The sequence below is a fragment of the Mixophyes fleayi genome, chromosome 5 (genome assembly GCF_038048845.1).
Source record: "Mixophyes fleayi isolate aMixFle1 chromosome 5, aMixFle1.hap1, whole genome shotgun sequence".
Classification (NCBI taxonomy): domain Eukaryota; kingdom Metazoa; phylum Chordata; class Amphibia; order Anura; family Limnodynastidae; genus Mixophyes; species Mixophyes fleayi.
In genome coordinates this window covers 138810099-138954277 of record NC_134406.1, presented here as the reverse complement: position 1 = coordinate 138954277, position 144179 = coordinate 138810099, and the positions used below count along the sequence as shown (strand labels likewise).

Sequence of the window (144179 nt, the reverse complement as noted above, 5' to 3'; positions counted from 1 at the left end):
TGTCAGGGGCGTGCTTGCGCTCAGTTCTCCACGCTTTGCAACGCACACTTCCAGAACACACACTTCCGGTACGCTCATTTCCGCTGTGCGCGTTCTTTTCGCCACACTTACTTCCACTGTGCAGTGGCTGCTCTGCCACCTGTTACCTACCATTTGCCATGACTTTAAACAATCATCATGTTTATTTCTCACTTTTGTTGACTTAATCAACCGTACTTTATCTTTTACGTTATTTAGTACCTCTGCATTAAAACTCCCTATTGTTGGGAAAGGCCTATCACAATCTTTGGTCATCTTGACCCAAGTGTCACAATACACAGTTGCGTATGCACCATATTTCTTACACATGAGAAATCTCGCTGAATCAATAAGGCCTTCTTTAGGCAGTATATTGGCCATCTCTAGCATATGCTTAGCACCCATGTTGAACAGTAGGGTTCCAGGAAAATCACACTATCCTGCCCCAAAATAGGGTTCCAGAAATATCACAATATCCTGCCACAAAATAGGGTTCCAGAAATATCACAATATCCTGCCATAAAATAGGGTTCCAGAAATAACACAATATCCTGCCACTGATTTCAACACTACCGCTAGAGATATTTTACCGGCCTGTGGACGTATTTGCTACAAGTCGCGTCCACTCGCTTCCTCTTGTCAGACAAGGACCCCTAAAACAGAAATATCAATGTGGGCTAAGTGGTTATCACCTCCTCGATTACCCCTGACTCTCCAACAAAATCTGTTGAGTTTATTATGCCCGTCAGCATCCGGTAAAGTCAATTACCAGCCTTACCACGTAATTCCTCCCCGTTGCTCCCAAGTCGCAATTACGGCTTTCATTATTCTGCCACCATATAGGGTCCCAGGAATATAGCAATATCCTGCCACAATATAGGGTCCCAGAAATATCCGTGCCGTGCGGTGCAATCGCAACACTTACAGATACTGATTATCAGTAAACGATACAATTACCCTTGGGTAGACGTCGCGAAAACTTATTCAGTTTCCGCCCCCGGTATACCTGCCTTGTATACCGTACACCAGTTGGGCACCTGCCTCGTCAAACAGCAACTGACACTCTATTTTACAATAGATAAAACCTTAGTGTATTTAAAGTCAACAAATCACATGACATATACCTTTTCTGCGCAGAAAATTAAAAAGTTCCCAACAATAGTAATAATGTTCCAGAGTTAACAACTGATTATTCTATGCATGTATAACAACTATCAAAACGATTGTTTAACCACGTGGCAATTTTACCGGAAGTACACATACGCAAGGCAGGAAGTACACATACCCTATGCAATGCAATACACTTTGAAACGTAAAACGACAATAAAAAGAAACATTTTTCTTTCTTGTCCCTAGATTCAAATTAGCGTTCCTTCAGTCTATGCAACAACGGACATTCGGTTTCGCAACACAAAGTGAACCACAGGTCTTAAACACATTGCGTTCTTTCCTGTTATGCGACGCGTCCGTCAAACCACACTTTGTTGAGGAACCGAATACCGTGAGCGTTGCATACCTGCCGATAACGTAACTCCTAAACTCACGAGCCCCCAAATTATTAAAGTAATTTTATCGTTTTCAAATAAGCATTGCCCAATCAATTGTATGTGTTTCCAAAGCACAAAGAGATTTATTTTAGCAGATGTAAACAGTTAACAATTCAATACATTATTATATTATGATACAGTACAGTACAGTCAATACCAAAAGATAAATACATACCGATGCTATCGCATGCGCTCGCTGCGCAAACCACGGGACCCGGTGGACAGTATATCTGTTTAGAATACTGAGTCAGAGTTGACTGAGGGCCAGGGGAGTGCAGCTATGATTATTGACAGTACAGTGTTACACAGTGAACAATAGAGATGACGTAGATTGTTTCTATAGGTCCAGACGTTGGGTGGGTCCAGGGTAAACAGGTCATAGGCTGATTCAATCTAAGGAATCCAAAGGTAGGGGTCGTCTCTCCAGGGGGTCTGCTCCTTTCATAGCCAGCATCATACAAAGGATTATTCCCTAATATTAATAACTAAAGTATGCAATGTGCGATCTCTTCGCCGACTGCACCGGACAGCTGCTGATGAATAGGGGATCAATATGATATCAGGCATGACACCTTTTCTATAACCTAAACCTTTAATAACACTAAAATGTACATATAATCATATTATATAAACTTATAATAAACCAAATACTATCTGCTCATAAATTACAGTGTAACGGTACCAATATGAATACGAATTATATAGATAACTAAATGTTGTAATGCAAATGTGTGCTTGCGTATTTTACCGTGCGATCTCACCACGCCACGTGTTACGTGGCGTACGGATCGCAATCGCACGGCTAAACAATATTAAACCAATATACTTTCGTTCATCCAATTATACGACTTCGACAACTGCATGTGTGGAATGCAATATGTAGGCCATACAATAAGGTTTGTCGGTGTACGTTTTCAAGAGCATCACCGTAATATACTGAAAAACGTTCGATCTCATCGCCTTTCTAATCATGTTAACCTGTGTCAAGGGGGCCATCTAACAGGTCTTAAATATAGGGCTATTGAACAAGTCAGGAATACCATGAGGGGAGGGGACAGGTTTCATCTGTTATGTAAACGTGAGGCCTACTGGATCTTCAGACTTAGGTCTAAAGATAGATTATTTTACATAAGTTCCTTTTTTTATATTACCACTTTACAGTAACATTTTAGTATTGGATTTTCATATACTGATGGTTTACTTTATTATTCAGAGTGTTTTGAAATTTATTTTCTGTATCCCATGTTAGTGATTTTTCCACAAAATGTATGTGTTTTTAATATTTATGGATTATTCCCTATATTTATTCACTATTTATTTTTTATTCTATTTTATTTAATTTATTTTATTTTTATTTGTTCAATTTTTTTATTTTCTGGCTATTCCCTAGAACCTTCGCACTCTCATATGGGTTACTATATACAGTTTTGGTTCTTTTTATATAGTATATTAGTTGTTATTTTTTATTATCTATTGATTTCCAGTGTTATTTTTAGTTCAAGTATTTATTTAGATATGACGTTGACCCTATCGATACTCTGTGTATATTGCATTATTTAGCCCTTGCGAATATTTTGTTGATGTTTTTTTATGTAATCTTTTTTTATATAATCAATTTTTGCATATTTATACAATGTTGTTGTTGAGAATTATGAGCCTTTCCATATATTTCTGTATGTGTTTTTTTTTTTTAATTGTTGGTTACCTTTTGCCAATTGTTTATTAGTATATTTATATATATATTTAAATTATTTCTTTGGCTTGATATAAATTAGATCATAGTTCCTCGTTACAAGGTTACGCTACCTGGGGGCTGCTGTGTTCCATGTTATGTAAACCACACAGATCTGGAGTGGATCGTTATACTCTCCAGACCAGCTGTTTCTGGAAACCATGACAACAATAATCCTCACGGCAGAATTATCAGCTGTGAATGGATCGCGTCTTTAACAAGTATGAATGGGAACCTTACGTGACTGGTGGTTCAACATCAAGTGTCCATCAATGGACTATTGGCGGATTATGATCATGTGACTCTGCGAGAAACGCGCCAGTATACTAATTACCAAGTTGGTGTGGAGTGGAGAACTTTCTTATTAACCCCGGGGTTTAATTCAATAGCAACAGCTCTTGGAACCAATCTATATGACAATGACTAACTGAGGGATGGATATCTAATACTACAGACTGAGTATTCGGAGAAACGGTTAAGTACCATCTTGATTGTTTGGCAAGTGTTTCTCTATGAGACAGTTAATTCCTACCAATATCGAGATCTAATGCACACGCAGCTGTGCCTACTAAAGTGTCCTAGCCTCAGTATGGGATTTGTTTGATGTTTGATCCCTACCATTACAGTGGATTCTTTTTATTTACATGTTCCGTAGATATCTCTTGAAAGCGGTTCTATGTTATTTACCATCTATTATATGGAGCTGGACTGAGTCATGGTGTTATATATGATTTGCCATTTCCACCAACCAGGTTTATTTTATTTATTTTTGTTATTTATATTTTCATTGTTTGTTTTTATTTGGATATTGTATTAAATATTTTATCAGTTTTTACTGTTGTTTTTTGGTTTAGCGCTCTGTTTTCTAACTCTTTTCTATATATTGTTGTAAAGGTTCCAGAGCCTGTCTTGAGAGCTGCAACTAAATCAACGGTTTGAAGTGATCAGTTCAATATAATATATTTTAAGGTTTATTAGTGCCCATTGTTATTTTTTTTACTCTATTTTTTTTACTTAGCTCTGTTAAATGACTGACTAATTCATCCTATGAAGGGATCTGACATGTGACGAAACAGACCGTCCATACACAGCAACTCACCTGACAGCCTCCATCTACTTCTCTTTCGATTACTGTATCCCTTGCTGTCAGCGAATTGGCAAAGACAGGAGAGGACAGTCCAAACGACATTCAGAAAACCTGAGGATACGTCTAAACGCCAAGATCTCCAATAATATCTCAATTCCTCTGCTACCCTTACACAACAAGACAGTAGCCCACCCTCCTCACCAGAGGGTGAGAAGGGTGGCAGACATGACTCCTCTGACTGAGACATCTTCTGACTCCCCTGTCAGTGGGAATCAGCACATTGGGGCCATCTTACAGCTGGTAAAATCCCTACCAACAAAAGCTGAACTCCCCACTAAAAGAGACTTTAAATTGCTGGAGATGAGACTTAAAGAAACAGTTCAACAGGAAGTTGCCACCCTCCAGGCTGACTTAACCCAATTGGCGTCAAGAATGTCTGACTTAGAGGTCTTCAAAGAAGAATCTATGGCTCGCCACAACCAACTCTGACACTGTCACTCGACAAGCTTAGGATTTTCAATTACTACACAGCAAGGTCGATGATCTCGACAACGAGGGGCGTAGAAATAACTTACGAATCTGTGGGATCCCCAAAGACATCCTTACACAAGACCTGATTGGTTTTCTCACAAACATTTTCAATAAATATCCAATTTGACAGAGCACATAGGGCACTGAAACCCCGAGGTACACCATCTGATCACCCACAAGACGTGATTTGTCGTCTACATTACTATATCAAAAAGGACATAGTAATGTAGCTTTATACTGACAACCCACTGCCAAAATCAACGGAGATTTGTCAGAGCCAGTTACTATAAGCAATGGCATCAGACAGGGGTGTCCGCTATCCCTTCTCATCTTTGTTTTATGTAGGCTTTGGCCAGAGCCATCAGGGCTAACCCAGATATATCCGAAATTCGAGTAGGCGATGTAGAGCACAAACTTGCCTTATTTGCAGATGACCTTCTGGCAGTGATCACCAGTCCGGTAGCTTCTTTACCTAACCTAATCAATGAATTCCAAAACTTGGTGTAGTAATTTTGAAGTTGGATAACGATCCAAGTCAGTAGCTCTGAACATTACCACCCCACCGAGATGGTGCAGGGTCTCCAACATACCTCCCCCTTTTTTGGCACCCCTCCCAACTGAAATATTTAGGTGTGTTGCTCTCAAAGGACCTTGCACGCTTGTTTGATCTAAATTTGAAGCCACTTTTAGGTAGTCTCCAGGCTGACTTGAGAGAGTGGCAGAATAAAAGTTTCTCCTGGATAGGACAGATCAACATTATAAAAATTAATGTACTACCCCAACTTCTCTACCTCATGCAGACACTACCAATCCACATCCTTGACGTGTGGTTCCATGGCCTGCAACGCATGATACGTGACTTCATGTGGAGTGGGAGACACCCTAGGTTTAAGCACAACATCCTGTACAGACGTAGACACTTGGGGGGTCTCCAACTCCCTTATTTCCCATCTTATTATAATGCCGTGATACTGAATAGAATTATAGAATTGACTTACCAGATGGTAGAGAAACATTTGGTTAAGATTAAAACATTTTTTCTCTCCTCCTCTGGCACCACACTCCCTTTGCTCACTAGTTTACCCAGGATCTCCCATCCCACCATAGGGCCCATTTTAGCGAGATGGTCTAAGCTCAGATCCCTTGCCTACATTTCTTCCCCAATATCACCACTAATGCCCCTGTTATATAGCCCGATATTTCCACCGGGAACTACTCCATCAGCCTTCAAACCCTGGCTACGGGCAGGAATCCATCGTGTCGGCCTGCTGGTGGGAGTGACAGGGTGCTCTCCTTAGCAGAAATTCAGTTTAAATGGGAACTACCTGATGCCGAGATTTGAAAATATCTGCAAATTAAACATTTATTGAGGACAGGGCTTCCAAATGAGAATACGACTAGGAAAATTACAGACTTCGAGACTCTTTGCTGCATGCCACGTTGCCTTCCTCATTCCCTCTCCATTATTTACAAGCTTCTGTTAGAACATTTATTTAGCTCTTTGCTGAAGTTTACTAACTGACACGATAATACAGCAGGATGCACCACCGATGGGTATTTGGTACCACTAAACAAGGAGGCACGGAGTCTAACATTCCCTCGGTATTCATCCCACAAGGAGGTATGGACTTGGCTGCGTGAGGTGCGCAGGTCGCGGTCCTCCAAGTTAGTAACCATTGCGGTAGCGTGGTGAACAGGAATAGTCGAATGTTCCGAGTCAAGCCAGACATTAGCGCAATACACAGGGATAATCAGAAGAGGCGTCAGGAACAAGCCGGTCAAACCAAATGGGCTGTGCAGTACCAAATCGGAATCCAGGAGAATAAGTCAAGGAACAAGCTAAAGTCAGCAAACACTAGAAAACAGGAGAATCACAGGAAGTGCACTTCATATTTGGTGGGATTGCCATATACAACAGCCTTTTTGGTCCCGGGTAATAACTCTCTCGCAGAAACTCTTAGGCAAGACAATATCTGACATCCCTTCATTATGGCTCCTTAACAAAACAAACATGCTGTGACAGGATGGACCACCTATGCTACCCTGTCTGTTGCTGCAGGGAACCGGCTGGACTTACTTTGCCACCATTCCCTTTCGTTATCCCAAATGCGCCCTCTTACCGCAGTAGGAGGGGCTTACAAATGCTGCCACCACTGGACTCCTATACCGGCATCCAAAACCGGGTTTCTTCTGGGTAACTGACGCTGCTAGTGTTTCTCGTTGCTGGTTTACCTGGGCCGGTACTCCTGACCTCTTCCTATAGATCAGGGTTGCTGTGGATGGATCCCTCCTGGCCTATCACACTGACCAGGGCTGCATGGTAGCAGGCAGAGCGGTGGTACCGGAAAAGCTGGGTCCAACCTCAGAAACAGCCGGAGAACGGATTAGATTTAGGGTCTAATCTGCAGGTCACAGGAATACAGCAATATTAAAGATGTTTCCAAGCAGGTCTTTGAAGCAAGATGTTCATTTTCTCTCACACTGGTTAAAGGTACCAGGTGATGAGGCCAGATGAAACAAGAAGTACAACTTTTCAATACAAGCCAGTGCCTTTGATACAGTTTCGACACAGGCTATTTTTAGAATCAGGAAGCCATATGTTTACACAAACATGGATTTACATGCATTGCAAAGCCAACAATATTTACACTTATCTATGAAATTCTAGAGACGCTGTGATGTCCTGCATCACATGCTGTTTACAATGTTCAGAAAGGTTTGAACACTCTGACAAAAAGCCACACATTAATGAGCCCCCTGCTGGCCAGAGCAGGCATTTGACATTTAATCACAAAACTTATTTAACAACTCCTGCTATCAGACTCCCTCCCCATATGCCTAAATGGAGGTTTCCACTAGCAACCTTACAAACACCAAACAATGACACTTCCATACAAAACACATCCCAATTCACAAAAGACCTCCGTCCACAAAGGCTCATTGTATCAGATATATACATCAGAAATAAGGCATTTCCTTTAGAAAGGTTAAAACAGAAATACGAATTTTCTACCCTGGTCCCAGAAATATAACGATTTCCTATCTCAAAATATACACTGTATCAAAATAAGTGCATGTGCAATTATATAAATAATCGCCCTGCGCTAGTTTCTTTAAATAAATTTATACCAGAAGTTATTTATCAGTGATCCAGTCACGCATGCTTTTATCCTGTTTCAAAAAAACCTTACTGGAATTCCTTATCTCAGCAGCTAAGGCTATTATACCAGTGAGATGGAGAACCACCACACCACCAACTATCCGAGACTGGTTTAATAGATTAGAATTCTATAGGTCTATGGAGGAGATGCTTCTCTCAGCGTCAGACTCATTCGAAATGTATTACTCTGTTTTGGGCTCTTGGCTAAGGTTTACAGATTCACCAGATTCCAGACATTATCCACCTCCAACACTCACTAGCTGAGATCTCCGAGGGTTTATTCATATATTAGATTCTAAAGATATGTTTTCTTTTATTGTCATATTAGCGGCCCTCCAGGAATCATCCTGTTAGCTCTGGAAAAAAAAAACACTTAATTACCCATCCACCCCCCCCTTCCCCATCCATTCATCTCTGACCTTCCCATCTTCTTCTGTCTTTAGGTCGTCTATCATAAGGTTATAAAATGCAGATATACTTGGCTTCAGTTTTGTACACACAACTACATAATGGCCTAGTGCCGTGTCGCTTCTTTATCGTTCAAAAAGGCTGAGTAATGTAACTTTGACTGTATATCATAAATAACCTGTTTGTGTTCTCTAAAACTCATTACAAATTTATTTCATAAAAAAAAAGAAAGAAGCCCATTGTGCCTGGGAACTCCATGTGTCCTCCTTACGAGTCCCCTGTTTATGCAAGGCAATAAAAGGGCTAACAACTCTTAAGACATTGTGGATTAAACATCTGTAGTAGTTGCTTCATGTTGAACGTTCACTGTGATTGATTACTGCACCTGTGGTTAAGCCTGCACACCTGCTGTTGTATTTTCAATGCTGAGTTCCATTGAGACTTTCCTTGTGTTTAATCTACCCGCTGATTTACTACGGCCTGCAGCTAGGTCTATGGTCTATGGTTCAAGTTCACTGTTTTCTTCATTCATATGTTTATTGGAAGACATCAATTATCTGCAGTCCTATACTCGGCTAGGATACTCCTCGTTGTTGCTACTTCTAGGTAATGAAGTTTCTTCTGTTCAACTATATCTTTGGGACTGCTATTAGTAGAACATCAGTTCAACGATTATTGCCGTTCTATTCTGAGAATTATCATGATACCTGTAACCCACCTGCTATGTAGAATCATCTTTAGCTTTGGATCAACAGTTCTACATTCTCATTCTCTCGGAACTGTTATTGACCAGTGATTTACATCAATCTGCCGTGTGTTACATTATTGGATCCACGTATTCTCCATTTGTTATCCTATGTTTGAATTATTGTTTACTCATCCCATGCAGTTGTCAAGAGTTACCAATTATGAAGTGGCATAACGTCATTTGCATCCTGCCTGTGTCCTAATTGCCGTGTATTTAATATCTGCCGTTATATATATATATATATATATATTTTTCCATTTCCATTGTACCATCAATCAATATACTACTTTACAGCATTGCTACCATCTCCAGTGTTTTATTACTACTATTGCTGAAGCCTGTGAATCCTGAACTCGTTACTCTGTGTCTCCTCATCCACCGTGTCATTGTGTGTTGCCTCCACTATCCTCTGTCAAGTCCTTGCCTGGGAGACCGCGACCTGCGGAATAGGAGCAGCGGAGTCCATATCCCCTTGCGGGGATCCCTGGTGAATACCTCCTATCCGTTAGACTCCGCACTCCTGGGCAAGTCCTATATGACAGAGGCAAAGGGATCTATAATACCACTCTGAGTCGTGACAAAAGGGGATAAGAAAATAAGAGAGACGCATGCCTGCTCCTTTACATCAAAGCGGGGTACAGCACAGTGGCAGTGCCAGAACAGGTCAGTGACAGTCCTCCTCCCTTGAGGATGGGCACTGCACACCATAAAAAAATGTTTTTGTGAAAAATTTTAAGGCAAGTCTGGACCAGGTGTGTTCTTTGTGCCCTCACTACTTGCAATCAAGGAACTGTAAAACACCTTTGGATACTTGAGAATCTAATATTTGATTGATCTTGCACTCTTCTTGTCCTTGTACAATGTTGGAGGCTGGAGAAAAACTGGAGGAAGGAAAGTGGTTAATGACCTAAAGTTTCAATAAAGAAACATGAACTACATTTGGAATATGTAGGGTGGAGGGAGTTCTGGCCTAAAGTCCACATGATTAACTGCTTCAAGAAACTTGAATAGTCCAATAAATGGGAAGCAAGCTTCATACTAGGGACCCGGAGGCAGAGATTCCAGGTTGAAAACTAGACCTTATCTCCAGGAACCACGTTGGGAACCACAAGCGTTTTTTTGAATAGCAGTGGCCTTGTATACATTGAGATGTCTTAATTAAGTTCTCTTTGACTTGTAACCAGATATCAAATAATTCTCAGAGGAGGATTCTCAACCGTTGAGACTTCTAAAGATGAAACAGCGGACACATTAGGGAGACGAGGATGATAACCATATATAATGAAAGGAAACATGGAAGTGGATTCATGAGACTAACTGTTGTGAGCAAATTCTCACAAATGTAATAAATCAGACCATTTATCTTGGTTAGCAGAAATATTCATTCTTAAAAACCTTTCTAGTTCATTATGTTTGCAGGTTGGATTGCGGGTAACAGGCTGTGTAGAAATTAAATTTAATACTGATATTTTTACAAAATGCCTGCCAGAATTTGGCTACAAATTGGACTCCTTGGTCAAAGGGGTTGAGTAGACTAAGTATTTTGAGGAAGAGCGCAGCCTTAAGCAAAAGTCTCAATTTCTCTAGCGCGAATTTGATAGCTAAGAATCCTCTATTCCAGATATTGTAGTTCTTTTCAGCAGGTTGTAGCTTGCATGAGAAGAGTACTGTCAGGCGCCGTCTCCGCACTGACACTTGGTGCAGGAGACGGACGCCTGCACCTTCTCAGCAACCACGTCCTGTTGCCTAGCAGCAGGACGCTATCTCTGCTCACCTGTCGGCAGCCAGCATGTCTGACCGCCAAAATCTCCCTAACCCAATCAGGATGCACCTTAGGGTATATAAAGCAGCCTCTGACACATGTCTAGTGCCAGAGTATTGGTTCACTCCTGCTCCAGCGTTTCCTGAACTTCTCATCAGGTGTGTTATTCGGTTCTTACTCGGCTTCCTGTGACTACTCTCCTGTGTTTCATTTTGGTACCTCACTGCCCGGCTGTGTTGACTATTTGGCTTGATCTGACTTCTCTCTGGATCCTCCCTGTGTACTGCACCGCTCGGTTGGCTCTGACCTGGATTGCCTGACTATGCCTGTCTACTACTGTCGCTATACCGGTGACTGTCTTGGCGAACCGTGACCTGCATACCCTCTGCAGCTAAGCCCAAACCCCCTTGCGGGGGTCCCAGGTGAATACCGGGGGTACGTTAGACTCCGCGCCTCCCTGTTCAATTGCGCCAACGCCGGTTAGCGCCCATCTCTGTAATTCCGTGATAAGTACATGGGGATGGAGTTTCCCTGAGTGGGTTAATTGAGAGTGAACGCCACCTACGCTGATTGAAGAGACATCAACTTCAAGAATAAAGGACGAGAGGTGTTTGGTTGTTATAAAATGGGAGCAGAGACAAACACTTATTTAAATTGATTGAAGCCTTGAGATGCTAATTTATTGGGTCAGGTGATCTCCGGGTTAATGCCATGAAGGGTGCAATCAATAAAGACTAGCCTTTAATAAGCTCACAAAAGTTATTGGAAAATCTCAGGAAGTTCTGGGTTGCCTTGAGTAAGCTGAGGCCAATCTCTCATTATTTTGAAATGAAGTAGCCAAGTAAAGGAAGCTGGACTTGCTCAAAAACAAACTCCTCCAATTGACAGAGAAGATCGTGTTTTCGGAGTCAACTTAGGACTTACTAGATATTCATAATGCCTGCCCATGGTGTTAAATTCCATCTTTCATTCATTCTCCGTTTTGAAGCATATAAGATTTTAAGCACCCCTGAGATCTTGTCTTGAAAAGATTGTGGCTCTTTTTATATGGTCAAAGCGTTCCAAGATTAATGATACAGGATACTTTTTCTTGACTATATATTTTTTTTTCTTTAAACTTTATGTAGGGTTAAGACATAAAACCATCATCAAGAGTGTTCGTACATCAGGGGCTGGCTGGCAGACTTTAGCCCAGGGGGCAAGAACAGAGCACTGGCCCATAAGTAGCGGCCCATCCTTAAAGTTTGGTCTTCGGTACAATATATATTTATCAATATAAAAAGAGGCTATTTTAGTGTTGCTTAACCCAGCGATACTTTATTATTATAAATGATAAATCTTAAATAATTTAAAAAAAATGCAACAAAAAAAACACCTCACACCTATTTTATTTTATATGTTACATCTCCCTACAGCACTTTTGTTTTTTTTACATACCTGGCTGATTATAAATAGATATAAATCATATTATAGCAATAGATTATATAATGTTCTATTACAGTACTGAACACGGGCTAATTTATCAAAATGGTAAAAGCCATTTTGCTTTAAAACCTGTTGTTTTTGTCAGCAAAAGGGCTTGTTTTTGCATTGAACTATATACTAATAGGGTTATTATTTGTTTTAGGGTTAACCTAAAACAAAAAATATAAGCGGTGCTACTGGTAGGAGGAGCAGAGCATTAGGTGTCAATCTGACACCCTGGCCCAGAGCTGGATTAAGGCTCTGGGGGGCCCGGGGTACTTTAAACAGGAGGGAACCCTATGATGTAACATGGTTATCATTTTAGACAAATACACAGGCAATACTGTGTGCACTACTGTTAGGTGCATGCAGCTCTGCCTTCACGAGCAGTACACTGTGAAGCGGGACATACCTCCCAACTATTCTTGCAGTCAGACCAAATCCTGACTAAGCGAGACAGTCACCCAAATTTGGGACTGCTCCAACAGCTTCAGGACAGTTGGCAGACTGTCCTCCTCTCTCCTAGTTCTTGTCACTTTCACCACTTGTGGCTGTTGGTATCTTTTGATCAGTTCCTGCTTGTCTGGGTCCTGGAATGTTGGAGGCCCTATTTGGAAAAAAAATGGGTACATGAAGCATGAACTTTAGAAGCTTATCAATATAAAACCCACGTTTCATAAAGCCTCCTCCCAGCCAAAAATTAAAATAATAGTATTCACATTTGATAAATAGATATACTTCCCTCCAACTAGCCCTGACATTAAATTAATAGCATACACATTTAATAAATAGACCTATTTCCCCCCAACATTAAATAGTATTCCCATTTAACAAACAAACTTATTTTCCTCCCTCCAAACAGCCCCAGCAATAAATTAAATACCATTTACGTGTAATTCCGTGATAAGTACATGGGGATGGAGTTTCCCTGAGTGGGTTAATTGAGAGTGAACGCCACCTACGCTGATTGAAGAGACATCAACTTCAAGAATAAAGGACGAGAGGTTTGGTTGTTATAAAATGGGAGCAGAGACAAACACTTATTTAAATTGATTGAAGCCTTGAGATGCTAATTTATTGGGTCAGGTGATCTCCGGGTTAATGCCATGAAGGGTGCAATCAATAAAGACTAGCCTTTAATAAGCTCACAAAAGTTATTGGAAAATCCTGACTAAGCGAGACAGTCACCCAAATTTGGGACTGCTCCAACAGCTTCAGGACAGTTGGCAGACTGTCCTCCTCTCTCCTAGTTCTTGTCACTTTCACCACTTGTGGCTGTTGGTATCTTTTGATCAGTTCCTGCTTGTCTGGGTCCTGGAATGTTGGAGGCCCTATTTGGAAAAAAAATGGGTACATGAAGCATGAACTTTAGAAGCTTATCAATATAAAACCCACGTTTCATAAAGCCTCCTCCCAGCCAAAAATTAAAATAATAGTATTCACATTTGATAAATAGATATACTTCCCTCCAACTAGCCCTGACATTAAATTAATAGCATACACATTTAATAAATAGACCTATTTCCCCCCAACATTAAATAGTATTCCCATTTAACAAACAAACTTATTTTCCTCCCTCCAAACAGCCCCAGCAATAAATTAAATACCATTTACGTGTAATTCCGTGATAAGTACATGGGGATGGAGTTTCCCTGAGTGGGTTAATTGAGAGTGAACGCCACCTACGCTGATTGAAGAGACATCAACTTCAAGAATAAAGGACGAGAGGTGTTTGGTTGTTATAGAATGGGAGCAGAGATAAATGATAAATCTTAAATAATTTAAAAAAAATGCAACAAAAAAAACACCTCACACCTATTTTATTTTATATGTTACATCTCCCTACAGCACTTTTGTTTTTTTTACATACCTGGCTGATTATAAATAGATATAAATCATATTATAGCAATAGATTATATAATGTTCTATTACAGTACTGAACACGGGCTAATTTATCAAAATGGTAAAAGCCATTTTGCTTTAAAACCTGTTGTTTTTGTCAGCAAAAGGGCTTGTTTTTGCATTGAACTATATACTAATAGGGTTATTATTTGTTTTAGGGTTAACCTAAAACAAAAAATATAAGCGGTGCTACTGGTAGGAGGAGCAGAGCATTAGGTGTCAATCTGACACCCTGGCCCAGAGCTGGATTAAGGCTCTGGGGGGCCCGGGGTACTTTAAACAGGAGGGAACCCTATGATGTAACATGGTTATCATTTTAGACAAATACACAGGCAATACTGTGTGCACTACTGTTAGGTGCATGCAGCTCTGCCTTCACGAGCAGTACACTGTGAAGCGGGACATACCTCCCAACTATTCTTGCAGTCAGACCAAATCCTGACTAAGCGAGACAGTCACCCAAATTTGGGACTGCTCCAACAGCTTCAGGACAGTTGGCAGACTGTCCTCCTCTCTCCTAGTTCTTGTCACTTTCACCACTTGTGGCTGTTGGTATCTTTTGATCAGTTCCTGCTTGTCTGGGTCCTGGAATGTTGGAGGCCCTATTTGGAAAAAAAATGGGTACATGAAGCATGAACTTTAGAAGCTTATCAATATAAAACCCACGTTTCATAAAGCCTCCTCCCAGCCAAAAATTAAAATAATAGTATTCACATTTGATAAATAGATATACTTCCCTCCAACTAGCCCTGACATTAAATTAATAGCATACACATTTAATAAATAGACCTATTTCCCCCCAACATTAAATAGTATTCCCATTTAACAAACAAACTTATTTTCCTCCCTCCAAACAGCCCCAGCAATAAATTAAATACCATTTACGTGTAATTCCGTGATAAGTACATGGGGATGGAGTTTCCCTGAGTGGGTTAATTGAGAGTGAACGCCACCTACGCTGATTGAAGAGACATCAACTTCAAGAATAAAGGACGAGAGGTGTTTGGTTGTTATAAAATGGGAGCAGAGACAAACACTTATTTAAATTGATTGATGCCTTGAGATGCTAATTTATTGGGTCAGGTGATCTCCGGGTTAATGCCATGAAGGGTGCAATCAATAAAGACTAGCCTTTAATAAGCTCACAAAAGTTATTGGAAAATCCTGACTAAGCGAGACAGTCACCCAAATTTGGGACTGCTCCAACAGCTTCAGGACAGTTGGCAGACTGTCCTCCTCTCTCCTAGTTCTTGTCACTTTCACCACTTGTGGCTGTTGGTATCTTTTGATCAGTTCCTGCTTGTCTGGGTCCTGGAATGTTGGAGGCCCTATTTGGAAAAAAAATGGGTACATGAAGCATGAACTTTAGAAGCTTATCAATATAAAACCCACGTTTCATAAAGCCTCCTCCCAGCCAAAAATTAAAATAATAGTATTCACATTTGATAAATAGATATACTTCCCTCCAACTAGCCCTGACATTAAATTAATAGCATACACATTTAATAAATAGACCTATTTCCCCCCAACATTAAATAGTATTCCCATTTAACAAACAAACTTATTTTCCTCCCTCCAAACAGCCCCAGCAATAAATTAAATACCATTTACGTGTAATTCCGTGATAAGTACATGGGGATGGAGTTTCCCTGAGTGGGTTAATTGAGAGTGAACGCCACCTACGCTGATTGAAGAGACATCAACTTCAAGAATAAAGGACGAGAGGTGTTTGGTTGTTATAAAATGGGAGCAGAGACAAACACTTATTTAAATTGATTGAAGCCTTGAGATGCTAATTTATTGGGTCAGGTGATCTCCGGGTTAATGCCATGAAGGGTGCAATCAATAAAGACTAGCCTTTAATAAGCTCACAAAAGTTATTGGAAAATCTCAGGAAGTTCTGGGTTGCCTTGAGTAAGCTGAGGCCAATCTCTCATTATTTTGAAATGAAGTAGCCAAGTAAAGGAAGCTGGACTTGCTCAAAAACAAACTCCTCCAATTGACAGAGAAGATCGTGTTTTCGGAGTCAACTTAGGACTTACTAGATATTCATAATGCCTGCCCATGGTGTTAAATTCCATCTTTCATTCATTCTCCGTTTTGAAGCATATAAGATTTTAAGCACCCCTGAGATCTTGTCTTGAAAAGATTGTGGCTCTTTTTATATGGTCAAAGCGTTCCAAGATTAATGATACAGGATACTTTTTCTTGACTATATATTTTTTTTTCTTTAAACTTTATGTAGGGTTAAGACATAAAACCATCATCAAGAGTGTTCGTACATCAGGGGCTGGCTGGCAGACTTTAGCCCAGGGGGCAAGAACACAGCACTGGCCCATAAGTAGCGGCCCATCCTTAAAGTTTGGTCTTCGGTACAATATATATTTATCAATATAAAAAGAGGCTATTTTAGTGTTGCTTAACCCAGCGATACTTTATTATTATAAATGATAAATCTTAAATAATTTAAAAAAAATGCAACAAAAAAAACACCTCACACCTATTTTATTTTATATGTTACATCTCCCTACAGCACTTTTGTTTTTTTTACATACCTGGCTGATTATAAATAGATATAAATCATATTATAGCAATAGATTATATAATGTTCTATTACAGTACTGAACACGGGCTAATTTATCAAAATGGTAAAAGCCATTTTGCTTTAAAACCTGTTGTTTTTGTCAGCAAAAGGGCTTGTTTTTGCATTGAACTATATACTAATAGGGTTATTATTTGTTTTAGGGTTAACCTAAAACAAAAAATATAAGCGGTGCTACTGGTAGGAGGAGCAGAGCATTAGGTGTCAATCTGACACCCTGGCCCAGAGCTGGATTAAGGCTCTGGGGGGCCCGGGGTACTTTAAACAGGAGGGAACCCTATGATGTAACATGGTTATCATTTTAGACAAATACACAGGCAATACTGTGTGCACTACTGTTAGGTGCATGCAGCTCTGCCTTCACGAGCAGTACACTGTGAAGCGGGACATACCTCCCAACTATTCTTGCAGTCAGACCAAATCCTGACTAAGCGAGACAGTCACCCAAATTTGGGACTGCTCCAACAGCTTCAGGACAGTTGGCAGACTGTCCTCCTCTCTCCTAGTTCTTGTCACTTTCACCACTTGTGGCTGTTGGTATCTTTTGATCAGTTCCTGCTTGTCTGGGTCCTGGAATGTTGGAGGCCCTATTTGGAAAAAAAATGGGTACATGAAGCATGAACTTTAGAAGCTTATCAATATAAAACCCACGTTTCATAAAGCCTCCTCCCAGCCAAAAATTAAAATAATAGTATTCACATTTGATAAATAGATATACTTCCCTCCAACTAGCCCTGACATTAAATTAATAGCATACACATTTAATAAATAGACCTATTTCCCCCCAACATTAAATAGTATTCCCATTTAACAAACAAACTTATTTTCCTCCCTCCAAACAGCCCCAGCAATAAATTAAATACCATTTACGTTTAATAAATATAACCGTTTCCCACAACCATCCCAGGTATTAAATAATTCATAATCACATATAATAAATAGACCTAATTTTTCCTAAACAGTCCCACATTCAATTAATAGCTCTCAAACCACCCCAGCATTAAATTAAAGGTCCAATCACCCCATCTTAACTTCATAGGGCCCACTAATAAATTGCCCCACCACCCACAAATAAAATAGCATGCATAATTAGCCTCCAACCTGCACTTCACCATTAAATTAAGATCCCCCTTCCCTCACACATTATATTAATATATTGCCCCCCCCACCCACACATTATATTAATATACTGGCCCCCTCTCTCACACACATACAATATACACACTGGCCCCCTCTCACACACACAAAATACACACTGGCCCCCCCCCCCCCCACACACACACACACACACACACACACACACACACTATATACATTGACCTCCTCACACACATACACTATATACATTGCCCCCCCCCTCACACACACACACACACACTATATACATTGGCCTCCTCACACACATACACTATATACATTGCCCCCTCACACACATATACTATATACATTGCCCCCTCACACACATACACTATATACATTGCCACCCTCACACACTATATACATTGGCCCCACACACACACACACACACACACACTATATACATTGGCCCCCTCACACACACAATAGGTAAACTGGCCCCCTCACACACACAATATATGTACACTGGCCCCCTCGCACACAAAATGTACACTGGTCCCCTCAAACACACACAATGCACTGATACACACACAATAACCCGACACACACACGATAGCCAGACAAACACAATCAATAACCAGACACACACAAACAAACAATAGTCTGAAACACACATATACAACCTCCCCGGCCCCACTGGAACTTACCTTGTTCCAGCCGTGCTGCTCACTTTGTGGATGATCCTCTTCAGACACGGTACAGCACCTGTCACATGGTGCGCGTCCCATGTGACTCAGAAGACACAAAGTGTGGAGGGGAGGGAGGAGGGTCGGAGGATCCACAGCCAATGGGAGACTAGCCACGAAGAAATAGAGACTGGCCCAAAATAAGTTATTGTGGTCTGGCCCAGCCCGTCTCTGTCGTACACATCGATAAATAAATAACAACAACTTTGATTGGGATGCGAGATCAGAACATAATGCTGGAAATGCCAAAAATTTGTTAAACTAACTGATTAGGTTTTAGGAGGTCATAGGGGGGAAACGAGAGGAAAGAGGGAGAGGGGTGGTGTGGCTAATTCTGAAAGAGAAGAAACAAGAAGTGAATAGGAAAAGAGAGCAGAGGGAGAACAAAGAGCACTGCAGGGTCAAGAAAAGGGAGAGCAAGCTTGAAAGAGAGAAAGCCATGGGTCCCATACTTTGGTAAAAGATTCAGAGGAGTTATTGAGAATGCTCATCATGAATTCCATGCGTTGTACCTGCCAAACCCTGTTAATTATAGACTGGAAGGATAGGGGGGCATGTTGCCGCTAGTACGCTGCAAGTTGGCAGGTTTGCTGCCGAAAGTACATGTCTAATTTACATGTTCTGGTGACGAGTTGCCAATGGGGGCCCAAGGATAGGAGGAATAATTTAGGTTCGAGAGGCACATTCACCTGGAGAGCGGACTGTATCAGATTTTTAATACCTACCAAGAACCGGGCTAGCTTAGGACATGTCCACCATATATGGAGAAAACTACACTTTTGGGAGCACCCCCGCCAACAGCAATCAGAAGACTCGGGGAAAGCATATAGTACCATTAGAATAGAACCTTATAGACATTTTCTTTGATTTTAGTGCAGATAAAGCTTGAGGCAGCATTCTTATGGATCTGCGACCATTCTTCGTCTAATAGGGGTTCTCCAAGATCTCGCACCCAGGCCAATTCGTGAGGATCTGAAAGGCCCGAGGTAAATGGAGCAAGTTCATAGTAAAGCGCAGATATTAGAGGAGAGCTTCAAAAGTAGTGAGGGGATGGGAGAAATGGCGAGGCTTAATAGTATTGGTAGATACATTTCGTGGGGATATTAAGCCAGGAGTGAATACTGGAAAATTAAGGGAACACTACAGTGTTAGTGAGGTCATTAAGATATCTGTGCCATGGCAGAAACGTAGAGGGGGTGAGACGCGGAGGAAAATCCAGGGAGTAAAACAACGGTATCACTGAAGAAGGGTGAGGAGAGAGGCCTAACCGACTTTAATTTATAAATTTAATCTTGACTCTTGTAATCAATACAGGGTTGCAGCTTTCCAGATTTTTTTTTTTAACAAATAAAACCTCCAGACAAATTTTCTTTTATACAATCAGACATGCCTTGGGTCTTGGGTACAGATAAAGTATACACGTCCTTGAGGTGGAATTTTTCCAGGCTGAAGTTCAGTCAAAGTGACAGTAACTCCTCAACTATTTGCTCACTGAAGACATCAGAATGAGCAGCATACTGAGAAGGTAAAAACATTCTATTATAAAACACAGAAGTATAGGTATACAAGGAGTCATTTTTTGAAAAATCAATGGTTAACAGCATGGACCCAAAGATATAAACTTGGTAGAATACCAGTTGAGAACTGGAAAGTGAGATGCAGCTAGAGAATGCTGAAAATTAAGGGATTAATTGCCTTGAGTATCACAAGAAACAAACTAGATTCTTTGTATAGAGCTCCTTCACCTGGTACCTCTATTTCTTTTGAGTATGATTACGAGTTTAAACCTGAATTTGCTGTTTTGAAGGAGTATCTTGATGGCAACCTTAAGGGTTTTATTCAATCCTCTACCTCACTAGCTGGAACACTGATATTCTGTCAGGTTCTACCTGCAGCCTTCTACATCGCATGCTGCTTATTTGCAGCTCCTGCCTCCAGGATCATGGACTTGTTTTATTATGTTTATCTGTTCACCAGAGGTGCTATTATTGTGCATTTTCCTTTGTTATTACTAGGGGTTAACCTGTCTCACTAATTATCTCCTGCACCTGGGTGTTCCCTACTTGTACCTGCCTATCTCCTTCTCCAATAAATATTGGTTTGTACTATTTATTTGTATTTTCTAAGCAATAAACACCTAATGCTTCTGCTTCAAATCCTGACTCCATAGTTGTGATTTACTTTGAAGCGTGACATATTCTTTATGGGACAAAAAGATGTGGGGCATTTGTGTGTAGATTACAGAGCTCTGAATGCGAATACCACAAACAATATCTCTTCTCATTCAAATGCCACTGTGGAGGACTTATCTGAGTGGGGTCGTCGTCCGTCTTCCGGCGGCGGCGGTCCCCTCTGTTCGGTTGGGGCGGTGAGCCAATCAGGGCTCACCTCCAGGCCGTTTGAAACAATGCGGCGGCGGGCCAATCAGGACCCGCCACGTCATCACACTGGGTCACGTCGACGCTGCGTGATGACGTCAGTGCATCACCGACTATTTAAGTTGGCGCGCGCGCCGCCATTGGCAGTTCGTAGGCGGAGAGACAAGAGGACGGACGTGTTGCGGAGAGCTGCGGGATCAAGCAAAGAAGCGAAGAAGACAGCGGAGACCAGTAGCGGCAGCAGAGAGTCCTTGTTAGGGCTAAGAGCGCCTCTGCTGCCTGAAGACCGGCGGGATCAAGAGCAGAAGCTGGCGGCGGAGCATAGAGGCGGCGGCAGCGGGGAAGGAGTCCAGGAGAAGCTCCCCGAAGACAGCACCAGGTAAGGCCCTTGCCAGGCATCCTTTTTCCCGGGCCCCTCGCCCGCAGCCCATCCTACTCAGTCGGGCACTAGGCCCGTGGCCACGTTCGGGCACAAGGCTCGTGGGACAGATTAAATTAGGGGCACAAGGCCCAGGGACTTGGGCACTAGGCCCCGGATAAGTAGTGGGCCAGTAGGCCGTATTGATAAAGGGGACAAGCCCCTGTTAGTAGGTAGTGAGGGGAGGCTCAGAGCCCCCAGGTGCAAGGGCACAAGGCCCTTAGGTAGTTAGTGGGCTCAGAGCCCTGAGTTAGAGAGGGGGCTGAGTCCCATTAATCAGAGCACAAGGCTCTGTAGGCCGCTGTGCACAAGGCACATGGTGTGAAGGGCAGACGGCCCTGGTGGTGTGGTAGAGGTGTGAGAGCCCTGTGAGTGTAGGCGCGGTCCTGTGTGAGGTGAGCACACGGAGTTAGGAGGTACAGTAGAGCGAGGCTCCTGTGGTGCTGTAGCAACCGGCTTGCTGGCTAGCAGCGGTGTGCTCTGGGGAGTAACGTGCAAAGTACTGTATACTGCATTTATTTTGTCTGTGCGGCGAGTATTGTTTGTATTACTGTATTTTGGGGTGTGCTACATAATTGTGTCCAGGGGCAAGACGTCAGGCCCCCATTAAAGGTAGGCTCTTGTTCCTGTGTTTTTCTGTGCTAACCCGTGCTGTGGGGACAAGTGTAGTTACCAGCGTACTCATAGTCAGGGAAGAACACACGTAGTTTTCCCGTCCCTTAGGTCCCTGGGGTCGCACTGGTTTCCAGAGGGGGTAACTGAGTGAGTCAGTGGCAGTACAGCACAGCTCAACGCAGTTCCAGGGGGCGTCCCGTGGTTCAGGTTGAGAGTCCTAGTCCTCAGTTCCGTGCTGGCGGTACCGGAGTGGGACACGTGTTTGATACCTGGGTGCAGGCAGTCGGGCGGTTCAGTTTCGATCGGCTGTTCCGGGCGGCAGTCTGTACGCGGGTTAGCGTGCTGTTCCAGTGAGCCTCAGTCGGGCCTCGTGCAGCCGGTCCTTAGGATCCGTAGGTGATCCCATAGCAAAAAGGCAGCTTCTTGGTACGACCTGGGTGAGGGGGTTAGGAACCGCCCTCCGGTTTAGTCCGTGAACACGGCTGGTGTTCCCCGTAGTGGTAAGTGAGCAGTTCCGTTAGTGCACCACACCTAGGTAGACATAGTTGTTTGACGTAGTTGCGTTGGCCCTCACCGGGAGGTGTGCCAGGTACTTGAGGCGGGGTTGTTCCTGGTCTCAAGTGCCTGTAGTCCCCCGCGCCTTGGCAAGAGCAAAGCGAGGAGGCGGCGAGTGAGCTTGGACTGAGAGTGTCCTCGTTCTTTGCCGTGTTCTCGGACAGCTCTTTCTTGATAGGCTCGGGTTAACTCTCCGTTTCTCTTCTTAGGCGATACCAGTGGGTGTACGGAGAGCTCCCCGATTCGGAACCGAGGTAGGATACAGTCATCCACGCGAATCGTGGTTTTCTTAGGTACTAAGAGCTAGTCGCCCTGTGAGGCATCGCTCCTCTACGGACCTTACACCACAATACCTACGTTTTCAAGACACTGTCCTATCCTGGTTGTTATCCTACCTATCTAATTGCTCTCTCATTGTTAGTTTCTCTGGATCCACCTTAGCTCCACTTCCCTTATCAATTGGATTAACACAAGGCTCAGTCCTTGGTCCTCTGCTCTTCTCCAACATTGATTTGCCACTGGATCATATAGCCCACTAAGCACTTTTTTATTTTTGCAATCTGGCTGGACCAGTATGCAATATGTAACACTTAACCTCATGTTTCAAATCCCTATTGTGCCATTGACTGTAAGCTTGCGAGCAGGGCCTTCTTACTTCTGTCTGTCTGTATTACCCAGTATTGTTTTATTACAATGTATTTTCCCAATTGTAAAGTGCTATGAAATTTGCTGGCGCTATATAAATATATGATTATAATGATGATGGATATCCATTACTTCTCATCCTAGAGTTGTTTGAGAGACTGCTGTGAGGCAGCGGGCTCTGAATCTGATGGTCACTTGCTGGATCTGGGATTGAGCACACTCTCTCTACTGCGATTCATGATCCTGGCCCAGAATTGTGCTTCCTGTCTTCCCCTATAGCAGCAGGTGCACAGTTCACTCAGTAAAGTGACCTCTGACTTCAGAAGCCTATTCAATTCAAAAAATACTCAGTCTATATAAACCTGCTCTGTGCACAGATCTGTACCAGAGTATTACGCTCCTACCTGTAGTCCAGCGTTCCTGTACTTTCATGGTTGCTCCTTGTGATTCCTGACAAATCGTTTACATGTCGTTTTGGTATGGTTTCTGTTCCTTATTTTTGCTGACTCGCCTATCATGATGTTCCTTTCTGATTTCTTCTTGCCTCTCTGCTGTGCACCTGTCTACCAGTTAGGCCTATGTTCGCTTGGCACCAGCTTATCACACTTGGGGGCAGAGCAGATGCTAGGAACAGCAAGTAATTGCTTCATTTTGGCTGCTGCAGTCTTGCATATCTTAGGATGTCAGTCTGAGTGTGATCACATGAACTCCATTCACCTGCAGATTAATCTAACACCTGCCTTAAATGGTTACTTTAAATACTTGTCAAGGTCACTGAACAATTGCCGGTTATAGCGTTCACATACTTGCTTCTCCATGCTCCTGTGCATATTCTGCTTTAGTCAGATTCTAGGTTTTGAATTGAGCCTGTGACCTGACCACTCCTGATGGCTGCCTGGAGCGACCTTATTGTTTGTGAGTCCGACTATATATATATTGCCGTCTAGACCGACCCTTTTCGTCTGGTGTTTGACTCTGCCTATTCTCCGTGATACCACTTCCCAGCCGCAGGATTGTGGTGCTCGGTATCTGCTCTATTTGACTTTCCTGCGTCAGCTGTGATACTCATTTCAGATTTATAGGACAACCTTGCCTTTGTACTTTCCCTTGCACTGAATAAATCCGGTATTGGATGCCGGCAAGGGGTCCAGTGGTGACAGCATTTGTAAGCCCCTCCTATTGCGGCAAGAGGGCGCATTTGGGATCACGAAAGGGAATGGTGGCAAAGTAAGTCCAGCCGGTGCCCAGCAACAGCAGACATGGTGGCATAGGCGGTCCATCCTGTCACAGATTTCTGGCGGCAAGCGGTGGGAGCACCGCAGGCGGCTTTTCGTGCACCAGTCAGGAGAGCGGAGTTATTCAGGAGAGCAATAACTGCAGCCAGGAGAACGCACAGGATGTCGAAGTGCAGTAAAATGTCCAAAGCGGACCTTGAGATACTGTGCCAAACAAAGTTAGAAATTTGTTACTTAGCGACAAGGAGCAAAATGAAAAAGGCGCTGAGAGCCTCTGATGCGCAGTATGGGTCAGCAGATGAGGAAGCTGACCTGGAGGAGACGTTAACTTCAAACTTAGAGGTACCTGCAGTAACATCCCAGAACGCAGCACCTGTTTCCAGCAACAGTCACCTCCCCAGAGAGTGAACCAGTGGCGCAAGTTCAGCAGTGTGATGAGGGTAACTTTTCTGTACTAATGCAGCAGCTGGGGTCCCTGGGAGATAAAACAACTGAGGTGAAACGGTTGCTTATCATCAAATTGTGGGGCAATCGATGGGCACCACTTCCTGCGGCGGCCCGTAAACCGTCATTTGCTGCGCCCAGATTGGGATCTCTTCACTTTACTAAATTTGATGACACTGTTGGAGATATTAATGGACATTTGCAGGTGAAATCTCTTGTAGCCTCCATGACTTGCCCAAACAGGATTGGGTAAAGTATCTGGTTCCCCCATGCTACATGGACGTACAGTGGAAGCTTATCGTGGAGTGGCCCCAGAGGACTGTGCGGACCACGAAGTGGTAAAACGTGTCCTCCTTAAGCGTTATGTTATTACCCTGGAGACCTCCCGGCAGAAGTTTCGGGACTTGGCTAAAAACACCCATATCAGCCATGAGGAATTTGCCAACCAGTTGCAGCAGTTGGCAATAAGATGGATTAATGGATCTGACGCCAAGTCCTGGGAGAAATTAGTGGACTTAATTTACAGAGAACAATTTCACCGCCGCAGGTGAAGGAGTGGGTACTGGACCGCAGCCCAGCAACCCTGGAAAAAGCGGCCAAGTTGGTGGATCAATATGTGGCAGTGAGGCCACACTGGCAGAAGTGCCAGGTTAACAGCGAACCCCAAAGGACTATACAAACAGGGGGACACCCCTCTTCTACTCACCCCCAAAAGCAAGTACCTAACCCTTCGGGAACCACTCGCCAGCCACCGCCCTTCCCTGTCCCTGGAAATTATCAGAGACCATCGGAACCCAGGATGGAGAGGAAGTGCTACAGCTGCGGGAAAACCAGTCATTTAAGGATGGACTGTCCCACAGCCCCAGACTCGTGCCCCTAATCTGAGTCCTGGCGCCCGGCTGACTTGCTTAACTGGCGAAGGTGAGCCAGTAGACTGTTTCCACCCCTGCCAGCCCAAAGAAGTGTGTCATGTCTGAAGTTGGCTCAGCAGAGAGAGTTACATGTTTGTCCAAAAGACCCCCCAAAAACATGTGGAGGAACCTGCAGCTGGTCCAAGTGGGACCCCTGCAGAGAGAAGGACTGAGAGACTCAGGGGCCTCAATAACTGTAGTGAGCCCCCATCTTATTGATCCTGCTGCAGTATTGCAGGGTTGCACTGCCAAAGTTACCGTGGCAGATGGACTGGAGAAGGAAGTGCCTGTAGCAAGGGTGTATCTGGGCTAGGGAGATGGCCAGGAATTGTGGCATGTTGCCATTATGGATGGCCTCCCAACTGATGTGATTTTGGGCAACGATGTTGGGGATGGAATTGTGACTGCAATGCTCAACTCTATTACCCAGAGCCAAGCTGCTAAACTACAGTCTTAAGGATCTACACCTTCCCAACCCAGCCCAGAGGAAAAGACCACAGCTGCAAGAAAACAGCTATCACCAGCAACCACAGCTTCACCCAGCCCAGAGGAAAAGACCACATCTGCTATTTCTTCAGGAAACAGCCAGCCCTTTGCCTCTGGAAAGACTTCGTCCCCTAGCAACACAGAGGATGTTGTCTCTTGCCAACCTGATATTGTGGGGGTGCCTGGTGATGCTCCCATCCCTAGTGAGATCCTAACTGATCAAGGGACACAGTTCATGAGTGAACTGGTCCAGTGTCTCTGGGCAAAGTGCGGGGTTTGGCAACTCCGTACTGCACTCTACCATCCCCAGACTAACGGACTGTGTGAGTGGTTCAATGGCACTCTGAAGCACATGCTACGGGCATTTGTAACTTCGTAGGGGGAGAACTGTGAACGCTACCTACCGCACCTCCTGTTTGCTTATTGGGAGTTGCCGTAGGTGTCTATCGGTTTCTCCCCCTTTGAACTACTATATGGCTGCAGAGTCTGTGGACCTCTTGACCTGTTCCGGGAGTCTTAGAAACGGGAGCTAGCCACCCAGGATGCCTCTGTGCTGGTGTATTTGTTGAAGCTCAGAGATTGGTTAGAAAATCTCATGGGGCTTGCACAGGCTAACCTAGCGGGAGCACAGGCAAAACAGAAGACTTGGTATAATCAGGGCGCATGTGCCAGAGTGTTTGAAGTAGAGCAGAAGGTCCTTGTTCTGATGCCCATGCGCCACAACAAGCTCCAGGTTGCCTGGCTGGACCGTACCTGGTCTCAAAACGCCTGAGTGACATCACTAACGTGGTGTCATTTAATAGCGATGGTAGGCGGCAGCGGACCTACCACATAAATATGTTGAAGGGATACCACAAGCGTGTGGAGGCGGTAGCAGCTGTTTGCTGCTTACCGACTGAGGAACCAGAAAGTGACCCACTACCTGACCTCCTCAAGGATGCCAGAAGTGAAGGTGGTGTAGAGGAAGTGGGCCGGGATGAGCAGTTGAGTGCCCGTCAAAGTGAGCAGCTTGAGGCAGTGTTGTGGCCCTTTTCGACTCAGTACAGTAGGAAACCGGTCGGACTTCCTTGATGATACACCATGTGGACACTGGTGAGCATAGGCCAGTTAGGCAACCCGGTTATCTGGTCTCACCAGAAGCCAAGGGAAATATATACAAGGAGGCACAGGAGATGCTTGAGCTAGGAGTGATCCAGCCTCATTCTGATTTCAGCAGCCTTGGAGTGAGGATGTGTTTTGTTGAGATGTGCTATTACCAGAGCGATGCCTGGGATAAGCCCAGGAGAGAAGGAGGATCCTGGAGGAGGAGGGAAGGAAACTCCCCAGGCTTTAAGGCCTTGTCCAGGCCCAGCAAAGCAAAATCTTGCTGGACTTTTAGCCTGGAAAAGGCAGGAAAGATCCGATACTCAGCCTGTGGAAGATAAGGTACCTCCAGATAAAGATTTGAGAGTAGTTACTAAATCTGCTTCAAAATCAGGTAAATCCACCCTGGCTTTACAGCCTAAGCAAAGTTTGAATCCAGGAAAACAAGATCATGCTGGGATTTCAATGGAAGTAAAGCAGGGGAATTGTTGTGATTTGAATGTGGAAGGTAAAGATCCTGCTAAGTGAAAATTAGGGGCTGGAAAGAGCATGAGAGACGCTGATGAGACTGCGTGTCCCCCTTCATCATCTGTGTTGCCTTTGAGCAGTGGAAGGAACAATGGACAGTGAAAAGCAGCTTGTTAGTAATACTCCATCTGCAGTGCTTGACAGTGATATGGCTAGTGAGGGATTAACCAGTCAGCCTGTGTGTAATGAAGGTTATCCCTACTGTACTCCCTCTGCATCGTGTCCTATGTCGGCTATGGAAATTCCCCAGGCACCTGAGGCAGGCCCCGTGGCAGGAGTGTCAGCCATTGCAGATGTTAACAAACAATTGGCTATTCACCGTGAAGGGGTCACTACAAAAGTCGAATTGCCAGATTCTGGACAAAGTGAAGCTGAGAAAGTGTAGTTGCTGGAGCTCATTCATCAACTAGAGCAGTGGTTCCCAAACTTTTGCAGTTTGCGACACCCTTAGAGTCTCCAAAATTTTTCAAGGCACCCCTCCAAAATAATTATTGAGCAGTCCTGTTTTAGAAGTAGTTGAGTCAAAAAAATGTAATAAGTATTTAGGTCAGGACAGAAATACTTATTTAGTTGTATGCAAAAATGCCCCCTCTGAATCCAGACACTCTGCCCTCAGGCACTCTGCCCCCTCTGCATCCAGACACACTGCCCCCTCTGCATTCAGACACACTGCCCCCTCTGCATCCAGACACACTGCCCTCTTTCACACTGCCCCCTGTCACGCTGTCCCCCCTCCTCTGCTCTCTGTCACGCTGTCCCCCCTCCTCTGCCCTCTCTCACGATGTCCCCCCTCCTCTGCACTGTCACGCTGTCCCCCTCCTCTGCCCTGTCACGCTGCCCCCCCTCTGCCACGCTGTCCCCCCCTTTGCCCTCTGGCATGCTGTGTTCCCCTCCACTGCCCCTCACGCTGTGTCCCCCTCCACTGCCCCCTCACGCTGTGTCCCCCTCCACTGCCCCTCTCACGCTGTGTCCCCCTCCACTGCCCCTCTCACGCTGTGTCCCCCTCCACTGCCCCTCTCATGCTGTGTCCCCCTCCACTGTCCCTCTCACGCTGTGTCCCCCTCCACTGCCCCTCTCACGCTGTGTCCCCCTCCACTGCCCCACTCACGCTGTCCTCCTCCTCTGCTCCTGTCACGCTGTGTCCCCCTCCACTGCCACTCTCACGATGTCCTCCTCCTCTGCCCCTGTCACGCTGTGTCCCCCTCCTCTGCCCCTCTCACGCTGTGTCCCCCTTCACTGCCCCACTCACGCTGTCCTTCTCCTCTGCCCCTCTCATGCTGTGTCCCCCTCCACTGCCCCACTCACGCTGTCCTCCTCCTCTGCCCGTCACGCTGTGTCCCCCTCCACTGCCCCTCTCACGATGTCCCCCTCCTCTGCCCTGCTGTCATCCTCCTCTGCCCTGCTGTCATCCTCCTCTGCCCCGCTGTCACACTCCTGCCCCTCTGTCTGCCCGCTGTCACACTCCTGCCCCTCTGTCTGCTCGCTGTCACACTCCTGCCCCTCTGTCTGCCCTGCTGTCACACTCCTGCCCCTCTGTCTACCCGCTGTCACACTCCTGCCCCTCTGTCATACTCCTGCCCCTCTGTCTGCCCGCTGTCACACTCCTGCCCCTCTGTCTGCCCGCTGTCACACTCCTGCCCCTCTGTCTGCCTGCTGTCACTCCTGCCCCTGTCTGCCCCGCTGTCACACTCCTGCCCCTCTGTCTGCCTGCTGTCACACTCCTGCCCCTCTGTCTGCCTGCTGTCACACTCCTGCCCTTCTGTCTGCCCCACTGTCACACTCCTGCCCCTCTGTCTGCCCGCTGTCGCACTCCTGCCCCTCTGTCTGCCCCGCTGTCACACTCCTGCCCCTGTCTGCCCAGCTGTCACACTCCTGCCCCTCTGTCACACTCCTGCCCCTGTCTGCCCGCTGTCACACTCCTGCCCCTCTGTCTGCCCGCTGTCAAACTCCTGCCCCTCTGTCTGCCCGATGTCACACTCCTGCCCCTCTGTCACACTCCTGCCCCTCTGTCTGCCCGCTGTCACACTCCTGCCCCTCTGTCTGCCCGCTCTCACACTCCTGCCCCTGTCTGCTCCTTTGTCTGCCCGCTGTCACACTCCTGCCCCTCTGTCTGCCCGCTGTCACTCTCCTGCCCCTCTGTCTGCCGGCTGTCACGCTCCTGCCCCTCTGTCTGCTCCGCTGTCTGCCCGCTGTCACACTCCTGTCCCTCTGTCTGCCCGCTGTCACGCTCCCTCTCACTCCTCTGCCGCGAGCCAGCCATAGAAAAAACCAAAGAGCACATAAACTTACCAATCCGCTGGGACCCAGCAGCCTCCTCTCTCCCGCAGCAGCTGTCACTGAATATCGACGTCAGTGACAGCTGCGGGAGAGAGGAGTCTGCTGGGTCCCGGCGCTGCGCAGATTGGTAAGTTTATGTGCTCTTTGGTTTTTTCTATGGCTGGCTCGCAGCACCCCAGTGACAGCGCCGCGGCACCCCTGGGAGCCGCGGCGCACACTTTGGGAACCGCCGAACTAGAGTCAGAGGTTGTCAAGCTGCGCAGACAGATTGGCGTGAAAAGGAAAAAAAGGAATTGTGCTTACAGTTCAGACCGGACAGTATACAACCGTGAATTGGTGGTGATGAAAGCTGAATTGTCAGAGAAGATCTGCAGAATGAACTATCTAAGGGGTCAGCATGATCAGGAGAGTAAAAAGAACATTTTTCAGCTGTTTGAGGACTCTGCGCAGTTACCCACAAATGAGCCTGTTCAGCCTGATGATAGCATGACAGTGAACCCCTTGTATAACACCATTAGTGCCCTGGAGGGGGAACCGCCGGTGATGGGATCGCAAACTGCCAGTGCAGAGGTGGAGGGGTTTGCGGGCTCAGCGGCAGTCAGTGTGGTTGGGCTGGCATCCTCTTCTCCGTCCTCGATTGCGGTGGTGCAGCCGGTGATAAGTGGTGTCCTGGAGGCGGAAGCTGAGTCATCGGCAGGTGCTGCACTTCTGGTTGTTTCGGAGAGAGGGAGCAAGGGGGCTACATTGCATACTCCAGTGCAGGAGACTAAAGCTGATGGCAGTGTGAATCGGTCCACTGGTAACCTAGCAACTGTGGACTGTGACTCTAAGTTAAGTAATGATCTGCCGGTTTCTGTTAATGCTGCTTCTAATGCTAAACCTAATTTTGTCAAAAATGCTTTATCCCCAATACAGGCTAAGGTAATCAAGGCAGTGTTTGGTCCATTAAAAATAGCGGAGGGTACCAAGGCTGCCTTTAAAGTAATAGAGGTTGCTGCCAGTATAATGCCAAATATGCTCTCACTGTCAGAAATTGCTGGTAGCTCAGTGAGTATGGGAGGTGCTGCAAGGCAAAGCTCTCTTTCAGGTTGTAAAGCTAAAGATTCATGTGTGGTTCAGGCTTCTGCTTCTTTAGGGGTTAATAGTTCAAAGCATATGACAGGCAATAGAGTGGGGCAGAATGGCATTTGTTCTAGTGTTGTTTCTCTAAATGAAAATCAGGTTCCCACTACTTCCACTGTAGTAGTGGATGATACAGCAGCAGTTGTCCCTGTATCTGGTAAAATTTCCTATGCAAGGCTGTCTCTGGCAATCAGAAAGATAGGGCTAATACGTCTCATTCCCAACCTCAGCCACAGCCCCAACCACAGACAACAGGGCAGGCTTTTAAACAGAGAAATGATGTGCAATTAAAGTACATAGGGAAAGAGTCTTTTCCAAACCATACAGACTTGTTATTTTCCCATTTTGGCTTCAATGCATCTGATCTCTTCGTGTGTATTCATCCCATAAGGTCCCCGGAATATGATGTGAGTTTTATGTCTTACCTGGGGCTTCAGATGTTTTGGCCTAAGTGGGCAAATCTTAAAAATACCAACCTGTGGTCAAGCTATAGGGTCGTTCCCATAACTCGGCAGGAAAGAGTAAAGATTACAATTCTTGTCCGGAACGAATCTATCCCTGTAACAGATCTAGCGTTCTATCTAAATAGATATGCGAACATAGTGACCCCATTAGAAAAAGTCCCGGATCCCATCTGTCATGTCTGGAGTGGCAGGTGGTCAGCTGTAGTCCATCTGCGATGCACGGAGGCTGGCCCAGGGCATATTCCATCCTCTGCCTTTATTGGCCGAGATCGCATCCTATGCTTTTACTCTGGGCAGCCGAGGATGTGTCATCGCTGCGGTGACTTCCGTCACCTCAGCATGAATTGCCCCACTATTAAGTGTGGGTGGTGCGGGGGTCTGGGACATGAAGCTGGTTCTTGTACGATCATACATTGTAATCTTTGTGGTGCAGTGGGCCACTCATTTAGTAGATGTTCCCAAGCATTTCACAACAACCATGAAGTACCAGATTGTGAACTGGTTCAGCTAGCAGAGCAAATGGAAGTTGAAAGTAGTGCACCAAGGGCCCCTCCCCCATCTACTCCCTCTGTGTCTGGTTCAGTTGTGGTTTCAGCTCAGTTGGACCAGGTAGTAGGGGATACACCAAATGAAGAGCAGTTTAACATTCAGGGAAAAAAGGGCAAGAGGGCTAGTGGAAGGAAAGAGAAAAGTGGAGAACTGCTTTTGGTTAACTGTTTCTTGTCATTTTCCAGTGATGAGGAATTAGAAGGGGAGATTGTGAAGGATAATATTGGTAGTCTGGTCTTAAAGTCAAATGTAGTGAAGCATAACAAAAAAATCACAATCTCCGATTCCTTGTGAGCCCCAGGTCTCATACAAGAAACCAAAGGACAAGAGGAAAGTGTCCCCAGAAGCAGTAACCAGAAAAGTTTTTTAGAAGTCTCCTTCAGTTCCCAGTATTAGTCCTTTATACATAGAGGAGCTGTCCCCCCCCTCTCTTGCCTTTTGTGACTCTATCAGATCCTCTTTTCTCCTCTGCTCACCTTTCTCTTAATTCCGTCAGTCCCCAGGATGTAGTAATTTCTTCTCATACAGCTTCCCTTGATTGCCCCCGGTAACTCCAGACTCCAGTCCCCTGTTTCCCATCTCCCCGCACCCTATGTTCCTTAATCCAGGCTCCCTTGGATACACTAGTTGTAGGTAGGGATCCCCCCCTGGTTAGTGGTAAGGCAGTAGCTAAGGATAATCCAGGGAGAAATGTAGTTGGCTCATCCTTGGTTGGCCATACATAGTCTGTCCCTAGAATGGGGGGGACAGACTCTGATGTTGAGGTAGTTCTTCTTTCGGATGGTAATTCTATTCCTGCGGGTGTAAGTGTTAAAATGTGGGGGTCCTCTGATGAGAACATCGATAGACAGGTAATGAAGAAGTAAGCTGAGCCTACTTCTATAACTCTGTAAGTATGGCTTCCCAGCCTATAAGGTTTGCCACCATTAATGCGGCTTTCATTCGGTCCGAACGTGCTCATTATATTGCCTTTGATTTTTTCAGCACGGTTGAGGCTGATTTTTTATTTTTGCAGGAGACCAGATTAAATCAGCTGGCGGATTTACATAAAGCCAAAAGGGAATGGAGGCGAGGGCCCTCATACTGGTCTCTTGCGGCCGAGCCGTACGGTGGGCTGGCAGTCCTTTTTACTGGCATAATAACTGTCCAACGAGTTATAGAGTAGGCAGATGTATGGTTCTGGACATCAACCTGAGAGGTTCAGTGATAGAACATATAACTCCACATATACAAACTGCATATCAATTAACATATATCAATGAAAACGTGCACTGGGTGGACCTTAGTTACACCCATGCACTTGCTAACATGCAGCAATTACCCCTTTGGGGTGATCTAGTACAATGTTTGAATTAAATGTGGAATAAAAGCTGAAAGAAGCATGAACCAGATAATAAATTGTACCGTTATAGACTAAAGTCTAGAAGACAGTGTTGTGCCACACAATAAATCAGTCTTCCAAGTTCCGTGGAGATGTATCATCCGTTTGGGCGAGCTGTGTTCCTGGATAGAAATTCAACCTCCCGGTGGTGAGCGCTGCTGATGGTCTCCGTGTCCAATCCAAGGATCGTGAGTAATGCTGGGTAATGTAGTTCGTATTTGGTAATAGATCCTCCAGTGTTGGACACTATATAATCACAACCACCGACAGTGCCTTTCCAAAGCGTGCACGGCAACCAAGGAAGACCAAAGCAATGGATCAATACAAAAAACTTTATTGTGACATACAAATTACATCAGTACTTACACTGAGGTTTTGGTCACGATGTTCCTAGTACTCCTCTACGCTTTTCGTTCCCATAGGGAACTTTATCAAGAGTGAGTAAAGCCATAATTAAGGTGCTTTATATATCGATTGTGTCAATTTGGTTGGTTAATTAAAACCAATCCTAGATTGCTAAAATTAACTCCTTGTGTACTCAGTTCTGTGAGCATTCCTATCATCTACTGATACAGCCTTATAGCAGTTGTTAAATATCTAAATAAGACAATTCAATAAAATCAATGGAATATGAAATAAAAAATAAAAACAATATTTTTGCAGTATTAAATAATAACAATATCTCATATAACTGCAGTTATAATAAAATTATGTATATGGAAAACATATATAATAAAATTATGTATATGGAAACATATATATATGTAAAAACCCACACACAATATACCAATCACAAATTTAAATGAGCATGTCAGTTTCTTTAAGACACATATAGGTGTCAATCCATATTAATTGACCGATACCCAAATATGTATCTTCTAATGTCTTCATAGAAAATGTGTATTCTTTTGATACCTTATTTCAATAGGACATTCAAGATATAGATGCAGATATGAGTTCATATCATGACAACACGGGATATCAGGAATTATTGTTAGTAATTAAGCAAGAATCACATTGTAATTCAATAACCCACTCTGGTAGATCTGAGGCAATTCTTGACCATCCGATAGATGTAGGCCATTTGAATGTAGGTGAAGGGACTTTCCAGGTGGGAACTATAGAAAGGGACCATCCGGTTAAACAAGGAGAAGTACAAGACACAAACCAGATAGAGGAATTGTCCGCCATACCATTACATTATTCGAAATCAGGCACAGTAGCATCCGATGAGGGAATATTGGTAGCTAATCCTACACAGATCGATAGGGAATCTATCACTTCTAACGATATGGGAGGGAGTTTTTTGGAACAAATTCCCACCCAGAGCCTGGATCCCCCAGTACTAAAACGAAAACTAAGTCAATTAGACGGGGAAAAAGAGGAGGCCAGAAGTGTAGACACCCCAAAGAAAATCAAAATTCATTAACATCATGTACTCAGCCTATGGGGATTTTCAATCTCAGTTCACATAATCTATCCCAATCTGAAACAACACTCTTAAATAAGGGGATAAAGTTTGCTCCAACCAGCAAAATGAACAAATTTGAAGTATATTTAGATTTACATAGGTTCACACGCAAATTATCATTGAAGAAATATTTTGTGAATACCAAATTACCTGAATCACGAACGCTGGATCAGTATACACATGCCAATTTAAAATTACCATCTACCTTTAACCCCAGTTACATGAAGGGTAACCTTATCAGTACCTTTGAGAGATTAGTTGCAGACGATTTGGAACAGATAGATAGTAAATCATTTAGACATCATGATAATTTGACTAGGGTAGAAAGAGAAGCATTAATTGGATTACAGAACAACACCAATATTATCATCAAGCCTGCTGATAAAGGTGGCGGTTTGGTGATATTAAACATAGAAGATTATAGAACAGAAATGTCAAGAATATTGAATGATATTGAAACATACTCTCGTTTACCTACTGACCCAACACAAGAATATCATGATTTATTAATTTATCATTTAAAATCAGGATTAGACAATGGTATCCTGACTCAAAAGGAGTTTAAATATCTAGAGACACTCCATCCGAGGAAGCCGGTAATTTATTATTTACCTAAAGTTCATAAGAGCGTTGACAACCCCCCAGGAAGACCAATTGTCTCGGGGATTGGTTCCCTGACATCTAATCTGTCCCATTACGCAGACTATTTTCTTCAAGACTATGTCAAAACTCAAAGGTCATACATTCAGGACACTACCCAGGTAATTAACATATTAGATAGTTTGGAATGGAAAGAGGATTTTTGGTTGGTGACCTGTGACGTCACCAACCTATATACCGTGATAGATCACCATCAGGGATTAATTAGTTCAAGATTTTATCTTGAGAATGCAGGTATTTTGCCACAAAATCAGATTGAATTTGTTATTGATAGTATGGCATTCATATTACAACATAATTATCTGTGGTATGAAGGAACATACTACTTACAGACACGTGGAACAGCAATGGGCACCAGGTTTGCCCCGAGTTATGCTAATTTATTCATGAGCAAGTGGGAGGAAGAATACATCTGGTCCCCCCACAAATTCGGGGCAAGCCTGGTGCTCTGGAGGAGGTATATAGATGACGTCCTCATAGTCTGGAAAGGAACACATATACAACTGGATGAATTCTTGTTGTATATAAATCAAAATCAGAGTAATCCGGTTTTTACACATACTTGTAGCCAGAGTAGAGTGGAGTATCTAGATCTAGAGATATATGTAGAAGGGAATTTGTTAAAGACCAAAACTTTCATTAAACCAGTAGATGTGAACGGATACATCCTGGCCACAAGTCACCTTCACTATAATTGGTTAACCAATATTCCACATGGTCAGTTCCGTAGAATCCGTAGGAACTGCACGGATCTTGATGTATATAAAGAACAGAGTACACAGTTGCGAGATAAATTTATCGAGAAAAAATATGACCCTGACCTAGTAACAAGAGCTTATGAGTCCAATAGGGATATAGATCGCTCCACTCTGCTCAAATATAAGTCAAAACCAGCCAAGAATCAGGTAGTATCACAATTTCAAGCACCTGTGTTTATAACCCAGTATTCAAGATCGGCTTCACAATTGAAGAAAATTCTCAACAGACACTGGCATGTGTTGTTGAAGGATGAACAACTGTATACCATCTTACCTCCCAAACCGAAATTGGTGTTCCGTAGAGCACCTAATGTGGCCCTGACAATTACACACAGTTATATACCTGGAGAATTAGAATCAAAGAATTGGCTTAGAGACATCTCCCAGAAAGGGGGTTTCTATTACTGTGGCATGTGTACTAACTGCAAATGTTTCAGTCTGAGATCTAATAAACCTGTTAGTGCCTTTCAGTCTAACCAGACGTTTGGAACAATTTAAAGTGAAACAACATCTTACATGTAGCAGTAAAAATGTAGTATACCTATTGGAATGTCCATGTAATACCCAATATGTGGGCCGAACCACACGGAAATTAAAAATTTTCATTAGCGAACATATTCGGAACATTAAGAAATTGAATATGCTGCATAGTGTATCCCAGCATTTTGCAGCACACCGTGGAGGTAACATAGTAACATAGTTGATGAGGTTGAAAAAAGACACCAGTCCATCAAGTTCAACCTATTTTGGATCTCCTGCGATCCTGCACTTATATTTGAAATTAATCCAGAGTAGGCAACCGCCAATCTGTTTCAATTTTGAAAATCCCCCCAGACTCAATATTGCAATCCAATTTTTACCCTATATCCACTACTATCCTTTATTTTAAATTAACGATCGTATCCCTGGATACACCTTTCCGCTAAAAATTTGTCTAACCCTTTCTTAAACATATCTATTGAATCTGCCATCACAACCTTCCCTGGCAATGAATTCCATATCTTGACTGCCCTTACTGTAAAGAACCCCTTCCTTTGCTGGTTGTGAAATTTCCTCTCCTCTAACCTTAGGGGATGACCACGTGTCCTGTGTATGGTGCTTTGGGTAAAAAGTTCCCATGAAAGCTCTCTGTATTGACCCCTAATGTATTTGTACATAGTAATCATATCTCCCCTTAGACGCCTCTTTTCTAAAGTAAACATGCCTAAACTGGCTAACCTTTCCTCATAACCTAATGACTCCATACCCTTTATCAATTTTGTCGCCCTTCTCTGAACCCTTTCTAGTTCCAAATTATCTTTTTTATAGAGTGGTCCCCAGAACTGTACTGCATATTCAAGATGAGGCCTTACCAACGATTTATACAGTGGCAAAATTACACTGTCTTCCCTTGCATCTATGCCCCTTTTTATGCATGCCAATACTTTGTTTGCCCTTGCAGCTGCTGCTTGACATTGAGCACTATTGCTAAGTCTACTGTCTACGAGCACTCCCAAATCCTTTTCCATTATAGATTCTCCCAAATTAATTCCATTTAATTTATAGATTGCGTTCTTGTTTTTGATCCCTGAATGCATAACCTTACATTTATCTGTGTTAAACCTCATATTCCATTTAGCCGCCCAATCCTCCAGTTTATTTAAGTCCCTCTGTAGAGAAGCTACATCTTGCTCTGATTTTATTACCTTACACAGTTTAGTGTCATCTGCAAAAATAGAAACTTTACTCTCTAAACCATCACCAAGGTCATTAATAAATATATTAAAAAAGGAGTGGTCCCAGCACGGAACCTTGAAGTACTCCATTTAAGACCTTTGACCAATTAGAAAATGTTCCATTTATCACAACTCTTTGTTCCCTATTCTCTAACCAGTTTTTGATCCAAGTACAAATTTTGATTTCTAGACCCAGTTCCCTTATTTTGTAAACCAACCTCTTGTGTGGCACTGTATCAAAGGCCTTTGCAAAATCTAAGTAGACCACATCTACTGTCCTGCCCTGGTCTAAGTTCCCACTAACTTCCTCGTAGAAACTAATTAGATTAGTTTGACATAACCTATCCCTCACAAATCCATGTTGATTCCCACTAATAATTTTATTGCGTACCAAGTAATCCTGAATACTGTCCCTTAAAATACCTTCCAGTAGTTTCCCCACTATTGATGTCAGGCTTACAGGTCTATAATTCTCTGGTTGTGATCTCGTCCCCTTTTTAAACAACGGCACCACATCTGCTATTCGCCAATCCCTTGGTACTGAGCCTGATGAGATTGAATCTCTGAAAATTAAGAAAAGCGGTCTAGCTATTTCCGAGTTTAACTCCATAAGGACCCTTGGGTGTATGCCATCTGGACCTGGAGCTTTATTTATCTTAATATTCTTCAGTCGCCTTTGGACTTCTTCCTCTGACAACCAAGTATTAATTAATGGCATGGTTTCATTTCCATTTTTATGTATTACTCCTGCCATTTGTTCCTCTCTGGTAAATACTGAAGAAAAGAACGTGTTTAATATCTCTGCTTTTTCCTTAGTATCATTTATCAATTCACCCATCTCACTTCTTAGGGGTCCTATATTATCTTTTTTAATCCTTTTGCCATTTATATACTTAAAAAACTTTTTAGGGTTTGTCTTACTTTCTTTTGCAACGTGCCTTTCATTTTCTAATTTAGCCAATCTAATTTCCTTTTTGCATGTTTTATTACATTCCTTGTACCTATGGAAGGACTCCTCTGACCCTTCAGACTTAAACAATTTAAATGCACGCTTCTTACTTTGCATTTCTTCCCTTACCTTTTTATTTAGCCACATTGGTTTAGACTTAATTCTTTTACATTTATTTCCCATAGGAATGAACTTATACGTGTATGTTTCCAACAACATTTTAAAGACAGCCCACTTTTCTTCCGTATTTTTTCCTTCAAAGGCTTTGTCCCAGTCTATGCTCTTTATAGACTCCTTTAGCATATTAAAATTTGCCTTTTTAAAGTTTAAAGTCCTAGTTGATCCCTTATACTGTTGTTTCTGGAAACTAATTTCAAATGAGACCATATTATGATCACTGTTCCCCAAGTGCTCCTTTACTTGAATATTTGATATTACGTCTACATTGTTTGTTATTACTAGGTCCAGTATAGTCCGGTTCCTAGTTGGTTCCTCAACTAATTGGGACATGTAATGGTCTTTTAGCGTGCTCAGAAACCTATTTCCCCTAGCTGTACCGCAGGTCTCAGTACTCCAATCAATGTCCGGATAATTAAAATCCCCCATTATTAAAATTTGACCTAGTTGTGTAGCCTTTTCAATTTGCTGTAGAAGTTGGGCTTCCTCAATCGTACTAATATCTGGCGGTTTATAGCATATCCCTATCAGAAACTTCTCTGAACTTTTTCCTCCGCTGGATAATTCCACCCACAATGCCTCTATATTATCAGAAATATTCTCGTATATAACTTCCTGAATACTTGGTTTTAATTCTGGCTTAATATAAAGACATACTCCTCCTCCCCTTTTATTTACCCTATCCCTCCTGAAGAGAGAATAGCCTTCCAAGTTGACTGCCCAGTCATGTGTATCATCCCACCAGGTCTCAGTAATACCTATAATATCATACTGTTGATTCATTGCTACTAGTTCTAACTCCCACATTTTACCTGTCAGGCTTCTTGCATTTGCAAGCATACACTTTAGTCTATTGCCTCCCTTAGGTATTTCTTTTTGCTTTAAAAAGGGCCGCTCCTTATCGGCTATGCTTCCCTTTCCCCCCTCTCCACCCCCTTTACTCTTGTTAAATTCCTCCTTACTACTCTCAATGTCTATCCCATAAATACTTGCTTGCCCCTCTCCCCTGGAGCCTAGTTTAAAATCTCCTCCAACCTTCTAACCATCCTCTCCCCTAGCACTGCAGCCCCCTCCTCATTCAGGTGCAATCCATCACGACAATAAAGATGGCAACTGACCGAGAAATCAGCCCAGTGCTCTAAGAATCCAAAACCCTCCTTCCTACACCAATCTTTTAGCCACGCATTAACCTCCCTAATCTCCCGCTGCCTCCCTGGACTAGCGCGTGGCACAGGTAATATTTCCGAAAATACTACCTTGGATGTCCTTGCCTTAAGTTTGCGACCTATGTCCCTGAAATCCTTCTTTAGGACACCCCTTCTTCCTCTAACTCGGTCATTGATGCCAACATGCACCAAAACCGCTGGGTCATTCCCAAACCCCATTGGTTTGAAATTTATGGCACTGACCCAAATTAGACCAGATTGGAGGGGGGGGTGATTATATCAAAAAGTTGAACAAAGAGGAAATGAAATGGATGTTCAAATTGCAGACTTTGGCCCCTAGGGGGATGAACATAGATTTCGAAATTAATTCATTACTGTAGGACAAAAAGAGTAGATGATCTGGTTTTATTAAGATGGAATTTAATATAAGTTTATTTTATCCTCACTGTTGTCCATATTATGTTGAAGCATGTTAGAGTAATTTGTCAGAGCAACAAGACCTTGTAATAATGGTTGTTGTTACTATTTAATATATTGTTAAGATATACCAATTATAATCTAACCTATTGAAATAAGGTATCAAAAGAATACACATTTTCTATGAAGACATTACAAGATACATATTTGGGTATCGGTCAATTAATATGGATTTACACCTATATGTGTCTTAAAGAAACTGACATGCTCATTTAAATTTGTGATTGGTATATTGTGTGTGTGTTTTTACATATATATATGTTTCCTTATACATAATTTTATTATATATGTTTTCCATATACATAATTTTATTATAACTGCAGTTATATGAGATATTGTTATTATTTAATACTGCAAAAATATTGTTTTTATTTTTTATTTCATATTCCATTGATTTTATTGAATTGTCTTATTTAGATATTTAACAACTGCTATAAGGCTGTATCAGTAGATGATAGGAATGCTCACAGAACTGAGTACACAAGGAGTTAATTTTAGCAATCTAGGATTGGTTTTAATTAACCAACCAAATTGACACAATCAATATATAAAGCACCTTAATTATGGCTTTACTCACTCTTGATAAAGTTCCCTATGGGAACGAAACGCGTAGAGGAGTACTAGGAACATCGTGACCAAAACCTCAGTGTAAGTGCTGATGTAATTTGTATGTCACAATAAAGTTTTTTGTATTGATCCATTGCTTTGGTCTTCCTTGGTTGCCGTGCACGCTTTGGAAAGGCACTGTTGGTGGTTGTGATTATATAGTGTCCAACGCTGGAGGATCTATTACCATATACGAACTACATTACCCAGCATTACTCACGATCCTTGGATTGGACACGGAGACCATCAGCAGCGCTCACCACCGGGAGGTTGAATTTCTATCCAGGAACACAGCTCGCCCAAACGGATGATACATCTCCACGGAACTTGGAAGACTGATTTATTGTGTGGCACAACACTGTCTTCTAGACTTTAGTCTATAACGGTACAATTTATTATCTGGTTCATGCTTCTTTCAGCTTTTATTCCACATTTAATTCAAACATTGTACTAGATCACCCCAAAGGGGTAATTGCTGCATGTTAGCAAGTGCATGGGTGTAACTAAGGTCCACCCAGTGCACGTTTTCATTGATATATGTTAATTGATATGCAGTTTGTATATGTGGAGTTATATGTTCTATCACTGAAGCGCTATAGGATTTTAATACAGGACTAATATTGGGCTCTTGGGAGAGAGTCTCTCTATGTGCTGCTTGTGATAGGGTGTGTGTTTTTATTTCTGGATTTGAGCGCTTGTTCCCATTATATATATATATATATATATATATATATATATCAACCTGAGAGGACACGGTCCAATATTAATTAATATTTATGGTCCCCAATCTAAGTTTGAGAGGAAGTGTATTTTCGGTGAGATCAAGCCTTATCTTATTTTGGCCTGGCAGATAGTCTTTGGGGTGATTTTAACACCATCATTAGGACTAAAGACAGGGGAGGTTCAAGGACTTCTCTGGACTATGATTCCTTTTTTTAGCTAGTATGGTCAGGCATGCAGGTCTGGTAGATGTGCACATTCGACACTTCCCAGACCTCACGGGTTTCACTTATTATAGAGGTAGCTGGAGGTCTAGGATAAACAGGTTTTTTGTTAAGGAGAACTCGAAAACCTTGGCTCCAAAGCAAACGCTGGTAGAGTTCTCCGATCACGTTTACCTCTATCTTTAAATACTTTGGAGACCCTTTAGAAGGGCAGGGGCCTTTAGCGCCTGAATTCTAAACTCCTAGGGGAGGAGGAGGTAACACTTTTGGAGGCTGGATGGAGTAGGTCAGAGTGGTGGGAGATGCTTAAAAAAAGGACCCGGGTTTTTTTCTGCGACCTAGTAGCCAATAATAACTTGTTAAGAGAGAATACCTGTTCAGCATTGAGAAGGAAACTTGGATTCTTGATTCCTGAACAGGGAGATAGTGGGGAGATCTCCCGAATGAAGGCTCAGGTGAGAGAGGTGCAATATGACCGGTATGCTTCTTTGATTCTGGAGAGGGATTATGGAATGTACCACTCACCCGAACCTTACCAGAGCTGTAAGAACTTGGTAGATATGAAGGAGGTGAGAGGTCTGTACGATGCTGGGGGTGTTCTCAGGGAGGATAGGGAGAGCATCCTTGGTGTTGTGCAGTCCTTTTACTCCGCTCCTTTATCTGAGAAATCACTATGACAGAGAAAAGATGGACCATTTTCTGTGGAAGAGTCCTGACCTTGGAGATCTGAGCAGTTCACTTGAGTCTTTGGGTGATGAGATATTGGTAGATGAGGTCAGAATGGCGAAAGACGGTCTGTCTATTAAGACATATCCAGGCCCGGATGGTTTAAACTCCGAGTTCTTTAAAACCTTTGGAGACATTCTGGCCCCATGCCTTGTGGAGATCTTTAATGAGAGCCTGGAGAGAGGTTTATTACCTCCCTCCATGAGGGTTTCTGCCCTTATCCTGTTATCCAAGGAGAAGGATCAGTCGCGCATTGAGAATTGGCGTGCCATCGCCCTTCTCAATGCCGACAGAAAGATTTTGGCAAAGGTGCTTTTTAACAGACTGATGCAGATTTCTAGTCAATTACTTTCTCCCTAACAGCATTGCACACTGAAGGGCTGAAGTACCTTCAGTGCTGTCCTGGAGGCTAGTGAGCGGTGTCGTGCTGAGAAGTGGGGAAAGTATCTCTTAGCCATTGATCAGTCCAAAGCCTTTGACAGGGTAGATCACAAGTACCTTTGGGCTCTACTTCTGAGGTATGGTCTTCCAGCTCGTATGGTGAATTGGCTTTGTACCATTTATAAGCAGGCCGAGAGCTTCCCTCTTGTGAATAGTTCGGTGGGCTCGTCCTTTATGGTTGATTCTGGAGTAAGACAAGGTTATTCCCTGAGCCCTCTCCTATATGTGCTTGCAATTGATCCTCTTATCCGGAGGATAGAAGTCAGCTCGATAGGAGGGGTGCTGTTGGTTCCGGAACATTCTTTGAAGATAGTGGCCTACGCAATGTCACTGCTGTCTTGTCGAGTCCTGCAGAAGCAATAGAGGTGGCAACTCTGGTCTGCAGTTACTCCAAGGCCAGTGGCACAAAAGTAAACCAGGAATAGAGCAAAGCTTTCTGGATGGGGGAGGAAGGTTGCCAGTTCAACCTTACAGACAGCCTTCCCCGGGCTAGCAATAAGATCAAAATCTTAGGTATCCAATTTGGCCCTGGCAATTACGCCAAGCAAAACTGGGAGTTACGGCTGGAGGAAGTTTCCCGGACGGTAGAGAGGTAGAAACTTTCTTTCAGGGAAAGGGTTGACCTTGTGAAGACTTTTCTGATCCCGGTATTTGTGTACATGAGTTATGTGTGCCTTTTGCCACAATCTTTATAGTATAGGGCAGGGGTAGGCAACATGCGGCTCCCAGCTGGTTATCTACTGGCAAAGCATTCTCTGACTTGTAGTTTCACAACACCTGGAGAGCCGCAGGTTGCCTACCTCTGGTCTAGGGTTGATGCAGTTTTCTTCCAATTACTTTGGGGGAATAAGCTGAACCTGAGCAGATGGGCTGTGACCTACATATTGAGGGGGGAGGGATGTGTGGGGATGATCAACCCAGTTCTGTTCTTTCTTACAACTTTTTTAAAGTTACATCTTGGTAGTCTCTTTCTTGAGACTCCCCCTCAATGAATGGGTGGCTTCAAGGCTTGGGTGCATCCCTTTCTTAATGTCTGGACGGAGGGAGGCGCGGTTAGGAGCTTTCGAGTTTGTCATGGGTATCTCCCGGCCTATGTGTTCCTGGGATTGAAGGTGGCAAGGGGCCTGGAGGCAGAGGAGGTTAGGAGCTCTTCTAGAAGTGAGTTGGAGAAGAGAGTTCTGCGTTCTCACTTCTGGGTTGAGCTGTCACTGAGGCACTGCCCAAGTGATGTGTGCTCGAGGGGCCTGTCCTTGGTGAACTCCAGGCGGGTCCCTTTGAAGTACTGGGACATTGCTTGGCTCTTTCATGGGAAGCTCTATGTGAGAGGGAACCTGAAATATAGGAGTGCTGATGATCGTGGCTGCCCACAGGAGGAGTGTCCAGGGGAGGAGAACATGGACCATATCTTGATCAGGTGCCCCTTTAATGTTTAGGTTTACAACAGTTTCTAGGACCTTGGGGATCCCTTGCCTTTCGGGGCTGAGTTACCCTGAATGGGTTTAATGGATTAAACGTTTCGCTAAAATACTAGCCAATAGATTGGATCCTGTTCTCCCCTCACTGGTCCACCCCAATCAAGTGGGACTTGTTCCGGAAAGACAAGCCTCAGATAACACCAAAAGAATAATAGATCTAATTCACTTGGCTAATCACACATGTCTCCCTGCTTTGGATGCTGAAAAAGCTTTTGATAGAGTGGCCTGGCCCTTCATGCAGCAAACCCTGGTGAGCATGAGGATCAAGGGAGCTTTTTGTAAGGGAATCTCCACAATATACCATAACCCCACAGCTTCGGTCCTGTCTAATGGTCTTACCTCCTCTCCCTTTAATACAAATAATGGCACTCGCCAGGGTTGTCCTTTATCCCCCCTACTCTTCGCCCTTATTATGGAACCCTTGGCAGTCAGGATTAAGAATAATCCAGACATCACAGGCATCCCTACGAGTACTAGAGACCATAAGATAAGCCTTATATGCTGATGATGTTATACTTGCGCTCTCTAGACCGCACATTTCCCTACCCATCCTTTTTATAGCTCTCTCTCGAACTATAAAATAAATGCTGACAAATCGGAAATCTTAGACTTATACACACCTCAACACATTACCCAATCTCTTAAGGCTAAGTTTAATTTTAGATGGCAACATAGCAAGATTAAATATTTGGGAATCTAACTAAAAATTATTCCTCTTTATACGCAGCTAATTTTCCCAGACTCATTAACACAATTAGGAATGATCTAACCCAGTGGTTCCCAAACTTTTGCAGTTCGCGGCACCCTTAGAGTCTCCAAATTTTTTCAAGGCACCCCTCCAAAATAATTATTGAGCAGTCCTGTTTTAGAAGTAGTTGGGTCAAAAAATTGTAATAAGTATATAGGTCAGGACAGAAATACTTATTTAGTTGTATGCAAAAATGCCCCCTCTGCATCCAGAAACTCTGCCCTCAGGCACTCTGCCCCCTCTGCATCCAGACACACTGCCCGCTCTGCATCCAGACACACTGCCCTCTCTCACACTGCCCCCTCTGCCCTCTGTCACGCTGCCCCCCCTCCTCTGCTCTGTCACGCTGTCCACCCTCCTCTGCCCTCTCACAATGTCCCCCTCCTCTGCACTCTCACGCTGTGTCCCCCTCCACTGCCCCTCTCACGCTGTGTCCCCCTCCTCTGCTCTCTGTCCCCCTCTTCTGCTCTCTGTCCCCCTCCTCTGCCCCGCTGTCCCCATCCTCTGCCCCGCTGTCACCATCCTCTGCCATCTGTCTCCCTCCTCTGCCCTCTGTCCCCCTCCTCTGCCATCTCTCCTCCTCCTCTGCCATCTGTCACCATTCTCTGCTCTATCACCATCCTCTGCTCTGTCACCATCCTCTGCCATCTGTCCCCCTCTTCTGCCCTCTGTCACCATCCTCTGCTCTCTGTCACCATCCTCTGCTCTCTGTCACCCTCCTCTGCCCTTTGTCCCCTCCTCTGCCATCTCTCCTCCTCCTCTGCCATCTGTCACCATCCTCTGCTGTCACCATCCTCTGCCCCGCTGTCCCCCTCCTCTGCCATCTCTCCTCCTCCTCTGCCATCTGTCACCATCCTCTGCTCTGTCACCATCCTCTGCTCTCTGTCACCATCCTCCTCCCCGCTGTCCCCCTCCTCCTCCCCGCTGTCCCCCTCCTCTGCTCTCTGTCACCATCCTCTGCCCCGCTGTCCCCCTCCTCTGCCCTCTGTCCCCCTCCTCTGCCATCTCTCCTCCTCCTCTGCCATCTCTTCTCCTCCTCTGCCATCTGTCACCATCCTCTGCTCTCTGTCACCATCCTCTGCTCTCTGTCACCATCCTCCTCCCCACTGTCCCCCTCCTCTGCTCTCTGTCACCATCCTCTGCCCCGCTGTCCCCCTCCTCTGCCCTCTGTCCCCCTCCTCTTCCATCTCTCCTCCTCCTCTGCCATCTCTCCTCCTCCTCTGCCATCTGTCACCATTCTCTGCTCTCTGTCACCATCCTCTGCCATCTGTTCCCCTCCTCTGCCCTCTCTCCCCCTCCTCTGCCATCTCTCCTCCTCCTCTGCCATCTGTCACCATCCTCTGCTCTCTGTCACCATCCTCTGCTCTCTGTCACCATCCTCTGCCATCTCTCCTCCTCCTATGCCATCTGTCACCATCCCCTGCTCTCTGTCCCCCTCCTCTGCCCTCTGTCCCCCTCCTCTGCCATCTCTCCTCCTCCTCTGCCATCTGTCCCCCTCCTCTGCTCTCTGTCCCTCTCACTCTGCCCCGCGCCAGCCATAAAAAAAACAAAAAAACACAGAAACTTACCAATCCATCGGGCGCTGGGACCCAGCACCCTCCTCTCTCTTGTTACTGACGTTGATATTCAGTGACAGCTGCGGGAGTCAGGAGGCTGCTGGGTCCCGGCGCCCGACGGATTGGTAAGTTTCTGTGTTTTTTTTTTTTTTATGGCTGGCCCGCGGCACCCCAATGACAGCGCCGCGGCACCCCTGGGAGCCGCGGCGCACAGTTTGGGAACCGCCGATCTAACCCAATGGAGTAAATTTCACATTTCATGGATTGGCCGTATGGCCTCTGTCAAAATTAATGTTCTACCCAGATTATTGTACTTATGGCAGACTCTTCCAATTCCAATTCCTTTACATATTCTCAAGCATCTGCAGCAGATGATTTCCAAATTTGTATGGGCAGGATGGAAGCCTAGGGTACAAATGTGTATTCTTTTTAAGCACCAGACTGCTGGAGGTCTAGGTCTCCCAAACAAATTAAAGTATTATCAAACTATACATATGTCTCAATGTATTCTCTGGCACTCCCCTCCTCATAATAGAGTGTGGACTCACATTGAATCAGATATACTATAGTTATACTCCCCATACTCCTTGCTTTGGATCTCATTCCAACATAGGACACGACGCCTAGCCCAGTTACCCTCAGCCCGTTTTTCTGTTTCAATCTGGGACCAAATGACTAGATCCTATAAAATGTTATCTGAGTATCCGCTTCTTGTCCCGCACTGGAACAATAAAAGATTTGACCAAGGCCTAGATCACAAAGCATTTCATCACTGGACCTCTCACAATCTGCTTTTTGCTTGGGATCTGGCCCCAATGAGGGTCTTTCCTAGCTTTTCAGAATTACAGGATAGACTAGGTTTTCCGCGGAATTTTTTCTATCAATATCTTCACTTTCATGCATCCCTAAAAACTCCTCCCCCTTCGGATCAATGCTCGGCCTTAGAGTCTCTATGTCAGTGTTGGCTAACCTGTGACACTCCAGGTGTTGTGAAACTACAAGTCCCAGCATGCTCTGCCATTATATAGCAGCTTATTGCTGGAAGGGTATGCTGGGACTTGTAGTTTCACAACACCCGGAGTGTCACAGGTTAGTCAACACTGCTCTATGTCGTTCATCTACCACTACTAGAGGCTTAATATCCACTATTTTCCAGCTAATAACTTTAATCAGCCGGATAAAGATCCGCACGAGTTTGCCTGGGAGCGGACACCGGGAGGACTCTGACACCAAAAGAATGGTCAAAGATTAGAATTAATGTAGCTAAGACATCAATTTCGGTGAAAATAAAGGAAAATTCATGTAAGATTTACTATAGATGGTATTTAGTCCCCTCCCGTCTACATACTATGTTTCCTGCTTCCAGTGATTGATGTTGGAGAGGTCGTGGACTGCGAGGTACCCGGTTGCACGTTTGGTGGAGTTACCCTAGAATACAACTTTACAGGCTGCAAATTTATAAGCTGATTGAATCTGTTACACAGGTTAAAATGCCTGATTCCCCTCTTTACTCCCTTTTCCCAGACGGCACCCTGACGTCACCCGACATGTACAAAAACTCATTGGTCATATGGTAAATGCAGCTAAATGTTTGTTTGCTGCTCACTGTAAACCCCCCCCCCCCCCCCCCCCCCTCGCTATCAGCTACCATTAGCAAAATCTGGTCAATTTACAGAATGGAAAGCATTACAGCTGTTCTCCAGAGAATTTCCAAAACACATGGTCTCCTTGGACAAGCCATTTCAATGCTGAACCCCCATTAACAACCGTTTGACACTTCCCCGCTCCCATACACTATATTTCTTATAGGCTTGCAATGTCTTATACTTTTAAATGTTAGTCATAGACAGCTTGATTACACCTCCTCATAGCTATGTATATCACTAGTTTTCTTCTTTACCACCCGATACATGGAATATTAGGGCAGCACGGTGGCTAAGTGGTTAGCACTTCTGCCTCACAGCGTTGGGGTCTTGAGTTCAATTCCTGACTATGGTCTTATCTGTGTGGAGTTTGTATATTCTCCCCGTGTTTGCGTGGGTTTCCTCCGGGTGCTCCGGTTTCCTCCCACACTCCAAAAATATACTAGTAGGTTAATTGGCTGCTATCAAAATTGACCCTAGTCTCTGTCTGTCGGTCTGTGTGTGTGTGTGTGTTAGGGAATTTAGACTGTAAGCTCCAAAGAGGCAGGGATTGATGTGAATGGGTTATCTGTACAGCACTGCGGAATCAGTGGCGCTATATAAATAAATGGTGATGATGATGATGATGAATATTATGTGGTAAGCTCTTCTCTCCCTTCCCCTCCTTTTCCCAAAAACCCTCTTTCCTAATTGTTTGTCTTCCCCTTCCCCCCAAGTGACAAAAATAAGAAAAACAACATTCTCGTTTCTTTACAGTAACCTGTCAATTGATTCTGTGCCATTTCGAGTTTTCTTTAAAGTGTTTTTTTTTTTAAGTGAAGTGTTTCACATATATGTCATATGATGTCTCACTTTTACACCTATGTTGTTTTGAAAAACTTCAATAATAATTTACGTTTCAAAAAAAAACACACAAAAAAAACCCAGCACTGTTTTGTATTAAGTTTTCCTTCTGATTTCATCTGACCTTAGCACTGGTACCTCCAATCAGTGTGACTGCAAATAAACATCACTTGCTTCAAAGACCTGCTTGAAAATTTCTTCAATGCTGAAAATTCTGTGACCTACAGATTAGAGCCATAATTTAATCCATTCCCGGCTGTTTCTGAGGTTTAGACCCAGCTTTTCCGGTACCACTGCTCTGCCTGCTACCCTGCAGCTCTGGTCAGTGAGATAGGCCAGGGGGGATCCATCCACAATCCATAGTAAGAGGTCAGGAGTACCAGCCCAGGTACATCAGTAAAGGGTACATTTGCAGTGTCAGTTACCTAGAAGAAACCTGGTACTGGATGCCGGTAAGGAGTCCAGTGGTGGCAGCATTTAAGCCGCTCCTACTGCGGCAAGAGGGCGTATTTGGGATAAAAAAAAAGGGAATGGTGGGAAGTAAGCCCAGCCGGTTCCCAGCAACAGCAAACAGGGTGGCATAGACGGTCCATCCTGTCACAAGTATATACGAGGAGGAAATGTGTTTTTTTTAAGCTGCCTGAAGGCAAGTAATCTCGTGTTAATTAGAGCTTTTCATCGCAGAACACGTCCAACACGTCTTTCTAGCCTAAAAGTACAGCAGAGGGCTGTTACCTGTTATCATGTATTGTTAAAGAGACAGGAAACCTCTGAACAATGTAGACATTAAGTTTTATGATGTGAATTTTGTAAGTTAAATTGCAAGTGCAAGATTAGTGAATATATCACATCCTGATGTTACATTATCTGATGTAATATATCAAACTGTCTGGTCAGATCAGGAGGCTGCGTTACCCCCTGCCAGTATCTATGTCTGAATCTGCTGCGTTACCCCCTGCCAGTATCTGTGTCTGAATCTGTATAAAAAGAAATCTGTTTGACTATGTAATGTATTATTCCATCTGTAACTTCTGGAAAGATCGTTAGTACCATAAACTGGCGTGTAACTGTCCTTATAAGGGCTATTTGAGCTAATAAAACATCACTGCTTCAAGATCCTGCTTTGACGCCTACTTACCTACTGCAATTCCTGTGACCTACATATTAGAGCAATCTAATCCGTTAGCCGTCTGTTCTGAGGTTGGGACCCACCATTCAGTACCAACGCTCTGCAGTTCTGGTTAGTGTGATAGGCCAGGTGGAGCCATCCATAGCAACCCTGATCTAAAGGAAGATGTCAGGTGTACCAGCCCAGGTGCCCAGCAAGGTGGTACACTAGCAGCAAGACCAGAAAGAAGCAGTTCTAGATGCCATTGGAGGAGCCTAGTGGAGGTAGCAGGCCCCTCCTACTGCGATGAGAGGTGCAATTGGGATAAAGAATGGTGGCAAAGGAAACCCAGCCGGTCCCCAGCGAACATAACAGGGTGGCATAGGCGGTCCATCCTGTCACATGGGCCAAAACAGAATCCATTAGATTGTATACTCTCTCATGATCATAGCCCTCCCTACTCTATTTTCATCTCTAAAATTCTTTTGTCTCTCTTGTATATACCTGTTTTAAGTATGCCCTGTTTTTCCCACTGTCCAGCGCTGCAGAGTAGTGTGGTGCCTTACAAATAAATGACGATAATAATAATAAATAGGCCCAAACTGTTTCCAAGATGAATTGTTCTGAGGCAGTACTTGCCATCTTGGACAATGGCAATTTGAGGGCAAGTTCAATAAAATGTTTTGGGTAAAAGAGTGACATCTGATGAGTGAAGGTGAAATTGGCCTATATCATTCCTAACATAGTGGATAAAATAAGCATAAAAAGCTTTTGGTTGAGGCATTGTTTCTCACTTTTATTAATATCACAGTCAGTGAGAGTAATTCTGGAAACTTTTGAGTGTGTTGACCTTTCCATGCTTATATTAGCATTACTTTGAAAAGAAAGTTTATCTTCAGCGTGAGAAGCCATTTTTCACCTATTTGAAGACCATGGGGTAAATGTATCAAGCTGAGAGTTTTACGGCGGCTTTCAAAAGTGGAGATGTTGCCTATAGCAACCAATCAGATTCTAGCTGTTCTAGCTGTGATTTTGCAGAATGTACTAAATAAATGATAACTAGAATCTGATTGGTTTTTCAAACCCACTGAAAAACTCTCAGCTTGATACATTTACCCCCCAACCTCATAAATACCTGATTGGAGTAAAATTATTGAAGTGTGTTTTTTGATGATTTTATGTGCAGATTGAAAATCCTGAGATCTACTAAAGACCAAACCACACATAAAATAGCATGTTTTTAAAATTAAACAAAAACCCCTCCTCCTTTCCATTTTATAAAAGGCCAGTGGTACTCAGGCCCCGCACCTAGAGTTGACCAGCCCAATGCGGAATCGCACTGGGCTCCTTATGGTAGCCATGGCAACTGGATACAAGGGTACCCAAGGTAAGAGATAGTTCCAGATTGTTTGTCCGGCTATTAACAATTATTTTTTTTCTTTTCCCATTGGATTATGTCGGACTAAGAAGGTAAAAAAATATTTATTATGGGTCGTTTTGCAAAGTTCTAGCATTGAACCCTAAACCTTTCTCTTGTATGCCTGTAAAATTACTTCTCTTTCTTTAAAAACAAAACAAGACAGCAAAGCAATGCATACAAGATACAGTCAGTACGATAAAAAAAAATTACACAAGCAACATTGATAACATTTGGATAAAACATCAGATAGGAAAATAAAAAGACATAAACGAGAAATAGATCGACAGGGAGTAGAGACATCAGCAAGGAAGGGTAGGAGGGGTGGAGACATATCTAGAGAAGAGCAGCAGAGCAATATAGTGCAGTAGGGAACGGTATTACAGAAAAACCCATAGGAGCTAGTTTAGATTAAAAGAGGCTGATGCTTTGTGTAGTATTCATACCATGGGAACCACTTGACTAGGGGGGAGGACACGGCTGTAGAATATTTAAACCCAGTGGTTTCCCTCACATAACTACGTTGAGTTTTGACAATAATTTTAGAAAGGGGTGGAGGTAAGGGAGATTTCCAGTGCTGGGCTATGGGTATGTGCCTAGTGACATAGTGATTTTGACACTGAAGATGGGGTGGATAGATATGGAAAAGTGCCATAGCTGGGTGTGAGGATACCGTAACCTTCTACGCTGCACAGCTGGCCTATCCGGTACCTATTCAAGGTTCAAAATCACCCAGGCAAATATCCAAAATAAAACAAATAAGTTTATTTAACAAAATGGTAGCACAAAACAGCAATAAACATATTTAATAACTTGCAACAAATAACACTACAGTCTGGCACAGACAACATAGAGGGTATAATGAAAACACCTCACCAGTAACCTTGTCACTCTCAGGGACTGTTATCAATCCAAGCTTCTCACCTCTCTCCTTTAAGACTACCAGCAAACGTAGTGGCCCTAAGTCACTGTTACTCCGCTTTCGGCGGACACACAGCTCCCCAAGACCTGAATAGGTAGATCAGGGCAACGGCAGTACTCCAGGCACAGATTGTCCCTTTCCTGACAGGGGCAGAGATCTATATCTCGCGTCTGACTTCAGTTATCACTTGGAAGTGAATGCCAATTTGCTGTCCTCTAGAGCTCTCTTTTAAGCCCAAAAATGACCTCATCAGCAATTTCAGGACCTGTCTGATTGGTCCTTTTCTGTATTTACCCGTTCACAGGTAAACATACAGCTAAAGGGATAGCAGATGAGTCCCTCCTGATTTAATTAGGGACAGGTATTGTTCTGTGGCTATACAGCAGGTTGTTAAAACAGGAGAGATCACAATCCAGACACATTTACATTTAAATACTGTGACTGGATCACATAAAAATAACTTATGGTACAAATTTAAAGGAAATGGCGCAGGGTGCTTATTTATATAATTGCACAAGCACTTATGTTTGATATTGTGTAAATGTTGAGATAGGAATTTGTTATTTCTGAGACCAGGGTAGAAAATTAGTTTTTTTCTCTTTTAACCTTTCTAAAGCAAATGCCGATTTCTGATCTATATATCTGATACAATGAGCCTTTGGTTACAAAGCCTTTTGTGTATTGTGATGTGAGGAAATGGCTTGTTTTGAGGTTAGCACTTTTTCTTTGGGAATGTGTATTCGGCGACTGTCTGAAGTATTCATGCCAGTCAGACCTTTTGACTTGCTAGTGGCTCTTCTGCCTCTGAAATAAGATCCAGGATGTCACAGCAAGGTTTTTAAGAATTTCATAGCGAAGTGTAAATATTAGTGGCTTTGCAATGCAGGTAAATCCATGTTTGTGTAAACAGGTTATATCCTGATGCTAAAAAATAGCCTGTAAACTGTATAAAAGGCACTATCTTGTATTGGAAAATATGTACTTCTGATTTTCATCTGATCTGATCACTAGTACCTCCAACCAGTGGAAGAGCAAATAAACATCAAAGACCTGCTTGAAAACATCTTCAGTATTGCTGCAGGTCACAGGAATACAGATTAGACCCTAAATCTAATCCGTTCTCCGGCTGTCTCTGAGGTTTGGACCAAAGCTTTCCGGTACCACCGCTCTGCCTGCTACCCATGCAGCCCTGGTCAGTGTGATAGGCCAGGGAGGATCCATCAACGGTTTCCCTGATCCATAGTAAGAGGTCAAGAGTACCAGCCCAGGTACACCAGCAACGAGATATGCTAGCTGCGTCAGATACCCAGACGAAAGCCGGTTCTGGATGCCGGTATAGGAGTCCAGTGGTGGCAGCCTTTGTAAGCCTCTCCTACTGCAGCAAGAGGGCGCATTTGGAATAACAAAAGGGAATGGTGGCAAAGTAAGCCCAGCCGGTTCCCAGCAACAACAGACAGGGATTGCCAACAGAAATCAGAAATCCTGTCACAGATTTCTGTTTGCAAGCGGCAGGATAACCCTGGGCGGATTTTGGCGCAGCAGTCAGGAGAAACAAGTTATACAGGAGAGGAATAACTGCAGCCAGGAGAACACACAGGATGTCCAATTACAGTAAAATGTCCAAGGCGGACCTCAAAGCCGGATTTAGACCTCATGGGGCCCTATGCAAGATACTGGTTTGGGGCCCCCATCCCTAAAACAGTCCATAACAATATATTTTTTTAGCATAGCATATATTAACTTTAAACACGTACTAGAAAAGAGAGTGCAAACAATGTTATACCAAAATTTTTTATCCTTTTTAACTCCTTACCTAAAACAGAGTGCAAATTACGTTTTACAAAACTCCTTCTTAGCTTTAAATGCCTTATATCAGACAGTGCAAACAATGTTAAGTTTGCTCTTTGTCTGATATAACGCATTTAAAGCGAAGAAATTGTTAACCCAAGCACAAATATTTTAGTGTCTTAAATACATATACATGACAAGTTAACCCGTGCATGATACTTATGCATTCTAGTCAAATCAAGCTACTTAAGGTGTTAAAAAGGTTCTTGTCATGCATTTGGGGCTAGGCCAGGCCTCCACAGGGGAAGAGCGTTACTTCCCGACGTAAGCGCCCTTTTTTAACGTGGTTTTGTCCACATGTCACCACCTCATCATTCTTCTCCATCACCTCATCCTTCATCTTCATCGCCACATCCTTAATCTCCATCGTCTTATTGTTCTAAAACCTCTCGATACACAACGTTTCTGCTAAACACCTTATCGCTGTGCTCAATCAGTCTTCCTTGAAGGCCAGTATTCATAACCTGCACTTTCACATTACTGCTTCTCCATACAATTGTCCATGACCAAACACAGGCTCTGGTAAATAAATACCCACAGGGTCAAGAGTTTGAGCCCTCAACTGGTAAATTTAGCCTTTACTACCCCTCCCACGGGGGGAAGGGGGGATGATGGAAGTTAACTGACTTCACTATTATAATTTTTTTGTCAAATAATGTCAGTATACCAAATTTCAGGTCAATTGGATGAGCCCTTTCTGAGAAAATAGTTTTTTCCACACACACACACACACACACACACTAACACACGCCGCTAGGCTTATATATATTAGATTATGTACATGACTACAATGATTTGTATGTTTTACATTGGATTGCAGATGTTCTACCTACGATGCTTATTTTTCTTCACTTTCTAATTGAAGAAACAAAGCATATAAAAAAAGAAAGGATCTAATAAAAATCTACCTTTATTTCTAGGCCCTATACCACTATGTACCTGACATTATTTACACAGATTTGCACTAATTCTGTAAAGGTGCTTACTGGGGGTGGGGGGGGGGGGGGGGGGAATCGATAAGTATTCTTTGCAAATTTGCCTTTATCATTAAAAACTTTTTTTTTTCACTATCCTAATAAAAGGAGAGCCCAATATGTTCTGAGAAAAACAAATTAAAGTTAACAAGGACAGATAATGCAGTCAAGATATTCAATGTCTAGCCAATAGGTAGCAAAATCAAAATGTGGTTTGGTCACAAAAGTATGAAATTCCTCTTGTCATTAAGGGGCTAATCATGAAATTTAGCATTCAGTGACATTGTAGCTAGACAGATATAAACATTTAAATTGGCTTCTTCCCTTTCAGCTTCCTCATGCACCATGTGAAAGACTTGAAAGCTTCCATCTTTTCTTGTGCAGAGGCCTCCACTTTCTCCTGTACGGGCAGCTGGTCCTTTACAAGATGACAGCTTGGCTATTACCAGATCCACTGTCCAGCTCATCATCACATTTTGGACGGAGACTTGATATTAAACAGCTTTTTTGGCGCTCAGCATCTTTACGGTCTCATAGGTCTTTCTGGATCCACTGCAAACTCCTGAGTGGGATGAAGCACCTGAGAAGCCCTGTCACGGGAAATGGCATCATGTATGTACTTCTGAATGGGCTCATTCTAAAGGTGGACAGAAAGCACACACATAACATGTTAGTCCAAGCATTTCTGATTTTACATAGAACTTGAATACTAATGTTTCAACTTTCTCAATCAGTATTATGCGACTTTATTTATAAGAACACTATAGTATAGAAAGAGCTTGAAAATATTTGTGGTGTTTACAGACATAAAGAAATAATAAATAATAAACTAAAAACTGCTCCAATGTTTAGCCAAACAGTTCCAGCAATTTACACTTAAATATCCAACAGCCCTCCCAACTGGATTGGTGACAAAACCCTATGAGAAGAGTATGTGGCAAGAAACAAATTATAACATAGGATGTTCATTCTATGGCGAACTATCTCTTCTGCAATGCTAAAACAATAGCACACTGACACTTTGGATCCAAGAGCTGCAGAAAACGGATATTTGATATACCAAGTAAAGGGTAAAGATTGAGCACTATTATTTTCTTTATTCATGTTACTATTTGTGCCGATTTAATAGAGATAAAAATCGGCACACCTCATGTTTCCCTCCCTATCCCCCCCCTCCCGATTCTCTCCGCATGAACCACAAACTACCTTAGTGATAGTGTCAGTATCCTGAGAAACATTAGTAGGCTCCCCACCTACTTGAATTACAGACTTGCAAGGAAACTTTACACCCACAATGTTGATCTCCCCACAACTCTCACCCCTTACTACACCACCTGCTCTGACCTCAGCATCCACCACCTTTTGAACAAAGTGATCTGCCTGCCTAACCCTAACCTTAGCCCTAGTCCTCTGCACTTTGGGCCTCAAGACCATCTCTGCACCAGGAGTACACACAATTTCCCCATCCTCTTCATCACTTGACAGAGAAAAAAAAAATCTGTTAGCCATAACAACTGGTTCAGGAGAACTCTAACTCGCTCTACCCCCTTTCTGCTTTCTTACCACCTTCCACTTCCTTCCATATTCCCCCCCCCCTGCTTCCCTACTAGTACTAGGCTGGGCTGAACCCACCTTTGACCTTCGCTTAGGCTGCGGTTTCTCATGTAGCTGAGCAGACATCCCAGACCTAGTGTGACAGGATAGACCGCCTATGCCACCCTGTCTGTTGCTGCTGGGAACCAGATGGGCTTACTTTGCCACCGTTCCCTTAAGTCATCTAAAATGCGCCCTCTTGCCGTAGTAGGAGGGACTTACAAGTGCTGCCACCACTGGACTCCTTACCAGCATCCAGAACTGGGTTTCTTCGGGGTGACTGACGCTGCTAGCGTAGCCTGTTACTGGTGTACCTGGGCTGGTACCCCTGACCTCGTCCTATAGATCAGGGTTGCTGTGAATGGATCCCCCTGGCCTATCACACTGGCCAGAGCTGCTGGGTAGTGGGCACTGCGGTGGTACTGGGTCCAAGCCTCAGAACAGCCGGGAATGGATTAGAGTTGGGTCTAATCTGTAGGTCACAGGATAGAAAAGTTTCCAGGCAGGTCTTTGAAGAAAGTGATGTTTATTTGCGCTTACACTGCTGGTTAAAGGTACCAGTGATCAGGTCAGATGAAAGAAAAACAGCTTTTAATACAAAACAGAGCCTTTTTATACACATTTGAGACTAGTTTTAGTAGGAGGTAATCCGTCCTCCTGTCCCTTTAACCAATCTGGGCTGATTCATGCAGCCTGCACGTGAATCAGCCCAGAGAGGTTTAATACCATTAACATTTCTGCTAGTGGCAGGGGGGAGTATACTTCCCCCCCTATCTACGAGCTGCCAGGGAGAGGGGGCTCAGCCCACTCTCCTCCCCTGGTGCCTCTCTGTCTGGGTGGGAGATTTATCTTTTAAATCTCCTGCCCAAACTGACTTCTAGGGACTGGACGACGGGATCTGACCCTGCTCCCTGGCCGAAAATAGCACCAGGGGAGAGCAGCCAAATCCCTGTCACTAGTTGAAGCTATTTGAGCTCCAACTAGGGACTTGGCTTCCTGGGACTACTAGGAGACGCTGCACCTCCTGAACCTATTTGCTTCCAGGAGGCTGGTTGCCAAGTCCCTCTGGCAGGTGGAGGGTGAAAGGGATCCATGGCTGCCTCTGCAGCCCCTGCACAGGGTAAGTACTCTATTATTTCACACATATACCTTCACTTTATACATTTCTAATACACATTTCACACTAAACCACATTATTACATTTAAACTATACATAGTTACACTCCCGGGGCCTAGCGCCAGGAGTTAACCCCTTCAGCGCTGAGCGCCGGTTCTTTACGGTGGGGGAGTGTCACGCCCTGAATCTTTCTGTACTGTGTCTGCAGATCACCACTTGCAGATTTCTCTGTTGATGTCATCAGCCTGGGAATCCCTTTATTCAGTGACAGCTGGACTATGGTTTCTGAGACTTCATGAGATTAAATCATTGCTGGGATTCTTTCACTCTTCTCCGCTGGATGTTCTGTGAATCACATGCTGACACACTGCTAGGCTCAGTCCCAGACTGAATGAGGTCATAACCTGGAAGTGCTCTCCCTGCTGCATCCATGTTGCCAGATCCAGTTTTCATACTGCCAGAAGCTTCCACAGCTACCCCTGACTGCACAACCGTTTGTATACTGTTTTCCAATAAATTAATTTGTTCTAAAATCACATTGTCTGTATTTTGTACATAGTCTGAATGGACAGGCAAATTAGGTGGAATTTGTGATCTCTGTGTACTCTGAGTGTTTTGCATGCTTGTCACTGGTTCTTACTCTGCACTTGTAGATTCAGCTTCCTCAGCAATTATCCAAGCACTTAGTAAACACACTGTTCCTTTTTTTATCTTTTTGCTCACTCTCCAGTTATTTTTTTTTTTTGGGAGAAAACTGCTCTATTTGGGCTAAATGCTTTGTTTCTTTCCTTTTTAAGCAACAGTATCTACTTACATTAACTTCTCCATCTCACTTTTGGCTACTTCTAGTTTACCTTTTACTTCTTTCAATTCCATGGTATCGCTCCAGTCACTAGAACCACCATTTTACTCTTTATTATTTTCACAGTCAGTGTCCATTACAGAGACGACATCTGCTGAAATTGTGGACTCTGTTGTGATGTTATCCTTCTCTTTATACGGCACTGTCTCTCCAAGTATTGCACCAGTACCTCTACCCACTGCAACATCTTCTGGGGCCTTAACCCCCTTTTTCTTTGCTTGCACAGGCTGAGTTCTTCCTCCAGGTTTTACCTCCCCAGATTTTTTTTTTTTTTTGGAGGTCTCTGAAACACCTTCAGCTCCCTTTTTCTTACCCCGGGTGAGGTAAGCACAATCAGATTCATCTCCAGGTCTTACTCCTTGGTGTTTCTATGCGTAGGCCTGGACTAGGCCAATCAGCCAGGGGACTTTCCCAGGGAGGATCCCCAGGAGGCTCCATTACATCTGGGTAGACAGCAAACAACAGTAAGGAAGTCAGGAGCTCACAAGCACACCTCACTGCTATTGGGCCACCAATCCGATAGTGGGAATCAACACAGGGTGGTCAGTTACATATAAAACACCTCTTTTGCCTGGTCCAACACTGTTTTGGGCATGAAATCAGGTGGCAAAGTGGGCACAGATAGCATTTTGATCATTTTGAATAAGTAGCTGTAGTTGCTACAAAAATAAATCCCATATCTCTTTGTCCAAAATAAAATAGACGATATACATCATCAAGGGATAAAATGGACCAATAGGAGTGAAGCTTCACATCATAAAACCCAATTCTCCTAGCATGGTGGCTCAGTGGTTTGCACTTCTGCCTCACAGCGCTGGGGTAATGAGTTCAATTCCCGACCATGGCCCTATCTGTGTGGAGTTTTTATGTTCTCCCCATGTTTGCGTGGGTTTCCTCCGGGTGCTCCGGTTTCCTCCCACACTCCAAAAACATACTGGTAGGTTAATTGGCCGCTATCAAAATTGACCCTAGTCTCTCTCTCTCTGTCTGTCTTTCTGTGTGGGTGTATGTTAGGGAATTTAGACTGTAAGCTCCAATTGGGCAGGGACTGATGTGAGTGAGTTCTCTGTACAGCGCTGCGGAATCAGTGGCGCTACATAAATAAATGGTGATGATGATGATGAATCCCTCCACAAAAACTACTGCATCACTACACAAATGAGAATATATACATCAAAGTAACATGACATCCTCTAACACAATACTCTGCATTACACCCACACACCCCTTACAGTCAGGAAATGAAAACAAACTTTAAATGTATGCAAGGGGGATTGCCTCAAAGTTTAATAGTGAAAGAACAGGATAGCAAAGAATCGAGAGACTGCCAGATGTTAGCTACCACCTAGGGATGTCTCAACCTCTGCCAGAGTCTACCCCAGCTCACAGCATCCATTTGGCCCCTTTCCATTTCCCTTATCTTCCAAACCTCGTGCAGAATACTATCTACTACAGGGAAGGATTTTTCCCCTAATGGACACTAAACACCGTGCGCTCCACGTGTAAAACCTAACAACTGCGCTAACTAAAAAACGAGTGCTTAAATCAAAATCCCCACACCTTTTGAGTGCTCCATACACCCAGTCAGGGTAACTAAGCCCCGAAAGACAGGAAGACCTAAGGTGTGGGACACTCCCTTGTAAACCTCTATATTAAAAGAACACCGAAGCAAGAAGTCGTCCACTGTCTCCACCTCCCAATAACATTTCTCCCGTGGACAAGCACGATTATAAACACCTCTATGCTTCAGATTCCCCTTAATGTAGAGCCTCCAGTGAAACACAAGCAAAGTTAGAGCTCTAATCTCTGGAGAAATCTGCTTGGAGTCACCAAAGACAGACCCTTGGAGCACATATCCCCTTGGCAAACCTTTAGTAACAAGGGCACATCAAAGTGAGTATGCAAAATCCTCCTCTCCAACACCCTCGCAGAGGAGTTTTTTGCCTTACCCACTTTGATCTGCCATTTGTCACCTTCAAACCCTGAACCACATAGGCCAGGAGATATCCATGCTTTACGCAAAGATTTTTTACGGGACCCTCATCCAACCATGCGTTGAGAAAGGGGTGCACCCAAACTCAAAAGCCAGGTACCCACTGAGGAGAGTCCAAAAAGAAACTCCCGAGATAAGATCAGTTCCTTCATCTTTCAGTTGTTATGGATGAACAAGTTGAACTTTATCAAGAAAAGTGTGACATACAAACCGAAGGATGAATATGGTCTGGGAATGGGAAACCCAGTGCTGTTCCTTAGTACTGCCTTCTTGGAGCTTCATCTCGGAAGTTTTTTTTTTGTTTTGTTTTTTTAAGAAGTTTATTTATAAGACACAAACACATATTTTCTACAAAGTAAGGACCGAAACAGCCCATAGACAATTACAATGTACAAATCCAGCAAGGACTGTGCACTTGCCCATGCCAATACACATAAAAACATAAAAAGAACTAGCAAGTTACACATACATTTAGTTGGACTGAAATGTGCAGAAAATTGTAGTACAATACCTCTAACAGTTGTATAAGAGTGTGGGGTTTTGTTTTTTTGTTCCAAAATATTAGGGGGAGGGAGGTGGAGGTAGAAAGGGGAGTGGGGTATTGGAAAGCACTCGTTTTATTAGTTATCGCAGTTGTTTGATTTTACACAAGGAGTGCACAGTGTTTAATGCTCATTAGGGGAAAAATCCTACCCTGTAGTGCGGTGGTGGATAGTATTTAGACGATAATGGAAATGGAGAGGGGCCATGTCCCGATTATGTATTATTGTTATTTTCCCTTAATATTCAGGTATGACAATGTATATTGTATGTAACCTTCTAATGTAATCTTAAAGTGTGTTTTGCTAAATGACATGAGTCTGAACCTATGCAACTGTCAATAGTCTTTTGAAATTAGCTAGTCCCAGGGACAGATAAGGATCTGTGAGTAGTTTTTTGTATGCAGAGGATGTGGACCTGACCGGTCAAGCTGAACGAACAGAGGTGAGATTCATGCCCTCTGAGATACCAGACATATTTCCGGGATAGACAGCTCACCTTCAAAGCCTTGTGATATTCTGGAAATTAATCTGTCCTGATTGACAGCTAACCTCCAAAAGGTGAGGGTGAGAACTATATGAAAAAGGTTTAAAATCTTCTGCCTTAGACAATAATGTGTTCATTTTCTCTGGAGAGACCTGTCAAAGGTGAAAGTGCGCCATCCTTTTCCTACTCCTCACACCCCATATCTTAACTAGTAAGTTAGTGATTCTGTTTTTATTTCCTATTTTAATTCTGAAACTTATTTGTGCAACTTATTCTGTATGTCTTGTTATTAAATGTTTTGCAATTAAGCCTTGAAAACATTGTTCAGATTAAATAAATTTAATCTAGCATATTCTCCGTGATTCTTTGGGAACTAACAAAGCCAAGTAAGGCTCATGCTACATGTGTATGCTATCTAAGTGTGAAACATTAATAAGTGGTTTTGGCAGAAAAGGTGTATTAATTGGTAAGTGACTATGGTGACGCCAGTCATGGCCAGTTGTTCAGATCAGATGGTTCCTGCGAGCTGGTAGACTCTGGCGGAGGTTGAGACATCCCTAGGTGGTGGTAGCTAACATCTGGGAGTCTGTCGATTCTTCGCTATCTATCCCGTTCTTGCACTATTAGATTTTGTGGAAATACCATTTTTTGTTATTAAGGTTTACATACATTTAAAGTTTGTTTTCATTAACTGACTGCAAAGGGTGTGTGGGTGGTATTATAGATTGGTGACGGGGTTGTTGTACTGCAGAGTATTGTTCTAGGGGTTGTCATGTTTCTTTGATGTATATATTCTCATTTGTGATGCAGTACTTTTTGTGGAGGGATTGTAGGAGAATTGGTTTTTATGCTGTGAAGTTTCATTCCCATTGGTCCATTTTATCCCTTGATGATGTATACAGTCTATTTTATTTTGGACAAAGTGATATGGGATTTATTTTTGCAATTTTTAATTTAAAAAAAAAATCAACCCTTGCAAAACTACAGCTATTTATTCAAAATGATCGAAATGCTATCTGTGCCCATTTTACCACATGATTTCATGCCCAAACCAGTGTTAGGCCAGACAAAAGACAAGTGGTGAGCATGTAACGGACCACCGTTTGTTGATTCCCACTATCAAATTGGTGGCCCAATGACATTTAACCCTTGCAAACTACAGCTACTTATTTAAAATGTTAAAATATGATGACTTTGCCCACTGATTTCATGCCCAAACAGTTGTTGGGTCAGACTAAATACTATTGCAGTTTGTATAAGATACACCCTTTAGTGTTAATTTGATGTAAAATCAGTGATCCAACTTGATTTAATCCTTTAAAAATAAGCTTTTCTGAATAAGAAGCTGGAGCATGAATAGGAAGCAAACTTCAGCCTTGTGGATTTATAGTGTGTGGCTTTAAGGGATCTGGAAAAAATAGGGATCTTTTCATGAAACACGTACATCTTTTTATAGACATTTTGGAATTTCCATATCCTATAAAACAGCTGTCATTCTACTTTGTAAGGGGGAAAAAAGACAAAATACCTTACCAATAAGTGTGGAAAATACATTGGCTTGGGATTTTTTTGAATATACAAAAACATTGAATGTGCCATCATTATATTAAATTGTCATTTAATTGTTGTTTTCTATAGGTGTAAATGCAATGTACAATGTCAATTTACATAAAGCGCTGGTTCGAAGTTTACTGCATGCGTTTATATATGTAATGCAAGAAAGACAACAGACGTAGACGTCCGCATATAACAAAAAGCGTATAACCGCAAATCAGTGAAACTCATCACACAATAGAGAATGTATATACCACCATCCCAGTGTTGTTCTAGCTCACCTGTTTGTTTACCACCTTCATCTTCTTTAGCTGTAACCGGTAACGTCACTTCTGGTAGCAACTGGATGTGAGGTGTTAGAGACGGCAGCGGCTTCGGCAAAGACAGTGCGCATGCGCATCGATCATCCTGGAGAGGGAGAATTGTATTAAAGCGGAGAGCAAAGTAAAACCTGCCATGGATCGATAGGAACTAGTACTAGTGAACTCCACTTTATAATAATGGCTTTCCTTGAAAGAGATGACATACTAACCTAAACCGAGAATCAATTGGCATAGACACAATTGCAGATCTACATAATGTAAAAATAACCTAAACATACAGTATTTCTACTATATGAAAGCAATGTGTTGTATAATTGTACCTAAGGCTAAATAACATTAAACTTATAGAGCAGTGGGAATTTCCTATTTTTGATGGAGATCCCCAATCTTATTAATGCAAATAAAAATGTCCCATCTCGTCTTAGTATCTACACCCAGGGCTCCCACTTTCTGTTACGCATCTGCAAAAAACTATTTTGTGTTACTGAAACAATTGTGTCCCATTGTCATGCTACTGCTTTTCAATTTATTTGTTCATAGAAAAAGGCCACCAGACCTACAGTTTATAGGGAAATTAATACTAGCAGTGTTAGAATAATCAATTATGTTTTGCATGTGTCAATTTGCACACAAGGGTGTTTTGTAGACTAGATTTACAAAAATGTTCATTTTAAAGTAGCTTTTTCAGTTACTGAAAAGCACTGAGCTGCCCCTTCCCTGTAGTGGAATCATGGGAACATCACAATGAAACAATTGTTCCTGTTTCTGTTGTAGAGCACAAGAAAAACAAATAATACTTACCATTCCAAAATGGTCACTGGGATGGTTGTGGGCAGGGAAGGGGGGTAAGGAACCAATAGGAATCTGAAAGCTCTGCATTCATGGCTTCGTATTGGTCCATGTGGCTACAAATCCAAGTCCAAGGGCGGGGAAATTGCTTTAAAAACTGAATACAGCTTCCAGGGACACTTGACAGCTAATCAGGTGGATTTCTGTAGGTCACATGTAGATTTGTCAGTCATAAAAGTTACTGCTACCTACACTACAAACATACAAAGTGTTACTGTTTCTTCTAAACCACAAATAGGCGCGCACAATGGATTAGTTACTAGGTAGGCTGGAGATTATATATTACACATAAATAGGCAGGATTACCTCCCAATAGTCCATGAAGACTTATTGGAAAGCGAGTGTGCCTTAACTGAAATGTGGGTGTTTTTGTTCAAATTGGATGTGGTTTGGTTGGATCAGGGGAAAGCTTATTTGGTCCCAATTTCATTTTTTAAGTGTTGGGAGATATTCACCTTAGAAATAACATTTATTTAGTGCAATTTTTATTGGGCCCGTGTTGCTCCTTGTTTCTCTGCGGTTGGGCAAAATAATAATAAAGTGATGCAGAATATGTTAAGTAACATTTCTTGCTTTATACATGTTGAAAGTTCTCCATATATTGGGCTGTGTACTTTTGTTATCATTATTTATATAATGTGATACCCCCAAGAGAGCATAAGCGTGAGACGCTATAATGGCAGAAAGGCCAGTGCACACTTATACAAGGTAAGTGATATCTGCATTTAAAAATGTACTTAATTTTAGACACTGTTCCTATGATGTGTAAAACTTGGTGCAGAAAAAGTGCAATTTGCGAGTTTAAAGACAATTGTCCATTTGACGCATGATAAACCAAAGCTGCTTTTCAGGTGGGATTATGAAAGGTTGACAACAAGAAAAAGCCAAGTGAATTCAGGTTCTTTAAATAATTTGTAAGCACCTTTGACAGGACTGCCATAGGAAACCTTTGTACCCACTAAAATCTGGTAAACTGGGCCCCACTTGGTGGCTAGTAAATAAACAACACATCTACTTTGATGGCTTGTATAAAAAAAAAGAACTCCAAATCTCGTGGCCAGTGAATAGCAATCATTTCATTCTTGTGGTAAGTGTGCAGCTAATCTCTCAATCCAGTGCTTAGTGCATAATGTACTTGCCATTTGCCTGGGTCAGCAGTCAAGTGACATGATGTATTAGCCATTCGCCTAGGTCTCCACTCTACTGGAGTATCAGACAGGTGGCAGTTTGTATAGTTTCCTTTCTGACGCTACAAACAAATCATTTGGAGCTTGCATCTACATGTTAATGACTGCTCCCCAACAAGCAAGCAGCAGTCCAAAGCTATAAGCCTTGGTCATTCCAGGTACCCTTTCACTGCAATCGCTCAGCACCTCTCTTCACTGCCTACCAAACGAAACCCCTAATGACTGAGCTTGTAATGGTGAGTTTTATTTATAAGAGTCTGTCTACTTGTTTTGTGCAAATGTTCAATCTGAATAGCAAAATGTAACCATGTTTCAGATATATTTTTTGTCTAAATGTATTACATAGTAATATTCAAACAAAATAAAATAAATATATAACATTTTTGGTGCATTTATGGTATAGCTATTTTCTTATTAAAATACTATATACACTATAGTTTGTAAACTGCCTTACACTGCAATGGTGCACTTGCCATAATACTTATAGCTCTACATATGCAGCATCAGTACGTCCCCTTCCAGGCTGTCCAGTCCAGCTCTTACACACCACAGCCTGCTGGCAGCATTGGGAGGAAGGCCTTTTGCATGCACTCAGGTTGAAGAGCCTCAAATGGCAGGAAAATTATCTGGCTCTGGAGGAAGGGCTAAGGTTGGGTGCCCTCTTTGTTCTCAGAAGGTACATTAGTAAAAACATTATAAACAAAAAAAAGCGGAAGGAGAGATTTGGTTCAGAAAAAACAAGCAGCGACCGAAGACAATCTATATAATACACAGCAATCTCTGGCTGGATCATATCACTGCTGGGTGCAGCTGAGCCTCTTTGTCCAGGCAGGTCTTACTGACTGCTCCAAGCCAAGTGCTAGTTAAGGCTACGAAGACGTGGAGAAAGCTCTTCAGGCTCGCCCTAATGCTTGGTAGGATTAATACCGTGTGAATATTCATCTCTGCAGTTTTCTAATGAATTGTTTACTGCCCCTCTCATTTCCCTCCACCCTCTCCCGGGCATTCTCCTCCCACTCTCCCTCTTCTTCTTTTTCTTCTTTTTTTCCCTTTCACCATCTATTGATTCACATGCATGTGACTGACTGCATGAGGAGACTGGTGTATAATTGAATTAGGATAGGATGTTACATTGATTTGCTTAAGACTAAGTGAAGTATGTATGCATACATCTACAGGTATGAGGGTGTCGGGGTAAGCTGTTCCATATTAAGCACATGCATGTTCTTTTCATTTAACATGAATCAATGTGAATGCAGTGTTAATTTTTAACTTATAATTGATTCACTGTGGTTGCTATGGTAACCTAATCTATATCCATTATTTATATATATTTGTATAAATATATGGTCAATGTTTTTGGTGAGGCCTGTTAAAATGTAGTTCATTATTTGTAGCTGTCATCTCCGAATTGGGGAGCCCACAATTGTCTGCATTATATGTTGTGCATGTCAAACGTGTCCCAGCAATAAAGCGTCAAACTTGTGTGTTGTACTACCATTTTTACACAATTTAATTTCGGTCAATGTATTATGAGTAAAACTGCAAGTTACAAACTACATGTAAACATTTGACATGTGGTTTCACAAATGTTTCAAGTTGTATACCTTAATGTGAATAAGATGCCAATTAAACACCAGGTGGTAGAAGGCCTGTACAAGTTAGGTATTCTTTTGTTAAACTTTCTTCACAAAGTGTGTAATTACTAACATAATTATTCCTACATAATAGAGTTACAGTTCTCTAAATTTTCTCCCTCAGTCTCAATGTCCTGGGTGCTGCATTCATAATTTTTTTACAACCTTGATCTTTAGCCTCTTCAGGCAGGGACTGTTGTCATAGGGACAAATGGTCATTGTGATGGCTGCATTTTGCTACTGCTCATAAGCAGTTTGCCCATAGTTAATTGTTTAAAAGCATCCACTTATGTGAGTTAATAGCAAAGTGTGACAGAATGAACCGCCTATACCACCCTGTCTGTTGTTGCTGGCAACCGCCAGGGCTTACTTTGCCACCGTTCTCTTTCGTTATTCCAGGCTATTTTTAGCATCAGGATATAACCTGTTTACACAAACATGGATTTATATGCATTTATATGCCCATAATATTTACTTAGCTATGAAATTCTTAAAAACCTTGCTGTGAGATCCTGCGTCTTATTTCAGAGGCATGATACATACTAGCAAGTCAAAAGGTCTATCTGACATGAATACCTTCTTCAGACAGTCGCCGAATATACATTCCCACAGAACAACAAAAACACAAAACAAGCCACTTCCCCACATCACAATACACCAAAGTCTTTGTAAATAAAGGCTCATTGTTTCAGATATATGCATCAGACATAATGCAGTTACTCTAGAGAGGCTAAACAGAAATGTAACTGGATCACTATTAAATAACTTTGGGTAAAAATTTATTTAAAGTGAATAGCGCAGGGCACTTATTTATGTAATTGCATTTGCACTTATTCTTGTTTAGTGTAAGATAGGAAGTCGTTATTTCTGGGACCAGGGGAGAAATTTGTCTTTGTTTAACCTTGCTATAGGAAATGCCTATTTCTGATGTATATATCTAATACAATAAGTCTTTGTTTTGAAAGCCTTTTGCATATCTTAGTAAGAGGAAATGCATTCATGTCTAAGGTATATGTTTGAAGTCTGATAGCAGAAAGTGCTAACGAAGTTTTGTGATGAAGTGTCAGGCCTGCTCTGGCCAAAGGCCCAGCAGGGGGTCGTTACTGTGTGTCCTTTTGCCAGAGTGAATTTCATAGATAAGTGTAAATTTTGTTAGCCTTGAAATGCATGTAAATTTCGGTTTCAATAGAGTATATCCTGTTTCTAAAAATAGGCTATTTCTGAACTGTATAAAAGAGGAGCTCTGTGAGCATATAGGGGTTCTTCTGAATTGTCATCTGACCTGATCACACTGGGACCTTCCACCAGTGCGTGAGCAAATAAACCATCTTGCTTCATAGACTTGCTTGGAATCATCTTCGATATTGCTGTTTCCCTGTGATCTACAGATTAGACCCTAAAATCTAATCCATTCTCCGGCTGTGTCTGCGGTTTGGACCCAAGCGCTTCCAGTACCATCGCCTGCCTGCTACCTGCGGCTCTGGTTAGTGTGATAGGCCAGGGGGGATCCATTCACAGCATCCCTGATCCATAGTAAGAGATCCGGAGTTACCAGCCAGGTACACCAGCAAGGAGACACGCTAGCAGCGTCAGTTACGCAGAAGAAACCCGGTTCTGGGTGCCGATATAGGACAAGAGGGCGCTTTTTGGATAACGAAAGGGAATGGTGGCAAAGTAAGCCCAGCCGGTTCCCAGCAACAACAGACAGGGTGGCATAGGCGTTCCATCCTGTCACAAGAAAAAACACATTTTCTACCCTGGTCTCAGAAATAACGATTTCCTATCTCAAAATATACACAATATTAAAAATAAGTGCATTGGCAATTTATATAAATAAGCGCCCCGCGCTATTTCGTTTAAATAAATTCATACCATAAGTTATTTATATGTGATCCAGTCACACAAAGTGTACAAGATTCTACCAAGAAATGGGAGCCTTTACATTTTGAAACAGTAGTATATGTACATATGATTCAAGGATATATTTTAGCCTAATAAATCTATCACATTTAACTCCTTTTATATGTAATAAAACTTGTGCAAAAGTGTAGAATGCCATTTATTTTTTTCAGGAATCTGTAGCATTGCTAGGAAAAACCCATGTGTTACAAAGACTAAAAATTTTAGAACCTGTGGAAAAACAACAAAAAAATGCTAGAATGTCATCCTTATAGTGAATGTTGTCACTTGACTAGGTGTATTTGTGTATTAAGGAGTTGCAGAAACCATACAGTAAGGCTCATTCATGAAGCTGCGAAACTACTGTCTTGAAGTGAAAATTTGTGGATTGTGCATCAAGATGGTGGTGTCATGGTGCAAATTATGTCTGAAAACATAGTCCTAAGCTAATGTTAGCGTGTTTGTATGGTAGATAATTTAGACTGTAGGCTCCACTGGGCAACGAAATGTGTGAACAATTAAGTATAGCATTAAAGATGTGCACAATATGTTGGTGCTATATAAATAAAGGTTACTAGTAAATTAATCAAATTGTGATGGGAGGATCTGTGGGATTGAGGTATTTTTTGCTGTGTTAGATTTTGTCTTGTGACATTAGACTTAAGTGCCTGAGAAGACGCATTTATAGGTGTTTTCCATACTCAGTAGGGGGCTGTAGAGACTTTTGCTCCCTGTAAAAGGATATTAATTTTACACGTCTTCAGACATTGGGGGGAATATGACACCTCAGAACATAAAATATACCTCTGGGCACCATAGCGGCCACACCCCCTGCAGTGGTTGTATTTCCACCACTGTCCTAAGTGGTGGTGGAATATGGTTTTGGCATATGCTTTCACTGTGAACCCTTTTCCATCATTATATGATAAATAGCATTTTAGGCATTTTTCTACCAATGTAATAAAAATATTCAATTATATTGTAGCAACATATGTGTTAATGACTCCCAATGTCATTTCACTCTTACGATTACTTCAAGAAATACATGAGGTAGGACTGAACAGTATTTTAGGAGAAAAAGAAAAGTGGTAGTTGGCAGGATTTTCAAGCAGTGTTTTTTAGTATTACTTACTTTTTTTTTTTAACAGAATTATTTTTATTGGGGTATTAAGTGGTAAGGGAGAGGAGTACAGAAAAGTGAAAGTGAATAGGAAGGGGTACATAGTGAGGAGCAGACATAACACAAGATACGTACAATCAAAATACGGAGTGGCATTAATGCATGAGTGTTCATATAGAAGGGCCTATTTCAGGCAGATAACTAGGTAACAATCAAACACTTGCATATCTTAAAGCGAAACTTGGAGATGTTATTCTGGAGGGTCAAGGATAGCAATGGTCGACAAATGAGCGTAACAACTTAGAAACCTCTACCTCAGTGGTGAACTCGTGCCACGGCATCCACTTGACTAAGGGTGAGGCTGGTGCCAAAGAGTAATTAACCTCTTATGTCTCCATCTCATAACTAAAGTGAATTTTAGCTACAATTTTGTGGATGGAGGGAGGGGAGGGAGGGGAGGGGAGGGATGCTTCCACTGTTGTGCAATATCTGCTCTAACTGCAGTAAGGATATGGCTCCACAAACAGTCTATGATTGTGACTGGATCACTCATAAATAATTTCTGGTATAAATAAATAAAATAAATTTTAAAGGAAATAGCGCAGGGCACTTATTTATATAATTGCACAAGCACTTATGTTTGATATTGTGTATATGTTGAGATAGGAAATCGTTATTTCTGAGACCAGGGTAGAAAATTAGTTTTTTCTGTTTAGCCTCTCTAGAGGAAATGCATTATGTATGTTGTATATTTCTGATACAATGAGCCTTTGTTTACAAAGCCTTTGGTGTATTGTGATGTGGGGAATTGGCTTGTTTGGGTTTTTGTTGTTCTGTGGGAATGTGTTTTCGGCGACTGTCTGAAGAAGGTATTCATGTCAGTTAGACTGTTTGACTTGCTAGTATGTGTCCTGCCTCTTAAATAAGACGCAGGATATCACAGCAAGGTTTTTAAACATTTCATAGCTAAGTGTAAATATGATTGGCTTTGCAATGCATATAAATCCATGTTTGTGTAAACAGGTTATATCCTGATGCTAAAAATAGCCTGTGTCTGAACTGTTTTTAAAGTCACTAGCTTGTATTGGAAACTTGTTCATCTGATTTTCATTTGACCTGATCACTGGTACCTCCAACCAATGTGAGAGCAAATAAAGATCACTTGCTTCAAAGACCTGCTTGAAAACCTCTACAGCAGGGGTGTCCAACCTTTTAGCTTCCCTGGGCCACATTGGAAGATGACGAGTTGGTTTGGGCCGCACATAAAATACACTAACCCTAACGATAGCTGATCATCGAAAAAAACATAGAAAACATAGTTAACATATCAAACTTACTTGGAAATGAAGTTAGTAAGAGTTAGGAAACCAGTTGCAGAATCCTGATTAAAGCAGTATTCCCATTACCAGCTACAATTTAACTTACCTGCATCTGTCTCTTAGTGGGGTTCGGGGAATTAAATGCCAAAAACTTTTTTTTCCTCTCTTTCTGCACCCATGAATCATTTTTTTATTGACCAGTTTGAAATGGTCACCGATATAGATAGCATCAGGAGGACTAATAGAAATCTACAGAGATTTAAAGATAGGGTGGCGGGAAAAATGGCTCATGGAGCAGCCTCCGATGAGGGTAACAGTGGGTGATATTTTCACCCTACACAGCACTGCACATTTAAAATGGTTTAAAATATTAAAAATACAATCATCTCTTAATATTTATATTAGATACATACAGAGAACACAGCTAGTTCATAACTGCATGGTGCAGAAAGCCAAATTCGGAGTAACAACAATAAGATACTGGATAATCTTTCACTGCTGCTGATAGTTTGCGCGGGTGACTCCTCTGTGCTGCACTACGCAATAGATGTCGGGTGTGATGATGTCACCCCCCGACATTCACTGCGAGCGCCACACGGAGGATGAGACCAGGGAGGGAGCCGGAGCGCCAGCTGACGTGACCGCAAGGTAAGTATTTTCTTCTTTTTTTTTTTTTTTTTTTTTGCAGGATTTTTTTTTTTCAGTGCTGCCCCTTGCCACAACCAAAACTCCTGCTGGGCCACATTTACAGGCATGCTGGGCCGCATGTTGGACAACCATGCTCTACAGTATTGCTGTATTCCTGTGACCTGCAGATTAGACCCTAAATCTAATTCATTCACCGGCTGTCTCTGGGGTTTGGACCCAAGCTCCTCCGGTACACATAGACCATAGTAAGAGGTCAGGCGTACCAGCCCAGGTACACCAGATACGCTAGCAACGTTGGTTACCCAGAAGAAACCCGGTTCTCGATGCCGGTATAGGAGTCCAGTGCTGGCAGCCTTTGTAAACCCCTCCTACTGCGGCAAGAGGGGGCGCATTTGGGATAACTGAAGGGAAAGGTGGCAAGGTAAGCCCAGCTGTTTGCCAGCAACAACAGACAGGGTGGCATAGCTGGTCCATCCATCCTACCCCTCGCAAGCAACTGCCCCGCCTTGTCCCTGGGAGTTATCAGAGACAATCGGAGCCTAGGCTGGAGAGAAAGTGCTACCACTGTGGGAAAATCGGTCATTTAAGGATGGACTGTTCCACAGCCCCAGCACTCCAGATTCGTGCCCCTAATCCGAGTCCTGGGGCCTGGCTGATTTGTTTAACTGGTGAAGGTGAGCCATTAGAGACTGTTTCCACCCAGCCAGCCCAATGGAGTGTGGCGTGTCTGAAGCTGACTCAGCGGAGAGAATCACCTGTGTGTCCAAAAGTCCCCCCAAAAACATGTGGAGAAACCTGCAGCCGGTCCAAGTGGGGCCCCTGCAGGCTGAAGGACTGAGTGACTCAGGGGTCTCAATTATTGTTGTAAGTCCCCATCTTATTGATCCTGATGCAGTATTGCAGGATCGCACTGCCAAATTTACTGTGGCAGATGGACTGGAAAAGGAAGTGCTTGTCGCAAGACTGTATCTGGACTGGGAAAATGGCCAGGAGTTGCGAGATGTTGCCGTTATGGATGGCCTCCCAACTTATGTGATTTTTGGGCAACAATGTGGGGGGTGGAATTGTGACCACATTTCTCACCTCTATTTCCCAGAGCCAAGCTGCTAGGCTGCAGTCTTCAGGATCTACACTTGCACATCCCAGCCCAGAGGAAAAGACCATATCTGCTATTTCTTCAGGAAACAGCCAGCCCTTTGCCTCTGGACAGACTACGTCCCCTAGGAATGCAGAGGATGTTGTCTCATGTCAACCTGATCTTGTGGGGGTGCCTGGTGATGCTCATGTCCCTAGCAGTATGCCAGCTCCAGCGGTGAGTATAGCTGACCACAGTGACCCTCCCCCCCCCCCCCCCCCTTTTTGACTGATCCCATTTTGACTGACCCCAACATAGACCCCTCTGCAGCGTATCCTGACTTAGACAATAGTGAGGGCCGTAGGAAAGACTTCAGCGCAACTCTCTGATCCCTCACTGGAAGGAATGAGGTGCCAGGCTGGAGGTGGCCTTCCAGCGATAGAGGTGGGGAGTGGGACCTGGCATAAAGTATTATTGTACCGTGTAGCTAGGAGGGTAGATGGGGATAGACCAGTTCGGGAACAATTTCAACTGGTGGTACCACAGGACTTTCCGAACACTGAAGCGCCAGACACAGAACCTTTTCTGGCCTGGAATGTTTTATGACGTCCTGGCCTACTGTAAGTTCTGTGATGTGTGTCAGCGTCTCTGGCACCCCAGTGTTTGTGCTCCCCTCAGGTCCTTGGCGATAATTAGGGAACCTTTTCAGCGAGTGGCTGTGGACATAGTAGGTCCCCTGCCTGTGCCCATGTCTGACACCTTCCCCTTGCCCTGTATTAACGCTTCTGTAGATGTTAGGCAGAGTTCAGGGTTACCTTGAGGACATTTCCAATCTCAGTAAGATTTGGGAAGATATTCTGGATCAAATAGGGCTGATGTAAGGGAATATGGGGTGGGCATGTTTGACTGTTAGGACAGAGAAGTGCCAGATGGGGATGTCGGAGGTACAGTACCTGGGTGATCGTATGGGGGGGAGGAAGGGTTGGGTCAGAACCAGCTAAGGTAGAGACAATCCGAGATCCCAGCCCACGACCCAATTACATGTACTAGCATTCTTAACGACTGCAGGGGGCTACAGACGTTCTGTCCCAGACTTTAGTACTGTAGCGAAGCCCCTGACAGATCTCACTAAGAATAAACTCCCCAAAGTAGTTGACTGAACGCCCGCTTGTGAGCTGGCATTTCAGTCGTTAAAGGAAGCCCTGGTTCATGCTCCAGTACTGTTGGCGCCTAACTATGACAAGGACTTTATTGTGCAAACTGACGTGTCACAGTATGGATTGGGTACTTCAGTACTTATCCAGGTGGGGCCAGATGGGCAGGAGCACCCTGTGGCCTATTTGAGCAGAAAACTGCTAAATCGGGAGGTGGGGTATGCCACAATTGAGAAGGAATGTTTGGCCATTGTGTGGGCAGTGAAAAAACTATCTTATTTGTATGGATGACATTTTACTGTGGTGACTGATTATAATCCTTTAAAGTGGCTACAACACACCTCAGGGGAAAATGGCCGTTTGTTGCGCTGGAACCTTGCACTTCAAATTTATGACTTTGACATAATTCACAAGCAAGGAAAGGCTAACAGCAATGCAGATGGATTATCTCGGCAGGAAGAGCCAGATCCTCCAGATCACCTCCGGTAATCCTAGGATACTGTAGACCAGGAGCCAAATCATCGGACATAGCACGCTGATTGCCGCATGGACAAGGGGGGGAGGAGTGTGACTGGATCACTGATAAATAACTTATGGTATAATTTTATTCAAAGGAAATGGCGCAGGGCGCTTATTTATATAATTGCACATGCATTTATTTTTGATATTGTGTATATTTTGAGATAGGAAATCGTTATTTCTGAGACCAGGGTAGAAAATTTGTTTTTCTTAACCTTTGTAATGGAAATGCCTCATTTCTGATGTCTATATCTGATGCAATGAGCCTTTGTGGATGGAGGTCTTTTGTGTATTGGTATGTGTTTTGTATGGAAGTGTCATTGTTTGGAGTTTGTAAGGATGTTAGTGAAACCTTCAATTAGACATATGGGGAGGGAGTCTGATAGCAGAAATTGCTAACCAAGTTTTGTGATGAAGAGTCAAATGCCTGCTCTGGCCAAAGGCCCAGCAGGGGGTCGTTACTGTGTGGCCTTTTGTCAGAGTGTTCAAACCTTTCTGAACATTGTAAACCGCATGTGATGCAGGACATCACAGCGTCTCTAGAATTTCATAGATAAGTGTAAATATTGTTGGCTTTGTTATAGATGTAAATCCATGTTTGTGTAAACGCTTTGCATCCTGATTCTAAAAATAGCCTGTGTCCAAACTGTATAAAAGGCACTGGCTTGTATTGAAAAGGTGTTCTTCTGGTTTCATCTGGCCTGATCATTGGTACTTCCAACCAGTGTGAGAGCAAATAAACATCACTTGCATCAAAGACCTGCTTGAAAACATCTTCAATATTGCTGTTTTCCTGTGACCTGCAGATTAGACCCTAAATCTAATCCGTTCTCCAGCTGTTTCTGAGGTTGGACCCTGCTTTTCCGGTACCACCGCTCTGCCTGCTACCCATACAGCCCTGGTCAGTGTGATAGGCCAAGGGGGATCCATCCACAGCAACCCTGATCTATAGAAAGAGGTCAGGAGTACCAGCCCAGGTACACCAGTAACGTGGTACACTTGCAGTGTCAGTTACCCAGACGATACCCGGTTCTGGATGCCGGTAAGGAGTCTAGTGGTGGCAGCATTTGTAATCCCCTCCTACTGCGTCAAGAGGGCGCATTTGGGATAACGAAAGGGAATGGTGGCAAAGTAAGCCCAGCCGGTTCCCAGCAGCAACAGACAGGGTAGCATATGCAGTTCATCCTGTCACAACTATATTTTGTTTTTCTTTTTCCATGTGAATTTGCGCCAATGGAATTTTCTAACGCATTAAAGAATATATGAAGGGACACTTGAAGCTCTGACTGAAGACCGTGGTTACACATTTTCAAGTTCCTGTAAATGGTGTAGCACTGATTTGAAGTCTTCTATATTTTGCTTCCAAACGGCAAAGGAGAAATAAAAACAGAAATTGCAGAAGAAAAAAACAAAATAGGTTGCTGATGGCCTAATCATAACATATTTATACTTTTTGATCCCTTTTATGCCTCTATTTAGTTTTAGGGAGGATTTCAATTCTGCTGCGAGTAACACGGCGCTAAATCGCTCGCATCCGGCCCTTCCTTTTCCAAGATGCCACTAAATGTCTCATTCACTCCCTGATCATCTCCCGCTTTGACTACTGCAACCTCCTCCTTACCGGCCTCCCCCACTCTCACCTCACTCCCCTTCGATCTGTACTTAACGCTGCCGCTAGGCCTATCTTCCTTTCTCGCCGCTCCTCTTTTGTCTCCCCCCCCCCCCCCTCTACCAATCCCTTCACTGGCTCCCCTTACCCTACAGAATCCTGTTCAAGCTCCTCACTCTTGCATACAAGGCCCTCGCCAACTCCACTGCACCCTACATCTCCTCCCTCCTCTCTATTCACGCTCCATCCCGCCCTCTCCGATCGGCCAATGACCGTCGCCTCTCTTCCCCCCTGATCACCTCCTCCCACGCGCGTATCCAAGACTTCGCCCGCGCTGCCCCTCTCCACTGGAACAAGCTCCCTCCCGCCATCAGAACTTCCCCCAATCTGTCCAGCTTCAAACGGTGTTTAAAAACCCACCTTTTTCTTAAAGCTTTCCAGTCTCCCACTTAACTTCCTACCTGTTCTTCTTACTCTTCCCCTTCATTCCCCTCCCCCTATCCATTCCTCCTCTCCCTCCCTCCCCTGTGTCTCTCTGTCAGTCTACCCCACCCCTTAGAGTGTACGCTCCTTTGAGCAGGGTCTTCTCTCCTCCTGTCTTCTCCACTTTTAACTCTGCTCGCCAGCTTCCCTCCCTTCCTCCTTGAGGACCCTCTTCTCCCGTCCCCTCTCGCTCCCTCCTCTTCCCCCTAGGGGTCTCCCTCTCATCGTGCCCTCCCTCCTTGGGGCCGTTGTTGGCAGACGTTCCCCTCTCCCCACCCCGCTAGCTGTGCCTTGAGCTCACTGAATTACTGTGATTATTGTTTACTGTACTGTGCTGTCTCACCTTGTATTGTAATTTTGTTTGTCCCTGTACGGCGCCGCGGACACCTAGTGGCGCCCTATAAATAAAAATTAATAATAATAATAAACCTATTACCGTTAATACGATAATTTTAACTCTGATTTCTGTTTGCGGCTCCCTGAGCTGCGAGCAGAAACCAGCGTTCAAGATTACCGTATTAACGGTAATAATGCGCACTATTACATAATATTGGTAATAGTGCGCAGGCCGCGTTGCTTGCAGCAGTAACGAGGCCAATTAATTTCCCCCAATATAGTAATTTCTGTGTCTCTTCTCTTGTTAATTACATATCTCATCCTTGATTCTTTCTAATTCATGCTTTAGCAGATAATTATTTAACTTTATTATAAGTATGCATTGATTCAAAGTGTCTGTTTATCAAGATCAAAGAGCACTCCAAAACATGTCTCTTGGTGAAAACTGGAGCCAGTGGCATCTCTTAGCACATATTATAATTGTGAATAAAAATCTGCAAAACCCTAAACTTTGCTAGTTGATGAGGCCGGCTTTTTGCTCTGAAGTGCGTAAAGCGTTTGGACTGGTCCAGCCTCTCGCGTCCCCTTTGCTTCCCAGCTGTGGTTCTAATGATAGTCACAGCTGATGCCTGCATCAAAGCTCTCAGTGAGAGCAATAGGAAGTTTTTGCGAGGAGGTAACAAAGGAGCTGTTCACATACAAAAGTCTGATGGACAGAAAATTAGTAGTTCTTCATCCCACCCATTACACTTCAGTAGCACCCCATATATGTGAGCTCCCATAGAGTCCTCAAGCTCTCCGAATTGAGGCCTCCAAGGACATGAGCCACAGCATGGAATGGCCCCCAATTTACTTGGGGGGGGGGGGGGGAGGTTACTCACAGCAGATATATATCATAAGGAAGAGCCTTGCTTTATTGATACGGTGTTGTCCAAAGGCTGTGTTCTTGCCATATAGCAGAATAAGAGTAAGCTGCATTCATTTTTTGCTGTGTGCTTGTCTAAATGCATGTTCTTGTTTATTGTTTATTTGTATTGCAGAGAGTAATGCATAAGATGGAGAAATTCAGTTACTCAAAAAGCCAATTTAGTGAGAATGCAGTGTATAGGTAGAAGTCTCTTAAATACTTATAGGTGACGTTTAAGAGAACCTCAGGCAGTAATTTTATTTTTTAAATAACCCCTCCTCTTCATACATCTATTTTAAATTCCATACATTAGAACCTCTGATGTTTTTGGGATACTTAACTGCAGCAGCGCCTGCTTGCTTTGCTTTCCAAGTGTCAGAGAAGCTGACGGGACAAAGACACACGGCTTGTTCAGTCGAATTTTTCAACACACTGACTTCAGACTTGCATGGAATTCAAATTTAGTATTATCAATGGAACACTGTATTATTTAATTTACATTTTTCCCCCACATACTATTTTACCTTTGTGTTGTAGTGTATATAGTCTACCTAGATTTTTTACCCAAACATACCTGAAGGGCTGAACAGAGAAAATATGTAAAAACTTACATGGTTGACCACAACAGCACACATCTGGTTAAACTTTTGTGAGATTTTTTTTTTGTTTTTGTTTTTTTTAGTATTTTTTTATTTTTCTTTTAATTTAACGTTTTTGGGATCTCACAAATTACACTTTTGTTGTCTGTTTCCCTTGGGTACAAAATGGTTGTTACTAATGAGGAAAAGTGCAACTGACTGCCAGCAGTGGACTGTAAACGAGAATTACAACTTCAATTTTAAAAAACAAACACTAAGGGGCGTATTCAATTGTTAGGGGTAACGCTAAAAAACGAGCGCTCAAAATATATTACCGTTCATACGGTAATATTGCGCGCGAAAAGCGTTAATACGGTAGTTTACTCGCGAAATTTCAGCTCGCAGCTCAGGGAGCAGCGAGCTGAAATTCCGCGAGTAATTACCGTATTAACGCTAAGATTTTTTGAGCGCTCGTTTTTTTCCGTTAACGCTAACAATTGAATACCCCCCAAAAAGTCTACATTTTGTCAGGTTGGTGCTATTGATCTATAATTGCTGGGCAATTATATTTAACAATCCTATACACATCTGTAAAAGTGCCAATGGTGAATATTGCTTTTCACATTGTTAAGTAAACATGCTTGTTGCAATAATATATTCATTAAAAAGTGTTTGAAACTAGGAAGCCTGTTGCCTTAATATGACTGCTAATACACTGCATATTTTATATAGCTATAAACTAATTTTTTTGTTCTTTTTGTTTTAAGATGTTTACATTACCGTGGAAAATGCAAAACAACGAAGTGTTGAAACCAGCTAAGTACTTTTCTGAGCTGGAGAAGAATGTCCTGTTGGCCCTGGTGGAAAAGTACAAATATGTGCTGGAGTGTAAGAAAAGTGACGCTCGAACTATTGCTCTAAAGCAGCGCACGTGGCAAGCACTAGCCCATGAGTACAATTCTCAACCTAGTGTATCTCTAAGGGATTTCAAACAGCTAAAAAAATGCTGGGAAAATATCAAGGCAAGGACCAGAAAGATTATGGCCCACGAAAGAAGAGAAAAGGTGATGCGTTGTGGGCTCGCTTCCAACAGCCTAAAAGAAAAGGTGGCAAGTATGATTCCAGAGCAGATCTACTACGTACAGACTCCATCTGAGGAGGAATCCTCTTACAATCATGACTCTTCCAATCCAGGTAATGCAACAAAAATATGGATAACAGTGATCACATTAATGCATTAGACGCCCTACAAAACCCAGGCACTCTTCAAAATCAGTAAGGAGTGTTTCTACGCATAAGACTATTCACCAGGAGGGGGGGGGGGGGGGAATCAATGGCAAAGCGCTCCTGAGGTGAGGGAGGGGGGCGTCCAAGCTCTGGAGTACGTGGCTATAGAAGCCCACAGCTATTCTTCTCTTGATGAATCCATGCAACAGTCTGCACTAAGTAAAAAGCCAGACATCCAGATACTTTGCTGTCAGAAAGTGGAAAAAACAGCACCATCTACTGTACAGCAAACAAATAGCACCAGCAAGCAGGTAGCAAGTTGCACATAGAACATTTTATTTAAATTTAAATAATATGCTGTGAGTGTGGCCATCGTCTCATATAAATAGAACTCTCAGAGTGGAAGTTAGATAAATAACCCTACACGTATAAAGCAGCTGTTCATACATGTGAAATTGATGTTCTGTAGACTGACATACAACTCGTATATTTCTACGCATGAGGTTATTCACCAGTTTTGTAATTAAAGCTGGCAGAGAGTTTCCATAATAATCTGCTTAAAATTGGATGATGCAGTAATGTATGTACTGAGAGGAAATAATAATGGATATTGTTCTGCTGCTGGGAGAATTTGTTTTATTATATTTTTGTATGTGTAGGTGTGGATACATCCTGTATGTAGTCTACATATATAGATATATATATATATATATATATATATATATATATATATATATATATACACACACATATACTTCTCTTCTTTGGAATGAAATACCCCTTAAAATTGTTAAGACGAGTAAATTTTATTCAGTAGAAAAATAACATAGCACGATCACTTGGCAGGAAATATTCTCTATAGTCTTTTAATTGGATTGCTTTGTGAGCCATGTCACGTTAGACCAGTGGATCCCAAACTTTTTCAGTTCAAGGCACCCTTAGGGTCTCCATAATTTTTTCAAGGCACCCCTAAGCCAAAATAATTACTAAGTGGTCCCCCGCATTGCTTACCACTGACTCTGGCCGAGGCACCCCTGTGAGATTTCCAAGGCACCCCAGGGAGCCTAGGCGCACCGTTTGGGAACCACTGCGTTAGACATAAGTCAAAGAGATGCAAGCGGCATATATTATGCTTAACCTTTTTCAGTAAATGGTTTTGATATACATATAGATTTTTCAGTTTAACAGATATATATGTCAGTGATTTACTGACAACCCCATTAAGCAACTATACTACATTGGAAATAGAAAGCCACATTGACATGATATAAACCACTGGTGGCCAAAATAATGTAGGATACAGGAGCCAGACATGCAAATATTATGGTGCGCATGGTAACAAAATTAGTTTTGGGAGAGCATGTTCACTGGCAATAAAAATGAAAACAGAGGTGCCAGTAGTAATTTTTAGGCACATTGGCTGCTTAGTCTCTGAGATTTCTCCGCACTTGATTTAAACAGTAATACACACTGTGACTGGATCACTGATAAATAACTTTCTTGTGGCTGGTTCATGTAGAAATATTTTATTGTAGAAATGTATTTCAATCAGAGGTGCAGGCACCAGTGTATAATTTGAAATGCACTTATCCTGTTACATTGGGATGTATTTTGTATGCAAGTGTCATTGTTTAGGTTTGTCTCTTTGCTAGAGGAAGTCTATTTGCTGATAACAGGAGATGTTAAGGAAGTCTCTGTCAAGTGACAAAAAACTGTTTAGCCTGTATACCCAGCAGGGAGCTGCTGTCTGGCGTTACTGGATCTCAAATAATGCAAGCATCAAGTTTTAGCGCATAACAGAGAAGTATAAATATTGTTAGCTTTGCATTGCATGTAAATCCATGTTTGGGTAAACAAATTGCATCTGTGTCCAAATCGGTATAAAAAGCCCTGTCATGTATTAATAATTGTTCTTTCTTGCTTCATCTGATCTGCTCCTGGTACCTTCAACCAGTGTGAGCAAATAAACATCACTTGCTTCAAAGACCTGCTTGGAAACTTCTCTATTCCTGTGACCTACAGATTAGACCCAAAATCTAATCTGTTCCCGGCTGTCTGAGGTTTGGACCCAGCTTCCACGGCACCACTGCTCTGCCCGCTACCAAGCAGCTCTGGCCAGTGTGATAGGCCAGGGGGGATCCATCCACAGCAACCCTGATGAATCGTAAGAAGTCAGGAGTACCAGCGCAGGTACACCAGCAAAGGAGTACATTAGCAGCGTCAGTGACCCAGAAGAAACCCGGTACTGGATGACTGTGAGAAGTCCAGTGGTAGCAGCATTTGTAAGCCCCTCCTACTGTGGCAAGAGGGCGCATTTGGGATAACGAAAGGGAACGGTGGCAAAGTAAGCCCAGCCGGTTCCCAGCAACACCAGATAGGGTGGCATAGGCGGTTCATCCTGTCACACACACACACACATTATATATGTTTCCGCAGTGCCGCAATGTGGTGGGCCAGGCCTTAGCATGACATGGAATAGAGTATGAAATTGAAGCATTAATTTCAAATATAGCAGTGCACAGTGTAATCGTTTATTCAACCATAGTTTATTGATATGGAAATTCCCCAGACAGAAACAAAGAAGAATTTGAAGCATAAGGCCCCATTTATATATTTCAGGTACTTATAGTGTTTTCTGCTCCATAGCGCTTTCTCTTGGCTCTCTAGTCTGTCTAGCCATCTCCTAAGGACAGGTTTCTCATCTACTATCAGTCACATGGACTGTGATGCGGTATGGCATGCTTAGCAACAAAAGAGAATAAAGATTTCTAACAATTCTGGCGCTATGTTGCGACCCAAAGTACTACTATAAATAGAAAAAATTACAAATATAAACTTATTTTTCATGGGGATGATGGATCTAAGGTCAAGTAAGTCTTCCTCAGAAGTTGTCTGTCATTCACACCGTATATGAGAAAGACACAAAGAATATAGTGTAATATGTCATTTAAATCAAATAGATTATATGGTGACAAAAATAGATTAGGAATCTATATAATCTTCCAATAGAGGTATCTTTTTATATTATATCATATCCCCGAACCGGTGTTAGATATTGGTTCTGCCATTTTCAATCTCCAATTTTTCAAATTGTGATAAAATCGCATCAAGGAGATGACCTGCACCACATCATCACACCGGTGCTCTTTTTCAATTGGATGCCTACCAGAATAAGAGACTGAAAGCCCTCAAAGGTTTCTTTAAATCCTTATTCATCCACTTCAGGAGATAAACTCCAGAGGGATACTCAAAAAAATTAGAAAATAGGAGAGGACTAGGGTAATATTGCCTCAATATCCAAACTTAATAATATTCAATTTAAAATCCTCCAATAAAAACACATAAAATTATTGAAAAAAATTCAAAGGTATCTTAGGGTACTCCTACCGGAAATGGAAGTTTACCTGTGCATATTCTGAATATAACAGATGTCGAATTTTTTCTTAAAACATCATTGATTATAAACATTTATATTCTTTTTGCAAGCACGCATTTTTGTATAATTAAGCCATGAAAACCTTCCATAATATGTTGAAACCGGAAGTGACGTAATATTAGACCCGTGTTGTGTTTGATCTAAAATAAAAATGATTAGTCTTTTAAACGGGGACAACTTCTTTGATAGGTTTGGTATCAAAGAGAAATTAAAATAATTAGGAAAAAAGAAGTATAATACATGTGTCCGGGTCCAGAGTGCTGCCCATTGTACGAGTTTGGCTGCCATCTAAAAATGGACTCTGGCGCCTGGAGGGTTAATACCCGATGCCAGAGTGGTTAAATCACCGGCGGTAGGCGCCGCGTGAAAAGTTATTCATAAAATTGTATTGTGTTTAAAATAAAAATGTATTTTAATAGGTGCGCTGCAGCATGAAAGGGGTTGACGTGAGTAGTGTGCATATGTGCATTTTTAAATAGAAATGTATATGTGTAGGCGCTGTAGCACCGGCAAGTGTAGCTATGTATATTTTAAATGTATATATGTGTAAAATGTATGTATATGTGTAAAATAAAGAGTACTTACCCTGTGCTAGGGAACCCAGCACCGGGTGGATTCCCTTCACCCTCTGGCAGCCAGCTTTAGTGGTTGCCAGAGGGACTTAACAACTAGCCTGCTGGAATCAAATAGGTCTGGGAGGTGCAGTGCCTCCTGGGGGTCCCAGGAAGCTAAGTCCCTAGTTGGAGCTCAAAGAGCGTCAACTAGCGACAGGGCAGGGACTGCTGCCCCGGGATCTGGCTGGTCTCATCTGGTCTGCTCCGTGGCTCTTCGTCCACGGAGGAGAGCCAGACCCTGGAACAGGGCCCCTGGAAGTAGCTTTGGGTGGGAGATTTAAAAGATAAATCTCTCGCCCCAGACAGACAGGTACCAGGGGTGGAGAGTGGGCTGAGCTCCCCTCTCCCTGGCAGCTCGTGGACTGTTCTGAGATTTGCACCCAGTACCACCGCTCTGCCTGCTAACCAGCAGCTCTGGCCAGTGTGATAGGCAAGGGATGATCCATCCACAGCAACCCTGATCCATAGAAAGAGGTTAGGGGTACCAGCCCAGGTGCACCGGTAACTGGGTACACTAGCAGCGCCAGTTACCCAGAAGAAACCCGGTTCTGGGTGGCAGCATTTGTAAGCCCCTCCTACTGCGGCAAGAGGGCGCATTTGGGATAACGAAAGGAACCGGTGGCAAAGTAAGCCCAGCCGGTTCCCAGCAACAGCAGAAAGGGTGGCATAGGCGGTCCATCCTGTCACAACTTATCCCCTTAATACAAAATCAGAAGTGACGTATGGCTATGATTGGCGACTACTTCATAGTTTTGCTATATGTGTCAAGTCTTATTTTGGTTTACTTAATGCCTGCGTATCATGCCTCATAATTAGTTTTTTTAAATCTTTTCATTCTGGTCGTAGATATCCACAATATATAAAAATCATACAAGTTTATCACAACAGGCATTCACACCTTACAAAATACTTGTGGCATAATGATTAAAACAACCTTGTGATACATCAATATATACTAGTAACATTGGTGTCACTATAAATGGATCAAGTATATATAAATGAAAAATCAGTAAATATGCCACAATTATAATATACATATGTCTCTTGCATATCATGGGGAATCTAAAAAGCCCATACTCCGACTCCTTACTATTCCAAACCTTTTAGATTATCCAACAGTACGTCCATAAAAGGTTAACCAGCCTTACGTCTTTCAGTTGAAAAGTTCTTCTGTATCTCTTCCTTTTCCCTCGATTACCATTATCATATGGATCGGAAAAACATACGCTTAGAGAGGAAGGGGAGAGAAGAGACGGCTGATAGTGTAGTAAATATAAATCCAGTTTAATCTTAAAAACACTCACATTTGTATTTAATAACAAATTCATCAAAAGGTATCTTTTAAACCTCCTTCCTGACTGGGGCCCGGTGCCAGCTCGCTAGAGACGTGATGTAACACTTGATACGTTTGACCGCAATACTCAGAAGCAGCCAGAAGAGTGGGGAAAATCCCATGACGTCAGGAGGCGTGTCTTGTATCGTAATAGGCTTCAACTCTGTCAGGTTAGCTCACGAATGATTGAGTGAGATCCTGCTGTCTCAATGGGTATTGACTAAACTTTCCTGGAGGCACAGAGTCTAACAAGAGAAAATGTGTTCACCAGCGATTCCCGCAAGGGAATTTGGGCTTCTGCGGCTTCCACCCTGCAGATCGTGGCTCTCCAGGGAAGCTCCCAGTGAGACAGATGAACAGGTACAAAGCAGAAGAATGATCCATTTCGGACATCAAATGGTGTCCAATGAAGACTTGAATAATTGCAAATGATGATCACGAAGATAGGGAAGAGTAGTAACCGTCATCAGCATTCAATAGTACAGACTGCATACATAATGATCAAAGTCAAAGCAAGTACCGCTAAAGAGTGAAACACTATACACCGTTCAATGAAGATCACCAAAGATGAGCAGATATGCGGAATCTTGAAATGCAGAAGATGACCCCCAGTTCACCACTGAGATGTAACACTAGCCAGCAGTTGAGCGCAATGCCATAACATAGATAGCGAACGATGATTACAGCAATATCACAAATCGTAGAATTGATGCACAGAGATCGGCAAAGTCCAGACATACACGGATTGTGGAACAGGATAGCAATAGTCAGCAGTGCACGCTGAGTAGGTAACAGGTGTTGATCTTGGCGTTAACCACAGGCAATGGAACAGGTATGCAGAGATCGATTGAGTCCTATGCAAGATACAGATTATATTCAGTTAAGTCCACCCCTCTTAACAGGCATCACTAATTACACCATATACTTTGAAGTAATACACCATACAAGGACAAAAATCAATTATAAATGCTTTTGACAGATATTTCATCAAACAGAAAACCTATACCTAAGAGGTCAAGGGGCATATGTGACCTCTCACATTCCTAAACTTATGTCCACCTAACACATCTGGCATCAATTTGAACATCCTGTTGAATGAGGCACTTATCCATTGTAATATACACAGAAATAATTTAACCCATTGCACAGAATACATAGATACAGACAATTGACCTACTATATTTTAAAACACGTATAATACATTAATATTTTATCCAACTTATATTTGTACCATAATTTATTCCATTACATTCCCCTCTTTGTGAAAACTATAACCTTTAACAGAAAAAACATTTTGTCACGGGCACTAGGAGTCTTTACCCAGGGATCACCAGGTGATAGGCTTACCAGAGCAGTATAGGTGGTAATATGGTACTCTGGTAGCAGGGTGATCACGGAACAGGAAATAGCAGATGATGAGATGCTCAGGAAAGTCTATGACTAGCAGCACTGGCAATATGGAGGTAGTAATACACGAGGAACTGTATGGACAAAGGACACGTGAAGGTAGTCAGTGGTCTGCGGTAGCAAGTTGTACCACTGCTATAGTGAGGAGGAATGTCCAACAGAAACGAGGAGGTGATGAGAGTCAGCGGTCTGCGGATAGCAAGTTGTACCGCTGTCTGAGTGAAGGAATGGAATCCAAGTGGAGGTATCCGGGGAGTCAGTGGTCTGCGTTAGCAAGTTGTACCACTGCTATGTGAGAGGATACTGGAACAGGTGAAACTGTAAACAGGAGTCAGTGGTCTGCCACTAGCAAGTTGTACTACTGAATATATATGTGAGGAGGTGCACGGGGAGAGACTGCAACACAATATATACACGGGCACCTTGACTTTGATCCACAGTAATATGCACAATATAAATGTATAAATGACTGAACAACACTGCCCATATAGAAAGTCTCTTGAAGTAATCCGGCATGAGATAACACAGTCAATGATGGCAGTAGAGTCAGCAGATAGTACACTCCAGAGGAGAACCAACACAGTCAATGATGGCAATAGACTCAGCGGATAGTACACTCCAGAGGAGAACCAACACAGTCCAGCAAGGTATGCAATACACAGCACAGTCAATGGGAAGTATGCATACCGTGGTTCAGGAGAAGGCAGTCAGACAGGAGTGCAGAGATACCTGAAGGGCAGGAGGCCAGCAGGATACAAGTCCCTGGATGGGTGAAGCAGGGGTCTAGCAGGTGCAGCGCACAGGTAGGTAGACCAGCAGGGAACACAGGAAGGCGTGGAGAGCGGATCAGCAGTAGATGGATGAGTAGCGCTGAGAAGTAACAGCAGCGGGTCTCTGCGGGAACACGGAGGTAACCAATAGCAACCAGCAGGTGCAGTAACGATGGGACACCGGAGCAGAGTTGAACTGGAACAGATGATCACAGAGAGTAGCGGGTAGCAATAGTGGCAGCAGACTCAAGGAAACACGGTAGAGTAGACAAGGACTGAAGACTGAAGCGCACAGAGGCAGCGGATAGGAATCAGCTAAACAGTCACGATGAAACACAGACGGGTTGCAGGTTGAAGACTGTAGTGCACGGAGGCAGCGGATAGGAATCAGCTAGCAGTCACGATGATGAAACACAGACGAGTTGCAGGTAGAAGCCTGTAGTGCACGGAGGCAGCGGATAGGAATCAGCTGGCAGTCACAATCATGAACAGGTGAGTGGATGTGGTTGAAGCCTGTAATGCACGGAGGCAGCGGATAGGCATCAGCTAACAGTCCCAATGATACATGGTAGAGTTGAAGTGATTAGAAGACTGTAGTGCACGGAGGCAGCGGATAGGAATCAGCTCACAGTCACGATGATATAGTAGATGGTAGAAGTGGTATGGGAACCACAGTAGCAGAAGTGGTTTGGAAACCACAGAGGTAGAAGTGGTTTGGAAACCACAGGAATCAGCAGGGCTGAATGAACAAGGAAACACAGGAACACCTTCAGAGACTCATGGGGAATGAGACTCCAAGATCAGGCAACGTGGTGTTGACCACAGGTGCTTAATATAGGGAGGTTGCCTGATCTGCCAATTAAGTTAAAGGAACATACACTGAAGGTTTGGAAAGGGCTGCGCATGCGCAGTCCCTCAGGATAGAGGACGTCCACGGTTCCTAATAGTCCGGGAAGAAGCACTCACAGTCCGGTGAGTGACAGTACCCCCCCTTTTAAAGGTGGGCACAGAACGCCTGGAACCGGGCTTGTCCGGATTTTGGAATAAAACTTCTTCAGAAGGGCAGGAGCATTAAGATCTTCAGCTTTGATCCATGAACGCTCTTCAGGACCAAAGCCCTTCCAATGAACGAGGAAACGGAGGACTCCTCGCGAAATTTTTGCATCCAATACCTCAGTAATCTCGAAATCCTCCTCCTGATGAACTTGAACTGGCTGCGGTGCTGAGGGAGGAGTCGAGAAACGATTGATAATAAGAGGTTTGAGTAAGGACACATGGAAGGCATTGGAAATCCGAAGATTCTTAGGAAGAAGAAGTTTAACACATACTGGATTGATAACTTGAATGATCCTATATGGACCAATAAAACGAGGGGCGAATTTCATAGATGGAACCTTCAAACGAATATTTTTGGTAGATAACCAGACACGATCTCCAATTTTTAGTGGTGGAATAGCCCGCCTCTTCTTATCTGCGAAAGACTTATATTTGTTAGATGTCTTCTTTAAACAGGTTTTGACCTGAGACCAGATATTTTTGAAGGTCTGACAAGCAGTCTCCACAGCAGGAACTTGGGTGGGCGGGAGGGCAGGAAATTCCGGAAAAGACGGATGGTGACCGTAGACCACAAAGAATGGAGTTTTGGATGATGACTCATGGTACATGTTGTTATGGGCGAATTCAGCCCAAGGGAGCAATTCTACCCAGTTGTCTTGGTTGGCTGAAGAGAACATCCTAATAAAAGTCTCAAGATCTTGATTGACTCGTTCCGTTTGTCCGTTAGATTGCGGGTGGTAAGACGATGAGAGTGCTAATCGTATGCCCAAGGTTTTACAAAGGGCCCGCCAGAATCTGGAAACGAATTGTACTCCTCTATCTGACACAATCTCAGACGGACATCCATGGATGCGGAAGATTTCTTTAATGAAATGTTCAGCCAGAGTAGACGAGGAAGGTAAACCGGACAGAGGAACGAAATGAGCCATCTTCGAAAATCTGTCTACCACTACCCAAATAGTATTGTGATTCTTACTTGGTGGCAAATCAGTAACGAAATCCATACTAATATGGGTCCAAGGCTTGGACGGAATGGGTAGTGGTCGCAGCAACCCTGCTGGAGTTCTGCGGGAGGATTTGAACTGAGAACATAAATCACAGGAAGCAATAAACTCTTTGACGTCTCTCCTCATTGAAGGCCACCAGTAACTACGAGAGAGAATCTCAAAGGTCTTATGTTCACCGGCGTGTCCAGAAAAACGAGAGGCATGGAACCACGAAAGGATTTTCCTCCTCAGAGTAGGAGGCACGAGGGTCTTCCCAAATGGTAGCATTTTGGTGGATGACGCAGCCAGAGAAATACATTTGGGGTCTAGAATAGCATGGTTGGGAACCTCTTCTACATCAGAGGACGTCACAAAAGCTCGAGATAGAGCGTCAGCTTTCTTGTTCTTAGCAGCTGGTTTGAAGGTTATAATTAATTCAAAACGGGAAAAGAAAAGAGACCATCTTGCTTGACGAGGGTTCAAGCATTGAGCAGATTGCAAATATGACAAGTTCTTATGATCCGTGAAGATCGTCACAGGATGGCGAGCTCCTTCCAACAAGTATCTCCATTCCTCTAATGCAGCTTTGATGGCCAGCAACTCCTTGTCCCCGATAGTATAGTTTTTCTCTGCGGGCAGAAGACCCCGAGAGTAGAAGGCACAAGGATGTAATTTTTGTTGCTCCGAGCGTTGGGAGAGAATAGCTCCTAAGCCCACATTAGAGGCATCTACTTCTAGGAAGAAGGGGAGTGTCACATCAGGTTGTCGCAGAATGGGAGCAGACGAGAAGGACTCTTTGAGGATTTGAAAGGCTTGGAGAGCCTCAGATGACCATTGCTTAGTATTAGCCCCTTTCCGAGTTAAGGCCACAATGGGAGATGCAATGGATGAGAAGTCTTGAATGAAGCGTCTATAGTAATTGGCAAAACCTAAAAAACGCTGGATGGCACGAAGAGTAGTTGGCTGAGGCCAACGTAGTACAGCATTTACTTTGTCTGGATCCATCTTCAGGCCAACTCCGGAAACTATATACCCCAAGAATGGAATCTGGGGTAACTCGAATGAACATTTTTCCAATTTACAGAACAATGAGTTTTTCCGTAGTCTGGAGAGGACCTCTGCCACATGTTGGTGATGAGAAGGCAGGTCCTGTGAGAAGATCAATATGTCGTCCAGGTAGACAACGACACATACATATAATAAGTCCCGAAAGATCTCATTGATGAAACCCTGGAAAACCGCGGGGGCATTACACAGCCCGAAGGGCATTACTAAATATTCGTAATGCCCATCTCTGGTGTTAAACGCGGTCTTCCATTCGTCACCGGAACGGATTCTAATTAAATTGTAGGCACCACGAAGATCCAACTTAGTAAATATCCGAGCTCCCTTGATGCGATCAAATAGCTCAGTGATCAGCGGAATGGGATACCGATTCTTGATAGTAATGGCGTTGAGTCCACGAAAATCTATACAAGGGCGTAATGATCCATCCTTCTTTTTGACGAAGAAGAACCCAGCTCCAGCGGGAGAGGTGGAAGGTCGAATGAACCCACGCTGGAGATTCTCCTGTATGTACTCAGATGTGGCTTGAGTTTCAGGTAACGAGAGAGGATAGACCCGACCCCTGGGAGGAGTCTTGCCAGGTAGAAGGTCGATCGGACAATCCCAAGAACGATGAGGAGGAAGACGTTCAGACTGAGCTTTATCAAACACATCGGCAAATGAAGCATACTGAGGAGGGAGTCCCGGGGAGGACGATGAGATGGAAGATTGCTGTACTTTAAGAGGAATAACTTGAGAGAGACAACGATGGTGACATTCAGGCCCCCAAGACGTAACTTGAGGGGTGCGCCAGTCAATCTGGGGAGAGTGACATTGAAGCCATGGAAGGCCTAAGACAATCGGACTTGTCGTAACAGGAAGAATTAAAAACGAAATTTCTTCATGGTGTAGTACACCAATCTGAAGGGTTACTGGAGACGTACTCTGGGTGATGAGACCATTGATGAGACGTGATCCATCTATAGCCGTCACAGTAATGGGTGTTTTTAAAGTGATCACTGGTAGGGACCATTGATTCACTAGTGATTTAGAAATGAAATTTCCTGCTGCTCCGGAATCAATCAATGCCTGTGACTCAAAGGATTTGGTAGCAAAGGAAATCGTAACATCGAAAGCGCAGACTTTAGATTTCATAGACAATGGAGAGGACTCCAGGGACCCTAACTTCACCTCTCCAGAACTAGTTAGGGCCTGGCATTTCCCGATTTCTTAGGGCAAGAACTGAGCATATGTGTGGAATCAGCACAATAGATACAGAGTCTATTCTTTACTCTTCGTTTCCTCTCTTCTAAAGATAATTTGGAACGTCCTATCTCCATGGGAATCACAGAAGGTGAAACTGGACGAAATTGAGGGTTTAAACGAAGAGGTGCTTTAGCAGAAGTTGTTTTCTCAGATTCTCTTTCACGAAATCTCATGTCTACACGATGGCAAAGAGAGATCAAATCTTCTAGTGACGAAGGAAGCTCTTGGGTAGTCAGTGCATCTTTAATTTTATCGGAGAGCCCCTGCCAGAAGGCGGCAACTAATGCTTCAGTGTTCCACTGAAGTTCAGAGGCTAAGATCCTAAATTGAATGACATACTGTCCTACTGTATGGGAGCCTTGTCGCAAACGAAGAATGCTGGAAGCAGCGGAGGTCACACGACCTGGTTCATCGAACACACTTCGGAACGTGGAAATGAATTTGGCACTATCTTGTAGAATTGGATCGTTTCTTTCCCACAGAGGGGAGGCCCAAGCCAGGGCTTGTCCAGAAAACAATGAGATAAGATAGGCCACTCTGGAACGATGGGTAGAAAAATTTTGAGGTTGGAGTTCAAAATGGACTGAACATTGGTTAAGGAAACCTCTACAAGTTTTGGGGTCCCCGTCATATTTTGACGGAGTAGGCAGGTGAAGCGTAGGAGCTGTAGACACCTGGGATGGCACTGGGGAAACGGAGGAAAGCACAGGAGCTTCAATACTAGCTGTAACAGTCTGTCCAGATGTTCCTTGGGAGGTTAACGATTGGTAACATTGAAGTAACAGCTGTTGGCGAGCATCCTGTTGCTCCACACGGCTGACCAGATGCTGCAGCATCTCTTTAGCAGTAGGTTCCGTATCTGGGTCTGTCATGGCCTGATCTTACTGTCACGGGCACTAGGAGTCTTTACCCAGGGATCACCAGGTGATAGGCTTACCAGAGCAGTATAGGTGGTAATATGGTACTCTGGTAGCAGGGTGATCACGGAACAGGAAATAGCAGATGATGAGATGCTCAGGAAAGTCTATGACTAGCAGCACTGGCAATATGGAGGTAGTAATACACGAGGAACTGTATGGACAAAGGACACGTGAAGGTAGTCAGTGGTCTGCGGTAGCAAGTTGTACCACTGCTATAGTGAGGAGGAATGTCCAACAGAAACGAGGAGGTGATGAGAGTCAGCGGTCTGCGGATAGCAAGTTGTACCGCTGTCTGAGTGAAGGAATGGAATCCAAGTGGAGGTATCCGGGGAGTCAGTGGTCTGCGTTAGCAAGTTGTACCACTGCTATGTGAGAGGATACTGGAACAGGTGAAACTGTAAACAGGAGTCAGTGGTCTGCCACTAGCAAGTTGTACTACTGAATATATATGTGAGGAGGTGCACGGGGAGAGACTGCAACACAATATATACACGGGCACCTTGACTTTGATCCACAGTAATATGCACAATATAAATGTATAAATGACTGAACAACACTGCCCATATAGAAAGTCTCTTGAAGTAATCCGGCATGAGATAACACAGTCAATGATGGCAGTAGAGTCAGCAGATAGTACACTCCAGAGGAGAACCAACACAGTCAATGATGGCAATAGACTCAGCGGATAGTACACTCCAGAGGAGAACCAACACAGTCCAGCAAGGTATGCAATACACAGCACAGTCAATGGGAAGTATGCATACCGTGGTTCAGGAGAAGGCAGTCAGACAGGAGTGCAGAGATACCTGAAGGGCAGGAGGCCAGCAGGATACAAGTCCCTGGATGGGTGAAGCAGGGGTCTAGCAGGTGCAGCGCACAGGTAGGTAGACCAGCAGGGAACACAGGAAGGCGTGGAGAGCGGATCAGCAGTAGATGGATGAGTAGCGCTGAGAAGTAACAGCAGCGGGTCTCTGCGGGAACACGGAGGTAACCAATAGCAACCAGCAGGTGCAGTAACGATGGGACACCGGAGCAGAGTTGAACTGGAACAGATGATCACAGAGAGTAGCGGGTAGCAATAGTGGCAGCAGACTCAAGGAAACACGGTAGAGTAGACAAGGACTGAAGACTGAAGCGCACAGAGGCAGCGGATAGGAATCAGCTAAACAGTCACGATGAAACACAGACGGGTTGCAGGTTGAAGACTGTAGTGCACGGAGGCAGCGGATAGGAATCAGCTAGCAGTCACGATGATGAAACACAGACGAGTTGCAGGTAGAAGCCTGTAGTGCACGGAGGCAGCGGATAGGAATCAGCTGGCAGTCACAATCATGAACAGGTGAGTGGATGTGGTTGAAGCCTGTAATGCACGGAGGCAGCGGATAGGCATCAGCTAACAGTCCCAATGATACATGGTAGAGTTGAAGTGATTAGAAGACTGTAGTGCACGGAGGCAGCGGATAGGAATCAGCTCACAGTCACGATGATATAGTAGATGGTAGAAGTGGTATGGGAACCACAGTAGCAGAAGTGGTTTGGAAACCACAGAGGTAGAAGTGGTTTGGAAACCACAGGAATCAGCAGGGCTGAATGAACAAGGAAACACAGGAACACCTTCAGAGACTCATGGGGAATGAGACTCCAAGATCAGGCAACGTGGTGTTGACCACAGGTGCTTAATATAGGGAGGTTGCCTGATCTGCCAATTAAGTTAAAGGAACATACACTGAAGGTTTGGAAAGGGCTGCGCATGCGCAGTCCCTCAGGATAGAGGACGTCCACGGTTCCTAATAGTCCGGGAAGAAGCACTCACAGTCCGGTGAGTGACACATTTCACCTACAAAGATAAAATAAAAAATCTAAACAATGCAGAGGGATATTAATATCATCTATTATAAAAACTAACTATCAAGAGAGAAATGTTCATTTAAGTTGTGGTACAAATATTCTAATTTCCTTGACATTTTTCAATGCAATTGAGACATTCCCTTGTGCTTCTGAGACTACATTTATTTGTAAAGCATTTGTCCCAACCTTGCACAACTTTCCTAACATACCTGGAACACATTTCAAAAGTAGATAAATTAATGCACATATTATTAAAAAAATAACATATTTTCCTAATGTCCAGAATAGCCCTTTCAACCACCCCGATATTCCAGAGAATATACCTGTAAACCAAGTAGATAGATTCCACCAGGAACTTTCCCACCAGTCATCATTTTCAGTATCTATATTACGATTTATTCTGAATTCATTTTTTTTTTCTTTTAAAATTTTTATTTTATAACAGCAGGTAGACATAAAGCACAACACTACATGTCGGTGACAGTAATTGAGTACCGAGAATATAAAATACACAGAATCGGAGAAAAAAGAGATAAACAAAAAACACACAGTACATAAATGTAGCTCTCACAATGTGGTACATTCCAAGTGGTAGCTGGGAATTAAAGGCCTAAAGGGCGAATACGAAAAAAAAATGAGATTTTTCCCATACCAAAGACAGACTATGTAAGGTTGGATATATATATCAAGTAGGGTAAGCTTCTGTTTTTTGTTTTTTTTAATTTATTTTGTTAGGGGGAAGAAGGGAAGGAAACTGGAGGGAAAGGGAAGGGACATTCTAAACTGGGGATATGTCTCTGTTCGTGAACCCTACATGCCCGGGTGGTATTGAAAAAGAGAGAGATAGATAGAAAAAAAAATAAAAAGGAGATAAAAGAAGAAGAGAGACACAGGGACAGATAAATAGAAAATTCAAAAAAGAAGGGAATTAAAGAAAAAGAAGGGAGGAGAGAGCATATAAGGCTTATAAGAAGCCTGGCATAGTGCTATTATTAAAACTATACCAAGGGCCCCACACTTTGTGGAAAGCGGGAACTGTCATGGAGAAGACTTGTCACATATTCCATGGAGGCTATGTGCCAGGTTCTATTTATAACAGCCTCTCTAGAGGGTTGTGTAGCTTTCTTCCAATCACTAGCTAACTGTTGTTTAGCTGCATTATATATGTGTCGGACAAGTTTATCCGATGACTTTGATTGCGGTAACCTGTTGAACCAGTAACAATACCTCATCCCAAAATCTGGACACAAGCGGGCAGTCCCACTATATGTGGAGAAAAGAACCCACATATCTACAGTTACGCCAACATAGGTCTGAGGCGTGGGGGAAGTGTAGTCTCACAGGAACCATGTACCACCTAGTATATATCTTGTATGTGTTTTCACAAATGGCTGTGTTAATGGAAATCCTTGAAATCTTTTGTCGAATGAGCGACCATCCCTCCTCGTCCAGAGTTACTCCAAGATCCTGTTATCTTGCCCATTCAAACGGTTCTGTGGAAGGGGAGGAGGAGGACACGAGAGAACTGTACAGGATTGATATGTAGCCATGGTGACCCGGGTTGTAAATACAATGCCTTTCAAAGGGTGTTGGGGAACGTAGCTTCGACAATTGTGTCTGGGCTTGAATAAAACATTTTACTTGGATATATTGAAAATACAAATTGCTTGGAAGAGCATGTCTCTCACTCAGATTTGTGAAGGAACGTGGTGCATGCTCACCCATCAGATGAAAGAATCAATCTAGTCCCACTTTCCTCCAAGGGTAAGCAAATGCCTTAATGCAGCCCTGTGAGAAACGAAGGTGTCTTCACAGCCGAGTGAGAGGTAGGGGGCCAGTGCGTATTGTTTATTCAGTTTGTCCCAAATCTCCACCGTGAAACGGATGGAGGGGGTAACAGAGGCTGAGGCTGGTCGGATACTCCCAGGTATCCAGGGTAAAAAGCACATTCCTATATCTGGGGACAGCAATTCTTCAATGTCTACCCATTTTTTAAATCCTAAAGGCGAAAGCCAAGAAATGAGATTGGTCAATTGTGTGGCTTGATAATATTTGTCAAATAAGGGAAGGCCCAAGCCCCCGTTATACTTAGATTTGACTAAACAGAACCTACTACCCCTGGGTCTCCCACCCTGCCACACAAACTTGCCACAGAGAGATTGAATAGATCTCAGGAAAGAATCTTGTACTTTAACCGGGAGGGTTTGAAATAAGTATAGTAACCTAGGTAAGATGTTCATTTTAATAGTATTGATCCTCCCGACCCACGAGATGTAAAGAGAGATCCAGGTCAGTAAATCTTGTTTTATTGTGGATAGCAAAGGGAGATCTGAATTCATGTTTTTAATTGTGTAATATGTAACATCTATTTATCTATTTCTTCCTCTGGGTTGGTTGTATCATTCAAAATAAAGGTACAACAATGAACTCCATAAACCGTTTTTAATGTGTGACTATCAAACTGCACAAAGTAGTGGCTATTATCTAATATTAATTTATGTTGGATTAATTCAGTTTTATAAGCTTGAAGCTCTTTGGAAACATATCTAAAAGTGTCATCATAAATTTCTGTGATGTTATCCAACAAATCAGCTAATTGTTCTATTGCTTCAATATTTTTAAAATATCCCACATGTCCATGAGTGAAATAATTTTCAAAACTTACCCTTACTTCGACTGAATGTTCTATTTTAAAAAGATGTTTATATTTAGTACTTAGTTTTTACAGATCTCCTCGTCCTGTGGTTTAAGTTCTGAGTGATCATGTCAATCAGATCCTGATATTCCATGATAATTGTACTAGGAATTCTCCAATATAACATATACCTTCAGAATTTGGAGGTAGCCATTTATATGCTCGCCTTCAATGTATGAAATTCAAATTCTCAGGAAGTGTATATGGTATATCGGACATTAAACTATGAGCTGCCTCATCGCCCAATTCACATGTGGTCCGATTAACAGAATGTATCGTCCACCTAGTTCCATTTACACTCAATGTGACATTGATCAGTTCTTCAATTAAATTTAAGTTGTTAAACTGTGCAATCCTCAAACATTGCTTTATTGCTCCTAAATATATTTTCGGTACATTTTAATTCACTTTTTTCTGTTGAACCATAGGATTTGCAGTTTTATTATAACATGTTATATTTTCATGTATCGCATAATACATTATCAACTTTATATGTGGTGGCATTGTAGTACTATACTCTCCTTTTTGTCTTATTACCACATTTCTTCTCACCTAATTTACTTTCATTTATGGGAAACGGTATAAGACCAACATTATGATGTCTACGGGGTACTTGAGTACAAACCCAACACTCACTGGTATTAAGTTTCTTTCCTATCAAGTGAAAAACACATCTATCGGATGTTGATCACTAAAAAAATTTGGATCATCTAAGCACCATTGTACGCATTGTTTTTCCAAAGGACGCTCACAATATTTACAAATACATGCTTGTGTTGGAGATACATCACAGGACCATTGCAAAGATGTATCTCGTTTACCTCTCCTTTCCGAAACAGTTACATTTTTGTTCTCCTGTCCATTTACAGGGCTATAAACATACAATTCAAGAAAAATACCATTTGCAAACATGATTAATGTTAAAACAAATAGCAACGACCATAATTCAAATTTGGTTGTGGACCAGTCAACTCTGAATACCCCTTTCTTTCCGTCTCTTGTCTACTCCTCTTCACAAGATTTTCATCCCCTGACTTCATCAAGAGGAGAGCATCTTGCCTTTGTAAGGGCTGAGACATTATTATGGTCTCAGAAATATCCCTTACTTGTAGAATAAAGGTGATAATTATCTTCTCACTTGTCCAGGATCGACTGTTTTTTTTACAATGGGAAGCGTGTATCCAAGTGCTTTTCTCTTTGACCTTTATAGCTGTTGGCGTCGTCAATAGCACTAGATATGGACCCTCCCACCGATCAGTCAACAAACCGGATCTTAAGAAACTTCTTATCACCCAATCTCCCGGATTCAAATTATGACAGGCTCCCTCAATCTGAATTGTATGTGTGCCTATCACAGCAGTTTGAATCTGTCTCAACTGCTTAATAAACGATAGAATGTAGTTAACAGTCACATCATTAACTTTGTTTTGACTGGTATTGCAGTTCAGATTTAAATTAGGAATTTTTCCAAACAGAATTTCATATGATGATAAATTGAGAGGACCTTGTGGTTAATCTGATAGCATGTAAAACTATTGGCAATACTTCAGGCCATAGCATCAACGTTTCCTTTAATATTTTAGACAGTTTATTTTTAATAATTCCATTGTATCTCTCAACCTTCCCACTACTTTGTGGATGGTACGGTACATGAAGCTGTTGTTTTATACATAGCAATTCACATATTTGCTTAAAAACAAATCCAATAAAATTAGGACCTCGATCAGAAGAAATTACCTGTGGTATGCCGTATCTAAATACAAATTCTTCTACAATCTTTTTAGCTGTAATATTAGCGGTGGCTTTTGCAGCTGCGTAACCTTCAACCCAACCAGAAAATTGATCAACACATACTAGTGCATATTCTAACATCCTACACTTAGGAAGTTGGATAAAATCAATTTGAATTATTTGAAACGGGCCGTCAGTTGGTGGCAGGTGATTAGGTATTTTTACTGCCTTCCCTGCATTGCTCTGGAGACAGATAATACATGAAGCACAGTACTTGGCAGCTATGGCTGAAAATTCAGGTGCATACCAATACATTTGGACTATGTTCTTCATAGCAGTCTTACCTGCATGGGTTAATCCATGACTCTTTTGTGCCAATGCTGGCAAGAGTGCTTTGGGAGCTACAGGCTTACCTTCCATCCCACGCCACAGTCCATCTTTACCAATTTGACATTCTGTCATTTCCTGTCGGGCCTTTTCCTGTGAAACACAACCTTTTTGCATCTCAATTCGTTCAGTTTGATCAGGTATTACAACATTTAGAATTTCATTATTTTAAACAATCTGTGCAATGTCTCTTTCTGCTGCTTTCTTAGCAGCTAAGTCAGCTCTATGATTTTCTTTTGTTACCTCATCATGTCCCGTCATATGCGCTTGGCATTTAATATTTGCTACTTGTTTTTGGTAACTGAATAGCATGCAATAATTCATTTACAATTTCATGAAGAGCAACAGGTGTACCATTAGCTGTGATGAAATTTCTTTGTCGCCATATTTCAGTATAATCATGAACGACACCGAACCCATATTTACTATTGGCGTAAATATTTACTGTTTTACCCTCTGCCAATTGACAAGCTTTAATTTATGCTTTTAATTCAGCGATCTGAGCAGAATGTGGAGAGAATAAACTTTCAGAATATACAGTCATATTATCATCCACTATTGCAAATCCTGACTGCAATGCTCCTGTATCATTTCTCCTATGACAACTCCCATCTACATAGAAAATGAAATCAGGATTTTGCAATGGTATTTCTTTTAAATCTGATCGTGATGCAGTAGTTTGCTGCATGTATACAACACAATCATGTGGTTCATGAGCAAAATGTGTAAAATTCTGACGTTCACTTTTATGTGCAAGTGCAAATAAAAGAAAAATGTTGTCCGGCGCTCAGAAACAAACAGAATTTAAAAATCACTGTGTCAGCATAAACATAAAGGAGAATTTTGTGCACAATATAGTTATATTGGGGTTAAGCTCACCTGCCGGACGTCAAGGCATCTCCTGTAGGTGAGTCCTTAAGCTAGTGATACAAATTTACATTCAGGGTGTTCCATTTAAAACCTTCCCCTGAACCTCAATCTTATAAAGCCTGCAGCACCTTTGTAGGGAGTGGTCAACTCCCAAAAAACTAGAAAATAGTGAAAGAAAAAAAGGGCGCTTCTTTAAATTAATGAAATGTGTACAAGTGTATAAAATAATTTGAAACGGCAGCCAAGGACAAATAGGACCAATGTGCAAGTGCAAATAAAAGAAAAATGTTGTCCGGCGCTCAGAAACAAACAGAATTTAAAAATCACTGTGTCAGCATAAACATAAAGGAGAATTTTGTGCACAATATAGCTATATTGGGGTTAAGCTCACCTGCCGGACGTCAAGGCATCTCCTGTAGGTGAGTCCCTTTTATGTCACTTTTATGTGTATTCTCCTCATCTGATTCACTAAATGCCAAATCATTACCATCTGTATTCAAATATACCTTCCCCTCCCTTTGAATCTTACAAGATTCAATATCAGAAGCAATAGGCAACAGAGTAGCAAGGTTTAAAACATTGCATCTGACGAGTGCAATATTGGAGCCATAAGAAGAATAAAGTCCCATTTTGTTATTCTGGCATTTGTAACATGTCTAGTCATATGACAATTTAAAAGTGCAGCTACTGCACGTGGGACTTGTACATAACAACAAATCATCCACATACTGAATAAGTGTACTTTCTTGTGAAAATCTCAAAGTCTTTAAATCAGCTGCTAAGGTTTTACTGAATATAGTGCCACTGTGCACAAAACCCTGGGGAATTCTGGTCCAAGTATACTGTTCACCCTGATAAGTAAATGCCAACAGATATTGACTATCTTCATGGATGGGAATAGAAAAGTAAGCGGAACATAAATCAATGACTGAAAAAAACCTGAACTTCTGCTGGTATTTGCATAAGATTTTTTACAGGATTTGGAACAACTGGATGTAGGGGTGCAACTATTGCATTAATAGCCCGTAGATCTTGAACTAGCCTATAGCTCCGCCCCGTGCTTCTTTATAGGATAGATTGGGCTCTTACAAGAACTTTGTTTTAATCAAAACTCCTTGCTGTAATAACGATTGTATTACAGGAAAAATACCCTGCTCAGCTTCTGGCCTTAATGGGTATTGATGTATTGAGGGAAGTCTTACATTTGGTTTCAGTTTAACAAAGATTGGACTAAGCTTCATTTTCCCAGTCTCATTTGCATCCGTAGTCCACAACTGACTCAGTAAATTTTCTAGCATGTCATCTACCGTTTTATTTAGCCTTGGTTGGTAGCACCATACGGGCTGAATGTCATATGTGTTATGATAAGGCATAATAGCATCCATGTCAGGAGCTATCTGCACTTCATGTCTATTTCTCTCAGGTATGTCTAAAAATACTGTGTCCGGAGTACAAAATATTGAACACCCTAATTTACACAAAAAATCTTTACCCAATAAATTAGATGGAGCATTTGCTGCCAATAAAAAATAATGTTTATCTGTGATAGGACCTAAAGTGACTTTAACTGGCTCTGTTTTTTTTAAAGAAATTACGTGACCAGCAACTCCTACAGCATTTACAATTCTGTCAGTAATTGGTAATGCAATTACATTTTTTAATCCTGATCTTGCAGATTGTATCAATCAGAAATTCATGCTTATTACCATTAACTGTCATGTTTACAATGGGGTCCTTTACATCCGTTCTTAATACTGGACAGATGTGCACAGGAGCTGCTGGAGACCATCAATCAGTATTATCTTGAAAAGTGGTTATTTGATCTGGCCTCCCCCGATTATCTCTCTGCTTTCTAGGCTTCCTGCAATACTTAGCAAAATGCCCCCTCTCCTGGCAATTATAGCAAATCACTTGTGATCTGTTTCTCCTGTCAGAATATGCATTCACCCTTGCTTTAGGTCCAACTCCCTGAATTGTAGCTGTCTCCATTTGCAAATTCATCAATTTTGTTTCTGCTTGAACTTTTTTAATTACCATATTATCCTCATGATGTGCAGCAATTGCAGCTAAAGCATCAATATCTTTTATAGTCCAGAGAGGGTCGTGAATTTAAACTCTGACTTTTAAATAATTTTTCAACCCCTCCACAAAAGCACTAGTCAAAATACTTTTAAAATCAGCTTTTGCAAACACATAAGAAACACCTGAATAATTTACAACTTCTCTTCTGAATCTAGCATTATATTCTCTTACCCCTTCAGTTGCACCCTGTTTAATCAAAAAACTTTGGACCAATCTACTTTCAGGGGAATCATTTCTTTAAATTTTGCCATTGCAAGTTCCCACTGTGTATCAATATCAGCCCTTGCATCATTTCTAGGGGTTTGAAAATGTTGCCTCATTCCACTTACACTGAATATTTAAAGTAGTAAGTTCATCTGAGGTTAACAGAGCATGAAACAATAAGATTTTTGCTCACCATAAAATCCATTTTTCTGACTCCATTGGGGGGCACCGTGAGACATTGGGGTGTAGTAGTGAGCTCAGGAGTCTTGTCACTTTAACTTGTTAAGTCTGTGCACTCCTCCCCTACTTAACCCCTCCTCTCAGAGAGATCCTCAGTTTTGAATAACCAAGAGTGAATGTAAAGGAGGTAATATAACCTGGACAGGTCTTAAATTATAAAGAACCATAACCAAAGTTTTCACACACAGAACTATATACAGAGCAAGGGGGGGGGTGCGCAGTGCCCCCCAATGGAGTCAGAGAAATGGATTTTACGGTGAGTAAAAATCTTATTTTCTCTTTCCTACCGTTGGGGGGCACTGCGAGACATTGAGGATATACCAAAGCTTCCTCAAGAGTGGGAATGCTCTGGACCAGCTGCACGCATAACCCTGCGACCAAAGCTTGCATCAGCCGACGCAAAGCCGTGAAGTCTGTAAAATCTGGTGAAAGTGTGGACGGAAGACCAAGTCGCCGCCCTGCACAACTGCTCCGCAGACGCCCTGTGCCTGGCCGCCCAGGAGGCACCTACTGACCTAGTAGAATGCACCTTCAAATTTCCTGGAACGGACAGAGAAGCTGCAACGTAAGCTTCTCGAATTGTGGACGTGATCCACCTGGCAATTGACTGCTTTGAAGCAGGCCAACCTCTCTCTTGTTGGCGTCATATAAAACAAAAAGATCTCTGGTCTTTCTGACCTGAGATGTACGGTCTACATAAGCCTGTAGAGCTCGTACCACATCCAAGTACTACATATACCCTTCTGAAGAATCTTTCTTTGACTTGAACACAGGTACAACAATTTCCTGATTAAGGTGAAACCTGGAAACCACCTTAGGAGCGAAAGATGGTTTAGTATGAAGGACCGCCCTATCAGCGTGGAAAATAAGAAAAGGAGGGTCACAGCAAAGAGCTCCAAGCTCAGACACTCTGCGAGCAGAAGCTATAGCCAACAAAAATACTGTCTTCCACGTAAGATACCTCAAGTCTATTGACCCTACGGGTTCAAATGGGGGCTTTGAAAGAGCGCGAAGAACCAAATTGAGGTCCCAGGGCTCGACAGGATGACAAAATGGAGGTTGCATATGTAACACCCCTTGCAGGAAAATCTTAATGTCAGAATAATCTGCAATCTTTTTCTGAAAGAAAAACAGAAAGGGCTGATATCTGGCCCTTAAGAGAACCCAGACGAAGACCCCTCTGAAATCCATCCTGTAGAAAAACCAACAGACGAGAAAGCTTAAATCTAGAGGAATGGAATCTTTTAGACTCACACCACAAAATATGTGTCACGGGCACTAGGAGTCTTTGCCCAGGATATCACCAGATGATCTTACCAGAGTAGTGTGGGTTACACAGTGGTCCTCTGGTAGCAGGGTGACTAGCAGAACATATGACTCAGCAGATGGTGAGAAGATGCAAATAGAAAAGTCAATGACTAGCAGCAATCTGGTTAATGATTAGGTAGATATGAACACGAGGATCTTGATGGACGTGAAGAAGTGCAGGGAAGTCAGTGGTCTGCGTACAGCAAGTTGTACCACTGCTTATGGTGAAGAGACTTGTCCAGGTGCAGGTAGGTAGCGGGGAAGTCAATGGTCTGCGTATAGCAAGTTGTACCACTGCTTAATAGGTGAGGAGGTGTACAAGTGTTGATGAGAGGAAACCTAGAATGTAGACACTGAGAGCACAAGGAACTTGATCCCAAACAATATGCACAAGTCTATGTTGGTGTGGCAGGCGCTGCTTGACAGAGACAAATTCACTACTGGAATCCAGGCTAATAGCAGAAGGTCAATTAGCATATGTATCTCATATATCTCAATATGCGGAGTAATAACACAGTCTCAGGGAGATAGAGGATTCCGTGGAGAACAGTCCAAGCGGATATGCAGTAAACGAATACAGTCAATAGAAAGTAAGCATACCGCGGTTCAGTTGAGCAGGCTGTCCACGAGAGGATACAGGAACAGCTGAGCGGCTGCACGCCAGCACGAGTGAAGAAACCACAGGTGAGTGGTAGCGGTAATCAGGGTCCGGGTCAGCACACAGGCAGAGAACTTGACACGGGTAGAACAATGATGAGCAATGCAGGAATCGCTGGAGATAGCGAACACGAGTAGAACACTGGAGGTTTGTAGCGGTCTGGAAACCGGCAGGAATCAGCAGGGAACTGAAGACATAGTAGAACACAGGAGACTTGAAGCGGTCTGGAAACCGGCAGGAATCAGCAGGGAACTGAAGACATAGTAGAACACAGGAGACTTGAAGCGGTCTGGAAACCGGCAATGAGTTGAGCAGGAATCAGCAGGGAGCTGAAGACACGGAGAAGCACACAGGAACACCTTCAGAGACTCACAGGGAATAAACTCCAAGATCAGGCCACGAGGTAATGAACACAGGTGCTTTAAATAGGGAGCGTTGCCTGATCAACCAATTAACTAAAAGCAAAGGTCAGAAGAGTTCTTAGGAACTGCGCATGCGCAGACCATCAGGATGGCGGGCGGCCACGGTTCAGGATAGGTGCTGGCAGGAATACTGGAGAGCCACGCACCAGTGAAGAGGCCCTCACGGTCCAGTGAGTGACAATATGTCTTCCACACTCTATAATATATAGAGGATGAAGAAGGCTTTCTGGCCTTAATCATGGTAGTTATAACCTCTTGAGAGAAACCCTTTGCTTTAAGTATCAGGGTTTCAGTAGCCAGGCCGCCAAAGCCAGCTTATCTAAACCTTGGTAAAGGAACGGACCCTGAACCAGAAGATCTGCCTGCATGCGAAGCCGGAATGGAGGAGCCCCTGCTAATAATTGCAGATCTGAGAACCACGCTCTGCGTGGCCAAAATGGAGCTATTAGAATAGCGGGAACTTTCTCCCTCTTCAATTTCTTTAGAACCCGGGCAATCATAGGTATTGGAGGAAAAAGATACACCATCTGATATGGTCATGGAGCTGACATGGCATCTATTATTTCCGCCCCTGGGTCTCGAGCTCTTGCGCCGTAGCGTGGAACCTGATGGTTCAGTCTGGATGCCATCAGATCTATGTCCTGGCAGCCCCACCGGTCCACCAGAAGGGAGAAGATCTGACTGTTCAAAGCCCATTCCCCGGGGTGAAGTAAGTGTCTGCTGAGGAAGTCTGCTTCCCAATTCTTCACCCCCGGAATGTGAATGGCTGAAATCTTGGGCACTTGATGCTCTGCCCAAGACAAAATGCGCCTGGTCTCTCGCATGGCAGCCGCACTGCGAGTGCCCCCCTGGTGGTTTATGTATGCCACCATGGTGGCATTGTCGGACTGAATTTGTAGTGGTTTTCCTCTTAGAAATTTCTGGGCTCCTATCAGAGTATTGTACACTGCTCTGAGCTCTAGGATGTTTATTGGGAGAAGTGATAATTGAGGGGACCAGAGACCCAGAAGCCTCAGAGTTCCTGTTACACCTCCCCATCCCAACAGACTTGCGTCTGTTGTGACTAGAGTCCAAGCCCAGGTCTGTAGGGATTGGCCCTTTTCCAGATTGGTTTGGGACATCCACCAGACAAGAAGACAGCCTTGTGGATCTGGACAGACGAATAATCTGCCTGTCTAAATTCTTCTGAGACCCTGACCACTTGAGTAAGATTTGTGCCTGAAGTGGGCGGGAATGAAACTGCGCAAAAGGGACTGCTTCGAAAACCGAGACCATTGTCCCCAAGAGTTTCATACAACTGAGGACTGACACTCTCTTCTTCATAAGCATGGCTCTGGTCCTCTTCTGTAGAGCTAAGACCTTTTCCCTTGGAAGGTAAACTCTCAGAGACTGAGTATCGAAAAGCTGACCCAGAAAACGCATTTGTTGGGCTGGAACAAGAGATGACTTGGGTAAGTTCAACACCCAGCCGTGACTCTGAAGAAACTGTATGACTGTCTGCACATGGAGGGACAGAAGAACTGCCGATGGTGCCTTCAATAGAAGGTCGTCTAGATAAGGTATAATTGTTATACCCTTCTGCCGCAAAAGACCGGCCATGATGGCCATAATCTTGGTAAAGACTCTGGGGGCAGTAGCTAGACCGAAAGGGAGAGCACTGAACTGGAACTGTGCGTCTCCTACTGCAAACCGAAGGAGACTCTGATGTCCCTCCCATATCGGTACATGTAGATAGGCATCCTTGATGTCTATGGACGCTGAAAACTCCCCCTTCTCCATCCCTGCTATTACAGAGCGAAGGGATTCCATGCGGAATTTCTGAATAGTCAGCTGTTTGTTTAATGACCGAAGATTCAGAATGGGCCGGAAGGACCCATCTGGCTTTGGTACCAGAAACAGGTTTGAGTAAAAACCTAGACCTCTTTCTAGAGGAGGAACCTGAACAACAACCTGCGCTGTTAGAAGTCTTTGAATAGCTTCCTGAAGCGCCACCTGTCTGAGGGGACAAGAGGGGAGAGGGGTGATAAAGAATCTGTGACAGGGGGAGTGGGCAAGGACTATCACATAGCCCCTGGATACAATCCCTCGAATCCAGAGATCTGGCGTGGATTTCCACCACTGATCTCTGAACTGAAGGAGGCGAGCTCCTACTTGATGCTCCCCCTGAACAGCCCCGTCATGCATCCATAGCTGCATTTGCCACATATTCTGAGGTCTCCAGTACCTGCTCTGCCATATCTAAGAGCTCTGTATGCGGAGTATCATCTCTAAGCCCTTTAATCAAAGCTTCCATCCATAACTGCACGACCTTGTTGGCCCAGGCCACAGCCATATTGGGTCTAAACATACTTCCCACAGCAGTATATGCTGAGCGAAGGGCAGAATCACACTTTTTATCTGTGTAATCCTTGTGGGCTATCCATTCTTGGACAAGAATAGCAGATGAAGAAGCTAAACGGGCCACCGGGGTATCCACCTTAGGAGATGATTCCCACTTTACCGTGTCCTCAGCTGGCAGAGGATAAAGGGATTTGAACTTTCCTGGCATCAAAAATTGTTTACTTGGTCGCTGCCAAGCCTCAGAAATAATCTCCAACATTTCTGGAGAATGGGGGAATGTAGCCAACTGCGCTTTAACTCTTTTAAATAGAGAGACACCCTTGGGCGCTGAGGGCTCAGGATCAGCATACCCTAATGTATGCCTGATTCCTTAAATGAAACCATCCACACTAGTGGAAACTGAGTCAGAGTCATAACGACATTCCCCTTCCGTGTTTAAATCTACCTCACCTTCCTCTGCCGAGGAGAGATCAGAATCCTGTTCTAGGTCCAGACCTGTGTCAATAACAGCTCTCTTACTCCTCTGGGAAACGGATAATAACCTGTCTTCCCTCTGGGATGACCCCCTCCTGTGATGTGAAAGCATATTCCTCAGACTGACTGCCTATGCGTGTAAGTGGGATAGTGTTCTCACGTACCTCTGTTACGCGCAGCATAACTGTCGTCAGTCTTTCCACAGCTGAAGAGAAGGATTGCAGCCAAGGCGGTTCCACCACTGCAGGCGATGCACCCTGGACTGGGCTGTCACGCACCTGAGCTTCCGCAGTACAAGCTGCGCAAAGGGCGTTTTCGGTCTGTGTCCAACAGAAAATTTTGAATTACATTTTGAACAGGTAAAATACATAACCGAAGGCACAGAGCGACCTTTGCTTTTGGCTGTCCCCTTCACGGCCATTGTCCTATTTCTTAAAATAATTATAGAAATGTAGACAAAATGAGACTATAACAAAGTCCCTTGTGCTAGGAAGTCTCTTTAGAAAAAGAGCACCACTCCAAATAACAAAAAAGGTTGTACAGTCCTGTCTGTGAAAATTCCTATAACATGAAATAACTCACATGACAAATGCATACATATGTAAAACCTTCACAAAACACTCTACTAGTCATACAAGCCTGATTCTGTAAGGCAGTTGTGTCTGTCGGTAGAGGAGAGGCAAAGCAGAGGCTCTGGCCAGCGCTGACACGCTGTTCACTTCAGTGTTCCCACGAGTAGACTCGGTCCTGCGCGCGGGAAGGACAGGCTGGGAGGAAGGAAGTTTTCTCGATCACTCTCCTCCCCTTTCTGCTACTTCTGCTTGCCTCCGCTTCCAGGCCCCATCAAGCTCCGCAAAATGGCCACCATGAAGCGCTGGACTCGCGCTATTATAATATTGAGTGCCCAGCAGCGCGAGCCCCGTAAAGCGGACCGACTCACCTGTTATGAGTGTGAGCGCCGCTATGTCCCCATAATTTTAAACTTGCTCGTTGCCTTTATAGGGGCGAGCGGGAACCTGCCGGCAAGGACACGGAAGAGGCTGAAGCACTCTTTCTCCCTCTGACCGCTAAACTGTGGGGAACTGTGGCCGCGGAATACCTCCGCTAAAACAGGCTCTTACCCTACTTGTAGAATTTAAACACTAAACGCTTCTACACAGTCCCCCCCCCTAACTAACTATGGAAATGCCGGCAGAGGGTGCAAGGTAACTGAGTGCTAGGCTTCTGATTCCTGCGCTGAGGGTCCACAGAGAGCAGAGCTATGTCTTACTCACTGTTTTCCTGGGTCTTCACCGAACCCTGCGCTGCACCTATAGGACAAAAAATAAAAACATGTTCAATCTATAAGACTAAACAGAGTATAGGCAGGAGCCTATTCTCTAGTGACCTAACTCTCCAGTCACTTAGAAAAAACTGAGGATCTCTCTGAGAGGAGGGGTTAAGTAGGGGAGGAGTGCACAGACTTAACAAGTTAAAGTGACAAGACTCCTGAGCTCACTACTACACCCCAATGTCTCTCAGTGCCCCCCAATGGTAGGAAAGAGAAAACTGCATTATATCTAAAAATGTGGGACTATGTGTTTTGTATAATCTCTGCAATTTAATCATTACCTTTGCAGGTTTAGTCCTATAATCTTTACATTCCGTAACAATTGAATTCAATTCGGTTTGTGTCCAAGGAAAATGAGCTACCCACTGTTCGCCTTGGTCTGTAGTTATAGTTCTTGAATGAAGCATGTGGACCTCAGAGGATTTTCCAGGCCGTCTTGGAATACAGGAAATGTTATCTGCAGATATATTTGCATAATCTTTACCCATAAGGGGCTCTTTAACCTCTGTAACCAGACATCCTAGTGCTCCCCTTCGTCCTCACTGTCCTTATCAGATATTTAAGCTCATCAGACCTTACAACAATTTCATCATCCCTTTTTGTTTTATCCGAAATTTTATCTCCCTGTGGTATATCTATTTGATGATCCACATGGAGAGGCACTTGTGGATACAACTTTCTTTGTGCTCCCATTACAATAGGTAACAAATCAGATATTGTGTCATCTTGCTCTCCTGGTGCACTAGTAGTTTTAACTGGCATATATTGATCAATATATGGAGGCAGAATTGTAGCCTCATATAACCATAATTACAAGGCTTTCACTTCTTTTACTTTTAGAAACAACCTTTCCTATTTCTCCTAAGACATTTAAATCAAAATTTTCTTTTGCTGTAAATTCAGGACACCTTGTTAACCATTTATGCACATATTGAACAGACTTTTTTTCCATATTTATGGAACATAATGGCTACTGGAGAACCAGGGGAAATTTCCAACCTATTATTATTGGGCTTTTCCTGTGTGGTTAGATATGATCTGTAATGTGAGTATTGTCGCTAACCAATAACGATTGTCGAACCTCGATTTGTGTTTCCAACGCACAAAGATTTATTCGCAATAAGTGGAAAAAAAATATGCTCAAGCGATGTAATAGTAAATACAGCCGTTACTTATCGCAGGCGCTCTGGATCCAGTGCAGTCATTCAATCCTGAAGTCTGGGGACAAGAAGTCTGCACTCTGGATCACAAGCTGCTGCTTATATACACAATCAAGTACAGTAATACAATGAAGATGGTATGGCTTGCATCTATTGGTCCGGGTCTCAGGAATGTCCAAGGGGTCGTCAATCATTGGCTGGTTCATCCTAAGGAATCCAAAGGAGGGGGTCATCTCTGCAGGGGGTATGCTCTGCTCTTCCCGCCAGAATTCCTTAGTCTTAAGTAGTTCATAATTCCCTATCATTCATAACTTGCGTATGCACTCTGCGATTCCCTCGCAGAGCGCACCAAACAGTAGGATATGTAACAAGGTTCATTATGATACCACTCATGATGTTATTCCTTTAACCCGTTCTGTGTATTTCCCTAATATGCATGTAACTCTGATATAACATATAAATACTACTATATTTCGACATAACTGACTATGTGTTGCAACTACCAATAATGTGTACTATTTTATAAGTATGCGTGTTTGTGCGAATGTATGGTAAAAGACCAATTACTGTTGCTGCCACGTGTAGTGGATGCGTACGCCCTTTCACGCCGTAGCGTGCCCTTGTACGTCAAAGCGTACCGTACGCATCTTTTCAGACAAAGACAACCAAGTTTGCTAGACTTTAATTGAAATGACTTTATCCAATTTGCTGACTTCGACAGTTCCACCCTTTGATAGTGTAATAAACTATCACCCAATCACCGTTTCAAGTTCAGGATTATACAATACTTCTTCACAGACCATGATCTCGGTATCTGGTACCACCCTTTCAGTCTCTTTCTCAGTGTTACTCCCATGAGACCGTTTTCCACACTTCAACACAGTAGGAACACATTTGACAACTAAACCAATTGCTAAGATGACACCCAGTATAAGGAGAAGGAGCTTACCTACACTAGCAACCATTTCCTGTACCCACTCCCCCAGACCGGAGAACCATTTTGCTGGGTTCAACCATGAGAACCAACCCGCCACCTTTTCCCCGACCTCATATAACGAAGAATTATGGCTCTTTCGAAATTCCCATTTCAGCTGCAAAATTTCATCCATCTTCCGGTCTATAACCTCTTTAGGGTCTTCCGTATTATTAGTAATGTATGTGCAACATTTGACAACGAACTGGGTGGCCAGTGTCACACAGTACCCACCAGTAATGGAGGTGAGATAATTTAGTACCAGTCTATGTTGCACCAACTCCTTCTTGTACGCTTGTAGCTCCCTTCCAGTATACCTGAAAGTGTCATCATACATCTCGGTGATATTATCTATTAATTTAGCTAGGTCTTGGATATATTTAAAGTTTAATGTTCCCCGAACGGTCCTGGTGAGATCTAGAGCAACCATAACTTGGAAACCAGCAGTTTCACTAATCAATTTTGTAGCTATGGGTTCCTCACCAGGAATCATATTTCTCTTGCCACGGTGTTCATACTGTGTGTGTATGTATGGTGGTGATGTAGTCTTGTGAATATCTACCATTTCTTCATGAGTAATAGTCATGATTTCAGGAACCAGTTTAGCTAAGAAACACAAGCCCTTGGAACTCGGAGTCACCCAGGAATAAGCTTTCCTTCCACAAACAAAATACACATCATCAGGGAGAACATAAGGAACAGTATGCCCATGAATTATATCACACAGAGTTTTGATAAAACTACCCATGCCTAGTGTCTCCATCTGCTCTAGACACGTGTCGGCATTAATGATATTTTCACATTTATCTGTAGAGACTTTTCCAATAGATACCTTCTTATGTTTGGTTATACGCCCTAACTTGTGACTTACGTCAGCATTCCTGCCTAGTAGTGACCTTGTGAGTCTCTCTCTAAAATGAGTGTGACGAGCCATTGTCTGATCTGATAGGTCAGCCTCCCAATTCTCCAGGCGCTTTGCATGAGATATGTTCAGGCACAGCAAAGATCTGCCTATGGAGTATTGTCGAAGCGTCAGACTAGGGGACCTAGTGTTATTGTACCTCCCTTCTATGGGCCTCCCACCCCTTAATTCGAGTACTTCGGATATGTTTAGAGGGAATGGCACTAGTCCTATGTTATGCTGCCCTTGAGGCACGTGAGAGCACACCCAACACTCAGTTTGGTTTAGCACCTTACCCACCAGGGAGTGATAATCCTCCAAAGGATGCCCGCCTATATTCAGAGTACTGGGGGACTGGCATCGTTGGATGCATCTCTCGTCAACTAGGGAGTTGCAGAACTTGCAGATACAATACTCATCAGACAATAGCCCCTCACACTGCCTCCGAGTTCCTGAGCTAGCAGAACTTTTCATAACCCCTGGACCAAGTTTGATAATGGGCTGCTCAGGATATCCTATTAACTTTTCTTCGGCCTCCATTTCATCCGTATCACTCCCAGAACTCTCCTCCATCCTCCATTCTCCTTCACAAAAATAGAATGTCCTAGAAAAAGTAAAAACAAGGAAAATCCTGGAACAAAAGAAAAACAAAAACCGCCACTCCATCGCTGGAAAGATAGTTCTGAGGCAACGTCTCTGGTTCAGGTGTCTTAACTGCAGGCTTTAGGTCTCCCGGAACAGGCTCACAAGTGACAGCTCTATGTCGTCGGTCTGAGTCTTGTCTTGCACTTTCTCCGGATTATGGACTCTCCTGCAGTGGGTGGAATGGACCCAAGTGTCTCTCTCTGCAACCTTCAGTGATGTAGTACTGGTCAGCAGCACTTGGTACGGGCCTTCCCAACGGTCTGTTAAACAACCTGAACGTAAGAAATTGCGGATCATAACATAGTCTCCAGGTTCAACATCATGACAGTTCGTCTCTGGCATACCAGGTGACAGCATTTTTAGTTTTTGTTGTTGTTGTTTCAGCTGTCTACTCATTCTTATAAGATATTGTACAGTCACTTCATTATTACACTTTAAGTCGTCTTGTGGACTCACGATCAAATGAGGTTGTCGTCCGAACAGTATCTCAAAGGGGGACAGATTAAGAGGAGGTCTAGGAGTGGTTCGAATGCTGTGGAGGACCAACGGCAAAGCCTCAGGCCATGCCAACCCAGTTTCAGCCATTATCTTACCTAGTTTGTTCTTTATAGTACCATTTGCTCTCTCCACCTTACCACTGGCTTGTGGTCGGTAAGGGGTGTGAAGTCTGCTACTGATTTCCATGAGTTTACACATATTTTGGAAGACATCACCAGTAAAATGGGTACCCCTATCACTTTCAATGATTCTAGGGATACCGAACCTACACACAAAGTCTTGTACAATTTTCTTTGCAGTGAACACAGCAGTATTAGTGGCTGCCGGATATGCTTCTACCCAACCGGAAAACACATCAATACACACTAACACATACTTCAGATTCCTGCACGGTGGTAGTTGGATATAGTCAATTTGTATTACCTGAAAAGGTCCGTCTGTAGGAGGGATGTGGGATGGCTCAGTTGGAATAGTTTTCCCAACATTTTTCCTCAAACAAGTAAGACATGACATTGCTTTCTTACCAGCTTGAGAGGAAAATCCGGGAGCACACCAGTATGCTCTCACCAGTTTGCACATACCTTCTTTACCCAGGTGAGTCAGGCCGTGTGCTGCTTCAGCCAGGCTTGGATAGTATGTTCGGGGAGCTACAGGCTTACCTTGTCCATCCCTCCAGAGTCCTGAGGACTCTTGACCACATCCCTTCGCCTTCCAGACCGCCTTCTCCTGCAGGGAACACAAATCTTGCATTTCAATTAATTTCTGCGTGTCTAATGTCTGAAAAACCATCATAGTCTCGGTCGATACAGTCATAGGTCGCCCTGCTGCCCATTTAGCAGCTTCGTCTGCCCTGTTGTTGCCCAATGACACTGGGTCTTCTTCAAAGGTATGGGCTTTGCACTTTATGACGGCTACTGTTCTGGGTAACTGTATCGCTGTCAGAAGTCCTTTTATGTGTTGTGAGTGTGCCACTGGTGTACCTGCTGCTGTCGTAAAGTTTCTAAGACGCCAAAGGGCCCCAAAATCATGCACTACCCCGAAGGCGTACCTAGAGTCAGTATATATGTTGGCTGATTTACCCTCTGCCAATTCACACGCTCTCCTTAGTGCTACTAGTTCCGCCACCTGGGCTGAGTGAGGTGGACCAAGGGGTTCAGCTTCTACCACATCCTGATCGTCTACAACAGCGTAACCAGTACATAGCTCTCCTGTCTCTGTCTGTCTATGGCAACTTCCGTCTGTATAAAACGTAAAATCTACATTTTCTAAGGGGGTGTCACATATGTCGGGCCTTGCAGTAAAGGTCTGATTCAGGTGTTCCATACAGTCATGCGTGTCAGTATTCTTGCCTAACTCATCATCAACCAGGGTCTCCTCACCTCCCACCCTTTGTGTCTCTTGAGACACATACGGAAGGTATGTAGCTGGATTTAAGGTGCTACATCGTTTGATGGTGATGTTTGAGGGTGCCATCAGGGCTAGTTCCCACTTTGTGAATCTAGCTGAAGAAACATGTCTGGTTTGGGCTGAATTTAACAGAGCTGATACAGCATGGGGTGTATAGATGGTTGAATTATGTCCTAATACTACATCCTCGCTCTTACTTACTAGAAGGGCCGTTGCTGCTACACTTCTGAGACATGTTGGGAGTGACCTTGCCACATTGTCTAATTGTGCACTGTAGTATGCTACCGGTCTGCTAGCGTCACCATGTTTCTGTGTGAGGACACCTGCTGCACAGCCATCAGCTTCTGTACAAAATAGCTCAAAAGGCTTTTCATAATCAGGTATTCCCAATGCAGGTGCTTTTGTCAGACTATCTTTAAGATTAAAGAACGCTTGCTCCGACTCTTCTGTGTGTACGACACGTTCTGGTTTTGAGGAAGAGACTAGCTCCTGCAATGGTAATGCCAGAATAGAAAAACCTGGGATCCAGGACCTACAGTATCCACACATCCCCAAGAAAGTACGAATCTGCTTCTGGCTCTGCGGCAGGGTCATGTGTTGTATGGCCTCAATTCTGTCGGTTGTCAGGTGTCTTAGCCCCTTAGTGAGGCAGTGTCCTAAGTATTTGACCTTAGTCTGACATGGCTGTAATTTATCCTTTGCCACCTTGTGCCCTGTTTGTGAAAGATGAAGCAACAACAATTTAGTATCATGTAAACATGACATAAAAGAATCAGAACACAACAACAAATCGTCCACATATTGAATTAGAACAGACCCATTGTGGGGTTGAAAGGATTGCAAACAGTCATGTAAGGCTTGGGAGAAAATACTGGGGCTGTCAATGAACCCCTGGGGTAGTCTGGTCCATGTGTATTGCACTCCCCTGTAGGAGAATGCAAAAAGGTATTGGCAGTCAGGGTGAAGAGGGACTGAAAAGAAAGCAGAACATAGATCAATGACAGTAAAATGACTGGCAGACGGTGGAATCTGCATGAGGATGACAGCTGGATTCGGCACTACGGGGAATTGGCTCTCAACAACTTTGTTAATTCCCCTTAAGTCCTGGACTAATCTATAGCCCCTCCCCCCACTCTTCTTCACAGGGAAAATGGGACTATTTGCTGTACGAATTAAAATCCCTTGTTGTAACAGCCTCTCAATAACAGGATATACCCCTAGTTCCACCTCCGGTTTTAATGGATACTGTGGGATTTTTGGAGCTATCCTACCACTTTTTAGATTGACCATGACAGGGGCTACGTTTGCCATCAGTCCAGTGTCCTGTCCATCTCTGGTCCATAGGGAACCTGGTACTTCCAGCAACATCCCCTTTACTTGAGATGGACTTTGTTCTATAACAGGAGAGTGTAACATTAACCTTGGAGGGGTGTCCAATATGTCCTGTACCTCATGTGCAACCCTCTCGGGTGTATCTAGGAACACACCATCTGAAGTACAGTATATGACACATCCCATTTTACATAACAAGTCTCTCCCTAGCAAGTTAGTAGGAGCCGCTGCAGCCAAGAGAAACGAATGCTTAGTATGCAGAGGCCCGATAGTAACTTCGGCGGGTTTAGTTAGAGGATAATGTAACACTTTTCCCGTCACCCCCATAGCTGGAATAGTTTTGCTGGTCACCTGTAGATTGAAAGGAGAGGTTATCACAGATCGGGCCGCCCCTGTATCTACAAGAAAAGTTTGTTTCCTGCCAGCTATGTCAACTATCATTGTTGGTTCTTCACTCTGACTCTCAGTTAACCTCACTGGCTGTAGACTACAGGTATGACCTGACCCCTAGCGCTGACTAGTGATTTCCCGCGCAGCATTTGCTGCCGTAATATGCGCGGGTAGATGTGAGTCTTCTAGTCTATGTGAATCCTTTCTTGGAGGATATCTATGTGACCCACCCTTATGTGTATTGAGTCTTTCTTTATTACAATCTCTAACGTAATGTCCTTCCTCGTTACAGTTGAAACACCTGATCACTTTAGGTTTCCTGTTATATGGGTTGTATGCTGGTGGTCGTGTATGCACCCCTTCTAGAGCCTGTATACTTACCGTCATTAACCTATCACTTTTCTCTTCCCTTTTTTTAAAAAGGTTCTTGTCATGCTCCACAGCAGACTCCCTAAGGGAGTCTACCGTGACGCCTCTCCAATTAGGTAATGTGGTTTGTACTCTCGTCTTTAAATTTTCCCTAAGGCCATCCATCAGTACCCCTACAGCTACCTCTCTGTGATGTGGGTCCTCACTTATGTTGGATATCCCAGTAAATCGTGCAATCGCTGTTATAGCTCTAGCAAAGTAATCTGAGGCAGTTTCACTATCTTTTTGTTTGATGGTGAAAATCTTACTCCAATTTACTACTACTGGAAAACAGATGGCTAAGTGTTTGACAATTTGTTCTATATTCCGTTGATTAATCTCATCAGTCAGGGTGTCATCTTCCTCCAACAAACAATCTCCAATAAATTTTTGTATGTTAGTATTGGGAGGAAGACACGCCCTCAACACTACCCGCCAATCCTTACTGGTTGGTTCATGAGCATTCCCTAAGTCTTTAACAAATTTTTGACATTTAGCTAACTCTTTTCTAGGATCTGGGAATTCAGTCATAATGGAACGTAATTCTGATCTAGTCCAGGGACAATGCATTGTAACATTTCTTAAAGGAACTACACCATCCTTATCCGGTTTCCCATTGGGAACTGATATTGTGCGGACCGGGAACACACCCTCTGGTACACTAACTTCAGGGGACGCTACAGGATTTACAGGCCCTAGATTTAGAACACTTTCACTCCTAGTGATCACGCTACTCTCACCTATCTCAGCCATTTTCTCATACTTGCGCTGAGCCTCTAGTACATTAACAGCATGGGCAATGGCCGAAATCACAGTGGGTTCATCTTCGTTTTCAGATACACTTGATTGAAACTGATTTAAAACAGGGTACAACTTAGTAATTTTTCTATTTTCAGTTTTAACAACGGCTGTACTTACCCCTCCCGCCACATAAGGTGGCGGGGGCGCGCTTGCGCTGAGTTCGCCACGCTTCTCAATGGTTACATCCGCCTTGCGCGCGCTTTTCGCCACGCCTATTTCCGGTTTGTATTCGCTGCTCTGCCACGTGTTACCTTCCATTTGCCACAATTTTAAACAATCATTATGTCTATTTCTCTTTTTCGTTGACTTGATCAACCATATTTTATCTTTTACAGTATTCAGTACCTCTGCATTAAAACTCCCTATTGTTGGGAAAGGCCTATCACAAGCTTTGGTCATCCCGACCCACGTGTCACAATACACAGTTGCATATGCACCATACTTCTTACACATGAGAAACCTCGCTGAACCAATAGGGCCTTCCTTAGGCAGTACACTGACCATCTCTAGCGTATGCTTAGCACCCATGTTGAACAATATACCTTCTACCCGGAACACAGACACACCGCAATGCTCTGTTCCTTCCGGCCAAATGTGAAACACAGACACACCGCAATGCTCTGTTCTTTCCACCTAATAATTTCAACTCTGTTGCTATACTCACCGCTAGAGATCTATAATCCTCGGTGAACGTATTTCCTTTAGCCGCGTTCACTCGCTTTTCTCGCCCCTGGCGAGGATCCCTAATACAGAAATATCACTGTGGGCCCCAAGGGCTATCAGCTCCTCGATACCCTGGCTAAACCACAAAATCTGCTGAGTTTATTATCGCTGGGAGCGCAAAGTCGATACAATCAACTTGCCTTTCCAGTATAATTCCTCCTAGCTGCTTCACCAATTCGCACTAACGGTGCGACCGGATCGCACTGCCTACCAATACTAATTATTAGCAAACCTTGCGATCTATTGGTAGCGCTTTGCGAAAACCCAGTTTTCGCATTCGGTATACCTGCCCTGTATACCGTCCTTCAGTTGGGCAATCCGCCTCGTCAGACAGCAACTGAGCACCTCAACAATAAAACAGTGTATCTACGTTACAACATCACACACTATACACCTTTTCTGCGCAGAAAATCAAAAGTTCCCAACAATAGTAATAATGTCTCAGAGGCTTTCACAAGTAATTATACTATGCATGTATAATAACTATCAAAACGATTGTTTAACCACGTGGCAAGTTTACCGGAAGTTCGCGTACACACAGCAGGAAGTACACATACGCTAAACAATGCAATACAGTTAAAACGCACAATGACATAAAAAAGAAACAGTTTTCTCTTTTGTCCCTAGGTTCTAGTTAGCGTGCCCTAGATAATGCAAAACGGACATTCGGTTTCACAACACAGAGTAAAATTCAGGTTTTGAACACAATGCGTTCTTACCCGTTTATGACGCGTCTCCACCCTTTGTTGAGGAACCGAAATCCGTTGGTATTGCGTATCATCGGCAACGAAACCTCCAAAGCTCACGAGCCCCCAAATCGTAATGTGAGTATTGTCGCTAACCAATAACGATTGTCGAACCTCGATTTGTGTTTCCAACGCACAAAGATTTATTCGCAATAAGTGGAAAAAAAATATGCTCAAGCGATGTAATAGTAAATACAGCCGTTACTTATCGCAGGCGCTCTGGATCCAGTGCAGTCATTCAATCCTGAAGTCTGGGGACAAGAAGTCTGCACTCTGGATCACAAGCTGCTGCTTTTATACACAATCAAGTACAGTAATACAATGAAGATGGTATGGCTTGCATCTATTGGTCCGGGTCTCAGGAATGTCCAAGGGGTCGTCAATCATTGGCTGGTTCATCCTAAGGAATCCAAAGGAGGGGGTCATCTCTGCAGGGGGTATGCTCTGCTCTTCTCGCCAGAATTCCTTAGTCTTAAGTAGTTCATAATTCCCTATCATTCATAACTTGCGTATGCACTCTGCGATTCCCTCGCAGAGCGCACCAAACAGTAGGATATGTAACAAGGTTCATTATGATACCACTCATGATGTTATTCCTTTAACCCGTTCTGTGTATTTCCCTAATATGCATGTAACTCTGATATAACATATAAATACTACTATATTTCGACATAACTGACTATGTGTTGCAACTACCAATAATGTGTACTATTTTATAAGTATGCGTGTTTGTGCGAATGTATGGTAAAAGACCAATTACTGTTGCTGCCACGTGTAGTGGATGCGTACGCCCTTTCACGCCGTAGCGTGCCCTTGTACGTCAAAGCGTACCGTACGCATCTTTTCAGACAAAGACAACCAAGTTTGCTAGACTTTAATTGAAATGACTTTATCCAATTTGCTGACTTCGACAGATCTAACCACACAGGAACGCAGTGTGGTTAGATCATCACGCAGCTTATTGTTTTTATACTCCAGTCAATCTGCGTTATGGTAATAGGGCTACAACCACTATTAATATGTATCACCCCGTTTACCGGCTACAACCGTTATTAAGGATACCACACTTTATCTTGTCAGATAAAGCCTATAAATCTTAACACACACACATGTTACACGCACTGCTATCTAAGGCCTTATAGTGTACTTTTTTGTGTTTTACAGTACGTGACTTGGAGCTATTCTTTACCTCCTTCAAGCGTTAACCGGAAGTGATACTTGAACTCAGTAACTTACCCAGACTCAAGTTCCGTGAAGGAAACTCTTTCACACTCATACATGCAACCTTTCATACTATGGTTAACAAGGTAAAACAGTCTCTAAGCAATAAACAATAAAATTCTAATAAGTTCCAAATCTATACTTGTACATCTATACAAACACATAAACAATTTTAAAAAAAATACGTTTGCAATTTCACACTTACAGAGATAACTATAAATACCTTTTCAGCAAACCCAGAGAGTGGGAGACAGAAGTATATAGTCATAAGGATAAAAAATATATTACCTTTGTGGCCACAGTTGAATATATAATTTGTCTCTTTCCCCTCTTCCAGATGTGTTGGCTGAGTGCTATTTACAGATAATCTCGATGGGCACCTCCAAAAATGATAGAGTAGAAATGATTCAAAAATAGTAAGTGTAAAAAAAAAAGCAAAGTTCTTTTTATTCTTCCAAAATGCAATCTATTAAGTCTTAGTTCAACAAATGATTAAGACTGGCCTTTCCCTATGCAAGATACAGATTATATTCAGTTAAGTCCACCCCTCTTAACAGACGTCACTAATCACTTCACATACTTCGAAATAATACACCGCACAAGGACAAAAATTATAAATGCTTTTGACAGATATTTCATCAAACAGAAAATCTATACCTAAGAGGTCAAGGGGCATATGTGACCTCTCACATTCCTAAACCTATGTGCACATGGTACTACATCTGGCATCAATTTGAACATCCTGTTGAATGAGGCCCTTATCTATTGTAATATACACAGAAAGAATTTAACCCATTGTACAGAATACATAGATACAGACAATTGACCTACTATATTTTAAAACGCATATAATACATTAATAATATTTTATCCAACTTATATTTGTACCATAATTTATTCCATTACAGTGACAGGCTATCTTAATGTTTGTTTGTTTTTTTTTGGGGGGGGGTTCTTGTTACTTTCATTATATATTGTGACTTGTAATTGTGTGCTGCTTATGCTATGTGGCATCATATATATAAACCTATACATACTATATTGCAGTGTTCTCCCCAGAAAATATTGCCAGCAGTCTGTCATTAAGACATAGCCGGGTGGGTGCAGTTGTAATAATTTGCAGTACTATTAAAAATTTTTGGAGGGTATTGCCCTCATCTGCCAGGTCTGGTGGTCAGTGGTGTGACACATACAGGTGGCTGTATTTCTCACATAGTGCCTGTTCTTATAGGAGAAACAATGGTTTATCCTATTATAATCAGACTCTGCTGGGCTTCATGAGCTGGGTGGCAGGTAAAAAACAGCTGGGTGGAGTACCTGGGAAATAGGTGCTGGGTAGACCATTGTATTGTATCTCTGTATTACATGCTATGGGCAGCACGGTGGCTAACTGGTTAGCACTTCTGCCTCACAGCACTGGGGTCATGAGTTCAATTCCCGACCATGGCCTTATCTGTGTGGAGTTTGTATGTTCTCTCCGTGTTTGCGTGGGATTTCTTCGGGTGCTCCGGTTTCCTCCCACACTCCAAAAACATACTAGTAGGTTAATTGGCTGCTATCAAAATTGCTATAAAAATTGACCCTAGTCTCTGTCTGTGTGTGTGTGTGTGTGTGTTAGGGAATTTAGACGGTAAGCTCCAATGGGGCAGGGACTGATGTGAATGAGTTCTCTGTACCACGCTGTAGAATCAGTGGCGCTATATAAATAAATGGTGATGATGATGATGCTTGGCTAACAAGCAGTTTATTCTTATCCTGAATATTAATCATCCACATTAGTCCATGCCCCAGTGGAGCATACAATGTAAACCAGTGGTTGGCAACAAACGGGCTTCAATCGTCTTCTCCTGATTGAACTTATTCTCTGCTTTGTTATAAAACATATAATAAGACTGAACAGGAGCAGCTAGGTTTCGTGTCAGGATACCTTCTCTGCACAACGCAGGGAGGTCACATAACATTTCAAAGGAGGAGGTGGAAGGAGTGCATTGTGCTCTCCCTCCTTCCTATGCTGGCACTAGCTGTAAAAGTAAGTAAATATGTGGTCTGAAGGGCATGTGGGGGAGTTGTGGAGTAAGTGTTGGGGTCTGAGTGTCTTTTGTGCATGTGTGGGTTTAAGTGCCTATGGGGCTATTTTGGAGCAAGTGGGAGATCTGAGTGGCATGTGGTAGCATTCTTGAGCAGGTGAGGATCATGTATGGGTATTTTGGGATGAGTGATGTGTGCATGCCGAGATTTTTGCTATGTCTTACTTGTTCTTGAAATTAAGAGTAATGTTTGTAGTTTAAAGGGACAGATGTGGCCCTTGAAATTATATCCGGTTGCCCATTCCTGGTCTAAGCTCTCTAAAGCATTATTTATAGTCGCTTTGTGGCTTTGAAAGCAACATGGATATATGATCTTCATGCCATATAAATGTCTATTTGACCCCTCAGTATTCACGTATAAGTTTGGTAGTAGTCTCACATCACAACTCTTTGCTATTGGATGACACTGCTTCTTTCACCACTGTTACTTCCTGCTTCTCTCTGTTTCTCCTCACTTTACTCACTATTGATCAGGCCACTGTTTCCAGCAAAATCCACACACTACTCCTGTGCTGCTGTGATTGGACTACTGGTTATGACTCTGCCCACTTCAAAGGTAGGGACACATGGATGTTTAGAAGATGAAGATGAAGATGGACACAAAGCTCAACCTTGTTAATACCTATCTGTGTTTGAACGATATAAATATATACACTCTATGGGGCATATTCAATTAGCTTTTGGATTCGCGGTAACGCGCCGGAACAGCCGCGAAACGTAATACACGGTACCGCAATAACGTGGATTTTCGTTCGCAGCCCATAGGGTTGCGAACGAAAATCCGCGTTAATGCGGTACCGTAATACCCGCAAGAACGCGCACTTTTCGCGGCAACGCGCGTTACCGCGAATCAAAAAGCTAATTGAATATGCCCCTATGTTCATAATTAAATAGATTTTAGACACTGTGGGGCATATTCAATTAGCTTTTTGATTCGCGGTAACGCGCGTTGCCGCGAAAAGTGCGCGTTCTTGCGGGTATTACGGTACCGCATTAACGCGGATTTTCGTTCGCAACCCTATGGGCTGCGAACGAAAATCCACGTTATTGCGGTACCGTGTATTACGTTTCGCGGCTGTTCCGGCGCGTTACCGCGAATCCAAAAGCTAATTGAATATGCCCCTGTGAGCCTCATTTAGAATTAAGTGAAAACCCAGCTAAGGGCTTATAATTTGCACCCAGACAAAGCATATTGCGATGCAGAGGGTGAAATGCAAACATGTTTTAGCATACAGTGAAAATACTGCCTGCTTTTACTTGTAGCAAACAAATATTGTCCAGCTTTAATTTTACAGAGCAATCATATTTTAAATTTGACACCCCTGCAGCACTACATGGTTTTGCCATGGTGCAAAATTGCACTTTCTAGCCAGATATACTTTATATTGCTACTATATTTTGATTGCTGTACTACATGTACATACACTATGAATATAGTTTTCTTACATTTTTTTTTTCCCCCCTACAAACTCATGACGTGGTGTAATTTGTACAGTATTCATCTGCCCTGGGAATAATTGGTAACCTATTTAAAGCGCAATGTTTTTATGCAATTTCACACAGTGTTGGGCTAGGTACACTCTAGAGAAAAATTCTCACAATACGATATAGTCAACGATGTTATCAATGACTGTTAATCCTTGTCCTGGACCTTTTTGTGGATCTGATGATAAGGTTGTTGACTAATCTGACTGGTTCCATGCTTGTTGATACTAGGGCTGTGTAGACATTATAGAAAATTCTTCCAGATGTGGTATCGTTGACGTTATTACCAATGACTGAAAGTCCAGATCAGCATGCCTATTCATGTGTACACCCTAAACATGTTTTACAAGATTTACCTTCAGATGTGTGCTTTTCATCTTAAATAACCATCGGCTGACGATCGTGACTCTGCACACTCCATAGAGATCTATGGACACTGCAGGTCTCGAGTGCATAGACACTACAGAATTTGAACAACATCGTTCCATCGTTGAACGAGATTTTTAGACTTGTTTAAAAATCAAATGATACGTTCATCATTGGAGCATACACACTAATGTGGTATTGGGCCAAATGGGCGTTTTTCTTTTGATTGGCCTGATAATTGGCTGAAAAACCTATAGCGTGTGTACCCAACCTTACTCTTTGTTGGTATCTGTGACAGGATGGACCTCCTATGCCACCCTGTCTGTTGTTGCTGGGAACCGGCTGGGCTTACTTTTTCACCGTTAACTTTCGTTATCCCAAATGCGCCCTCTTGCCGCAGTAGAAGGGGCTAACACGAGCTGCCACCACTGGACTCCTATACCGGCATCCAGAATCGGGTTTCTTCTGGGTAACTGAAGCTGTTAGCGTACCTCGTTGCTAGCGTACCTGGGCTGGTACTCCTGACCTCTCACTATAGATCAGGGTTGCTGTTAGCCCCCCTGGGCTAACAGATTGACCAGGGCTGCATGGGTAGCAGGCAGAACGGTGGTACTGGAAAGCTTGGATCAAAACCTCAGAACAGCCTGAAAATGGATTAGTTTTAGGGTCTAATCTGCAGGTCACGGGAATACAGCAATATTGAAGATTTTTCCAAGCAGGTCTTTGAAGCAAGATGTTTATTTGCTCTCACTGGTTTGAGGTACCAGTGATCAGGTCAGATGTTGAAATCAGAAGAACAAGTTTCAAATACAAGTTAGTGCCTTTTATACAGTTCAGACACAGGCTATTTTTAGCATCAGGACGTAACCTATTTACACAAACATGGATTTACATGCATTGCAAAGCTAACAAAATTTGCGCTTATCTATGAAATTCACTCTGGACAAAAGACTACACAGTAACGACCCCCTGCTGGGCCTTTGGCCAGAGCAGGCAGGACACTTCATCACAAAACTTAGCACTTCCTGCTATCAGACTCCCTTGCACATATGTCTAATTGGAGGTTTCCACTAGCAACCTTACAAATCCCAAACAATGACACTTCCATACTGAATACATCCCATACATCAGAAATAAGGCATATACTTTAGTAAGGTTAAAGCTGGAAAAACAAAAAATATAAAAAATAAGTGCATATGCAATAATATTAATAAGCACCCTGTGCTATTTCCTTTAAATAAATTCATACCAGAAGTTATTTATCAGTGATCCAGTCACAGTATCTATTTTTATTGGTACTTGAACTATGGACTATGTCCACCATAAGCAATATTGCTAGAAGCATGTATGGCGAGGTATAATTATACATTACATACTAACCATGGTGTGTGTTATTGTTGTTTTTGTATTCTATTTTTTGTACTCCAATTTACTACACTACCATCAGCTTAAAGCCTTTACTTGACCATAGAATTGTGTTTGCTCACAGAGCTTTTGCCACAATATTACCAGTTTGGACAAACAATAAAAGACATGCTGCATAATTTGCTGTACAAGTGGTAGTGTTCTCTCTGATCACTAGTGTCTGCTGCCAGTGCCAATACTAAGCACAGCTCATGCCAAATGTTGTATATGAGCACTTAGAGAGATTTGGTTGCCCCAATCAGCAAATGTTGATATAGTACAACAAATATTGATGAATTTCCCTTGTAAGATAAGAGGCTTCTTAAAAAAATAAACGGCTATATACAAAAAAAAAAGCTTGGGCTCTCTACTATTGAACAGTGCTTCCTATTCATAAGACCACCCTCACTTTTTACCAGTTGTATTCTCTACACAAAAGTACATTCAAATATATTTCATTATATGGTGACCTTCATTTTAAAACCTTGTTGTAATGTCAGTTTTGACCTGGATTTTAAGTTTGTGATTTAAAGAAAGTGTTGCTACATGTTAGAATCCTTTTGCAAGGCTTTTTGGGGGATGGGGACCTTATGTTCTAAAAACAAACCATCCCTCTTAGAGAAAATAACTTGTATTGTGCAGCATAAATAGTGAGTGGTAGGATCTCTCATTCTCTTCCTCCCACTTTGTACATGATCACCTACTATAAATAAAAAACTGTTGTTCCCAGTTGTAAAAAGAAAAACTATAGTCCTCTCCCTGCTATCACTGACTTGTACTTCAGGGCTTTAATATGTGCAATTTAGGGTAAAAATCACAGGCTAGTGACAGTCATTAGTTTGCCATATAATCTACAAGTTATGTCGCCTATTAAATATCTGTAATTGTTTAACAGTGATTGTAAATGCATAGAAACAATGAATGAAATGGGATGCCACTGTTAATCCTTGTGCCTGAGCTTTTTTGTGGATCTGATGATAATTTGGTTGACTAATCTGACTGGTTCCATGCTTGTTGATACTTGGGCTGAGTAGACATTACAGAACACTTCTCCGAATGCGATATCGTTAACGTTTTTACCAACGACTGAAAGTCCCGATCAGCATGCCGATTCCTGTGTACACACTACACATGTTTCACTAGATTTACCTTTTAGATCTTAATCTGTCATCGGATGAAAAGATTGTGAATCTGTAAACTGTATGGAGGTCTGCCCACACTGCTGGTCGTCAATATATGCACACTTCAGAATTTTTCCCCATCATTCCATTGTTTATAGATCTTTTTAGTCCGTTTATAAAATCGAATCAAATGATACGATGTGCTTTGGAACTATAAAACATGATCGTGAGAGTGTACACACTAATGTGATATCGGACCGAACAGTCGTTTATCGTGCGATTGGCACAATAATCGGGTGAAAACCCTGTAATGTGTACCCAGCCTTAGACACTTTCTATTGAAAACAACCAGACTTTGATCCCAATTGAACAGTTGGACATTGAGGTCTACACTACCAATATTGGTAACAATAATTATGCACAACTATGCTTGTCCATCATGTTCCAAATATATAAACATACAATAGGCTTATAATGAGAACATGGCAAATCTTTAACATCTTGTAACTCTACATATCTGGTTTTGCATTTGTGTATAGAAAGTGAATGTATGCTGTCTAGTAGTGTGCATTGGTTTATGGATGGTTTCTTTAGAATTCAAATGTGATTTTTCTTTTTATGCCTTAGATATGGACTGCAAGAAAGTTAATCTTTTAGATCTGGAACTTCTTATTGATGAACAGGGCAAAATCCAGACCAAACCTTATAGCAAAGCACCTGAAACTGATTCATTATGTGGTGAGGGATCACCTTCCAGTTCAGTAGAAAAAGGTAATCCTAAAGCAGCAAGCATATGTTACCTTAAGTGGATCAGTCATAACCACATAAAACAATGCTAATGTCTTGAAATAATCACACAAGTATTATCTTACATGGCAATGTATTATAAACTGAAAGGAGCAGTTATTACATTTTCTTTTGCCTCTCCAAAGCACGGGGACAGTGGGCATTTCTCTTTGTACTAGGGCGCTGTTGAATCTGTCTATTCCCTTTCAGTGCATACTGGCACCTAGGTAAAAGGCCATTAAGAAAGAAGAGAGCGATTCGAAGTTAGCGGTTATGGGACAAATAGCGAACATTATATATATATTTTACTTATTGATTACTTTCATTCAGCTTTATCTCAACATGGACATTAATATTACTAAATTTTGTTTCCAATAAACGGCATGTATATTTTTGTTGCTAAAAAGTTTGATATTTAAGAAATGTCTAATTTATTGCTTGTATTCATTTACAGATGACATTTTGTGGGTCATTTTTGTTAATTATACATAGCAGATATTTCTTCTAGAATATAGTTAAAAAGGATACATTGAAGATCCCTATTAGGGAACATTCCCACAGACTCTTCATACTCCACATTAACGGTACTCGGAATAAAGCTGGAAATACGCATTACATGCTAAATGACAGCTACATACACAGTCATGTGAAAAATAAAATAAAGTACACCCACCTTCAAATCTCTGTTTTTACATATTGGGACATAAGATTATATTTATAAAATGTTAGGACTGGACAATTGTTACTTAAGTGACAAAACAATCTATAACCCATTTTAACTTCATTATTTATTCAACAAAAACTAAGCCAACAGGAAAAAGCCAGTAGCGAAAAAGTAAGTACTCTCTCACTGCTTCCACATGAATAAAGAAAGTAACCAGAGCCATGTACTGCTTATCAAGTGCACTTCATTATTTGTTCATCAAGAACTGCTACCACCTCTGTATAAAGCAAAACTTTTGGCAGTTTTTACAGGCCTTTGTCAACATGATAAATGTTCAAGTTCATAACCCTACTACCTGAAAATTACTGAACAAGTGTGACTTTCATTGAAGCCTTTTTAAACAAAGTGCTCTGGACATCTGAGACCAAAGTAGAATTGTTTAATGTAGGTTTTAATTAGAGATGGGCGGGCTCGGTTCCCTGAGATCCGAATTTAGCTTATCCGAGTACCGAGCCGAGCACGCTCGGTACTCTCCCGCCCGTTCGGATTCGAAATCGAGGCAAAACGTCATCGTGACGTATTCGTATTTCTGAGCTCGGTTCTCGTGAGATTTGAAAAGCATAAATACCAGCCTCCACAGCAATCCATCGCCATTTGACAGAGGGAGAGAGCAGGGTTAGGTCACACAGGCTATATCAGCGCAGGGACAGAGCAGTAATTGGACACATTATTGATTCTATTCAATACAATTCTAATCTTAATACCAATTGTTACAGCAGTAAGAGGAGGATAGAGGAGGGGTTTTTTTTCAATTTCTGGCACTCCAAGTGCTTTTGGGGTGTCCCTTATTCCCCATTATTTTGCATTCATTTTTCTGGCTGTCTAAAGTCATATTTGTCAGCAGTATCTAAAACAATTTGTAGCACTACAAGTGCTTTGGCCTCATTATAATGGATTCAAAGCAGTCCACATATGAGCAGAATCAGCAACCAGGTTCTGTCACCAGTCCTGATGGTAGTGTTCCCAGTACGTCATCTGGGAAAGGCGATGTCAAACTACATAGTCGTTTGAATTCTGGCAAAAAAAACTCACATCCCAAAAAAATTTACTGTGTTGAAGCAAAAAAGAAGTGTAACTGAGGAAAAGTTTACTGCCGATTAAAAAAAATTAAATTGCCAACATGCCATTCTACACACGCAGTGGCAAACAGAGAATGAGGCCTTCACCTTTCTCTATTGGTGGCAGATCCAAAAATGTTACTGAGCCTTCTTCTTGTACGGTCACTCGTGACCAAGCAAGACCAAGTAATTTGGAGTCTAAAAGTGGTGCACAACTACTGTTACGCGTCAAAGCCGAGCTGCAAGATAACAGTAAGGCATTAGAGGATAATGTATGCTCTGAATCAGAATTGACAACAATCCCTGTGGAGAGTCCATCCAACTGTGGGATGTCTAATCGTGAGCATTCTGTTAGTGTACCCATAAAAAGGGGCCCTTTCAGCAGTTCTGCTGATGTGTGCCTGAACAGCCCGAGTGTAGCCGGTGATACACAAATTGAGGATGCCACTTTGGAAATAAGAGGATGAGGGGGAGATTTCTGTAGGCGACGAGGGCGCTAATGAGGATGTTGATGAGGTTGTTTGTGTAAGTCCTGCACCAGTGGCAGCAGTTCTGGCACGTGACAAGAAAAAGGCCATTGTCATGCCTGGCCATAAAACAAAAAAATCCACTTCTTATGTGTGGAATTATTTCTACCCCAATCCAGACAACAATTGTATAGCCATTTGTAGTGTATGTCAAGCCACAGTCAGTCGAGGGAGGGACCTTAACCATCTTGGAACCTCGTCTATTTTACGCCATTTCACGAGCGTTCATGGCAAAGTGTTGGGAAAAGCTGAAAGTTCTTCCCAAAAAATTACAAGCACTCCATCATCAGCTAGGACCCTCCGGTCACCGACATCCCGACGACTACAAAATACACCCACCACACCATCCTCCTCAATATCCTCAGTAGCGCTCGGAGTTAGCCCTGCATCCCACTTATTAAAGCTGGATGACTCCTGCACTATTATTGATTCCTCTGAAGAAAGCGTTAGTCCCACTGCTGCTGCTGCTGTTGCGGGTGAATCGTCAGGCCAGAGAAAGGCCAAGAAAAAGAGCAGTCCTACATTTCAACAATTAACTGTGAAACAATCATTTGCTAGGGGAAGCAAATATGACAGCAGTCACCCAGTTGCCAAGCGAATCACAGACGCCATGGCTGCCATGCTAGTGTTAGATCTGCGTCCCATATCCACAATAAACGCAGCTGGTTTTTCACAGTTAATTGAGGTTTTGTGTCCGCGTTACAGAATTCCATCGCGACACCATTTTTCCCATAAAGCTATTCCACAACTATACCAAAAAGTGTGTACAAATGTAGAGATTGCGCAGAAAAATGCCATTCTGCCCACTGTCCACTTAACCACAGATATGTGGACAAGTGGAAGTGGTCAAACCAAAGACTATATGACTGTGACAGCCCACTGGGTTGGCCATTCACCTTCACCAGCAGGAACAGCAGCAGCATGTACACCACTAAGTAGCATTTGTCACAGGCAGGCCACTCTTTGTATCACCGGCTTCACTAACAGGCATACAGCTGACAATTTGTTACGCAAACTGAGAGATGTGATTGATACATGGCTTATACCACTTGGACTGTCCCCAGGATATGTCATTTCTGATAACGCCAACAATATAGTGCGAGCATTACAGCTGGGTGATTTCCATCACATTCCCTGTTTTGCTCACACCATTAACTTGGTGGTGCAGAGCTTCCTACAAAATAACCGTGAGGTGCAGGAGATGCTTTCGGTGGCCCATAAGATTTCAGGCCATTTCAGGCATTCTGCCACAGCATGTAGGAGATTGCAGCAGCTCCAAGAACAGTTTAAGTTGCCCTGCCACCAGCTTAAGCAAGAGGTGGTAACTAGGTGGAATTCCACCCTGTACATGCTGCAGAGGATGGAGGAACAGCGCAAAGCCATCCAAGCGTATTGCACAAGCCATGACATTGGGAAAGTAGGGGGCATGTATTTCACTCTTCCACAGTGGGGAATCCTTTCAGTCCTGTGCAAGGTGCTGAAACCATATGAAGTTGTGACATGTGAAGTGAGTGCAGATTCTGCTAGTTTGAGCCAAGTCATTCCTTTAATTAGACTATTGGAAAAGCAGCTTGAGAAACTGAAGGAGGAGATGAAATCAAGCAATTCCGCAAAGTATGTTGGCCTTGTCGATCAAGTACTTAATTCGCTTCACAATGATCCTTGAGTTATTAAGATCTTGAACTCGGATCAGTACGTTTTGGCCACTGTGCTTGATCCAAGGTTCAAGACCTACATTGAGTCTTTGCTTCAAAATGAACAAGATGTGAACTTTTGCAAGGAGCTATTGCTCAGCAAGTTGTCCGCTGAACTGGGCCTTGGCTTGACGACGTGTCCTTCAGTTTCTCAAGCAGCTGCTGCTCGTAAAAAATGTAATTTTCTAAAAAGAAGCAGGGAAGACGCAGAGGGCAGACCAGAACAGTTTAACATCTGGGCTGGTTTGAAGGATTTTTCAAAAAAATGTGTGACCTTGCCCATAACTCCATCCAATATGAGTATTAACATGCAAAGGATGGTGGAGGATTAGTTTCAAGAGGTAATTGATATGGAAATGTCAGACAGTACCTTTCCTTACTGGGAAGAAAAGCAGGCCATTTGGAAACCCATGTACAAACTTGCTTTGCAATACCTAAGATGCCCACCCTCCAGTGTGTACTCTGAATGAGTGTTCAGCACAGCAGGGAAATTAGTCAGTGATCGCCGTAGAAGGTTACTTCCCAAAAATGTGGAGAAAATTATGTTTATAAAAATGAACTACATCTTCCACGAGGAAGGCCTTCACCATCCAAGACATCCAAGCACTGACTGTTCTCTAATGGTGGATTCAAGCGGCGATGAATTGATAGTCTGTGATGATGGCGTACACACTGATGAGGGTGAGGATGAAGCTGAAGATGATGACGATAACAACTTTTTAAAACTTTCTATGTAAGTGTAGGGTGCAATCTATCCCCAAAGAGGAAAGGGACTTGGGGCATTTCCATATCATGTACCCTCTTGAAAGGCTGCTGTTTGGGCAATTTCTCCTTAAGGGTAGGATGTCATACACAGAGTGACCCCAAACTGCCTTTGTCCATTTCTATTAATATTGTACAGTCTATAACGGCTGAATTTTTTTGTATTTTCTACAACTGGAGGGGGGCCTAGAGAGACAGAAACCAAACTGCCTTTGTCCATTTCTTTACATATTTAAGTATAAGTGTAGGGTGTAATACACATCCAAAGACAATGGCTGCATTGCCAATATGCATAGATGGAGAGGAAGACAATCTGGTTTGTGTGTAGAATTAATGAAGGCCTACCAGGAATTAAACTGCTTTTTGGATAATTTATTCACTTTACAATTACATTACTTATCCAAGAAACAGGTGGAGCACTAAATTTGGTTATTTTAGGCCCAAAAACATTGATTTTTAAACAAAAAGGCGAAACAAAACCAAAACACGCAATGACGGTTTGGCAAAACCAAAACACGACTGTAATCCAGATCCAAAACCAAAGCACTGGGGTCAGTGTGCATCTCTAGTTTTAATGCACAGTGCCATGCTTGGCGAACACCAAACACAACAAATCCTCACAAGAAACTCACATCAACCTTGAAGCACAGTGGTGGAAGGGGATGATGTGAGACTGTTTTGCTGTCACAGGACCTGGATGTATTCTAATCATTGAGTCTGCCATGAACTACTCTTTACACCAGATGAAATTGTGAGGCCATCTGTCCAACATTTAAAGCTTGCTTCTATAAATTAATGCCTGAAAAAGAAAATTTCAGGTTATTGCTGCTAAAGGTGGTTCTACAAACTAATGAATCACAGGGTGTACTTTTTCTTAAATAAAAAGTGACTTTGTCATATGATTAGATTTATCAAATTTTAGGACTTGATGAGGAAGAGATGTTTGTAAAACACAGATTTGATAGAGGGTGTACTTTTCCACATGACTGTACATATACAATAGAAAACACATTGAACTTGCAGGTTTTTTTTTTCATTATACATATTCTCTAAAGTCCATGTTAATTGTGGTTATCATATGGGGACTCTAATGTAGGGAACACATTTGGGGGTATGTGGGTATATATCCGGAAAATCTTCATATATGTATGCTGCCTAACGTTTTGTTTTGTTTTTGGGGTTTTTCTTAAATATGCATTTAAGTCAGCATTTCATTTTATATTTCTACAGCTTTCCATAAAGGAGACCTGGAAATTCTCATTGATGAACAGGGCAAGATACAGACCGAACCAATAAGGAACATGTCCATCACAGACTCTGTATGTGTGGACGGATCCTCCCCCAATAGTATAAAAAAAGGTGACTGAGTTAATGTTACTTATATAGTAGCAGATATTGGTGTGTATTTTTAAAACAAAGTGTTCTGTGAAAGTGTCATTAAAATAAGAATAAACAAAAACACTTTTCATGTTGGTTGTGATATATTTATACGTAAGCAGCGGTTTCCTTACTTTGCTATACTGTGTGTAAAACAGCAGTGTGACAGGATGGACTGCCTATGCCACCCTGTCTGTTGTTGCTGGGAACCGGCTGGGCTTACTTTGCCACCGTTCCCTTTCGTTATCCCAAATGCGCCCTCCCACCACAGTAGGAGGGGCTTACAATGCTGCCACCACTAAGCTCCTTCTATGGCACTCAGAACCACGTTCCTTCTGGGTTACTGACGCTGCTAGTGTACCTCCTTGCTGGTGTACCTGGGCTGGTAACTCTGGACCTCTTACTATGGATCCCGGCTTGCTGTGAATGGATCCCCCCTGGCCTATCACATTGACCAGGGCTGCTGGGTAGCAGGCAGAGCGGTGGTACTGGAAAAGCTTGGGTCTAAACCTCAGAGACAGCCGGAGAACAGATTAGATTTAGGGTCTAATCTGTAGATCACAGGAATACAGCAATATTGAAGATGTTTCCAAGCAGGTCTTTGAAGCAACATGTTTATTTGCTCTCATTGGTTAAAGGTCCCAGTGATCCGTCAGTGAGTGCATTTATACATTTCAGACACATGATATTTTTAGCATCAGGATATACTCTATATACACAAACATGGATTTACATGCATTGCAAAGCTAACAAAATTTGCGCTTAGCTATGAAATTCACTCTGGACAAAAGACTACACAGTAACGACCCCCTGCTGGGCCTTTGGCTAGAGCAGGCATGACACTTCATCACAAAACTTTGTTAGCATTTCCTGCTATCAGACTCCCTTGCACATATGCCTAATTGGAGGTTTCCGCTAGCAACCTTACAAATCCTAAACAATGACACTTCCATACTAAATACATCCCAATACACTCAAGACCTCCATCCACATAGGCCTATTGTATCAGATATATGCATCAGAAATAAGGCATATCCTTTAGTAAGGTGAAACAGGAAAAAACAGTTTCTACCCTGGTCTCAGAAATAACGATTTCCTATCTCAGAATATATACAATATTAAAAATAAGGGCATTGGCAGTTTGTATAAATCAGCGCTCTGCGCTATTTCCTTTAAATAAATTGATACCATAAGTTATTTATGAGTGATCCAGTCACAATCAGTATTTACATTTGCTACATATCTTAAAATAAAAGTAGTTATCTGCACACTGAGGGACTGATTCAGAGTGGAACACAAGCTTAAGTATAAATTGCTATTGAAAAAGTCATCCAGGTCTGAATAAGTAGCAGACCCGTCCACTTGACAACAGACCCTCAAAACCTTAATTTACGTCTGTACAAAAATGTTTTTATTTTATATGTTATGAACGCAATTGCTATGACGCATCATTTTAACTTGTATAAAATAGCTAATACAGCAGGAACAACTTACAAAAATTTTTTTTTCCTTTTGCTACAACACGCTTGACAAATCCTAATCTTTGGCCAAGTAGCAACTAAAGTGCCAATAAGTGTCTGCGAATCATTTGTAAACCTCTAATTACAAGTGGTTTTCTAGTTTGGGTGTTTGTCATCATCTGCTGCTTGCACCTGACCCTGATTATCCTCAAATAAAACTTTTTTCACCCATATTTACCACTGTCTGTTTGAATCTGTAAGCAATTGCTCAGACACGCTCTTACTTTACTTTGCCTATGTTAGAACTCCCTTCTCTCACCAGACATGCCTTTTCAGATATAAGGAGTCAGAAGTGCCAAAAAAATTGCAGAGTTGCATAAACTCAATTTCTGAGAAGGTGCAGTCTGAAAAAACACAAATATGATTTACGCAAACACAGATGCCTCACTTGGAATCAGGCCTTGAGTATTTACCAGGCTTAAGAATGACAAATAATGCACCAGGACAGAAGTGCAGGGGTAGCACTGGGCAACTTTTAAAAATGTTTTTAACAATGGTAAAGGGTATAGTTTTTCAGCTGAACTGAAGTTTGTGACCATAACCAGCTTACAAAAATGTACTACAATCTGTGCTTTATGTTAAGAATATCTAGTTGATGTGTTTTTCATTTTAATTAAGTATACTGAAGTATACTAAGAAAAGGGAGTGACTGAAGATTTAAGAACATGTTTTGTAGCCGTGATCATTAGATCAAGTTAATAACAATCATTCTTAATTTATACTTCAATGGCCCTTTATACATTTGTAGTCCATTTCACTTTTTACATGTATTTGTAATGTGATTTATTTTTGTTATAATTTTGCCAGTTGCCTATCTTTTGTTGTTTTTTTTACAATAAGATCCAAAGAAAATGGATGGAACTCTAACCTTTGTGCACAAATGTGAGACAAATAAGACATAGCTAGTATGTATGTATGGTTTATTTCCCTCTTGCTTGTCTAGAAAATGTTCAGCAAAACCAGTGCATATGCAAAAGAGAGGTAGAACATAGGCCTAATAAACGGACAAAATAACAATTCTCACATATACAAGAAAAAGTCTTAGTCTCAAACAATGATATCAATAATATTAACAGTTCTTTCCCTCCACAAGTGCTTGTACTCACAAGATATACAATAAAAGCAGGCTCTTCATATATTGCACCTATAGGCGCAGCCGAACAAATGATTTCACTTCGCTACTTAACAGGTGTACTGGTTTCATTCTTTTTTTCTTCTAACAATGGGATCTTGTATGTTCTCCCAAAAATCAACTGGATAGAAACGCCCATATATATATATATATATATATATATATATATATATATATATATATATATATATATATATATTGCAATCAAATAGAAAACAGAAAACACATTTCACGCATTCTCTGTTATATAGGGTCCGTACCAGATGATATAAGGTATGGAACATCCACATATATCAGGCTGCTCTCACCCGGAATGATGCTGCCAATTGCAGGCTTCGAGCCAACCGGGGAACAGATTAGAGTGTAAGCTCTTATCTATTTGTCACAGGATACAGCAGGTAATAGTCGCAGACAGGATCTTCAAGCAGTTATGGTTTATGGTTCAAGAGTCCTGACAAGGACTTTTACACACCAGTTTGTGGTACTGGTGATCATCCAGAAGTTCAGATGGAAAATAAAACATTGCATGGTAAAACAGAGCACCTTTTATACACATGTTGTCAGGGGGTAGCCCAGCTACCTGATCTGACCAGGCACCAAAACATCTGATATCACATCAGATAATTTAACATCAGGATGTGATATTTCTCTAGATGTGTATTTAACATAAACTTTGTTAAAATTACATCAATTTCCTAAATCTAAATTTATTGCTGGTTGCATTATTTATGTAGTTCGTCTATCTTGCATTGAACACAATTTAACTTTCACATCAACCTGTGACTTCCTCAAATTTGCTATCTACATTGTTAGGAGGTATATCTCTCTAACAAGACATGGCAATAGTTAATGACCACCTGCTGGGCCTTTAGGCTAAAGTAGGTTTTTCTCACTTCTGAGATGAAAAGACTGACTTGCTTTCTGCAAAACTGACTTCCTCAAACCTGGCATAAATACATTAGAAATCAATTTTCTATACCGAAATACACACAATATAAAAAAAATCAGTACATATACAATGATATACAACGGTGCACTGCACCCTTAATAAAAATAAATAGCTACAATAAGTTATTCCTATGTGATCCAGCCACAAGTAGAGATAACCTTTTTCTCTTATCCTTGAAGACAAGTCAGGTATATGCTTTTTTTTTTATATCATAAATACATTCTTATTACAACTTGTCACAGGGTAAATAAGGGGTTCAGAAATACAACGGAGTGGGGGGGGGTTACTCAGGTAAAATATGTAATATAAACAGTCACAGACATATGTACATAAGATATATTGAACAAAAACTTGCACCATACTCAAAAGGAGCTAAAAGGCTGGTTCAACATATTTTCAAGTGTCTGCAAATCCCAAGTGTTTTCCCACATCAAGTTACTAGGTAATAAACTGATTTCTCTGTATATTCAAATTTATTAACAGTGCTATGTTACTTGTTTGGCTATGGTAAAATAAAATTTTAGTCTCTGATCTTAATAAAGCAACAAACCCTGTGTCAAATTATGGAAAAGGTTAGACTACATGCCTGCCTTTAACACACCATAACATTTCATTAAAGCCTCTCAGCCTTGAGAATACCATTTTTGTTGTAAGCACAAAGAGCAGCGCATAACTTATATTATTTTTACCACAACAAATCTTTGTGTTAAATCCTTTTAACTCTTTTTTTTTTATCACTATTTTTTTTCCTAGAATCCTTTGTCATCCCAGACAGAGACATATACACACCAGAAAAGTCTATAGTCAACATGCAAAAATGTCAAGGCAATCTGCCATCACCGTCCTGCTCGTCCACCAGAATAACTGCAAACAGGACCTACAGAAGCAAACCTTCTCAGAATGGCATACTGACAAAGATGCACGAGGAGGAGCATCACCAGCAGATGTCTATCCTCCAGCTGCAATTAATTCAAATGAATGAGGTTCACGTGGCTAAAGTGCAACAGATAGAGCGCGAATGTGAAATGGCTGAGGTTGAACATCGGATAAAGATGGAGATCCTGAATAAAAAGAAAATGTACTGGGAGAGGAAATTGCAAACGATCACAAAGGAGTGGCCGGTAGCATCATTCAACAGACCTTTTCCAAACTCACCATGAATTTTAACTTGGCACTTATAACAGGTGCAAAAGATACTTGGAAAACATTGGCAGAGCACTGTAAATGGCTCAGCCAACACTATGAACAATCAGTAGGCCCAAACACTGGCAACAGTTTCTGTGTAGAAAAATAGTAATTGACAAATTTAAGAAAAAAAATACAAAAAAAGGAGGAAAAACCTGTCTAAGATATAAAAGTGGCTGGTAATGGGAGCAATGTGTTTTGTCTTTTAGTAGTATTAAAAAAAACAACAAAATGCATCCGGCCTACTTACTATGTCTACATAGCTTATGATAACATAAGCTGTATACTCCGGTCTTTCTTTCCACAAACTGTAACATTTTTTATTTTATTTTTTCACAATTTTCTTTTTGTAACACTTATTTTACTGACATGAAGTTCACTTTTTATTATTTTTATGTATAGTGTGCCCATGTTGGTTTTCTGGATTTGTTTGGTACATTTTGTTGGTAAAATGTGGATAAATTCTATCCATTTATGAATTTCCAAGGCACTTGTGTGATGCTTTGCCACCCAAAGACCACAGTTATTATGGAAGATACCAAACCAATCCTTAGTCGGAGTGTTATTGAAATATTGAAGATGAAGGGTGACACGGATTGATTATTTTCATTTCACCCATTCACAACAATGTTTACATAATCCTCCACTGTAATGGTTCTTAGGTTTTCCAGGTATTGAAGAGGCCAAAGGTACAAAAACCATTGTGTCTTATTTATATCACATTACCTAACTGATAAATCAGGGTTGCAATGAAACTACATTAGAGCAGTCTGTACTTTACTTTTCAAGCACAAAAGAAGAGTAATGCTGTACTCTCTTGAGGTGAGGCTACACTAAACATACCTTACTCATCTGTTAGAAACAGTATTTGTGCGATTGAAAATAGAATAATGTGTTCTAATACTTAATAGTGATCTGACTTACATTTTCTACACACTTCTTAATATAGCAACACTAAGACAAGCATATTGTGGAGTAAATTATCGCGTAACTGGTGAGAGATGGCATTTCTTCCAAACATTGATAAAAGAAAGCGTGCAGTATGAAGAAATCTTCATTTTAATACTGGTAAAAGTAATGTTAACAGTAGAAATTCTGATTTATGGGATAAGAAAAAATTAAATTCAGCAATAGACTATAATGTGGGGAAGAGACTAGTTTGTTTAGTGTGTATCAAGTGTAGTCAGTCCCCAGTCTAGAGTTAACTGTATTGCTCATTGGAAATATTAAGTAAGTTATCGTTTGTAAGTGAAAATAAACTATCATTTCAGATGTTTTTTTTTTATTTTTAGACCAAGATGTTTTTCATCTGTGTTGTGTTTTTGTACATTGCTGAGGTTTTCTGGATTTTTTGTGTCTGAGTAAATTGTTAATAGATTTTTGCCACATATTAAAATAGGGACTATGCCTATAACAAACTAATATGTTGATGTTTGTAACGGAACCAGCGCTCCAAGCACAACACAACATATCTTCTATTTTTTTTTTCTTCTTTAACTTTGTCCTTTTGTAAACCATCATGAACAGTAACCATGGTCGGATAAAGCAAGAATATCCTGAAATTCTAAATTGTTGTTGGCCCCTAAGAAACCTGTTTAAGTAACAGTGGTTTAGTTTTTGTTTTGTTTTTTCCAATTTATATGACATACAAATGGTGAACTCTCCCAATGGACTTTTAAATGACTACATATGTTTACAATTGCACACTCACACATGACTGCAGCCTCCAAGCATGTGGCTGGGACCATTGGATCTGGTTCCCAGCCATTTGAATTTCATCACTGTCATGGTGCAGATCATTGACAATGGAGGTGATCACGGAACAGGCTGGGAACCAAACTGCCATGCGACCATTGTGACTTAAAATAAACTTTTGTATAGATAAACCCATGCTCTTTAGTCAGCCATTTCAGAACAAAAAGAGGTGCTAAAGTGTGAATACAATTATTTTTGTATTTATTGTGCAACCTATTGAATTTGCATTAATGATGTGAGCCCTATTTGCATTAGCACTTTAGTTGTTCATTTATTTTATGTTTCTATAGACATTTTAGCAATTTGATTTACAGAAAAAAATTTTTTTAGAAATAACTAGCCTACCTAAGTAATTGTTTTTTAAAAAAAAAAAAAAAAAAAAAATTACTTTAAACATTTAGCTCTGAATAAGTTGCTACTTGACCAGAGTGGGCAAGCACAATAGATTTCTTCAGTGATCCAGAATTTTGAGAAAACCAAAGGATAAAGCATATAACCTGCTGTTTAGTAAAGTGTCAAAGACGTGCTTAGGAGGGGTATACTGGGATCAGTGTGCGATAAGACCGGAGTGATTTTGAGAGATTAGTATATTTTAGGCACGGTGTTTGAAATTACAAAAAAGAACCCTTTTTGGAAAACCACGAGTGTCAGGCATTCCAGATAATTTTTATACCTGTATACAGCATATAGTAATGCAAAAATTTACAGTGCTAACAGATTATCATAAAACCTATGTCCGTGATGTAAAAACAGAGTATTAACAAAACTGTAAAAAAAAAATATAAACTCACTTAATCCTATTATCCAAATCTAATTAGTATTAAAAGATTATGCCTAGATACATGGCATAAATATTAACCAACCAATGATTAATATTAGAAACGCCAAAGGTATCGTCATCACACAATTTCAGAAATGATGAGTCTAAAGTTTCCACAGCATTCCAACAGATAATCCAGCTAGATGTAATTAGCTTTAAACATATCCAGATATTTGTGATACTACCGGTCCCAGCTGGCACTTATGGACTAGAAATAGTCACAGATAAACCTCATGGACACAACTTGGTTTAGCAAAGAGTATACTTGCAGAATGCGCTGATAGCTGCTATCTGACCTTAGAGATGTTGCTTTCCAAGGTAGATGAAATCCCAGTAGAGTATTTACTCCATGGAAGTGTGTGATTCCTTAGGCCTTGGATCTTAAGTATTCTAGGCGCCCAAAGTAGATTGCTGCAGCAGGTGGTTCCCTTACACATTTTGTTGTGTAGACAACTTCATCAGAGGGTAAAAACAATATAGTAAGTAATCTAAAACCAGAAAGCGCATCTTATTATTGCAACACCTATATTTGGAGCCTATAAAACTATGTTTATCAAATTGGAATGTGCTTTGCACATATAAACCCACAAAAGTTCCAGAAAGGTGAACTTCATTTAAATTTGTAAGGGGGCATACCTGTTTCCTTGTCAACAGTTTTTTTCAGGTTGGCTCTCATTCCCTTTTTCAGTTCTGTTATTCCACATAAAGTTAGCTGCATATACTTCCTATTCTAAGTCCATGACCCCAATATTGAAGGGTGGATTTCTAGAAAGATCATAAAGGCCTGGGCCAGAGGCAGCAGTCATCCAGGGTTTGCTGGTAGTTATTGGAATTATTGTATTGTAACAATAGACTACATTTGCTGAGATCACTTTGCATAGCCGCATTTGATGCTGTATTTAATAATGTGTTGCATTGATCAGCAGTTTTTCCATGCTGCCTTTCATAGTGAAGTGGACACTATATTTATCTTTTAACACAATAATTTAATTAATTTAATTAGATTAGAGTCCTATCCTCAGATTCATAAGATTACTTCAAACATTGTTCTTCACTTTTCTGCTCCCTATAGGCTTTGTATATGCAAACAATGAAATCAGTTGTTCAACATGCTTTCTTAAAGCCTGCTAAACTCCTTCACACTGATACCCCCCCTTTCCCCAAAAAGAAAGAAACAATGTAAGCCAGTGGACCTGCACAAACATTTTCTGACAAGTGTTCTGTCACTCACCGGACCGTGAGTGCCTCTTCGCTGGTGCGTGGCTCCCTAGCCTTCCTGCCAGCACC

At 42.5% G+C, this 144179-nt stretch overlaps 1 protein-coding gene and 1 long non-coding RNA gene across 4 annotated transcripts; one reads left to right on the top strand and one right to left on the bottom strand.

Moving 5' to 3' along the window:
* Window positions 1–53498: 53498 nt before the first annotated feature.
* Window positions 53499–67576, bottom strand: LOC142158674 (uncharacterized). Its single transcript, XR_012692843.1, has 3 exons — window positions 67458–67576; window positions 64926–65052; window positions 53499–57136 (listed from the first exon to the last, which is right to left on the bottom strand). It is a non-coding gene; the product is annotated as an uncharacterized LOC142158674 (long non-coding RNA).
* A 6-nt stretch (window positions 67577–67582) lies between these two features.
* Window positions 67583–141589, top strand: MSANTD3 (Myb/SANT DNA binding domain containing 3). 3 transcript variants are annotated; one of them, XM_075212876.1, is made up of 5 exons: window positions 67585–67917; window positions 81055–81481; window positions 129231–129374; window positions 135385–135513; window positions 139886–141589. In XM_075212876.1, exons 2-5 carry the CDS (start codon window positions 81055–81057, stop codon window positions 140290–140292), a joined length of 1107 nt encoding a protein of 368 aa, XP_075068977.1. In that variant the 5' UTR covers window positions 67585–67917; the 3' UTR covers window positions 140293–141589. The 3 variants fall into 3 exon arrangements, with proteins under 3 accessions (XP_075068980.1, XP_075068978.1, XP_075068977.1); XM_075212877.1 differs by lacking the exon at window positions 129231–129374 and having other exon boundaries at window positions 67584–67917; XM_075212879.1 differs by lacking the exons at window positions 129231–129374; window positions 135385–135513 and having other exon boundaries at window positions 67583–67917.
* Window positions 141590–144179: the final 2590 nt, after the last annotated feature.

What these genes read in the sequence shown, in the direction of transcription:
- MSANTD3 (XM_075212876.1), top strand. Translation starts at nt 81,055, where the DNA reads ATGTTTACATTACCGTGGAAAATGCAAAACAACGAAGTGTTGAAACCA. An exon ending in TCATGACTCTTCCAATCCAG is followed by an intron (nt 81,482 to 129,230) that starts GTAATGCAACAA and finishes TTTATGCCTTAG; the next exon opens with ATATGGACTGCAAGAAAGTT. An exon ending in TTCCAGTTCAGTAGAAAAAG is followed by an intron (nt 129,375 to 135,384) that starts GTAATCCTAAAG and finishes ATATTTCTACAG; the next exon opens with CTTTCCATAAAGGAGACCTG.